Source organism: Corylus avellana, chromosome 8 (assembly GCF_965113065.1).
Source record: "Corylus avellana chromosome 8, dhCorAvel1.hap1.2, whole genome shotgun sequence".
Taxonomy (NCBI): domain Eukaryota; kingdom Viridiplantae; phylum Streptophyta; class Magnoliopsida; order Fagales; family Betulaceae; genus Corylus; species Corylus avellana.
Window position 1 is genome coordinate 3,685,779 of NC_142497.1, and position 124,855 is coordinate 3,810,633.

A 124,855-nucleotide genomic window follows, 5' to 3' on the forward strand; every position below is an offset into this window, starting at 1 on the left:
CAACTAATAAGAAAGTGTAAATTTAAACATTAAATTCATACTTTTAACAGTATTTCTAATTTCTTACATTTAACTATTTTAACTAAAATTGGGGATACAAACATAGAATCATAGTTTGAACTCAAGGCTCTAAATGTTAGCATATAAAATAATTACCATACTATCATACGCAACGGAAATTAGGATTCAGAATTACCTCAAGCTGTGTTTGTTCAAGCGAATCAATTAAAGAACCTCTCATCAACATAGACCTAAAACAAAATTTAGAAGAAAGAGGATATTCTGACCCATGCCTAACTCGATTACCTTATTAATGGAATACAAATGCTTTATTTTATAGGTAGTTCAAGAACCCTTAATTGAAATTGTTACCTTATTTATTCATCCCATCAAGGAATAAGAATCAAAATAAGATCAATTCTAATTTATTTGATTCTACAAATTATTGTTTGCTTAGAATAAATTATCGAACACCCGTAACTGAGTTTTAATTTAAATCTCACTAAAAATAATTAGAAGCAAATATCATAATCGAAAGGGTAATGGTCCCAAGACATAGACGGGTTGATTAGGGATAGCGCTTTCCAATTTGAAAGCTTTCTAATCTTCTCAATAACACCCCATGACTAAGTTGATATCCAAATTTGAGGCAAGTGTTAGACATGATTATTATCCTTCTTTGTCAAGAGATAAATCTCACTAAAAATAATCAGAAGCAAATATCATAATCGAAAGGGTAATGGTCCCAAGACATAGACGGGTTGATTAGGGATAGCGCTTTCCAGTTTGAAAGCTTTCTAATCTTCTCAATAACACCCCATGACTAAGTTGATATCCAAATTTGAGGTAAGTGTTAGACATGATTATTATCCTTCTTTGTCAACCATAGAAATTCGAAGTTTTTGTCACTTAGAAAATTAGAAAAATACAGAAAATAAAGAGATAAATCAATTATTTTGAGAGAATTGGATCTCCCCAAATGATCATTTTTAAGGGATCAACATCCAAATGTTTTAAGTAATTTTGTATTTCTCTGTATTTTGTCTATTTTTTGATTTTCAAGTAGTAAAAACTATGACTGCGTTTGTTATTATTATTATTATTTTTATTTATTTGTCTTTTCTTCTTAAAATAAAATCATTAACAAATAGCTTAAATACAAAATACCCATAAGAATACAAAAATTTTACACTTATCTCACATCAAAGCACTTCTTTAAAAGTAATATTAGAGCATGTTTGGGATTGTGTTTAAGAAATGGAGCTTTTAAGTCAAAAGTCACTTTTTGGTAAAAACTTCATTTTCAAATTTTTGCCAAAAGTGCGTTTTGGCAATTTTTAGGTTTTTTGGACCCTTAAAAGCGCTTTCAATTTTTTTACCAAACGAATACTTTTTTTTTTTTTTTTTAAGGGTTAAATACTAAATTAGTCCCTAGGGTTTCACAACTTTATTTTTTCCCCCCTGGGTTTTCATTTTTATCACAGGAGGTCCCTGTGGTTTTGATAAGTGACCAAATTAGTCCATCAGTTAGTTGACCGTTAGTTGACCGTTAAACTGGACATGTGGACCAATCAGACGTCGACACGTGGCACATATATTAATTTTTTTTTTAATTTTTTTTTAATTAAAAAAAATGTTTTTTTTTTAAAAAAAAAAAAAAATATATATATATTAAAAAAAAAAAAAAAAAAAAAAAAAAAAAGAAAAATCGGAAAAAACTGGGGGTGGCCGAGCCACCCCCTTGGCAATTTGGGGGTGGCTCGGCCACCCCCTTTGGCCATGGGGGTGGCCAGGCCACCCCCATCTGGCCGGATGGGGGTGGCCGAGCCACCCCCTGGGCACCAGGGGGTGGCCGAGCCACCCCCTTGGGCCCCAAGGGGGTGGCCGAAACCACCCCCTTGGGCCCCAAGGGGGTGGCTCGGCCACCCCCATGGAGCCTTGGGGGTGGCCGAAACCACCACCAATGGTGGTTTCGGCCACCCCCAAGGCTCCATGGGGGTGGCCGAGCCACCCCCAGTGGGAACCGGGGGTGGTTTCGGCCACCCCCTTGGGGCCCAAGGGGGTGGCTCGGCCACCCCCTGGTGCCCAGGGGGTGGCTCGGCCACCCCCATCCGGCCAGATGGGGGTGGCCTGGCCACCCCCATGGCCAAAGGAGGTGGCCGAGCCACCCCCAAATTGCCAAGGGGGTGGCTCGGCCACCCCCAGTTTTTTCCGATTTTTTTTTTTTTTTTTTTTTAATATATTTTTTTTAATTTTTTTTTAAAAAAAAAACATTTTTTTTAATTAAAAAAAAATTAAAAAAAAAATTAATATATGTGCCACGTGTCGACGTCTGATTGGTCCACATGTCCAGTTTAACGGTCAACTAACGGTCAACTAACGGATGGACTAATTTGGTCACTTATCAAAACCACAGGGACCTCCTGTGATAAAAATGAAAACCCAGGGGGGAAAAAATAAAGTTGTGAAACCCTAGGGACTAATTTAGTATTTAACCCTTTTTTTAAACAGACCTTTTAAGTGTTAAACACATTTTTAGGCTCTTAAAACGCACTCCCAAACAGACCCTTACTCTATTCTTCATATCTATTTATTATACTTATATCACACGTGTTGACGTACTTGATATACCATGTCATCCACTTACCAAAAAAAACCAAAAACCGCTTAATTGAAACGAGTAGAGTCTTCCCGAATGTGATGTGGCTTTTAAAATCACCAATAGTTATATCATTATATCATTACTCTTTTAACAAAAAAAAAAAAGAAAAATTACACTGTACCCCCCAAAGTTTGAGGCCATTTTCAATTCCGGACAAGCTTATCTGCGGTAGACAAAACTATCGCATATATGCGGGGTATGCGGTAGTTTTGTTGGAAGGCTGGGATTTTAAGTTAGAGTTTTTTAGACCCAAAAGGCTAATGTGGAATTTAAAAAAAAAAAAAAAAAAAAAAAAAAAAAGCGTCAAAAATTCCGTTTTCTCACCATACCCAAAACCAATGCTCCATTGGCTGTAGTAGCTACCAGGGCTGACGATCCTGGTCAAGGAGCCAGGGTTGAACATCAACCAGCCACATATCTCCTCTAAAGGTGGTTATTTTCTGCATTATTTTTCCTGTTTTCTTCTGCATTATTTTCTCTGTTTTCTTTTTCTACCCAAAACTGACTAGATTTGTTTTCTTTTTCTACCCAAAACCGAGGATTTGGGTAGAAAAAGTATTGGATGGGTCGAAGGGTCCGAACGACCTTCCGCCCACCGGTGTCGTGTTCTAGCCCTTCGAGGAGGCCAAGAAGGAGCTCGATCTTATCCCACCGTTCCTCACCTCTCGCTTTGTCGCAATAACTACTCCGATGAGTGCGAGGCCGCAATTAACGAGCAAATCAAGTGGGTTTTTTGTTTGGATTTCATCGCTTTGAATCTTTTACATGTTCGGGTTTTTTGTTTGGATGTGAGTTCACGGACAAAAGGTTTGTTTTTGATGGGAGTTAAACAGACTTTTTGACAGCATTTTTTTTTTTTAAGGTCACGTTAGCCTTTTGGGGTTAAAAAACTCCAACTTAAAATCCCAACCTTCCAACCAAACTATCGCGGTAGTTTGGTCTACCGCAGGTAAGTCGAATCCTTTCAATTCGACTTCCAATGTTTCAATTTTTACAATTCACCATCTAAATTTGTCAAAGTTTTGCAATTCTGCCATTCCGTCAGTCAAAGCTACTTTGACTGATGGAACAATGATCATCTGGCCTTTTTCTACCCAAAATGCCCCCCATCCTTAGTGAAAACGCACGCACACCACTCTCACCTGACCCACGACTAACCTAACCCAACCCAACCTTTTTCCCAACACTTAAACAACAAGAAGTTAAGGGCACAACAACAAGCTAGTTCATGAGAGAAAGCAACGCGGCAGAGGAGAACCCACTTCTGCAACAACTAGGGTTCCTACGCTGAAAGGAGAAACGATGGAGTCTACCTCAAGTTCTGGTGGATCGCTTGGTTGCACTCAAAGCGGAGCTTCATCTTCACTGTAGCGGCTTTGTTACTATGAGCGGCCGATGATTGTGAAAACAGCTTAAACAGAGCAAAATTTCTGGAGGAGGTTCGTGGGTTGCAAAAATTATAATACAAGTTGTATGTTTATGATTAGTGTTGCAAAAATTTGGGCAAGTTCTTCAAATACATAATTTATTGTTTAGGGTTCCAATTTTCGTTGTGGGTTATGTGTTTTAGGATCAGTAGAACAAATTGATTGATTTAATTTCTTGTTTAGGGTTCTAATTTTCGTTGTTGGTTATGTGTTTAATATGACCATTGATAATTTCTTGTTTAGGATTTTAATTTTCGTTGTTGGTTATGTGTATAGGATGAGTGCTGATTATTTCTTATTTTAATTCCAAACTCCCGTTATGTTTTGTTTTAATTTCTATTTCAATTTTGCTTTAAAGCATGCCCATGTGGAGATAAGGTCACCCAAATGGCTCTCTCTGTTCAGCAAAGTCTATTTGGACTAATCTGTCGAAAACCAACCATTTTTCAGTTTTATGGTTTTCTTTTAGAATAATTGGCTAGGTAGCATATATATTGGTTAAAGAATATAATAACGGTTGTGCTGTTAATTTGTCTTCTAAATGCCATAATCGAAGCTATTAATGTTGATGATGTAGGTCACCAATAGTAACCTTCACCATATAGCTAATTACAGAAAAAAAAAAAAAAAAAAAAAAAAAAAAAAAAAAAGCCTCACAATGGGGATTCAATTAATAGAACTATAATTGAATAAGTGAGGAGAGCACTACACAGTACCAAACTACTTTAAAACAAAAGATAGCTAAATGATACAAATGGTCCCAAAAGAGAGACAGCAAAGCCTAGTTGCAGGTTGCTAATTTAAGTGCCAAAAGGATTGGTTTCCTGTTTTAAACAATTAAAAAAGATACACAACCCAAACATAAATTTTGGTACCTCAGACAGGATCTAATTGATGAAGTAAACTCATTGGGTAAATAATTGAGAATGACTTTCTTGCTTTTGTAATTTTCTGTATAGTGCTTGTTTATGCAGTACTAGTGCTTTCCAGATGGTGTATGACCATACAGCTGGATAGTTCATTAGGAACTAATATTTTCTATGTTTAGATTGGTGATTAATATTTGTTTACGATTTTACAGATTAATCGAGACCGTGATTTCTTTGAATGGATTGATCCTGAGTTGTGTGCCAATTGTAAAAGGGTTGGAAGTTGGTTCTGGCGAAGGCACAAAAAATTGTTGTCAGAAGCAAAACGGTGTAAAGACATGGTTGAAGTTGAAGTTAATAAGGTGAAGGTAGAAATGGAAAAAGAAAATCTGCGAGTGAAAGTAGAAATGGATAAAGAAAATCTGCGTGTAAAGGTAGAAATGGATAAAGAAATTGCCTGGTATCATAAGGAAGTAGAGACTAGGGAGATCAAACTTCATGCAGTTAACAAGAATTACCATATAATTCTTGTGTGTTCGTGGATAATTTGTTTAAGTGGTATTTTTACTTTTTTGTTTGGATACACTCCAAGTGGTCCATATGAATGCAAAGTTGGCCGTATGAAGTTGAACTAAGGTGTATGTACTTTTGGGATCACATTGTGGTGTTTTATGTTTATGTGTCATTTTGGGAGTACAATGTGCTTTGTTGTGCTTGTGTAATTTTGGGAGCACAATGTGGTCTTTTGTACTTATGTCATTTTAGGAGCACAATGGAAGCAAAGCAGTTGTGCAGTCGTGTAATTCTGGAAGCACATTGTGGATGTAATGTAATTTTTAGCTTACCATGTAGCGTACTATATGAAGTATGTTATTTGTAATGAAGTTATTAGTTGCTATATGTATGACTATGAGCTTCCAAATGCCAATTATGGAGAAGTAGGACATCATGCAACCAAATGAACGAGTATCTTTAACTATACCTTCGATATTATTACATGATATATGATAATCATATCATGCATTTGATAATCTTAATTTGCACTTGTATAATGACTCACATTTTCCAACAAGTAACTAAGCATCAACTAATAATTAACAAATTCCTCAAATAGTGACAATCCTCAAATAATAATTAAGTTCAATAAAGTAGAACAAATTAATGTCCTCAACAAAACAGCTTCATTAACATACACATTCACAAATTCATACAAAATAGTTTTATACACATTACCAACTTTCATAGACATTAACAAGTTGTCTATAGACATTATATACTTGTCACAAAAAAAAAGTTACATACTTGTCACAAAAAACATTACATACTTGTCATAAAAAAAAATAAAAAAAAAATGGGAAACTTCACTAAAGACCCCCGAATTTCCACCCGTTTTGAAATATCCCCCCTAAACTTCAAAATCTCTCAATTTAGTCCCCTGAACTTTCAGTTGCTCTCAATTTGAACCCCTCCCTCTATTTTAGCCGTTAAAAAAAAAAAAAAAAAAAAAAAAAAAAAAAGACCAAAATATCCCTAATTTTTGTTTTTTTGTTTTTAAATAAAAAAACGTTTTGGAAGTTGAAATTTTATACAAAAGTCAGGGGTATAAACGTCATGTAACATTTAAAATTTGATAGAGGGGTCCAAATTGAGAGCAATTGAAAGTTCAGAGGACTAAATTGAGAGATTTTGAAGTTTAGGGGGAGTATTTCAAAACGAGTGGAAGTTCGGGGGTCTTTAGTGAAGTTTCTCCTAAAAATAAAAATAAATAAATAAATAAATAAAAACATAAGAGTACAGCTCCAGCACATTACAGCTTCCACTATGGATTCAACCGTTTTTTCTTAGCTTCCACAACTGCAATTCCCTTCTATATTGTACTCACAATAGTTTTCCTTTAAGTTTTACAGCAGTTTCAGACTTTGCTTCGGCACCAATGGTTCCAGCTGCAACACCAGTAGATGCAGCTATAGCACCTCTGCATGCACCACTCAGTGGCGGAGCCAAAGATTTTACAATGTAGGGGCCCTAAAAAAAATTTTTGGGGGCCTAAAAATTTTTGTTGGCATCTTAAAAAAAATTTTCACCATAAAAATTTGGTAATTCACACAATATATACATTACAAAAAAATATTTATAAAAGTTCATAAATATGAGCTCAAATTGATATATTAGAAATGTAACATGTTGGCACTATATCAAAAAGACATAAATATAAAAAAAGTGTCTAAAACTACACTTTAGGGTCTCCAATTAAATGGTTAAATTCTAACAACTAATATTCTCAATATTTAATAAACAAAATATCCGAATTACAAGAACACTTAAATTAGTAATTGAGCTTAGAGTACTAACCACAAACAAAATCAGAGAGATATCGAGGAAATTAGGGGAAATTATGGTTGTGGCTAACCTTGATTAAGTTCAAATTAAAGTTTAAACAAATATAAGCAATCATTCAAATTAATAAGCAATCATTATAAACGTTAAACAACTAAATAACAAAGGATCTTAAACAAACGGAATCAGAGAGAATCAGAAAAATCGAGTAAATTAAGGTTGTGACTCACTTAGATTTCGATTTTTGAAGAAAAATTTAAAAAAGGAAAAAAGGAAAAAAAATTAAAAACAAATCCTTGAAGAAGACAGAAACGTGCAAAGCAAAAAAAAAAAGGAAATTTAAAATAATTTTGTAAGTTGTGCACTAAGGTGTGTTGGGACTTGTTGGACGAAAAAGAAAAAAAAAAAAAAAGTTTAAAAAACTCATCGTAGGGGCCATGGTACAGTGCGTTGGACATTGGACGAGGAAAATAGGAAGAATTTTTTTTTTACATAAAACCTTGCAGGGGCCGTGGCCACTGCCCGCCCTAACGTGGCTCCGCCACTGGCACCACTTCTTCCTCCACCACCTCTCACTGAACCATTTCTGCCTCCACCATCTCGGACTGCACCACCTGTCACTGTAACACCTCTGCCTGCAAATCCCCCCTAGTTTTAGGCCCTATTCTTCCACCACCCATAGTTTGCCCTCTAGTTACACCACCTCTAGTTTTAGGACCTCTATGTGAAGGTTTAGTTGCACCAAGGCCCTCTTTAGAGAGGTCAATGTGTACCGGAGCCCTCGTAGGGGTACTACAAAAAATACCTCTAACCCGATTAGATGTACGAGTCCTTGTTGCAGGACCTCCTGTGACAATTGCAAGAATTGCTATCTCTTCCATGCCAGCCATCTTGCCCCATGCTGGAGGTAAGATAATTCCTAGTGCAGGTTCAACGGGGGTGACTTCTCTGTTAGGACCAAATCAAGGTGGAGGTGTGTGCTCTTTTTCATCAACAAGACTAGGGATTACAGGTCCATGTGGAGTACGTGTAGGCTGAAGTTTCCCCTTACTCTTCTACAAAAAAAAAAAAAAAAAAAAGATACAAACAATCAAACCTAACCCTATAACTAACCTCAAACACTAAATTCGCCAACATCCTACAAAGTGAATGAATAAAATATATGATGAGCAGCTTTATATATATACAAAGATAATTATATAAATGATGAGCGGCTTTACTTCCAAGTATTCATTTTTCTTCATACGTCCCACATAAGACAGAATAGCACAAAGGAATTAATAAGATAGCACAGCACAATGGATAATTTTGTCAATTTTCTTGATTCATATTGATTATTATTGGCTAACTTTTAGAGTTTTCTAAGATTGAAAGCATTTACAACTCAAGATATTATATATTTGAGAGTTCAGGTACAAATTTTGTTAGAAGATCGGTAGAAGTGGGCAACATTTTAATTTTGAATACATATTTTACAAATGGGCAATGTGAAAGTCTTATTTAATTGTTAAATAGATACTGAGTTTTATAAAATAAACATGGACATGACTTTAAATGATAAGTTTCCCAATGCTCATGGAAATGAGATGATGTACCATTGGAGGGCTTTTTTTTTTTTTTTTTTTTTTTTTAATTAAAGAAAAATAAGGGCTAACATTACATCCCTTTTTTATTTTTTGGGCCGTAAAAGAAGATTATACATCTCTTTTATTGTCAGGTTAGCACACAGTGACCTATAATTACTCGCATATTAACAACTTTGTTTCATCTTTATCATTTGTGGATAGTTTACTGAATTTGGGGACCACTTTTGTTCACACGACAACAGTACTATACACTTTGTAGACCACATTTGTTCCAACGCAAACAAACAACTTCACCCAAGGTCGCAATAAAGCCAACAAATGCAAATACAATACAATACGACAAACAAAACAATAAATTAACATCACGTACTAAAAGAGAACCAAAGAAAAACTCCCCTCACTAAAATCCCAAAATTACCAAAAACCCTAGTTTTTGTACGGTGCGATTATACGATTTCAAAAGGGAAAACAATTACCTCGTCGAAATAAATTGTATGCTTTGTCTCTGTCGAATGGTTGTCGCGGAAGTGGGTTCTCTGTTGTTTTCTCCCATGCTTCTTTGCTCTTCTACCCTTGACTTCTTGTTGTGCAAAGGGGAAAAAGTAATAGCAGGTTACTTTGTTCATTAGCTTAGGTTGGGTTGGGTTAGTTGTGGGTCAGGTGAGAGTGACGTGTGTGCGTTTTCACCAAGGATGGGGGGGTATTTTGGGTAGAAAAAGGTTAGAAGTGATATCACTGTTCCATCAGTCAAAACCGCTTTGACTGACGGAATGGCTGAATTGCAAAACTTTGGTAAGTTTTGGGAGTGGATTACAAAAATTGAAACATTGGGGGTCGAATTGAAAATGACCCCAAACTTGAAGGGGTAAAGTGTAATTTTCCAAAAAAAAAAACAGCCATGGAGCTTCCACAATGAATCTATGATCATCATGCTTCTTACAACGGGAGGATTTGTGGGCAGTTGTGTAACTTCACCGTGTCGTGAAAATCCTTGTTAAACCCAAAATGGCATCAGAATCTTCCACTATTTTCTTCTCTCTCGCTCTCTGATTCGATCGCTCATTTCCTTTCCTAATCCCAAATGGCAAAGGCAAAGCGCCTGATCCCATCTTTCAATCGCGTTCTGGTCGAGAAAATCGTTCCTCCTACGAAAACCAACTCCGGTATCTTACTTCCCGAGTCAACCACCAAGGTAAAATCTGTCTCTCTCTTTCTTTTCTCTTTTTTTCCTTGATATATTGGTACTGGTCCTACTGGAGAATTTCGGTGTGCTGTTTCGGAGAAAAACCTAACATTACCTATTCTAAAACTAATTAAAGCAATAAACAAATCCAATGGTCCTCATATTCAAATCCAAATGACTTAAAAAAAAAAAAACTTCAAAAATAGTATAAGAACAATGTGTTCAACCCGAAGATAAATACTGGTTGAAAGAGCCAACAAAGAAAGAAACAAAGTAATGGAACAATAAAATATAGCAGTACAAGATATTTCAACCGTCTTGATGAAAATTGAATGGAATTGATAATTTTGGATTGGTGCAGTGATTTCTTAGAACTTTTGGAGATAAATCTTCCTGTGGAGTTTCATATGTCAAGCTTGTATTGGTTGGTGTTGGTTTGATGAGGGGCTCAGCTATTTTGTTTCTATATATATATATATATATAATAGTCTAATCACTCTCCGAAGTACCTTAATATTGTGATATGTGTCGTGAACATTTTTTTTTTTTTTGAAGGATAATCCAGTTTTTTTAAAGTGAACCGGTTTTTCAAGAGTAAACTGGTTATTAAATTGGCTTAATTAAAGGCATTTAATTATATTTCAATAATTTTCCTTATATGTGATTTCATTAAGTTTACAAATTTAATGCACAATATTAAGTATTATTAATGTTCAAATCAAATAAGGAAACAAATAATACAAATCAAATTATTAGGTATTAATAGTTTTAGTCACCTTAATATTTTTAATTCAAATTTAAAAAATGTTATAGAAGACGAATTGTTTTTCTGCATATACCTTGTGCATGTAATAATAACTAATTTATAAAATAAGAATTGTTTTTTTCTAAATAATAAGTCATTGAAAAACAATTTGATTAATAATAAATTATCTACAAAATAATAAGACCTACAAAATAAAGACTTCTCAATTATTTTGGATTTTTTTTTTTCTCTCTCTCACCGATTTAACTTTTTTTTTTTTTTTTTTTTTTTCTCTCTTTCCACATTCTCCACTCTTAAAATTTAACAACCTAGGAGAACAAAACTCCAAACTCAACTTGAGAAGGAGGATCTATGGTGGCGTCAGAGGGCCAAATCCGAGTGGCTCAAGCATGGGGATAGGAACACTAAATATTTCCATGCTTGCGCCAACTCTAGGAGAACAAAAAACAGAATTGAAAAAATTCAAGATGAGAAGGGGCAATGGTGGGAGTCTTCGGAAGAAGTGGGTTTGGCTTTTGTGAATTATTATAAAGGATTGTTCACGGCTGGGAGTGTAGAAGAGATGGGGACGTGCTTGCAAAATATAAAACCTGTGATCACATCACGGATGAACGAAGAGCTGGGGATGATTTTTACTGCGGCGGAGATAACCCAAGCATTGCATCAAATGGCGCCCCTCAGCCCCGGGACCGGATGGATTGAATGCGGGTTTTTTCCAACAAAATTGGGCAGTCATGGGCACGGAGGTGTGTAGAGGTATACTTGAAATTCTTAATTCTGGAATTATGCCTGGTAATTTAAATAAGACCCACATTGCCCTTATCCCAAAAAATAAAAGCCCGGAGTGTGTGACCGAATATCGCCCCATTAGTCTTTGCAATGTCTTATATAAGCTTATTTCTAAGGTCCTTGCAAATAGACTAAAAAAGATACTCCCATGTGTTATTTCCCCTACCCAAAGCGCCTTTATCCCGGGGAGATTAATTACAGATAATTTATTGGCGGCTTATGAGACGCTTCATACGATGCATACAAGAATGGGGGGTAAAAAGGGTTACATGGCCATTAAAATAGACATGAGTAAGGCCTATGATAGGGTTGAATAGAGGTTTTTGGAGGCGGTCATGAGGAAAATGGGGTTCCAGGATGGGTGGATTAAATTAGTAATGATGTGTGTTACTTCGGTACAATATTCGATTATTGTCAATGGTGACCCTTGTGGGCTTTTTGCCCCCTCTAGGGGCATCAGGCAGGGAGACCCAATTTCACCCTATCTTTTCCTCATTTGTGCAGAGGCGCTAAGTGCTATGGTAACACAGGCAAATAGGGAGGGGCTTTTGTCTGGGGTCCCTACCTTCAAAGGGGGCCCTAACATTAGTCATCTTTTTTTTGCCGATGACAGTTTGTTATTTTGCAGGGCAAATCTAGCTCAATGGAGTAACCTGTCAGCAATCCTTCACTCTTACGAGGCTGCGTCGGGACAAAAAATGAATGCCTCAAAGACCGCTATTTTCTTCAGTAAAAACACATCCTCCGCTATGAAGGCGACTATATTGGAGTTTGCAGGGATCCCAGCTACAAACAAATATGACAAATACTTGGGGTTGCCCGCCTTAGTAGGCCGTTCCCGAACAAAAGCCTTTCGAAGCATTGTGGAGAGGGTGAGGAAACGGCTTCAAGATTGGAAATTACGGTTTCTTTCTCAAGCTGGAAAAGAAATTCTGTTGAAGGCGGTAATTCAAGCTATTCCCTCATATTGTATGAGTGTTTTTTTATTTCCGAAAACTCTTCCTTCCGAAATTAATTCACTCGTGCAAGGGTTTTGGTGGGGTCATAAAGCAAAAGATTGAGGGATTCCTTGGATGAGTTGGAGTAAAATGGGGTCGCCTAAAGCGCTTGGGGGTATGGGTTTCCGCGATTTACATTGTTTTAACAAAGCTCTTTTGGCAAAACAAGTCTGGCGAATGTGGGCTATGCCGGATAGCTTAATTGCAAGGATTATGAAAAATAAGTACTTTCCGGATTGTTCAATTCTTGATGCAACAATTCGGAAAAAACCGTCATTTGCATGGCGTAGTATTCAAAGTGCTTGTGTTTTAATAAAAGAAGGTCTGGTGTGGAGGATTGGCAACGGACAAAAAGTGCGGATTTGGGAGGACAAATGGTTGCCTAAATTACCAACATGCCGAGTGCAGTCTACCCCAAGCGTACTTGATCCGAAAGCTACTGTGTGCAACCTGTTTGATGGAAGTGGGTGCGGGTGGGATCAGTCCTTGTTGGCTCAGTTGTTCTCGGTGGAAGAAGGCCATCAAATCAGCTCTATTCCAATTAGCTCGACCAATCAGGAAGACCGACTCATATGGCGGGGAACAGTGAAAGGAATTTTCTCTGTTAAGAGTGCCTATCACCTACAAAAAGGCTTGGAGACCTCACAAATGGCCGAATGTTCTTCTAGGAAAAATGACAGTACAGTGTGGAAGACTATTTGGAAATTGCATCTCCCGAATGCGGAAAAAGTATTTTTCTGGCGGGCTTGTCAGAATATTTTACCAACACGGGAGAACCTTGTGAGGAAGAAGATTATTTCAGATCCAAGCTGCCCAATCTGTGGACGGGAAGCTGAAACTATTGCTCATATTCTCTGGCTCTGCCCCTCAGCTCAAGATGTGTGGGGAGGGGCCTGTCCTATTTTTCAAAAAAGCTCCTTTAATGAGCCTGATTTTCTAAGAATAACAGAGGGAATGTTGAGCCGCTGTACGGTGGAGGAGTTTCATACTTTTGTGATTATAGCTCGCCGAATCTGGTTAAGGAGGAATAAACTAATTCATGAAGGCTTTTTTTCTCATCCAAATGCAGTTGTATTTAGTGCCTCTGAGGCTCTGCGGGATTTCCAAAATGCGCAGGTGGATTCCCAGCTTGTGGAGGACCCAGTGGGACTCCCTCCTACGGGGAAGTGGGAGGCTCCTTTGCTAGGCTGGCATAAGGTGAACTGGAATGCGGCTTTAGGAAGGCAAATTGGGAGAATGGGGTTGGGAATGGTCATCCGAGATCACACAGGGAGCTTGGTTGCAGCCCGGAGTGTCACACGACAGGGAGGTCTTGCTCCCGCGGCTGCTGAGGCCATGGCAGCCCTCGTGGCTGTTCAAACTGCCCGAGAGTTGGGTATTCCACAAGCATGGTTTGAGGGTGATGCGAAGTCCATTGTGGAGGCAGTAAACTCCTTGGAGGCAGATTGGAGCGGAATCGGGCACCTGGTGGACGACCTTCGTTCAGAAATAAAAAAGATCGCATGCTGGAAAATGACTTATGTCCGTAAAGAGAGTAACAGGGCTGCTCACGTATTGGCCAGAAGGGCTACGTCTGAGGAGCTGGATAGCATGTGGCTTTATAGTTCCCCTGAATGGCTAGCTGAGATTATTGTATCAGAGCATAATGCTCTGTCCCACGATTGTATTGTTGCTTGAGAATGAAATAACATCGGTTCTTTTTTCCAAAAAAAAAAAAAAAAAAAAAAAAAATTAACAACCTAAAGAATCAACGTGAAGTAATTCTTCTTCTTAATCTTCCATATGTATGTTTTTTATTTGAGAAAAACTACAACTTCAAAAATTAATTTTTTTTTTTCTCTCTCTATTCTTCAACAATAATAACCTAAAAATTCAAATCTCGAAGTAATTCTTATTCTTAACCTTTCAAAACCGCAATTAAAAAAAAAAAAAAAAAATTAACATCGCACTTATTAAAACTACAATCTCAAACGAACCCTTAATAAGAATAATGCAATCATCTCTAAACAATTGTAATTGAGTATTAACTGTATTTGTAGGTTGTTTATTTTTTTTTTTATTTTTTTTTTTTCAATTTGTTCTTTAATGAAAATTGCAACTTCTGAATTAAGATAATGTGATACTTATTATATTTCTATATTAAGGTATGGGGAAATATAATCTTCTCTATTATTAACCCATAAATATATTTATGGGTTTTATTTATATTGAAATATAATAAGTGTCACATCAACAATATCAGAGTTTCCTACTAATTTTCTATTAATATTTTGATAATCAGAATTCAAGTTTTGATCTTGCTATTTTTTTTTTCTTTTACATTTTTCCTTAAGTACATGTTTGGTATACTTAAAAAAAAAAACAAAACAAAACAAACAAACAAACAAACAACTACATGTTCAGCAATGTACTGGTATATAACATTTAATATATATTTTTATTAAAAGAGGCGTGATAGATTTTTGCACACACCTATTTTAACTTATAATAAAAAGTAAGATGAGATGTGTTTAAGTTTTTGAAATTAAATTATAATGAAGAATCTCGTGCATAGCGCAGATTATGTGCTAGTATTACATAAAAAAATAAAAATAAAAATAAAACAGAACGCATAAAACGCTTTAAAAGGAAAGAATTGTGGAGCCTACATCCAAAATTATTTACACGACACCACTTATAGTTTGAATTGTCAAAATGATATTTCATAATTCAATGTTACACAATAATTAATTAATCCAAACACTAAAAGATTACAATGTCTCTTCCAAACCAATTTACGCATGCACTCTTTAAGAGACAAAGATTACATTGTCTCTTCCAAAGATTATAATGTGCCTTTCAAAGGGTGGTAGGGTTATCCTTATTAAGAGAACTCTTTCCAATCTTGCAACATATTTCCTACCTCTTTTTCCCATTCCTGTTTCGGTGGCTAATCGTATAGAAAAGCTTCAACGAGATTTTTTATGGGGTGGGATAGGCGACGAGTTCAAGTATCATTTGGTAAGCTGGTCTAAAGTTTGTTCTCCCATCTCTGAGGGTGGTTTAGGGATTCGAAATATGCGAGTGTTCAATAAAGCTTTGCTAGGGAAGTGGCTGTGGCGTTATGCGAATGAGAAGGCGACCTGGTGGAGAATTGTGATGGATGCAAAATTCGGTTCTGAGTGGGGAGGGTGGTGCTCCATCAACATTTCATGGCCGCATGGCGTGGGGCCTTGGAATAATATTAGGAAGGGACGGAGGTTATTTTTTAGTCATATCAAATTTGATCCAAGCGATGGTTCCAATATTAGATTCTGAGATGATGTGTGGTGTGGTGTGGAGGTTCAAGTCTCAAGGTAGCTTTCCCAAGTTTATATAATATGGCTAGTGTGCAAGATGCATCTATCGCTGCTAACATGGGTTTTTCGAGGGGCTCCCTACAATGGAATGTTAGCTTCATTCGCCTGGTACATGATTGGGAAGTGGATGTGCTAACTTCTTTCTATATTTTGTTGTACTCTCATAATTTGAGAAGGGATAAGGAGGATGTGATTTGGTGGGTTCCGTCGCGCAAAGGGAAGTTTGATGTGAGTTCTTTTTATAAGTCCATTTCCTGTAATGAGAATCTCAATTTCCCTTAGAAGAGTATTTGGCGGACAAAGGCTCGTTCAAGAGTGGCTTTTTTCATATGGACGGCAGTGCTAGGAAAGGTCCTTACATTGGACAATCTTAGAAAGAGACAACTTATCGTGATCAATATAATTATAGATGCTGCATGTGCAAATTGGATGGGGAAACAGTTGATCATCTCTTTCTCCACTGTGAGGTCGTCAGGGCACTATAGTATGCTATTTTCAGCCGATTTGGATTGAATTGGTTTATGCCTAATAGGGTGGTGGATCTATTTGCCTGTTGGTGGACGGGAGGTCGTTCTCGGAGTGCTATGGTGTGGAAGATGGTCTCTCTTTGCCTTTTGTGGTGTTTGTGGAGGGAGAGAAATGCGAGATGTTTTGAGGATCTTGAGAGGTCTTTGGAGAACCTTAAGTCTTTTTTTTTTTTTTTCTTCTCCCTATTCACTTGGACAGCTGTTTATTTAGCTCCATTAGTGATTAACCTTCCCGATTTTCTTGTTCTTTTTACTTCTTCTTCTTAGGAGTTCTCTTGTATACGTCATGTGTACTTAGGTTGCACCCCTCTGCGCTTTTTGGTATATACAACTTTACTTATCAAAAAAAAAAAAAAAAGAGACAAGAAAAAGAAGAAATTATACAAAACATGCAAGAAACTGTTCTTTAGAGCTTTTTGACGAGTTTATAAAGCTCCGAGCAGCATCTAAACTCAGTTCTTCATGCACCTGGAAATAATAGGAAAAGAAATTTTCTTTACATTAACAACCAGAAACAAAAACTTGATTGTAGAATTGCAAAAATGTAAGATACGTACAAGTTTTTTATGAATTCTTTGAAACGACTTGCAAAATCTCTCTGCTTCTGCTGCCCCCACCTATAACATAAATGAGCACCAATAGTTAAGTCTCCCTCCCATCCCATCCCATGTTTTCTTCATACACTGAGAATATTGCAACAAAATCACTAAAGAAATTCAAATCTTCGAAAAACATTTCTAGCCATATTTGTTGTGAAATCACATGACAATGTAGTTTTATAATATTTACATTTCCTAATAAACAAAACATGACTCCAATTCTAAATAAGGCACAACTTAACAGCATCAGAAGTTTCTAATCAATGGCTGAAGCCTGAAACTGATACCATATACACATAGAAAGTAACTGACAGAATTAAAAGGTGCCTTATGTTACAAATAAAAGCTCCCAAAAATATACTAGGTTAGTTCTTTAATGACCAAAGTGAGGTGACTATGAAAAGTTGGATGCAAATAGAGAAAATGGTAGTCGATCTGCTCCTCCCCTTCCTCAACAAGTACTGGACCAACAATGGGTGTATTATTTTGCCACTTAAAAGCAACTTTTTCCGCCAAAAAATAATTTCAATAAGAGCACCAGATAATGAACTAAAGCCAGGGAGGAGAGAGATATCTTCAAGATCACATATTACAATCTACAAAGAATGACTCAGCATGTAACATTTTAAAATCACTTATAATCTCCTTTAAATAATTGTAGAACATGTTTTTAGAACTTGTGTTCTTAGTGAGTATCACCCCATAAATCCCAAGTTCAAAACTTGTTAGGTGCAAACTCTCCCTTGGGGCCACACTCCTTGGTGTAAAAGCTAGTGATTTACCCTAATCTGTATAGGGAAACTTCTGAGCGTACGGTGCACGAGTCTAAAGTTTACTCTGCAGAGGTGGGTCTGAAGGGCCTTGCCTTGCCGAGGTTCTTGTCATAAAATAAATAAATAAAAATCTTTTACTTCAACTAATACACTTCTCCACCTTAGTGCAGTCATTAATATTCAATGCACATGGCTCAACAATTTAGACCAGATTTCTCTCATCTAATCACAATCTAGAGTTACTAATACCTCCTCGCTTTTTTTGGTAAGTAAAACTAATACCTCACCAGCTCAAGATTGATGCATTTATTTATGGCCGGGTGTCTGTTTTCGTATTGCTATCCATCCCCCACATCATCGCCATCATCAGCTCAATCATCTTAGGAAGGAAAGGCAATCCCTTTTCTATAATTTCTATCTCATTTCCCTAGATCACCATTAGACTATGTCACTTCACTCTTCACAGAAGAATGCAAAATCTTAGAATTTAACCAAGGAGTTAAACATGGTACACATGCAAAGATATGAAATATTCAAGGAATCATGGTCTACAAGTTTCATGCGTTAGATCATGTTGGTATTTGAAATACTAGAAGTGGCTAGATTAGGAACTCTACTAATTTTCATAACATAATTGGAGTTCAGCATACCTTCCTCTCAGCCGCCAACTCTAGATTCACCCAAAATGTATCTGTTAGCATACAAACACATAATCATGACAATTTAACTTCGGTACTAAAGCCAAGATACAAGTGGAAATGCATCTTAGTTGCCTATAAATTTTGGAAACTTAATGTCAACAAAGCCCAGCACGTTGCAATGTGGTTTAAGAAAATACTAGGTTTCTTTGGAAGTTTGTAAAGGAAAAGAACAGAAAGGAAACAACGAATTAAGATTGAATGGACAAAACTGTCAACTAGTGCTGAATATATATACACGAAAGCATAATATTGCGTTAAGCAGTGCCAATCATACCACCTCATTCTGCGTTGTCTTAGAGGTTGACTCTCTTGATGCATCTGATTCCACCTGAAATTATATTCAAAAACCAAACTAAATGCATATATAAACAACCACAGAGGGAAATTTTCGTCGAAATTTTGAAGTCGTGTTATGCACAGTTTAAGACAATACAAACTGCATAACCATTTAGGTAGTTCCACTAAATTGTTTCAGAAAAAGCCGTTGGAAAACAGGGTTTCAAGTTAGGAATATTAGAAAAAACAAAATATTTTAGGTCTACAATTTTGGATCATCTGAGAACTTTTGGCTTTGCAGAAATTCAAGAATAAATTTTGAAAATTTCATCTCAATATCAACCTTGAACAAGATCAACGCAATATTTTTTATTCTTAAATACAAAGTTCAAAACACTAATCAAAATAAGCTGACAAACACAGATGTAGAGGATAACGAGCATATAAAAGTTCAGAACGCATGAAACATCTATAATGGTTGTCTGCCAACACATTGGCTAATGGACTTGATCTGTTCCAATCAAAAGTAAGATCTAGGACACAATTGCTACATTGCATAACATCTCAAGATCTAAAGTACAATGCAGCATTACATATTAATTGATATCTATTATCCTGGCACATCCATTTAAATTGGCTCACTTTTGTGACTTTCACTTTTAGATCTCCCTTTACGCGCAAAACATGGGGAGAAAAATACACTAAATCAAGCATTCAACTCCATCAAAAGCTTCTGTCATGCGATTAATCATGCGGTTAATCATCGAATAAGCATCTTCGTAGACTGGCTCGAATAGCTCACTTTAAACACACATTTCTAAACTGGCTCATTTACGAAGATGCTTATTCGAGCCGAGCTATAAAATGTGTGTTCAAGCTTGGCTCGTTTAAAGTTCGGGCGAGCTTGATCAAGTTCATTGAGATTGATGTTCGAGCTTAGCCGAGCTCAACTCGAACTCGAGCTAAGCTATTAAATTTTTTAATGTATGATCCGAGTATAGTTCAAGCCTGATTTTTAAAACAACCTCTAGACATTTATCTATAGTATAAATATAAATATAAATATTAATTAATTTATATAACTAGTTTTTAGTAATATATATATATATATATATATATATATATATATATATATGAACGAGCTAACGAGTCGGGCAAACTAACCAGTCGAGCTTTAAACAAGCTGAACTCACGAGCCCCTATCGAGTTTTGTCAAGCGAGTCGGATATGTATCATTTACTAATCGAGCGGGTTGTCGAACGGACTGGTTTATTTACAGTCCTAGTCACAATTAAAAGTTTAAGGAAGACATTATCAATTGGGTGGTAGTTGGAAGGGGGTATATCTTCATTCTTTGCCTTTTGTCAATATGAGTTCTGAATTGTTCTTTGATTCTTCTGGGTATGGACTTGATTTCGATATACTTTCTGGGTGGGATTTTATATTGTGATCCAAGCCATTTATTAGTTTGCTATTCTGGCACGGCTTCAATTTGGATATTTCTTTGTGCCTTTCCCAATTAAACTAAAATGTCTATCTTACAGTACTTAAAACTATTACTACGAATTATTAAGATGGAGTTGATAATTTCACATTACATTTGAGAAAAAGAACAACTATGTTTGATTAATTCTTTAGTTTACTTGAATGGTGTTAGTTCTTGTGTTGGCTTAATTCAGTTTCAAAATGCAGATGCTACTGTTCATGGCTCAAACACTGACATATAATGCTCAGAATCCAATCTCCACCGTTCATAATATAGATTCATGTGTTATGAACGTCCCTGCAAAATTTCAGCTCAATCGGACCACAAACGCCCATCGATCGGAGCTGTTGATGAAGACCTGACAGGCCGGGTCCGGACCTCAATTCCCCGGGTCCGGACCTCATTTCCAGAAACTAGAATCTTGCTCCGCAAAGCCGTGTCCGGACCGCCCATTAACAGGTCCGGACCCCCCGTAAGTTTTAGGCCCAAAAACGTGTTTTTAAGTGGGTTAGGTCTAGGGTTTTGTCGGGGGTATATATACATCATTATAGAAGAGAGAGGCACGAATTTTCACCCCCAGAGAGTTCGTGTGAGGCTGTGCTTGAGTGATTATTTTGTTGTGAGCCAAATTGATTCCTCTTAGAGGATTTGTGTTAGTATTGATCGTGTGCTTAATTAAAGTCTATCGGAAGGATCCGATAAAGGAGAATCACGTTGAAGAAGATTGTGAGCGAGGATACAAGTTGGAGGTTTGTCGATCTTACAGAGTCAAGGTCTTGCAAAGGGTTGTAAGTGTTCCTAGTGTCTGTAATCTCTGGATAATCTTTTGATAGTGATTTCCTGGGTTTGGCTGCCCCGGAGAGGTTTTACTTTTAAAACGTTTTCTAAAAGGTTTCCTCTTCGTCACCAAAATCTTTGTGTGTGATTGTTCATATTTTGGTGAATGTTTGTTTTGATATATATCTGTTAATTCCGCATAAAATTGTGATATTTATCTGTTTAGAATTTTTCAATTGGTATCAGAGCGGGTTCACTCCGTGAAGGATTAAATTCCTGAGTGTGATCTTTGTTTCTTGTTTAAGATGTCTCAAACCCTTAACACTGTGCCTAATTTTGATGGATCAAATTATGGCTATTGGAAATCCCGTATGAGATTTTTCTTAAAATCTATAGACGTTTGGCATGTCATTGAATCTGGATTTAAAGCTCCAGAAAAGCCGACGGCTGAATGGTCTAATGTTGAAAAACAAACTCGTATGGCGAATGACAAAGCTATGAATGCTCTATGCTTGGCAATTTCACAAACTGAGTTCTCCAGAATTTCAAATTGTGATAGTGCCAAGGATGCATGGGAGATCCTAGAAACTACGTATGAAGGAACTAATCTTGTTAAAGCTTCAAAACTTCAAATGTTAGTTTCTCAGTTTGAGGATATTAAAATGTTAGAGGATGAGACATTCAATGAATTTTTTGGTAAACTTAGTGAAATTAGAAATTCCATGATAAATCTAGGAAAGAAAGTTTCTGACACTAAGCTTATTAGAAAAGTTATGAGATCCCTCCCTGAAAGATTCAGAATGAAGGTAACTGCTATTGAGTCATGCACTGATCTTAATACCATGAGGATAGAAGAGTTAGTTGGTGCTCTTCAAACTTATGAGTTTTCCTTGCCTCAACCTAGGAAAAATAAGGATATTGCCCTTAGAACTCTTAGGAAGAACTCTGATGAGTTATCTGATGAGGATTCACCAGATGATGAGGAACTTGCATTGATAGCTAGAAGGTATTTTAAGAATGAACATAGAATTTCCAAGAAATTTGGAAAACAAAAAGAGAGTACTCAGGGTAGAAATGAAAGAGACCCACGTGGTCCAAAATGTTATGAGTGTTCTGGCTATGGTCATGTGCAAAAGGATTGTGCTAACCTCAAGAGTAATAAGCCAAAAGGTCAAAAAGCTTTCAATATTACATTGAGTGACACTGATGAGGAAGAGACTCCTAATTATATGGCTTTTGGTGCATCTTATGATTCTGATGATTCTAATCAATCAGATGTTCAGTCTGCCCCTGATAATGAATCAAATAGGGTTAATGATCTTCAAAACTCCTTTAACAATTTAATGGAAAAGTTTTCTATGCTTAGAAATACTAACTTGAAAATTGTTAAGGATTTTAAGAATCTTGAGCTTGAAAGGGATAATTTGTTGAAATCTTTGAGTGATTCACATGTTGTTTGCAATACTCTCAAATCTGAAAATCATGTGTTAATTGCTAAAAATAAATCCCTTCAAAATGATCTGATTGCATCTAGAAATCACTTGAGTAAATTCTCTAGTGAAAAGCTTGATAAAATGTTGCATATTCAAAAGCAATCTAGTGACAGATCTGGCTTAGGATTTGATAAAACTGCTTCTTTGTCTTCTAACCGTGCTTCTACTTCAAAGACTGTTTTTGTTAAACCAGTGAAAGTAGAAGAATCTTCAAGTGAAGAAAAGCAAGTAGTTGCTCCGACTCCTCAAGGTAATAAAGGTAAGAAAATTTACATTGAGCCTCAAGCATCTTGCCCTACACCTAGAGTCATGCATCCTCCTAGGAAATTACCTTCACAAAGGTTTGTCCCTACATGTCATCACTGTGGCAAAGTGGGTCACATTCGACCTCACTGTTTTAATTTGAAACCTCATGTGCATATAAATAAAAATTCCTATTCTAGGAAAGAAAGTGAGGGTTTGGTCATAATGATGAGAGAAGTGCTATCTAGGCTAGATAAGTTTAAGCAAAGTCATAAGTCTAGACCTAAGATTTCTCAAGTTTGGGTTAAGAAGGATGATACCATTCACTCCTTGAGGGGGAGTGGTGATGATCTCACCTTATGTTAGGTGAGTCACCCACATGTCTAGGATTGTTTTTCATGCATATCTTTGCATATCCTAGAGCATGTTGTTTTTCGTTTTTCATTGCATTTTTGTTTTATTTTGTTTTGAAATTGTATTTTGTTTGTGTGCATTTCTTTTGTGAAAAATAACAAAAAGACAAAAATATTTTACTTTGGTTGTTTTTTTTTCTTTTCTTTATTTTGTCTTATGCACCGAGATAGTTCATTAATTTCTCATGTTGCTTTTTATGAATTTAATTCCTTACGTCTTGGAATGTTCTTAATATGCATGAGATGAAAATTTGTGTCAATGAACTTGTTTTTGTGGTTACCTAAAGCCTGAGCTTATGTGGTACTTTTTGCCTATGCTTTATTTCTTGTGCACAGTTAAGCTTAAATTGAGGTTTTGTTTCACTTTATTTGTGAGGTCTGTTAGGTAGCCATATGAGGTTTTTGACTAGTCATATTTTTCAAATTGACCATATGCTAGTTGAACCTAGGGCTTAAAAATTTCTGCTTTCTCTGTTGTGATAAGCACCAAAAGTTTAAGGACATTTTCTCAAAGAGAAAAATAAACAAAATAGTGAAACAAATAAAATCAAAAGATCATATTCCAAAAGAAATTTATTTCACTGTGTCAAACTTGTGCAAAATATTTTACAAAGAGAATTGTATAGGATGAGAGTGGCTAGGCCCTAGTATGATAAGGTTTGACTTTTGATTTGATATACTTGTCAAAACCTCATGGTGGTGAAACTTTCTCCTCATTTTGTAAATTGAAAATTTTTCTCTTTGGATGGCTTACCCACACACCACACAAGCATGGGTTGAATGGAACATTTTCTTGGCTTAGGTTAAGCAATATCAGTTTCTAGCCATTTCTAATCTCATGTATATTTTGCATATTTGGAGCATGTTTGGATATTCATTGTGCAATACATGAGTCATTGATGTGTTATCATGTGTGTTCATTTAACTTTTAAGGGGGAGAAACATGCTATGCATTTCCAGTTTCCTGTTGTTAATTGAGTCATACATTGAGGGGGAGTTTTGCTGATGTTTCTTTATGATCACGCATTCTACGTCATTTTTTTATCATGAGTTTTATTTATGTCTTCTTGTTCCACATATGCCTTGATGTATTTTGTGAAGTGTTTCAGGAAACATGAAGACCTTTTGTCATTCTGTGACAAAAAGGGGGAGTAAATATGGGGAGATAATGGGATTGGCTCGACATTTTGGTTTTGTCACTGAATTGCCAAAGGGGGAGTTTGTTAGTTCTTGTGTTGGCTTAATTCAGTTTCAAAATGCAGATGCTACTGTTCATGGCTCAAACACTGACATAGAATGCTCAGAATCCAATCTCCACCGTTCATAATGTAGATTCATGTGTTATGAACGTCCCTGCAAAATTTCAGCTCAATCGGACCACAAACGCCTATCGATCGGAGCTGTTGATGAAGACCTGACAGGCCGGGTCCGGACCTCAATTCCCCGGGTCCGGACCTCATTTCCAGAAACTAGAATCTTGCTCCGCAAAGCCGTGTCCGGACCGCCCATTAACAGGTCCGGACCCCCCGTAAGTTTTAGGCCCAAAAACGTGTTTTTAAGTGGGTTAGGTCTAGGGTTTTGTCGGGGGTATATATACATCATTATAGAAGAGAGAGGCACGAATTTTCACCCCCAGAGAGTTCGTGTGAGGCTGTGCTTGAGTGATTATTTTGTTGTGAGCCAAATTGATTCCTCTTAGAGGATTTGTGTTAGTATTGATCGTGTGCTTAATTGAAGTCTATCGGAAGGATCCGATAAAGGAGAATCACGTTGAAGAAGATTGTGAGCGAGGATACAAGTTGGAGGCTTGTCGATCTTACAGAGTCAAGGTCTTGCAAAGGGTTGTAAGTGTTCCTAGTGTCTGTAATCTCTGGATAATCTTTTGATAGTGATTTCCTGGGTTTGGCTGCCCCGGAGAGGTTTTACTTTTAAAACGTTTTCTAAAAGGTTTCCTCTTCGTCACCAAAATCTTTGTGTGTGATTGTTCATATTTTGGTGAATGTTTGTTTTGATATATATCTGTTAATTCCGCATAAAATTGTGATATTTATCTGTTTAGAATTTTTCAAATGGCATAACTTGAATAGTTTTGAGATGATGTTGATTTACTTTTTCTACCTGCTTTTCTGCTCTTCTAATCAAGTTTCTGATAGATCAGACAATCGAAGAGCCTTTTTTGTTCTCTGAGGATAAATTATATTCAGGGAATTACTAGATGCAGAGGCTAGAGTTGCAACTGTTGCTCACCTCCATGAATTTGGGCTACTCGTAAGATTTTGTTTAGGCACACAGTTTACATGTTGTTTAAAGTACAAAACTTGTGGGTCAAGTATTTTAAGATGGAGATTTTTAAATGGAGGCAAGCATAGTTGATATTGCCACTACCACTCCTTTTATATGTTTATTTGTTTGTTAGCCACCATAAATTGTTGGCTTACATAGTTTGTTTTTAACTGCTTGATAATTCAGCTGCAATCTAGAAAAGTTGTTGCTGTGGGCCGAGGAGCTCGTGATAGTGATGGGAAAGCTTATTCCTGTTTGTGTAAAGGAAGGAGAAACAGTTCTTTTGCCTGATTTTGGAGGGACTGAAGTAAAGCTTGGTGATAAAGAGTAAGCTATACTCCTTTTGCTACATATATGTCAATATTTTTCTTTGAGAACCTGATAGAAGTGACGAATTATTGTATTTGTCAGTTGCTGTTCATGTGATACGTAATACTTGTCTTATCTCTTGAGATAAAGTACTTCATCGTGCAAGATTTACCTATAAAGGCGGGTTGCTAATTAATAAAAATATACTACCATAATTGGAAACACTAATATAATAGGAGAGAACTGCCGTCTCTGGCTCCGTTGCTACAAGGGCTTTACGCAATTGATCTGGCCATATCGGATTGGATCACATAAAGACCCTTTTCAACTAGGGGTGAAATTTAAAACCGCCTAACCGCTTAACTGCTTTGAAAGCGGTTAGTAAAAACCGCTAACCGCCTAGGCGGTTGCGATTAGCGGTTAGTGGGTTTTGGAAATCCGCTACCCGCTAACCGTAATATATATATATATATATATATATATATATATATATATATATATATATATATAATAACAATAAGTCGTGAGTTTATGAACTTTTTTTGGTTGATTGAAATGGGTCTCAAGCTTCAAGTTTAACCATGTTGGTTTTTTTGGTTGCTTGTGAGTTTATGAACTTGTTTGTATTTTATTTTATTTCTATGTGTGAGTTTATGTATAAGACTACAAGTGAAGTGATGATTTTGTTGTAATTTTATTTGTATATTATATGATGTGTAGATTTGTAGAAGGTGGCCAACAAGATTTTGGTATATAGCAATTTTTAATGCTAAAATGGCCATGAAAATGGGGAAAAAAAAAAAAAAGTTTAGAATGAGCGAAAAAAATGTTTAAAGTGAGCCCAAACCCTGTCCAAAACCGGCCCAAAATCGGTCCAAAGAAAAAACCCAAAAAAACGGTTAGAAAAAAGTGGTTATCCCAAAGCAGTTAACCGCTAACCGGGCGGTTAACCGCTACCCGGTTAGCGGAGGCGGTTAGTAAAAATTACTAACCGCCTAGGCGGTTGCGGTTAGCGGTTTTAGCCACTAACCGCTATTTCACCCCTACTTTCAACATAGCATGGGTCATTGAAAGGATCTAATAAACCCACCAGAGCTAGGTTCTTTCCAAAAATGGAATGGAGTGCGTAATTGCTATTTTAGTTTCGGAGAGTTTGTTTGACATTATATATCGAGCTCGAGTTAGAGTCGAGTGAAACCGAGCGGGTTGTCGAACGGACGGGTTTATTTACAACCCTAGTCACAATTAAAAGTTTGGAGGGATATTGTCAATTGGGTGGTAACTAGTTTGAGGGAGATATATAGACTTTACCCTAAAGAATATAATATTTATTAGAGATAATTGTAATAGAATAAAGAATAAACAATATCACTCATTTATCACTTCACTCAAGGTAGGAACAATAGGATTTGATTGCTTTGGGAAGGTAGAATAGAAACTAGTATGATAAAATATAATAAAGTCATCAAAATGAACAAATAACACGTTCAATAATAATAATTAAAAAAAAAAAAAAAAAAAAAGTTTTTATAATACGACAATCAAATTTGAATTTTTCGAACAAAATATCAATTTGTTTTTAAATTCGTATTGGAATTTTGATACCAAATTAAATCGCAAACTAATACGTTATAAGTCATATTATAATCGTACCACTTTTCTTGGATAAGTCTAGCTATGTCTCTTTACCATTGTTACTCAGATTAATTGGTTATTCTATGTAAATGATCATTTATGTTTTTTTTTTTTTTTTTTTTTTTTTTTTTTTTTTTAAATAAACAACTCTACACATGGATTAAAGGCGAGAAAACACTCAGAAACTACTTTCAACTTTAGAAACAATTGTTCAATAATATTCAACAAACACCCTCTAAAACATTTTGTTTTCCCTCTTGACATCAAAGCTAAACTAAGGTTTTCAAAAAGACAGTCGTGCCATGTAACTCAGACATCTCACGAAGTGACTGTCTTCTGTTTTTTTTCCTCATTCCACCGCCACCACCTTTGTACATCCATGGAACTCTCACTTGGCTTCATTATCAGAAGATGATGCCATTGTAGTCTCCTTCTCTTGATTGAACTTGGTGTATGTTTCACCTCTATACCTCCTTTGTATATCACTTTTGTAAAATTCCAGTGTTCTCACCACCAGAATCAACGAAATAAGAGCCCCAGTGAATGTCGCAATGGCCATAATTTTGAAAGATAGGCCATAACATTGTTTCCCCTTGCAAACAAGTGGCTTCCCCAAAGCCTTTATTCCATACAACTTCGTTGTCTCAATATCGTAAAGCCTTCCAGCGAGTTCTTTATTAAGCAAAAACGACCCAATTGGACTTGCCAACTGCCCACAATTGAACAATACAGAGTAGTGCTTGAGGCCAAAGATCTCGGAAATTATGGACAAAACTAGAGGCAACTGTGCGCCAAGTGTAAACCCAATGATCAATGAAGCCAAGTAAATTGAATTCTGGAAAGGAAATGCGATCAGAAGCTGGCCGATGCAAGCGAGAAAAAGAACAACCGACAACATAAGGGGACGAGGAACTTTATATTTCGTGAGCAGTGTTTCAGACAGAAACCCGGAGAATACTCTCCCTGCGTAATTCCATATGCTTATCAGGGACATAAAGGTGTTTGTGGTCTTTGGCTCATATCCAAGCGCGTCGCCAATTTGTCTCATGTTGTCAACGACAGTCAAGCCTGAGCCAAGTCCGACGAGTGTTGCAAGGAAGATAATCAGCATGTCAATGCTCAACAATGCTTGTAGTATCCCATAGTCTTCCCCTCTTTTTGGTTTGTTAAGAATGTCTACAAGAAAGGACGTTTTTGTTGTCTCCTCTTCTGCTTCTTTGATAGAGGTATTTTGTTCTTGCTGAATGGCTTGTGGCTTCTCAACTATTATTGTTGTAGGAGGTGCTTTCATCTCGTTCCAAATGAGTACCTGTTAAAGTATTTGATTAAATCATGTTAAATTTATGTCTTTCAATTAATTTAAATTTTTAAGATAAGTGATGATTTAATATAATATTAGAACTAAAGGTGATTTAACAATACCTCTTGTCTAAAGGCAACGACAGCAGGTAGAAACAACAAGATGCACGCTACCGCTACACTTCCAATATTGGCCGTTTGAGAAAAGGCAACATGTTGTTGAACTAGTGTAATGGTCATCAAAAACACAGCAAGAGCGGCTGATAAATAGAGGAACTGATAGAACACTTTAACCTCATTTGGTTGCCTAATCTTAACCTCCTTCTCCCTAATTGTGTACATAACCACTATTGATATCAATGTCGGGAGCCACGCTGTGAGAAGGATTAAAGATGTTGAATCACCATCCCCATAAATGGCCAAGTAAATTTGAGTAAGTATAGCCCCACTAAGCCCGACATAACCTTTCAAGAGACCCAACATAATAGATCGGCTCTCTTGGAAATTCTTGACACAGGTGACAAGAGATCCTGTATTTACAAAGTTCTGTGAATTGGCTCCGATGAACATGTAAGCACACATATGCCAAAGCTCAGGCTTGCGAATTCTTCGGGTGACGGCCAACCATATCATGAAGTAGCCTAAAAAGTTGGTGACAGAGCCAATGGCAAGCACGAACCATGTGGGAGTGACCTCGGCTACAAGGCCAGACAAAATTCCAGCGCTTGTACCAATATCCTTCCATGAGCTTAATGTATTGAGCATTGACTGGTTGTATTCAAGATTGCTCTTGATATCGTTGGAGTAGACCGTAAAAAGGTATGTTGCACCGGCGCTGGCCATGAGCAGAAATGATGCAAAGACTGAGGTCCATCTACCTGTTGCCAAGTGCGCAGCAAAACTACAGCATTCATTCTTTGTCTGAGCCATTTTTCCTCTTTGAAGTATTTTCTTTCTGGGTTTGCAGGGAAGAGGAAGCAGAGATGTTGATATCTGATATTTGGGTTGTTGGAAGAAAGACGCTATAAATAAGCAAATACAGAACGTGAGTTAGTTTGTGTCGATTAAGGAATTTAAGGTAGTTCTTAGTAATAGCTCATTCACATGTGGGAAGGAGCTGTCAAATTATGAGAAAAAACAAATTGAAACTAAGAAGTATACACTCATTGGTATGCATTTCCTCATTTTAACAATAAATAAACCTACCCGAACCGCTTATTCCAAAAATTAGGCAACACGTGCATTCAATCGCTACTTATTTTAAAAATTTAAGACGATAGGAGAGTGTAAATTTAATCATTTAATTTATATTTTTAAGTATTCTAACAAGAAACAAGTTAATCTACCTGAACCACTCATCCCAAAAGTTAGGAAACACGCATTAAATCACTACTTATTTTAAAAACTTAAGGCGATAAAAGAGTATAAATTTAATCATTTAATTCATACTTTCAAGTATTTTAACAAGAAACAAATTAACTTACCCCAACCGCTCATCCCAAAAATTAGGCAACACATGCATTAAATCACTACTTAACTTAAACTAATAAGAAAGTGTAAATTTAAACATTTAATTCATACTTTTAACATTATTTCTTTCATGTGAACTATTTTAACTGAAATTGGGGATACACACATAGAATCAAAGTTTGAACTCAAGGCTATGTATGTTAACATATAAAATAATTGTCATACTATAATACGCAGCGAAAATTAGGATTCAAAATTACCTCAAGCCATGTTTGTTCAAGCGAATCAAAGAACCTCTCATCAACATAAACCTAAAACAAAATTTAGAAGAAAGAGGATCTTCTCACCTATGCCTAACTCGATTACCTTATTGATGGAATACATAGGTTTTATTTGTAGGTAGGTTAAGGATCCTTAATCAGAATTGTTATCTTATTTATTCATCCCATCAAGAAATAAGAATCAAAATAAAATGAATTCTAATTTATTTGATTCTACAAATTATTCTTTGTTTGGAATAAATTACCGAACACCCGTAATTGTGTTTTAATTTAAATCACACTAAAAGTAATTAGAAGCAAATATCATAATCCAAAGGGTAACGTTAACGGTCCCAAGACATAGACGGGTTGATTAGGGATAAAACTTTCAGTTTGAAGGGTTCTTCAATCTCCTTAATAACACCCCACGACTAAGTTGATATCCAAATTAGAAGTTTTCTTCTAAATTGAGTTGGAGGAATTTTTTTCAACATAGTCTATAAAAGTGATATGTGTCCCTTGAACATGTGAAAAATACATGTTGTTTTAATAGAACAGACAAAGTTGGAATAAATTTTATTAAAAACTCATGTGCACCTCACATGCTATTAAAAAAATGGACACATGCCACTTTTCTAGACTAGGTTGAAGGAAATTCCTTCAACCAAATTTGGAAGAAAACCCTATCCGTCTTAGACATGATTATTATCCTTCTTTGTCAAGCACAACAAGAAATTCGAAGTTTTTATCACTTGAAAATTAGAAAAACAAAGAGAGAAATCAATTATTTTGAGAGAATTGGATGTCCAAATGATAATTTCGAAGGGATCAACATCCAAATGTTTTAAATAATTTTGCATTTCTCTTTATTTTTTCTCTGTTTTTCAAGTGGTAAAAAGTAAAAACTATGGCTGCGTTTATTAAAATTTTGTTCTTTTTTTTCTGCCTTTTCTTCTTAAAATAAAATCATTAACAAATAACTTAAATGCAAAATACCCATAAAAATACAAAAAAATTCACATTTATCTAACATCAAAGCACTTCTTCAAAAAAATAATATTACTTTAATTAATATGCCATGTCATCCACTTAAAAAAAAAAAAAAAAGGCTTAAAACTTATTATGTGAGCGAATGTGATAAATAAATATATAAATAGCATTACTCATTTAAACCAAAAAAAAAATGTTAGGGTTGTTCTTGGTGTTCTCTTTCTTCTATATGGATAGTATTTAAAAAAAAAAAAAAAAAAAAAAAAAAAAAAAAAAAAAAAAAAATTTACCCCACCAATATTTTACCCCACCAAAATAAAAAAAGAACAGTAATTTTTCTCTTCAAGCCGAAGACAAAAAAAATACTCCAAAAACAGTCATGGAGCTTCTACTATGATCATCATCATGCTTCTTACGGCCACGGGAGGATTTGCGGTCAGTTGTGTAACTTCACCCAGTCGTGAAAATCCTTGTTAAACCCTACCAGCTAACTCTCTCTTTACGTCATCAGAATCTTCCACTATTTGCTTCTCTCTCTCGCCCTCGGATTCGATCACTCATTTCCTTTCCTAATCCCAAATGGCAAAGGCAAAGCGCCTGATACCATCTTTCAATCGCGTTCTGGTAGAGAAAATCGTTCCTTCTACGAAAACCAACACCGGTACCTTACTTCCCTAGTCAATCACCAAGGTAAAATCTCTCTCTCTCTCTCTCTCTCTCTCTCTCTCTCTCCCTCTCGCTCTCTATTTTTTTTTTTTTTTTTTTTTTCTTGCTGAGGAAATTGTTGGAAAAGTGATGTATCAACTTTGAATATTTGATTTTTCTCTTATTTGTTGTGTGTTTTTTAGCTTGGAACTGAAACTGGGTTCTTGTCTTGCCTTCTTGTTTTCTTTCATTTGGCCATTTGGTTGTTTTTTCTGATACTTGGTTTGGCCTTTGATTGCTATGTTTAATTTGGGTTTAGACGTGGGGTGAACCTGGCTTTGATACCAGTGTTAGGTGGTCTTTCAACCCCAAAAGCTAGTTCAAGAGGTGAGGCTTTCTCTCACACTTATAAACGGACCATCAACCCCTTCCACAACCGATATAGGATAACCCTAACAATGTGGCTTGGATATTTTTTCCCAACGGAAGTGTGTTTTTTTGGGTACCTTTTTCCAAGTAATGCTAGAAGGCCTACTTGTGTCCTACTAAAAATGATGTGGCTATTAAAATCACCATTGGGCTTGTGATTGATCATTATTGAATTTTTTATCAAAGGGTAATTTTAATAACCACATCATTTTTAGTAAAACACAAATAGGCCTTTTAGAATTACTCCATTTTTCTTGATTGGTTTGTCTTTACCTATTGTCAATATGAATTCTGTATTGTTCTTTGATTCTTCTGGGTATGGACTTGATTTCGATATAATTTCTGTTTGGGATTTTATAGTGTGATCCAAGCCATTTATTAGTTTGCTATTCTGGCATGGCTTCAATTTGGATATTTCTTTGTGCCTTTCCCAATTAAACTAAAATCTCTATCTTAAAACAAAAGTTTCCACTTAAAACTATTACAACGAATTTTATATTACATTGAGAGAAAGAACAACTATGTTTGATTAATTCTTTAGTTTACTTGAATGGCATAACTTGAATAGTTTTGAGATGATGTTGCTTTACTTTTTTCTACCTGCTTTTCGGCTCTTCTAATCAAGTTTCTGATAGATCAGACAATCGAAGAGCCTTTTTTGTTCTCTGAGGATAATTAATAAAAATACTACTATAATTGAAAGCCTTAATATATAGGAGAGAACTGCCTTTCCTGTATGCTGTCTTTGGCTCTGTTGGTACATGGGCTTTACACAATTGATCTGGCTATATCGGATTGGATCACATAGATTCACCTTTCAACACAGCATAGGTCATCGAAAGGATCTCAGAAACCCACCAGAGCTAGGTTCTTTCCAAAAATGGAATGGAGTGCGTAATTGCTATTTTAGTTTCGGAGAGTTTTGTTTGACATTACCCAATATCATGGAACTTAGGAGACTTTTATTTCACTTCTCTGTTATGGTACGGTTCTTGCTTTTCTTTATATGGGTTGGATGTATTAAGTTTTAAGATCGCCTTTTAATTTGCACTGTAGAGATACTTTTCTTTGATCTTAGGTTTTTCAACCTTTTCTGTTCAAGTTATCAGGGTTTGTAATTACCTCATCTTTAGAGAAAATATGCCACTATCTGTAGGATTTAAGCAAGCTCTGCTAGCTGAGTAGTTCCCGGGGGGTCCTTGGTCATTTTCAGGAAATAAAGTGTCAAATAATTTAGATCGAGACCAAGTATTTACTTTTATATGTGATCAGTTTGGCTAAAAAATGAATTCCTTATGTATTAATTTGTTAGTTGAGTGTATAGTCGAATTTTTTCAGCAAGTACACTATCCTAGAACAGAACTTTGCTAGATGCAGAATTTGCAAGGGAATGTCCTTCCAACTTAGGTTCAATATATGGATTGTTTAATGGGACCGAGTATTGCTAGAAGTCACTCTTGTTTTCCTTTTGTTTCACTATAAAAATAATATGATTTCTTAAATCACCATTGAGTTTGTGATTGATCATTATTGAATTTTGATCAAATGATAATTTTAAAAACCACCTCATTCATAGAGTGACAAAAGAGGAACACAAGAATAATTTCTAAAATCACTCAATGGGACCAAACCACCATAACATCTTCTTATCATATTTGGCTTGGGATATTAAATATATCAAACTAGTTTAATTAGTCTCTGCTCATAGTTCTATGTATTTGCATTCTGTTCTTTCTTACAGTTTTAGCTTTTGGTGCTGTCGATGTTGAAGCTGTAGCATTTTCTTTACTAGTGATTCTTTACATGACATGGGGTGCTAAATTCTATAACCTTTCAGCTTTAATTGACGTTTAAATTTGACTCGTTTATGATCATAAAACAAAGTTATGAAAAGAATATTGTACTACTTTTAAGATCATAGAAGTTGCTGCCCTTGTAGGTGGTTCACCCATGGAGGTGTCATATTACCCCATGATACCAACTGAAGCAAGGAGCATGTAGGCTCTGATACCAACTAATGTAGGGAAGTGTGTGAGAAAATTAGATATTGTTAAAGAAAAGATAAATGATCTTGGAACCGTTGATTTGTTCACAAAAAACGTAAACAAAACCATTCTTTAAACCTATTGATTCACTCATAATACAAGGCATAAGGTATTAGCAATTGGTATATTCAATAGAATACCCAAAAGTTGGAAGCACAAAAGAAACCTCACTCTATAAATTATATCACCAAGACACTGACAAAAAACAAAGCCACAAGTTACTTTTAAATAGGCTAGAAGTCCTAATCTTAATATCATTAAGAAATTCTAAAACCTAATCCATTAGATAATGATAATAGTTTGTATAGAAACTACTTGACATGTTTTCCCCTGTTTTATTTCAGGTATCATCTGTATAGAGATGAGGATATCTTGGGAACTCTTCATGATTAACACATAGTATTGGCCTATCAGTGTCAAAGGGAGAAAATAAGCCTTCTTGTCCCTGCAATTGCAGGCTGTTGTGCTATTTTGCAATTTTGTAACTTATACCAGTTAGACATTTGCTGAGGGGCTCAGCTATTTTGTTTCTAAAGATGTGATAACATACTACTTAAACAAAAAAACAGAACGCATAAAATGCTTTAAAAGGAAAGAACTGTGAAGCCTACATCCAAAATTATTTACACGACACCACTTATAGTTTGAATTGTCAAACTGTAATTTCATAATTCAATGTTACACAATACTTAATTAATCCAAACACTAAAAGATTACAATGTCTCTTCCAAACCAAGTCACTCGTGCACTTCTTAAGAGACAAGAAAACGAAGAAATCATGCAAAACCTGCATGAAACTATTCTTCAGAGCTTTTTGACGAGTTTATAAAGCTCCGAGCAGCATCTAAACTCAGTTCTTCATGCACCTGGAAATAATAGGAAAAGAAATTTTCTTTACATTAACAACCAGAAACAAAAACTTGATGTAGAAATGCAGAAATGTAAGATACGTACAAGTTTTTTATGAATTCTTTGAAATGACTTGCAAAATCTCTCTGCTTCTGCTGCCCCCACCTATAACATAAATGAGCACCAATAGTTAAGTCTCCCTCCCATCTCATGTTTTCTTCATACACTGAGAATATAGCAACAAAATCACTAAAGAAATTCAAATCTTCCAAAAACATTTCTAGCCATATTTGTTGTGAAATTACATGACAATGTAGTTTTATAATATTTACCTTTCCTAATAAACAAAACATTTCTAAATAAGGCATAACTTAACAGCATCAGAAGTTTCTAATCAATGGCTGAAGCCTGAAATTGATACCATATACACATAGAAAGAAACTGACAGAATTTAAAGGTGCCTTATGTTACAAATAAAAGCTCCCAAAAATATAGTAGGTTAGTTCTTTAATGACAAAAGTGAGGTGACTGAAAAGTTTGATGCAAATAGAGAAAATGATAGTCGATCTGCTCCTCTCCTTCCTCAACAAGTACTGGACCAACAATGGGTGTATTATTTTGCCACTTAAAAGCAACTTTTTCCGCCAAAAAATAATTTCAATAACAGCACCAGATAATGAACTAAAGCCAGGGAGGAGAGAGATATCTTCAAGATCACAAATTACAATCTACATAGCATGACTCAAGCATGTAACATTTTAAAATCACTTATAATCTCCTTTAAATAATTGTAGAACATGTTTTTATAACCTGTGCCCCCTTTTTGCCCCTCTTTCTTGCAACATCTTTTACTTCAACCAATACACTTCTCCACCTTAGTGCAGTCATTAATATTCAATGCACGTGGCTCAACAATTTAGACCAGATTTCTCTCATCTAATCACAATCTAGAGTTACTAATACCTCCTCTCTTTTTTCAGAAAGTAAAACTAATACCTCACCAGCTCATGAATGATGCATTTATTTATGGGTGTCTGTTTTCGTCTTGCTATCCATCCCCCACATCATTGCCATCATCAGCTCAATCATCTTAGGAAGGAAAGGCAATGCCTTTTCTATTTCTATCTCATTTCCCTAGATCACCAATAGACCATGTCACTTCACTCTTCACAGAAGAATGCAAAATCTTGGAATTTAACCAAGGAGTTAAACATGGTACACAAAGATATGGAATATTCAAGGAATCATGGTCCACAAGTTTCATGCATTAGATCATGTTGGTATTTGAAATACTAGAAGTGGCTAGATTAGGAACTCTACTAATTTTCATAACATAATTGGAGTTCAGCATACCTTCCTCTCAGCAACCAACTTTAGCTTCACCCAAAATGCATCTGTTAGCACACAAACACATAAGCATGACAATTTAACTTCGGTACTAAAGCCAAGATACAAGTGGAAATGCATCTTAGTCACCTATAAATTTTAGAAATTTAATGCCAACAAAGCCCAGCACGCCCAGCACATTGCAATGTGCCTTAATAAATCAATCCATTAATTTGAGTGATGTTTACACAAGAAAACAGCAAAATTCTGCCAACACATCCCCCAGATGAAACTTTTCAAAGGTCTCCAAGCAAGTACATTTTTTAGACGCCAAACTCATAGGCACAATGGTGTAGAGATGGAATCATAAGGGTGGACATTTACAAACAATTAAAATAAATTTAACCAGAAAGTCCGCAATTCTTAAGATAAAATGGTTCTAATAAGGGCAAGGCAGTCAAAGAGATCCATCAGATTATCATGTTCAAACAAAAATGTATGCATAAATCCATCAATAAAATACTAGGTTTCTTTGGAAGTTTGTAAAGGAAAAGAACAGAAAGGAAACAATGAATTAAGATTGAATGGAATAGGATAGAAAGGATGGGGGTGTTTTCCTTCCAATGTGTTCTGCTTAAGCTTCCCCCGTTTGGGGGATTAATTGATTGGATAACCTGAGAACAATAATCCTTCCTAGGAAAAGCTTTTACAATGGTAGATACTAGGTAGGGCCAGGTTTATTTGGCATCTATGCCACCTACCCTCCAAACAGTTTGGGAGCCTTTCAGCTCAAACTGCTCATACTCCTAGATCTTCACAATGGGAGTCCATAAGTAGAGTGAAAAGAAAAGAAATGTTGAAGTGACAATTACACCCTTTTCTTTTATTTGCGTCTTTTAAGAAAGAGAAATGAATTTTCATGTCATTTATTGAAAACGAATGAAATATTCTGCCCACTGCTGGGTGGAACGCTTATAAGGGAATGAAATGGAATCTGCTTTTGATTAGAATCAGCTCCCAAAAGAACCCTCCATTCCCTACCATTCCTTTCCACCCTCCCAAACCCACTATACATAAAAGAAATGCACCATAACTAACAAAGAAAATTATAATCTGAAAATGTTATTTGATGGATACCATCTTTGCTATTTCCTTGATTCTCAGTTTCCCTTTTACCCTCCTCTTCCCATGCATCTTGCCATTCCTTTATCTGTCGTGAAGACAAAACTGTCAAGTAGTGCTGAATATACACAAAAGCATAATATTGCGTTAAGCAGTGCCAATCATACCACCTCATTCTGCGTTGACTTAGAGGTTGACTCTCTTGATGCATCTGATTCCACCTGAAATTATATTCAAAAACCAAACTAAATGCATATATAAACAACCAAAGAGGGAAATTTTCATCGAAATTTTGAAGTCGTGTTATGCACAGTTTAAGGCAATAGAAACTGCATAACCATTTAGGTAGTTCCACTAAATTGTTTCAGAAAAAGCCGTTGGAAAACAGGGTTTCAAGTTAGGAATATTTGAAAAAAAATATCTTAGGTCTACTATTTTGGATCATCTAAGAACTTTTGCCTATGCAGAAATTCAAGAATAAATTTTGAAAATTTCATCTCAATATAAACCTTGAACAAGATCAACGCAATAGCCTCGATGCAATATTTTTTATTCTTGAATACAAAGTTCAAAACACTAATCAAAGTAAGCTGACAAATACAAAAGTAGCGGATAACGAGCATATAAAAGTTTAGCACATGAAACATCTATAATGGTTTTCTGCCAACACATTGGCTAATGGACTTGATCTGTTCCAATCAGAAGTAAGATCTAGGACACAATTGCTACATTGTATAACATCTCAAGATCTAAAGTACAATGCAGCATTACATATTAATATCTATTATCCTGGCACATCCATTTAAATTGGCTCACTTTTGTGAATTTCACTTTTAGATCTCCCTTTACGCACAAAACGTGGGGAGAAGAATACAATAAATCAAGCATTCAACTCCATCAGAAGCTTCTGTCATGCGGTTAATCATGTAATGAACTGAGAATTTGACCCAGTTGTGCTACATATGCCTATTAGTAATATTCTCCTTTAATGAGGGGTAGCAAGATCAACTATATGTAGGATGCTTATCAAAGTTACCATAGAACGCATACCATTTCAAGAAACTATGTAACTACTATGCCTTAGGCAAACGCATCAAACATCAGTATCATGTATCATCAATTTGAAACATGGCAAAGTACCAAGAAAACCCATTCAGACAACATTTCTCATTTAATCTGATTGTCAGATATCACATCTGAATAAAACATCCTTGATCTCTTCATACATGCTAGTTATATGACATATCATTCATATCAACCCCCATTTCAGTCTTTTCACTGTTAGCAAACCCACTTGTTTGTTCCATTCATGAATAATCACCGACAGAAAAATTAAAATGCTTCTGTTTACTCCATACCCATTAATCTCCTTATGTAATCGTTGCACATTCAAACCCCAAGTAGTTCAAATTATAGTATACTGGATCAACCCCTATACTACAATCTGCATATCATGTGATGAAACCTATGCAACCAGAATAGACTTTCACCATTGCAGCAACTAAGAACTGTTAAATTACCAGTTATTAGGAAGAGATTGACTCTGAAACCATTAAATTACCATTTATCCCAAAAACTTAAGCTTATAGGGATAGGTAAATTTAATCACTTAATCATTATTTTAACAAGAACCGTTAAAAACAACCACGACAAATGCGAAGGGAAACTTTCAGACACTCAAAGAAGATATAAAGAGAGACCCAGTACACATAATGGCATCAAAACGAAGAGAAAACCTTCTTGGTCAAATCTTGAACACTTTTCTTGAATGCCCAAGAACTTCAACGATGTTATTCTAAAAATTTCAAAAAAAAAAAAAAAAAGAAAAAGAAAAAAAACTTGGTAAACAGAGGCAGAGTTACATGGTAATCGCGAGATCGGACGATGGGGAATAGATCAAGAAGGCGTCGAAATTCAACTGCTTCCATGCTTGCTGTTGCTGCAGCTCTCTCCCGATTAAACGCCAAACAACACTGCACTTTCAATTTTCTTTTCTTTTAGTTTCTTTTTCTCTCCTTCAACGTTAAGAGAATGATTTGTAGAATAATGACGACTAAGGTCTTAGGAAAACAGCTTCGTTTGATATAATGTTTTCAATATTTTTGGTTTCCAGAAGTTATTTTCGTGATAAAATATAAAAAGAATTTGTATTTTTCGCCTATTATTGACAAACTATTTTCTTAAATGGAAATGCTACTTGTACCCTTAATTTCAACTTCTAAAGTAATTTTTACTGTTATATCATGAAGAAAAAATGAGAAGAGCTTGTCCTCTATTTCATAATGGTAGAATGATCCAAAAAAATGTGAAATGATCATTCTACACTTATAAAATAAGCAGTGACGGAGCTACTTAGGGCTTTGGGGGTGCTGTGCTTTGAAAAAAAAAAAAAAAAAAGAACTTTTTTGCTATTTTCCTACCCAAGTTCCACACGACACTCCCAAAAAAAAAAAATCTCTCCTACTTGTTCAAGTTATCACTCGGCACCCTCAAAAAAATTTAACGGCAACCTCAATATCAATTGTCTAGCTCCACCACTGAAAATAAGAGACTTGTTATTCTCTATTTTAAAGAAAACTGAGAAGATCTGATTCCGCGTCAAAGAGTGCGCAATTGGGAGTGTATGAAATATTTCTTTTTCTAAACACAAACAACCAAATCCCGGAAAGATTGTTATAGTATACATAATGTTGATTAGGCTTACTTCCCCTAGCCCCATCAAAATTTTGAGAATGGTTCATAGCCTAGCATAGTGTAATAGATATAATTGATATCGGGTATTTGCTGTTCAAACTCAACTCAAATAGAGCTTTAAGAACATGATTGAAGCATATGAGGCATAAGGAGTTGTTTTACTTTCAGACTTCACATTCACAATAGGCATAGATTATTATTATTATTATTTATTTTTTTTCTTTCTTTCTCTCCCAAATAATGTATTTTTCTCCGAAGACTAAAACCAGTAATGAAAAAAGAAAAAGAAAATCAAATCACACCATCATTATAATATGTGAATGTCTCTTTTTCTCTTGTAATTGTCAAAATTATTCGTAATAAGATTTTTTTTTTTTTTTTTAATTGAATAATGAAAGGGTGATAGGGAAGAATCATTTTCACTCTTGATCCGAAAGGAAAAAGAAGTGGACGATACTAAAAACAAAAAAGGGGTTGGCTCCCTAACAATAGACCCAAAACAAACTAAAACAGTGCGAAAATAATTACAAAGGGTAAAAAATTAGTCAAATAAGTGACCCGGTTCTCTCCAGGGGCCACACAAGGCGATTACAGAAACAAAAGGAGCACAAATAAATGCAAACATATCTGAACCCCCACTTAGAAATAGCTACAACCATTGGGAAGAGGCTGAGGGGGTAGAAGCACTATTCAAGTCCAAATCCAGGACTGTTGAAGAGAGAGGCACCAACACCAAATCAGTTACAAAAATCTCCACTAAATGTTTAAACCAATATAAATCAAGGAGACAATAACCCACAAAAACACAAATACAAATAAAACTAAGAAAATACAACAAGAAAGCAACAAAAAAAAAACCAGAAAACAGTAGAAACGACCAAGAAACGGAGTGGGCAGTCACTGGCCGGCGCGTGTACACGCACCGGTGAATGAGATCCACGCGCCGACGTGTGGTGGTCAGATCAGGCCAGAGAAGGCGACATTAGGAATTTGAGAGGCCAGCCGATCACAATGGACTGACAAGTGCAGGGGGAAATTGACCGAAAAGAACAGATCTAGTTTCAAAAAAACTAGATCTAAAAGCCTAACAAGTTTTGAGGTGACGATGAGTGGCGCAGCACAGAGGCGGACAAACGGCGGAGGAATGAAGGCAGAGCGGAGAGGATTAAGGAAGCTGGAGCTCCTGGTCTGGTTGCAAAGCACAACAACAAAAACTAAAAAAGAAAACAACAAAAACAAGAAAAAAAAAAGATCAAAGAAGAGGGAGGAGATATGGAGTTCTCCATATCTCCTCCCTGGAAAACCTTGGTAAGGAGGTGGCTACTCTCATCAGGGAGATGGAAAGAAAAACCTAGGTTTTCAAAAAATAAATTCTAGAGATAATGATTACAACAGAACAAGTTTTATCAATAAAATTTTCATTCATCTGAGATTCAGGCATAAGTAACACACGTGCTAAAACAAGTTTAACAAACCAAACCGAGTTTATATTATTCACAAACTTAAATCAACCCAAATCAAATTTATGAAGTTTGACTCATTTCATGTTCAAGCAATAATTGTTGTTCAAGCTCAACCCATTTATTATGCGAACAAAGTAGCTTATACGAGATGAGCTCCAACGGTTCATAACATTACATATATACACACTCTAAAACAAGTTTATCGCACCAAATCAAGTTTACAAAAGCATTGTTTATGAGCTTAAACTAAACCAAACCAAGTTTATCTGAATTTGGCTCGCTTGAGCTCGGCTCAATTATTAAACAAACCAAGCTCAAACTATTCATAAACAATTCTATTTATTTACAGCCCTAAGATACTATAAACAAATGGCAGCATCTACGCAATGCGATGCAATTAGTTTGAAAACTGTAAATGCTATAATTCAAACCAAATAGGGGCTGAATTAAATTAAAAGGTTCCTCATGCATCGATGTTATGATATACAACTTGTTTGAAAACTGAAAATCCACAAATTCAAACCAAAAATATAAAATAACAAGGCTCAAGCTAATTCTCTGTTGGCAATGACAAAAAGTGACCAAAGCTATTAACGACATAGATTGAGCCCCAAGATATAAATATCTGAGGTATCAACTAATGATTCTATCTGTTTCTATTGTTAAGGTTTCTCATCTTGCTTGCACTTAGTGGCGCTTCCCGCCACCACCCTTCTTCTTACCTCCATTCTTCTTTCCACCTCCCTTCTTTTTCCCTTTATAAGTGACCACATGGGTACCAGAATCCCTCTCTCTAGATGGAGTTGGATGTAGCAAATGCTTTACATCAAGTACACCATTTCTAAAATGACCTTCAGATGCTCTCAAAATCCTGTCCTCAGGCTTGCGCCTCCCCACTGATCTTTTAGCATTACCACCACGCTTGCCTCCAAATTGTCCAAGAATCAAACGCTAAAAGAGCTACAACAGTTAGTGAAACTACAAAAGCTTTTGCCAGTCAGATGAAGTAAAGATAAAGAGGGTGATGAAAGAAATCAATCACCTCTTGTAGCATTTTCTCCTCTCTTTCCTTCCGTTTCTTCATCATTGGCCGTGCTACACTTAGGGTTAGTCTCTGCTTCTTAGGAGGCTGTTTCAGGGATAAGCACAGATTTAGGACGTTTTAAATGAATACAAACAGCCGCAGTAAATGAAAATAGAGCTCACTGCGTGTCCCGGCAGCTTGCCTGTTGCCAACAAAATATAGGTAAAAGTGAACATAAAAGAAGGACAAAGAGTACTTACCTTCCCACCTAGATCAACCACCTTCCTGTTCTCATATTCTTTTCTCTCTTTCCAAGTCATATGCGAGGAGCCTGGAAAGTTGCATTACCTTCCATTAGATCATATGCAAATTTAAAAATGATAATTGACAAAAGAAAAATAATAATTATAATAAGAAAGTTGAGTTACAAACTACCCCAATAGAAATCTTAATATTGCTGGCTTGAGTGGAATCTTAACTGAACCACGGAGAGAGAACTACTATATTGAAATAACCAACATTTCTTCTAACCTCTCTAATAAAACAAAAATATATTTTCACAAGCATGAAGCGTTATCTAAGACGCAAAGGCAGAGTCAATCCAAAGAGGCCATATGGAAAGCCATCCCTAATTTACTTATGTGGAGCATTTGGAGAGAAAGAAATCGATGACTTTTTGAAGACCATGAGTCTAATATGTTACAACTAAAATCCCTCTTCTTGAGTTCTCTTTTAGATTGGGTTGTTTCTTTTGTTCCTAATTTCTCTTCCCCTTGTCTTGTAGATCTTGTTAACTTTTTAGATTTTCGACCTCATTAGGGTTGTTACTTTCTTGTATGCTTTTCGTGTACTCGAGCTTTTCTTCTTCATCAATAAAAAATTATTCATAAAAAATTAAAAACATAGAAGCACATGCAGAAACATATAGCAGTGACCAAAAAACCAAGCCTAATCCCACATGGCTAAAATGTCTTTAAACTCTTCTCGTCAAAATTTTAGCAATCCATGCCATCAAAGCAGCCACAAATTAAAAAGCAAAACCCCATCATAGTCCTTCCAAAATATCGATTGCCAACATATAAGTAACTTGAGCTTTATCTATTCAAGACAACCTTAGGGTATTAAGATTTTGTCAAACCACAGTAATTTTCAGGAGGAGAAAAAGATGTCCACTGCCTTCCCACTCCACACATTATGGAAACATCTACGGATAGGACAATATGACAGTGCTTAACAATCTTCTGATACTAATTGATTTTTCAAACATTATACATTTCTGTGAAATGTCCTCTCCAGTATTTAAATTTGGTCCCATATTAATCTGTTCAACTGATAAATACAATGATGAAAAAAAGTTAAATTGACAAGCACAAATAACTTTTTTTCCAAACAGGTCTATGCCTTTGAGGCAATTTCTATCTTATCCTAGATGGACCAAACACTGCAAAAAGAGAGAGCTTCCACAAGGACAACCCCAAAAGCCTCACCAGCAAGCCCATCCAACGGCAACGTCACACAAAAGACTAGGGCATAACATTTTTATGATAATATATATGGCTGCATTGAGTCTGTAATTTAATAGTTCTATGAATTCTGTTGTATGAACACTTCTAAAAACCCTGATATTCCAAATTCAATTATACTACGCATATAAGAGTTCCGCAAAAATATCTATATCAACTTCATGATATCAATTTCAAGTATTTCACAAGAAAAGAAAATGCCTCAGACAAAAATTTTGATGCTAAGAAAAGATAAATATTATGCAGGAGCAAGGACTTTATTCACCGACTTAAAACCAATTTTAGTCCATGGAAAATAATATCTTCGAAGTTCCTGTCATGCAGAAACAAAAAGCTCAAAATCATATCCAATGCAGGAAATTTATTTATTTATTTTTAATTTTCCTATATAAAACATCAAAAGCAGTAAATCAAATGCATATGACGCAGGAAAAATTGTGGATTATATAAGAATCAGATTCTTCTACCCCAAAACTTAAGACAATCACACTTCCATATTTCAAGTGCCCAATTTCTCCAACCATAACACAATTCATAAACTAATCTGTACATGTTCTTAAAAGTTCTTAGCCCATTAAATCCTATCGTGTCCATATGTAATTAGCTCTTAAGACTATTATCATAATTCGATAAATAAGGCCAAAACGGAGACACCTCCAAATAGCATTGACCCATCAATCAAAACACATCTTTAAACACTTGGTAAGCAAAAACAATCACCCCCCACTTCATGATCTTAAGCTAAAAGGCAAACACTGATTATGAAACCCCCATTACATGCATATCTTAAGCTAAATTGCTGCAAAAAATTAAAAGGGTCAATTATAACAAGCAAATTATGGGACTAAAACAACAAAGTAAGTAATTATAAGTGCAAGAAAATTACTGAAATGCTCAATGTCCTTCATGATCTTCTTGAAGTCCATTTCCTCATCCTTGTCATCCGTAGGGTCCGTCGAGGGTCCTTCTCTGTCGGCTTCTTTCTTCTTCATGTACATTCTTTCTTGTGTAGGCTCAACTTTCTTCTTCTCATACAATCTTTCTTGTGTAGTTTCAACTTTCTTCTTCTTGTACATTCTTTCTTGTGTAGGTTCAAAGCCGACTACAAAGAAACCAAGTAAAAGGGAATTTGACCTAATCGAAAGTCAGAACAGTGTGTGTAGAGAGAGAGAGAGAGAGAGAGGTATGTATGGTTACCTGCGCAAAGAACTGAGTTTGACGGTGTGGGGGGCGGGGGTGGACAGTGAGAACTGAAAATAAAAAAGACCTACGAGCGATTAAACAGGAAAATTTATGTTTAGTAAAAAGACCTACGAGTGATTAAACAATCCCAAGTCATCGACAGTACATGTCTCGTTTGTAAAATTTCAGTATAGGCATGCATGTATGCTGTTAAGTCGGTATACAAGTGCAATTCTAAGTATACATGAGTAACTAGGTAACATGGTATGCGTCAAATGCTATGCATAAGCTAATGCAACCGTGTGCATGACTTCCCTATAACTAAATTACATGATATACTCTCTGTAACTGTGTTAATTACATGATGATGCAGTCTTAGCATGAGAATCTATATAAAAAAATAAAAAATTAAAAGCAATAATTTTCACATTCAATACAAGAACCTACAAAAAACCCCAGATTGGTCATTGACACCAAGGTATAAATTAGAGATGCTCACTCAAAATCCCTAAATTCAACCGAAATCAGCAAAATAATCTAATGGGTACATCGAAAATTATCAATTTCATCAACACGTAGACACCCATTCATATATTAATTCAAAACACAGTATCACCAACTGATTTCGTGAATGCTCAAGGGGGATTTCGGTTTTCACCCGATATTTCCAATATCAACAGAAAATCTACAACATTATCGTATAGGTTTATCAAACTACAAACTTCTTGATTATCATCCAATATTCGTCACCCACAGCATCACTGATTGGTTCTCGAAGCAAGACAAGAGGAAGAAATTTAAGAGAGAGAGAGAGAGAGAGAGAGAGAGAGAGAGAGAGAGAGAGAGAGAAACAGTAACGCGGGGAGAGACAGACGCACGCGTACGCACGAGAGGAAGAGATAGACAGTAGAAGAGGGAGGAGGAGAGGAATACCTGATGTCTTGGATTTTCCTTTCTCTGGAGTTTGGAAGTTTCAGTCGTGTGTTACTCTCTGCTTTAGTTCTGGGTTATAGGAAAGAATAATGATAAAGGAACAACAATGACCCAACTTCTCTCCTACGTGGCACCTTGCGTGGCCGGAGTGAGAGAGACAGGAGCGAGAGAGACCGTGCTGCGCCGGTGGCCGGAGAACTCGCGTGAGAGAGAGGGTGAGCGAGGGAGGGAGAGCAGCGGGAGAGGGAGAGCATTAGCCTATTAGGTTTCCGAAAAGTTTTTGTAATTCGGGGAAAACACGGTACCAGGAGTGTATTAGATTTCCCTTTCTTTTTTTTTTCAATTTTTTTTTATTTTTTTTATTTTTTTTTAAAGGTGCCAATTAGGAGAGAAGTTGGGTCACATTGGCCCGCGTATAGCAATATGGTCACACTTAGTGTTCATAAAATTTTCATTGGACGTCTTTGATTTTTGTATGCTTAACTCATCTTGTGCTTTGTTATCGCCTATACTTTCAATAGGTAGTAAATTTTCATCATCATCAATATAATTGAAACTCAACATGCTTCTTAATAAAGTTATAAAAAGTCATAAACGCCACCACGATTTTCACTTGTTTATCATAAGAAAAATTTGGTATGGAATGCAATAACTTCCTTAATTAGTACCCCAAATATCCTATTATACTTGGAACAGGATCCTCCACAGTCTATTATGGATTGGAGAATATCCAGTTCATGAATAGGAATTCTTCTTAGAAATCCTATGGCCACAAATAGGACATATATCCCACTAATAAAAATAATAATAAAATATTATTTTAAATTTTTTTTTAAAAAAAAAAATTAATAAAAAAATAAGAAAAAAAGAAGCCACCCCCATTTTGGGTAGGGGGTGACTCAAGCCACCCCCAATGGCCGGCCACCCCCATCTTGCAAAGGGGGGTGGCCGGCTCTTGGAGCCACCCCCAAGGCTATTGGGTATGGTTCGGCCACCCCCTTTTTACAAGATGGGGGTGGCCAACCATTGAGTCACCCCCTACCCAAAATGGGGGTGGCCTTTTTTTTCTCTTTTTTTTTTATTAATTTTTTATTTATTTAAAATAATATTTTATTATTATTTTCATTAATGGAATATGTGTCTCATTTGTGGCCATAAGATTTCTAATAAAAAATTTTAGTCATGAACTGGATATTCTCCAATTCCATAATGGATTAGAGAGATCCTGTTCCATTGTACTTGGAGCATCACAGTTATGATTTCATTCCTTGATTATGCATTTTAATTGGCTTAGAGCATGTATATTAATGCTTTGATAGTCAGAGTTGTTGGTTTTCCAAGTGTATTCCCTCGTCATTTTAATGTTTATATATAGGGATATTCTCTTTTGCATTCTACAAGCCATCTCCTCTATTTAACCTCTCTTTTTTTTTTTTCTTTTTTTTTCGAAAAAATCAAATTGTTAAAGTGAAGAGATGGTGGGGAGATGGTTTGTAGAATGCATTGTAGCATTCCTCTTATATATATAATTTTTCTTTTTCACTATTTTTAAAAAATTATTTATGTCAGGAACATAAATGTGTTTTTATTTCATTTATGCTATCTTTTAGACATAAACACTAATAAAAGTCTGAATTAAAAATATCCCAAGCACAAATCTAAATTAAATTCAACAAATTGCAATATGAAGTCTCAAGGGTCGGGGTATAATTTTCCTAAAAATAGATGGTAAAAAAAAGTGGAATGAATTACATAAGAGATTAATACTTCAAATAAGATAGAATGCCATAAAAAATATCATTATTAGCTGTGACATATTAATTGAACTTCATCCTCTAAACAAAATTAAGGTTCATTGGACATTTTCTAAATTTAAGTTTTCAATTATGTCAATACATTTTCTAAGCAATGACTTTGCCTCCCCATTCTTCTCCACCTCAAGCTGATGAAGAAGCTCATCCTTAAACCCTACATCTATCGAATGCACTGAAGGAAGACATTTGAACAGGTTGGTGATTTCCAGAAGGCACTCTGAAGCAGTGATGTGAACCTAAATTTGGGAACATGGGAATCAGGAAATGCATAAACAGATGAAACATTAGTAAATTTGGAAACATGGGAAATGGTCCCGAATCCTTTGAAAAATGAAGGTCAAAACTAGGACAATTATTGTGCCAATTGAATAAGAAGGGGCAAATATATGCCAATTCAGAAATTACTCCTACTTAGATACTGACAATATCCACAAAGCTGAATTATATGAATGTATGTGCCACAGATTTTTAGAAACTTTGGAATCTATGAATTTGTGTGTTATGAGATCATTATATAAACATGTTTAGCGAGTTAGTACTTGTTTTGCATGTTTGACAAACATTGTTCAAAAGGGAAAAATTTTAGGAAAAAGAAAACATGGAGGAATACCATTAAATTAGTAAAATGAAAAGAATTTCACCTGAATCTCATTATCAAAATTAAAGACTGCATATGTATGTAGTGCAAGAACCGACCAATACAGAGACATATTAGAGAATCTGTTTGATGTAAAAAGATAATGATATTGCCATGTGATCAGAGGAAGGAATTCTGAATGCATGTCTTTAAAGCTACATACTAATGTTTTTAAACATGCAAGTCTATAAAAATCAAAATAATAGCTGCTGCCTTTTTTATTTTATTTTTCTTTTCTTTTCCTGAAAAACCATGCTGACTTCATCTTTAGGATCAGTTTCCTCATGTTTCTGATGTTTTACTTGAAAGCCAAGCAAGAGATAAGGTGCACCTGGAGTTTCTATGCTCCAAGGTTTTCCCCAAATAAACATTAACTAGAACAAAAGATGGCGTGCATTGACAAACCAAATGAGGAAATTGAAGTCATACCTGCGCAATCTTTACTGTGTTTATGCATTGAACTATCTCAGGTGACACCATGTGAAACAACTGAGGACAAGTACATAAATTGGTGCTCAGATAAGTCACAGAAATATTAAATATATATGACAAATAAAACGGACTCTGATTACCTCCTGAACTAGAGAAGTTAAGTTGGCATGAAGGGAAGTTCCCTGGGAGTCATCCAAGGCCTTGCTGAGTCTTGAGCAAAGTTCTTTGATTGATGAAAATGCCGTTGTTTTGACTGCCCATGATAGTTTCATACATGAAGGCACTACACTTTTCGTGACTAACGCAAAGGAAAGAGAAAAAAAGGCAAGGAGGATACCTGTCCATGGAGAGCTAGGCGACAAGGAAGTTATGAAGACATGCATTAAGTTCTTCTGCTGTTCAAGAATGTCATTTATATGTGCCACATGGATGCAAGATGTCACGCAGTCCAATATTTTCTCATGTGGAACAGACACATCTTTGATTTCATCCGATTCTGCAGACAAGCAAGTTTATGCTCAGACTACCAGCTTATACAGCCAATATACTCAAGTTCACATTTTGTAAAGTGAATGCTAGCCACAGAGCAGAAGAGATTTTGGCTGATTAAAAGGGGTTGGATTGAAGTGGTAGCATCCCTGTCTCCTATACCAGGAAGGCAATTCCGAGACAGTTATAAACCTGCTGACCCGGTAAAGCTAGGTAACATGTTACAAACCTGCCGCAACATGTTATAACAAGGTTCAAACCCATTCATCAAGTGACAGCAGAAGAATTGACAATGAGAAACATGCACGCTGGATATTAGATAATTTAAGAAGAAACTTTTTTTTTTTTTTTTTTAATAACAAAAAACCCCTGTAAGGCAGGGCCACTTCGTGAATCCACCCCTGTTAGGCAAACTTCGGACCCGTGTAAAGCTCCCCCTCCTCACAGATCGGATAATACTCCAGTTTCACCGGCGGGCTAACCCCAAAGAGTTGTTTGCATTTAAGGGGATTCAAACCTTAGACCTCATGGACTACCACAAAGGCCAAGGCTCTTACTACTAGAGCCAACCCCTTGGGGTTTTGTAAGAAGAAACTTATTCAACAGTTAACGACCATTTCCTCTACTTCAATTTAATCTGACAGATGCATGGTTAATACATAACACAGTAGTTCCAACAAGACTAAATAGTCCAGGAAAAATGAATTCAGTAAGCCAAAACCATCACATGCATCACTGCTGCAACTCCACGCACCCAGAAGAAAAAGAAAGATATGAATTTAAGTTAAATCACAAAATCTGGAATTACAACCTAAAACAATATAAATATACTAATAGGTGACAAAATCTTGATTATCTCCCTACTGAACAAAAAGGAAACTGCAAGAAGATCATGGTACTGCAAGACAGACTCATTGCAAGGACCTCATCAAGATTTGACCTGGTGCTTTGACATCTTCATATGTTAGCACCTTTACGAAGTAACTATTAGATAATGCTCTAAACATACATAAACCAGAGATGTTCATTGTCTATTTATAGGTAGCTACTCACTTTGTTTGGATTGAGAAAAGTAAGAAGAGAATTGGAGTGGCGATAAATTTTAAAGCCTCTTGTTTGGAGCAATTGGGGAGAAAAGATACAGGGGAGAAAAATAAGAGAGAACTTTTCACGGGGCACACTCTTCACTTGTCGCAAAGTGGAAAGATGTGACGAGAAGTGTGTACCATTGCTTCGTTTTCCAATTCCCAAAGTTCACCCAATTCATCCAGACGAGAAAGAGGCAAGAAAGTCACTCTTTAGCTCATATCTCACAGCTGCCTCCCTAGTTTTCTACCTTCTCTATCACACTTTTTGCTTGTCCATTAGCCAAAGAAATAGAAAGAGATTTATTCATGCCAGCTACAGAAGCCCAAGCTCATGACAATATCTACGAGACATTAAGTCACATTGGTAAAGATGAAAGATGGATACCATGATTCTGCTAAAATATGTCCATGTCCTAGAACCAAAAACTTATAGGCAGGAAACTTGCGGCAATGATCAGATATCATATCATTAACACCTCAGAAGCCAATTGCCATATCCTTCAAACCTCCTAAGGAACAGCCACAAATCAGAGGAACTCAATGCCTTGGGGTTAAGCATGTGCACTGCAATTCGCTCAAAAGGGAAGATACAGGAAACTTGCATGACTTCTCTCTCTCTCTCTCTCTCTCGCTCTCTCGCTAAATTTATGTAATGAGCAAATGAACTTTTACCAACCAGTTCACTTAATGTACAAATATAAATCTTAAGACAGGAATAAAATTCTAGTATCTGGATGAAAAAATAATCAAGTAACAACCTGTTTTTGCAGTATCACTTGCCAAAGGTGCTTGCCCAGACTTATTGATAGAGGCCAAATTGCACATATCGAATAACAAAGGAAAAACCGCGTTGAAAAACTCAGGAAGACCAAAGGCTTTAATAACCTGGAAACAAATACAGGAAGGAAAATTTGTTTATCTTTGTCAAATAGAAAAAGAAAAGAAAAGACAGACGTTGAATCTCAACTTAAACATTAGGATACAAACTCAAAAAAGTAGTTACTTCATCAATTACCATGAGGGCATATCCCCAAACCCTATGATACAGCTAAAGCAAAGCCAAGAGTTCAAGAATAAATATGGGACAGTGACACCGATAGATCAGTAAAACATATAGAGAATAGTTACACCTGACCTCCTGTAAGCTAATGTACATTCAAGTAATGGCTTTGATATCAGCTGTAAATATTTAAACGTTACAAGTTTAAAATACGGGGTTGGTCCTAATCCAATCTGTTATGGGAAATATTATAATGAATTAGAGGAATACCAATTCTAATTCGAATTTGTCAAAAATCACACATCTGATCGAAGAATTCAATTTGATCATGTAAGAAGTTAGTTATTTCTTCTCACTTTAAGAGAGAGACAGAGGTATGAAGCAATACAAATCAATTCATAGTTTTATAATTATGACTGATTAATTTCTTACATTTACAAATAAATATTGTTACTTTAATATTACAGACAAACATCCTGGAACTATTATGATTTGATAATATAATGAACAGAATTGGTCCTTTAAAAGGTTGCAAATTTCAAGGTTATCAACTCAGTCAACTCAACTAAGCATTGAATCCAACTAGTTAGGGTTCAGTACAAATATTTTGTCGCCATTTAGATGGTCATCACAGAATATCAAAACTAATATGGGGCCTGCAGTATATTTTTTTTTTCTTCAACATTTTGGACTCTGATATTACTTACAGATGTGGGGTTCTATGCAAAAGAATATATCCAAATTTATGTCCAATATATGTTGATGGTTTTGAAATAATTCAGTAAAAAATGTTATGCACTAGTACACGTTTCTACAAAGGACCGCAGGACCACAAAGAACTATAGGTAAGGAACCAGAACTCATTGAAACTTGCTTCAGCATGAAGTCGCACATGTAAATGCAATTGAAGAATGTTAAAAAATTTACTTGGAATAAAAATGCTAAAAGGTTTCAATGTTTAATTTTCCAGAAAAGAAAAAGGGAAGCATTCTGTGGACATATTACAGCAACCATTATAAAATACTAACCTGTTCAAGACAGGAGAAAGCGGCTTCACGATATTTCTTCACCTTTTTGGAGCATGCAGAAGATACCAAACTCAAAATTGCATTAGGACTGCTGGGATCACCAGCGGAGATCGCTTTATGGCAAGATGCAGAGAGAGTACCTAACGCATATAATAGAGCATCCTTCCCCTGTCACATTTAAAAGTATTGGATCTCAATAATGGCAAAATAGGGTAAAATAAAAATAGATACTACACTGACAATATAATTAAGAAATTATAATGGCGTGATTGCCATTAAAAAGTAATTCATGATGGAATTCTGTTCCTGAGATATTACTTGATATTTAGGAAAATAAAGAAGAAGAAAAACATTGATGCATATGCAGTTAAACATATGGCCTATATATATATATATATATATATATATATATATATATATATATATTTAATAGATAATATCAATTTATAAAAAGCACAAGGGGTGCAACCCATGTACACAGGAAGTATACAAAAGAGCCCACATATACAAGCTTTTAAGCTGAAAATGAAGCACATAAATCTAGGAATTCCACAAGCGTTGAGACTTGCAATGAATTCTCCGGTTCAAAGCTCATGAATAGTTCCTCCTACCTCCCATAGACGACCAGGAATTTCCTTCATAAGAGATTGGAGCAAAACTTCATGATAAGACGACATGGATTCGCCCAAAACTTCACTTAGTTTGCAAATCGCTTGCGCTGACTGCAAGTGGAAACAAACAAATAAGCAAAGATCTTCTGAAAACAGAAATGAAAGGGACGATTTTTTTCTCTTTCAATAGCTTACAACTCACTCTTATGCAATTGAAAGTAAGCTGACCCTTCACCACTTTTCAGTAGGGGCTGGAGAGGCTATTTGGTCGAAAAGACCAATGGCAACCAATTTTTGCTTATCGTAAGCTAAAATAAAAGGCGAGTAGAACAAAGTGGAAAAGATAACACCAACCTTTCTTTTACTTGCCCATGATGATAGTGTAATGCTCTCACATATAAGAGAAACAATTTCTCCCAAGTACAACTGGAGGGTGACGCGTTCACCACTTGTACTTTCTTCCCACAACTCCTCAAATAGGCCAGAAACAAACTTTTCATCCTCAAACCTGCATTACCAATGACTGGTTGATTTCAGAGCAAATAATATTTTCACTTGCATAATCATTATCACTTTGTTGGTTAATTAGGAAATCTTTAAAAAGTGTCAACATTTTCCTGATTGTCTTTAAAAATATTAATATCTTATTCAATGGAGAACTTAGTAGTTATCATTTGTCAAGTAAAGGACTATCAAGCTCCAACTCATCTTACCTTAGGTTACCTAGAGATGATAAAGGTGGGTACCCAAAATTGATTAGTACACAAACTAAAGTGGATAGAATAGCTGTAATATGGTATGTGGAAGTGGAGACTAAGGAAGTCTATGCAAATCATTCAACATTTCTGGAGCCAACAGCACACCTATTTACTGGTCATTTTCAGTAGCACCTGACTCACAATTTCTCTTTTAGAGGAGGTCTTGTCTGTTATATCTGGCTTGAATGGAGAATACAATCATTTTTGTAAACATTTTGACTGAATAAATCACTTACAAACATAAAGTTTCTTCCAAAAGATGGTTCCATACTAATCCAAAGTCGCACCCCATTCGAGCATATAGCCCCTTTCCCATTTTTTTGTTATTTCTGTTCCCTTTTCTCAGAGCCATATCAAACCTCCCTCTAAGTACTTAAAAAGAAAGAAAAAGGAAGGAAGAAGATAAAAGCTCACTAAGATTATTCAGATTACAAACTTATGTTAATCCTTTTGACCAAGAGTCTTGACCTGATTTAGCTCATGGCAGTTATTTGAACTCAGATTTCATTAGTGTACCAAAAAAATAGCTTTCTACCGGTAAACTAAATAAAAAATTTAAAAAAAAAAAAAAAGTTTCCCAATGAGACACTATGAAAAGACTGATATTCAAATAACCACAATCTAATATTGTGAAACAGTATATAAACAGAACCAAATCAGATACATGTACCAACATCATACACACAGCTCATGAGAATCAATAGAACACCTTCTGTCACAGCAGAGTAAAAAAACCAATTATTTGGTAATATATAACAGATGCTTATAGTATATAGGTTATCAGTGATCCCTTGCTCCTAACGAGGGCTTCATGGCCACAAAGAAGAACAAAACATCATCTAAGATAAAGAATAAAGAAAATCAAAATGAAAAAGATAAGAGATTGGATTGTATTGGTTAAAGTGAGTAGATAGAAGATAAAAATAACAGTAAGAACAATAATGATGTTAGTAACAGTAATAATAATAACATCAACAACAACAAGAATAAGAATAATAACAAAGACAAAAGAAACATCGACAGAAGAATAAGAAAGGATAAAAACCATATAGACTATAGAAGGCCCACTGATTTTTCTTTTGGAGCCATTATCTGAAAAGGTCATATATAACCCCCATTTATGATGTCCACGATCTTAAAAAATTGAATCCATTCCACAATATTTTGCTATACAGTTTTGATGTATTTATCTATTGAATCAATTCCACTATATATTGTTATGCAGTTCTGATGTATTTGTAGAATTGTGTTTCAGGTGAACGGACTATTCTGAATACTGTGCTGGTCTTTATCGCATTGACCATTATCATGAATTATCTTGCTCAACAAAAATTAATCAACAGTAGGAAAGTACTGGCTCGCAGAAAATTATTTTCAAATGACTTCTTACGTTGTTTCATATTTCATAATTTCTAGTGATTTAAGTGCATGAGTCCAAAAGCATACAGTCATCCAAGACTTTGAAGTAATTCTCTACCAGAATAGGAAATAGTATTACCTTAATATGTAAATGTAGAATGCAGCCTAAAACTTCTTAAGTCTGTAAACAACTAACCATTGCACCTCCTCCCCCACAAGAAGAAAAAAAAAAAAAAAAAAATCTCTAAAATTTTATGTTATATGTCAACTATATTCCCTGCCAACCTGATACTAAATACTTGGGGCAAACAATGGTGATAACAATATATCAGATTGAAAAATTTTCAATAATAATCTCCTCTTTTTTTGGTGAGAGCAATAGTAATATGTCAAAAAGTAACTAAAAGAACCAAATGCCTGATTCAGACCTTGAAACAAAGATAACTGGAACAAGCACTGCATGATATCCACTCACAACATCTGAGGCCATAGATGAATAGCTTTTTAATAAAATTGCACATGACATTTGATCATTCTTATCACCAGTATGCAAAGCTGCAGTTTCTTCTATTATTTTTTCAGCCTGAAGGGGCGTTGCATGCTTAAGAACAAGGGCACAAGCATTGGCAAAGGAACGTTTCGCTGCAACACTTTTATCCTCCTTAACAACTGGAAACAACAGCCTTAATAGCATGTTTGTATATGGTCTGATATCAGCACCAACATTTTGAACTAGTAAGCTAATAAAGCTGGCAACACCAACCCTGCAAAAGAATATGTAAACTATCAGAAACAAATAGATTCATTTGTTGTCAGTAAATGTGTACATGTGTACATGCCAAAAAGATTACACTTTTCAGAAAAATATTACCTGTGCCCAAGGCACCGTGAGGTAGTTTAAGAATTTCCAATTATCACTCCTTTGAATCATAAAGATGTATGTATCATTATGCTCTTTCTAGTTAAACTGCAGACTGCAGTATCACCAACTAAGTTTGATATATGTTGTTAGAGAGAGAGAATGCTACTCTTCTAGAAGAATCACTTGGTGAGGTGTCCCTGTACAGCTGTCCCTACCAGCTGTCTCTTTCAAGAATATTCTGTCCTATTGTCATATTGTAAATGTATGCTCCTCCCATATATATATGAAATGATGGAATGGTGGCTGATATAGAAACCAGCTCTTCCTTTTCATAGATTTTCTTCCTATTCCTCTAACACGTCTTACAATTAGTAAACAAAAAGGATGGAGCAGGAAAGTAATTTTATGATAAACGTTATTGTGTGAAAGTAATTGTTTGCCTTTTGTAATGGACGTGTTATGTAACAAGAAAAAAGGAAAATTGAGCCACTAATTATTGCAAGGAGCAATCAAAATACAAGTAGATCATCAAAAAATGGAAAAATGCAAAATTAGACCCTATGATTTCACTAAGTTGCAAATAGGTCCCTGGTTTTTAAAAAGTGACTGAAAACTCCCTAGGGTAAGCAAAAAACACAAATAGGTCCCTAAACGCGTTTTCTGTTAGCAAATTGGACGGAATCCATTACTGTGCCATGTCAGCACCAATAATATTACAATATGTGTTCTTTAGAATAAAAAACAAAATATAAAAATATAAATTATAGCAAGGGGTTGACCCAAGCCGGCCAGAGGGTCTCAAGGAGGAGACCCAGCCATGGGTCTCAAGGAGATGATGTGGCTTCTAGTATAAAATCCTCACTGATCTCTTCTGTAAAAGGGCCTCAAACAACGCAGAAAATACCAGCAATATTAATGGCTCCCTCCAATACAGAAAACACATGCAACAAGCTGGATTTCCTTTCATCCTCCCAGACTAGAAGACTATTAGTAACCAGATTTGCATTTTGTGGCGCTTGTTTACATGATAAATTACTCAACAGGGTACAAGAAATCAGAAAAATAACACAATGTGAAACGATGATGCAGAAAGGTAATTTGTCCGAACTAAACCTAAATTGCAAAAAAAATTTAACCATGTGCTTCATAAATTAATAATGCTATATGAGTCGTGTTCCACACAAGTTTACACCCACGGTGGGTCTGTGGAGAACGGCCGTGGGTCAACATGGGAGGAGTGGAGACCTTTGGCTGGCTTGGGATGGTTCAATCACCCCCATAAGTTTTTTTTTTTTTTAATTTTTACACTTGATTTTATATTTTCAAATTTTTTATTCTTAAAAACATGCGTTACAATATTGTTGGTGTTGGCATGGCACATTAACGGATTCTGTCCAATGTGCTAACAAAAAACGTGTCCAGGTAACTATTTGCAACTCAGTAACGAATTCTGTCCAATTTGCTTACCCCAAGGAGTTTTAAGTCACTTTTTTTTTAACTCCAGGTAGCTATTTGCAGCTCAGTAAAATCACAAGGACTGATTTTTCATTTTGCATACCGTCATTTCAACTATTTTTTGATAGGTAAATAAAACTTTATAAAAAATAAAGGAGAGAACCTCAAAGTATACATGCTGTTGACTAGAGATTCCTAAACAATTTCAATCTAAAGTTTAACAAATCTTGAAAATCCAAAAAGGAAAAGAAGGAAGACTACTCAAAGCATTTAAGCCATTTGAAATTCTTAAAATCAGAAACATTTAAGGAATATCTCAATATGGTAGATAGCATAAACATTCAAATAGTCTAATGAGATAAGTATTTCATCTCATATAGCCACATAATCTAGAGTTTTATAAATATGTTTATGTGGATTTGGGACCAAAACATATATGCATCATCTTCTTTAAAATCTCAGAGTTAAATATATATGTTTAAATGAAATGAGGAAACACTAAGGAACATATTGAAACTTGGAACGAAACTTGCATTTATACCCAATCAAAATTTTATGCAACATTGTAAATGCATAAGAATTTCACATTCCTTTCAAATGACCCACTCTAAAAAATACCAAAAATTTTCCATCCAAAAACGTCATTTCAGTAGAAAGGCCCTGAAACCGAACAAAATATGTGAAACACATTGAATCTTTGAAATTTCGTATTTGTGTTTTGTGGTGCAACTGGAGAGGGACACAACAGGAGGTAGCTAAAGGGTCTAATATTTGAACCTGCTGGATTAAATAAATACTTGTTATTTTGTGGGCACCATCTTTAGATATCAGTATAAGCCCAAGTTTTCAGTATTTCATGGACAGTCTCTTCTTGCTTGATTCTGTCTTCCAGGTTGTATACACCATGTGTGCAGACGGGCTTGACCTAACTTCTATACTCTGATATTCTTCAATTCTGTCAACCTTTTCTGTTTAGGGTATGTGCGTTATTGACTTCCTTAGTACTTGCAAGAAAACTGTCTTACTCATAACTTGCAGATTTAAGATATAGCATCAATCTAAGCACACTGAAAGAGTATCTTAATCTATAAATGTTAAGAAAGAGTAGTGGCAGCACATACTGTTATTAAATACAAATAATTCCATTCTCATTTCCATTTTTTCCTAAAATATAGTGCATGAATTGGTGTAACTACATACCTAGTGTTGAGGCCTATTCCAGCGCGTACCAATTGAGCAAGACGAGGAACCAATGGATCTAATGACTCAGTATCTACAACTTTTATGCATAGGTCAAGAGTCTCCCACATGGGAGAGCCTTTTGCAATTGAAATTCTCAAAGTTTCCAGTTTTTCTGTTTGTATACCAACATTTGCTGCATGCAGCTGCAAAAGAAAAATAATTAAAAAAGAAAGAAAGAATAAACTAGACAGCATTGCTGATAGAAATGCTATAATAGGATAATGCCAAACCTCAACATAATTGAGCCCTTGGTCTTCAAGGCTAGATAAACTTTCCAGCATACAACAAACTAAATCAGATAAATGTGGACGTATTGCAATCCCCGCACCCTGTTAGAAAGTCACAAATTAACAGAGAATATTTAATAGTAAAAAAAAAAGAAACCTAGTCTTTCATGCTACAAATAAATGAAAGAAATCAAATGAGTTAAATGGTAGTTAGTGATTTACAGGTATACTAATCAACTACATGAAAGTCTGAAAGGTGTACTGCCAGAACCAGTTGCTTAGGAATCAAGTATGGGCATAATGAGAAAAATTAGATAAAGCATCAAAGCTTTACAATTTCGAATTTCATATGCAAACACTTAATGAGAGCAGTTAAACGACATCGCAGAAATTAAATTAAAACATCGCAGAAGAGTTTTCGGTTTTTTGCACCTGGTTTCAGTATTCAAGCTACAAATCTTGTAATAGAGATATAGGAGTGAAGAAAGTCATTTCAAAAGAAACTGACAATGAAACATAATGAGATCTACTAGGGGAGTAAGAAGGGATTGTTGGATAAGTAATGAGATGGTCAAAATTACGCCTTCTAATAAAAATGCCAAGAAGAGGAGTGCAGCGGAAAAATGCCAAGAAAAGGAGTGCAGCGGAAACGAGGATGCTGAAATAAAGGAATGGCAGTAAGAAACAATAAAAAAAGAAAAGATAAAAAAATATTGTATCATGACAGTACAATATAAGGAAATTTTTTTAATGTGGGCCAGCCAAGTTCATCAATGTTGTACCCCTAAGGGTTAAGGAGGGCTTATTTGATTCAAGTCAAAGGAGCTCAATGGAAAGGAGGGTAAAGAGGTGGATGATGACAATGACTGATAATTTAACCAAGCAGAAAAAGACCATTAAATTTTTATGGAGAATAATTCCGATGTGACTGACCCTAGTTGTTGGGATTCAGGTTTTATTCAGTTGAGTTAATCATAGAACGATACAACCCATCCTCAGCCAACTAAATATGATTCCAATACCAGCAAACATAGCTTATATCAACATAACTCAACAAGTTAGTTGTTGCATTTTATTTTTAAGGGTGTGAAGTCATTAATATGCTGAACGATCTATGTACAAGTATTTCTTAATATACTATGTCTTTTTATTTGTTGGTGTTTTTCCCTAAAGAAAAGTCGATACAGGGTTCAACACATCTAATTCGTTCTAACAATAAATTATTTGAATGAATTGAAAATCAGTGTTCCACCGCTGTCATTACTCCACATTGTTATCATTTTATACTTGTTCTTGAATAAATAATACCCCTCCACAACCAAGTAAAAAGGTTTATACAATTTGAGAGTTCATTGAGGCTTTGGTTATACCAGGATGCATGTCAGACCCTGCCTGTGGCTACAATCAAAATGGTAGTAATAAATTATAACAAGAATACTGGAGTTTTCTCACATTCAGAAGATGCAAATGATCCACCTCAAATTGAAAAGTTTTTAAGTCAGCTAAAAACTAGCAGACATCAGCCTCTGTTTTTTCTTCAAGTATCAAAGGATGAATATCAGTCGCATATCACAATTGCAGACTGGTAGACCATTTAGTGTCTGATTGTACACGCATACATATACCAAATTATATAGCAATGTATTTATATGTAAACATCTTAATGTGAATAGATCAGAATGCAACCTCTCATGTTGAGACAGCAACTAAGTTTGAAAAAGTCCATAAAGAAATGTCATTATACTGCAAGTGTATATATCTATACCGTGGCACTATTTTAAAGCTAGCACAATATTAACAGAAAGCATCAGTTATTTTTCATGCAAAAAAAAAAAATCATGATACTACAAAACAATGCTAACCTTCGCAAGTTTCATAACTACTACAATAGATGCCTTACGGACACTGTCAACTTTACTTAATATGCCTTCAGCAAGCAAAAAAGGTAGAACAATATCCATTGCTTGGCTTGCATCTGAAATGTTAGTTAGGGACACATCACAAAGCCTCATTGTCAACGAAGCTAGAGCACGACATAATTTTTCACCAGAAGTACGAACTGTCTCTTTTATGTCATCCATCGCTCGAAATGCTGCTGCCCATAATTTTTTCAAATGCTTTCCAACCTGCATGTAAAAAATACAATTATCATGCACCACTATACAGCAAATGCAATGATATATTACGGATGCTGTAGATAGAAAGATAGGAACAATCAGAGTATTAGATAGATATGTCACAAGGTATATGATTATACTGAAACAAGCATCCACGAATACTTGCCTCTATTAACATAGGGGCCCGTATTGTGGATGCTGACATGGAAATATAAACGTATTCATGTTTACTAAGGGGCACAATGGTTAACGATGGTGTGATAGCAGGGCTTTTGAATGTGTCAGATTCTAGTGCACATGTAATAACATTGGAGTTATTTTTTTTTTGATAAGTAAATATGATATAAAAGAGCGCAGAGGGGCGCAACCCATATACACGGGAAGTATACAAGAGAGCGCCTAAGAGGGAGAAAAATGAACAAGAAAATCAGAGAAACTAATTCCTATAGGAGCTAGCCAAGCGGCCGTCCAGGAATACAAAGTAAAGAAGAAAAAATGAGTCAAATCCTCTATAGTCCTAGTGGAGTTTTCAAAGCATCTAGCATTCCTTTCATTCCAAATACACCACATAAGACACAAAGGGATCATCTTCCACACTACCGCGCTTCGAGAACTTCCTCCCGACCACCAACAATCGAACAAGCCCCTCACCTTGCAAGGCATGACCCAAAACAGCCCAAACCGATCAAAAATAGTATGCCAAAGAACACTTGCAATCTCGCAATGGAGAAGAAGATGATCAACCGACTCTCCATTCTTTTTTTTGGAGTTATACTTACAAAAAAACAAAAAAAATCCGGTGAGTCCATTTAGCTATCACAAACTCCTACTTAAAGTCTAAATCTCGGAAATAAGGTGAGCTTAGAATTCAACTAAAAAGCCAAAATTCTGGATTGGATTTATATCTGAATCCATCTTCTAAATGGATTATTTTACTTATATTTTCCATTAATGAGGGTAAATCCTAGATATAAATTTAACAATTAAGTATATAAATTCTCCAAAGTTGATATTTTGACTAGGACTCAAGTCTAATTGGGACTTAATATTAGTTCAAATACCGTCCAATTATATCCAAGTTACAAAATTGAATGTCACATAGAAAGATGATCCAATTAGTAAAATCTTCCATGAATCATAAATCTTCAACACGATTTGTGACATTCCTTTTGCACAGCTTTTTCTTTTATTTTTTTATATTTTGCAACAAAAATAGCATTACATTAGTGCAGAAAAGGGGTCAATGCCATGTACTAGCATATTTCTGAAAAGCTATCACAATTCACAAGCACGTGCAGGAAGTTTCACCTCCTCATATTTGGGTTGGGAAGCTGGAGTGTCAGTACCCGTTCTTACCAATTACATTGAATAAGCTATATTTCCAACAATTACAAAATAATAAAAAATGAATAACCTCATTCATCTTAAATCACCAGATTCAACGTTTCTAGAACATTGGTTCAGAGAAAAATATAAAAAATCAAGCCATTCAATGATAATAAGTGCAAAAAACCATTGCATAAATATCTTTCCATCTTGAAAATCACTATTCAATTCCCAGAAGAACTGAATACAAAGAGTTCAGGATATCAATAAGTGAAAGTTCAAGAAGCATGAAAATAGAAGTTAAGATCAACACACACTACAGACGCATTGGAGCTCAGTCTATCTAAAAGGTATTCAATTGGGAAAAGTCATGAGATGACAATTTCTCCAATGGCACATGTTACACTGGAATACGGAAAAAAAAAAAAAAAGAAAAAAAAAAAAAAAGGAAAAAGCACGAACTATTAGTATGATGTATTCTTACTAAAAACATACAAACTACTATAAAAAAACAATATTTTAATCTGCAAATCAACATCGATACTCATGGATTGCTGAAAGCATTAGGAAATTAATAACATCTTGTTTAGAAGATAAATCAAAATGGGACACAGAAAAGAAAAAAAAAAAAAAAAAGACAACCATCACGCCAATTTTATTTCCCTAGTTACAAATATCTGCAAGTCTTGGTCCTAACCACCTCTTATGCCATTCCAAATGCCTGAGTGATGAGAACTTCACACCAGAGCAAAATATCTATAACCATAAACTTCTTCAAGTGTTAATCCACTATTACGGCTTTGAAAATGATTCCCCTACTTTTCATAATGCCACAACCTTTTTCCCACTTGGACTTGGTTGAAAGAAGTAAGATTTATAACATCCAAACCTCTTGAGATGATAAGAGAACAAACTACCATCCAATCCCGAGGACAATCTAGTAGTCAGATTAAGCCACGGTATTTGAGGCTTATTGTAGTTACAAAGACATGATAGGAGACACTATTACTTCTTCAAACATTATGTTACATTAAAGTTTGTAATCATGTGTACTGAGAATATGGATCTTAATAATTCCAACATAATTTAATATACTTTTGCCGAGGAACCTAAGCAAGGATTTCTAGGTTATGCTATCAAACTTGAGTTTGCAATTGACTAGAAAAAAAAAATGATAAAAACCTCCTCACCTGATCAAATTTCCGTCCTTGGATAATATCTGCAAGGGCTAGACAGGATGCCTCACGTGACCGCCAAAGCCTAGATCCACATTGTACCAACAAATCATCAATAATGAGATCAAAGTTTTCATCTATGGTTGTCTTTGAGTCAGTAACTAGTGACTTCCAGATGTGGGCCATTGCATCCTAAAACATTGCAATGACAAGAGGCAATAAATTATTTGGCCTGAAACAAATGAGGATACTAAGATATACAAAGTTAATATGAATGCATAGTTATACAAATTGCCATATCATTGGAAAAGGGGGGAAGGGATATCACTACTTGTGGAAACATATATGTTAAAGAATATGTAAAAAAACTGAATGCAGACGAAAAGATATTTATGAAGGTATGGACCACAAATATTGATAGTGTAATAACTCCTTAATTTACTCAGAGCACTCAAAGATGTGTACCTGCACATTTTTATCAGGATCATATTGGTAGCGGACAAGCCTTGGAATCAATGTACGTAAGTGTGGCTTAAGAGCATCCCCTGCTTGCTTTGCTATCTTAGAAAACCCGAAAGCAGCACCCCTCTTAGAATTTAATGAAACTTGATAATTAGCAAGATCCATAAACTTATAAATTAAGTCTGGCTGCCCCATCTCATTTGCTAAGCTGCAGAGCTCCTTATATGTGGTCAGCTTCCCACCACTATGACTTTCACCAATAGCCCCCTCTTTAAACACTTCAGAGTCTCCAACAAGCTGCACAGCAAAAACATTGGACCCCGGGCTTAAATGGGGAGAGAGAGAGAGAGAGAGAGAGAGAAGATATGAGAATACCAACTTACCTTGATGGCTCTTTTCCTCTTCCCTGAACCAGTCAGATTGCTTACAAGTGCATTCACCAAGTTTTGCTTCATTGCTGCATCACCAAGTTCATACACAATACTCATGCCATGTGAGGCCAACTCTTGTGTAAGTTCATTCTGTTCACCAAGCAGTTGTGAGAAAGCCTCCTGCATTCATATGAGATATTAAACACTCCCATTCCCATTCTGGTATCACAAGAAGCTGGTGGCAATAGAAATTCCAACAGTAAATGACATCCTCATAATCATTTGGCATTGACAAGAAAATGGGCTGCCTAGAATCGTAATCGACACCTCCGGCATTTGTAATGTTTACAATTTTCAACCCAATAGAAATAAGCCAAAAGTTTTCTCTGAAAAGATCATTCTCAATAAAACCCAAGATCTGTGAATCTAAAAGGGATCCCCTTAGCAGAATCTAAGAGCATCATTGTAGCTCACGTGGACCACTAAGAAGGGTGAGATGTGCAAGCAGGCCCTACTGCCCAAGGTTCTGGTCTATAAAGGCGATTATTACAGCTGGCATTGACCTCAAGAATAAAATTAATAAATGCGCATGTACCATTCTTCTGGTAAAACCTCTTCCCACCAAAAAATCAAAATGCATCTATAAACCTACCGTTTATCCCGAAAATTTAAACTAATAGAAAATGGTGAATTTAATTATTTAATTAATATTCCAACACTCTCCCTCACGTGTGGGATCAAACTCCTTTTTAATAAGTGAAACAGGAAGCCCAACACGTGAAATATTTAATTGAAATGGAAAGTAAACGATGGAAACAAGGTTCGAACTCAGAACCTTTGCTATGATACTATGTTAAATAACTACTTAACTCAAAAGCTTAAGTTGATAGGAAATAGAGAATCTAATCATTTAATTAATATTCTTATAGCATCCAGATAATCCTTGATCATTTTAGCAGTAATTAGACCTTTACTATTTTGAAGTTCCTTTGGTGCGGTTCAAAATCTTCAGGCAAAATCCTGCAACTGCACAAGGGAGATGCACATTTCGACCAAACTACTCTAATTGTTTTGTCACCCAGACGAGGCCCAAGTAAGCAATTTGGTGAAGGACTTGTTAGGTTATAGTCTCGTTATTCAGCCTGCCACAATCACTTCATTCATTTTCATGAATGTCCCAAAGTAGTGAAAGGTGTTGTCACATAAAGTTGTTACACAGTGTATCTCAATTTCTACATACACATGAAAAAAGAGGTATAATTTGGCCAATTATCTTTCTGGTGTTTCTGCCCTATTTTCATAGCAAGCATCAAGATCCAGAAGTTGGAATCCACAGAGCATTTTGCCAACTCCCTACACTGCCATTTGGCATCTAGTGAGGATCATAGAAGGAAGTGCACTAGGTTTGACTATTTTCATCTTGATAAAGAAAAAGAATAGAACCTTGGCACGCCAGAATTATATAAAGACCCCTATCATCCAGAAAACGGGAAAAAAAAAACAAAAAAACAAAAAAACAAACAAAAACCCTTCAGCCTTCAACATTGAAACCTTCTTGCATCCTTCAGAGGAACCAGTGGCAATTCCTTTCTAGAAAAATTAGTTTGGAAATATACTAGGTGATTTCAAAGTAGTTCTTTCTTTGATAAAAATTTTGAATAAGACAATAAAAATATATAAAATCATATCTAATAGACGAGTGTTCAGTCCACTTTTCTTTGATAAGCAGTTTTGAATACGACTCTGCAAATATATAAAATCATATCTAATAGATCAGTGATTCAGTCCACTTTTCTCGTAAGTTTTGAAACTCTTAAAGGTAATGCTTTGTCAGCCAATGGAAAGAAAAAGTCATAAGACATGTCATTGAAGGGGTACTCAGAGGGAAGTTTTCTTCCTTGATCTGTTTTTGTTCCTTCAGAATGCAATAGTAAAAACTTTTAGTTCAAGAGGGAACAGAGGAGGTCAAGGGAAATATACTATCCTAGCCAATCTCTACCCATCTTGATCCATGGTTCAGAGGACACTCTTCTACATAAGGAACTGAGGCTGGCCTTATTTATGTCCATACTCTTTATTGGTTCATTTTTTATTAATAATAATACCTTGGATTTGCTAATAGATAGAACTTCTTAATTCTATCAAATATACTGGTATTTATTTATTTTTAATAAACAAAAATAGACAGACAACAATAACAAATTCTGAAATCATCGTTTCTTGATTGTTTACAAGTTCTGCCCTATAAAAACATTGCCATCGAAAGGTACCAACATCTCCAAGCAGTAGCACTGTAGTATATATGGACTCCCTTGAAGTTGAGTATACATTTTGTTGTCAGAAGACCACAGTATTTGGCTTAAGTCGGACACAAGCAGGTATATGAAAGGAAAAAAATAAGAAATGAAAAATAATAGTACATATTTGGACTTCTAAACCAAGGGCAAACCTGTATTTCAGGAAGCATTTCCTGAATGGCTCGGTGATGGCCACAATACATTGTAAGTGATAGCAGCCAAACAGTCCCAGCACAGCGCTCTTCTTTTCTGGTACTAAATAAAAGAACATCAAAAAGCTTTCTAGTAATTGCATCTCTAACCATGATGTGATAATCTTCATTCACTTCGCTTTTCCCAGTAGGGCTATATTCTGAGAGAGATGAGCTCACATCTCCAGTAAGGAATTTTGAAGCCATGGAAAGTGAAGTGTAGTTAGTTTTGAGAATCACATCAGCAGTCACAGGAACACCACCCCACAAAAATGATAGAGCCTCCCCAGCAGCAAAGAGGACATCTTCGACCTGTACAACCCCAAAAATGCAATTACTAGAGGTGTTCCAATCTTATCCATTAGGGTACAGCTGAATCCAGAACAACGTAACAACTGAACAAAAGTAATCCCCTTAATTAGTTAAGTTTGCTTCAGCATTTAAGGCATTTTGGTTTGGTTCTGATTCTAGAAATAAATAATCAACCAAGGTACCAAAGTTAGTCCAATTCCAAACTGAGACTTTTGGGAATCAGCCCAACTTCATACACAATACACGTAAAATTATATGTAAAAATTTAAAAGACACAGAATGAAGACATACGCATGCATGAAAACATTCATCTTCCTGAAGTCATTACTTCAAGTTAGATATTTCTGACTTTATTACAACGCACAAGAATCACCAAACACCTCTTTTCATGTCCATTTGGTTCTAACAAGGAAAAAATCCTCATGTTGCTTTTTTTCCATTTTCTTCTTCTCTAATTTGTGTTTTCTATCTTGCTTTTGCCTTTTCTTATTTCCGATGACTTCCACCCCTCAACATTTCCCACATATCTTAAATAATAAATTTAACGTGAACCAAACCAGGATTGACAAGTATTGGGGTGGATAAGGTATTCTGTTCACTCGAGAAATTTTCGTGTTAGAAAAAAAGAAAAATGATTACCCTTGGTCTTGTTTTTGCTTGAGATAAGGCATCCTAAGTCAAACTAATTGCCTTTGTATTAGTTACAATGTGTAGGAGTGGCCAATCGACTGTAAAAACTTCGGAGGGACTTTCTTTGGAGGGTATTGGTGATGAGTTCAAGTTTCATCTAGTAAGGTGATTGAAAATATGTATTCCGATAATTTCAGGGGGTTTGGGGATGAAAAATCTGCTTCAGTTTAATCGAGCCTTTTTCAGTAAGTAGTGGTGGAGGTATGCTACGGAGAGAGAGGCCTGTAGAGATTGGTGGTGGACATTAAATATGATAGTTTGAGGGAAGGCTGGTATTCTAAGGAGGTTGAGAGCCCTATGGCGTGAGAGTATGGAAATGTATAAGGAAGAGGTGGGAATGAAACTAAGGTGCACTTTTGGCATGATGTTTGGTGTTGGGATCAGCCTTTAAAGCTCTCATTTCCGGAATTATTCACTATTGCTTGTTGTAAGGATGTGCGGTGGCAGATCATATGTAGTTCTGGAATGATTTTTTTTTTTTTTTATAAGTAATTTGAATATCATTAATAAAGCATGGGTAGTGCGTGAAGTGGTTCTAGAATGGGAGGTGGAAGTGGTTTCTGTTTTCTTTGAGATACTGTATTCTCAAAGAGTAAGGCAAGGTAGTGAAGATAAAATTTGTTGGATTCCTTCTAAAAGGAAATCATTTGAAGTGAAGTCTTACTATTAGGTGTCATCTACTCTGGTAAATTTCCCTTTTTCATGGAAGAGTATTTGGAAAGTTAAGGCCAACAAATTCACCATCCACACAAAGAACGCCACTTTCGAGGGAGACTTAGGGCTCATTTAGGTGTGCGATTTTTTTCTATTTTACTCAACTGAACTCAAAATTGCGAATATCGAGTAGAAAAAAGAGTTGAGATCAAAATATTTGTAAACACTCTCGCCACGTCAGCATGAAGTGTTCTCAAGCCCTTTCAGCGTGTGTGATCGTTTTGTAATAATGTTTAGGAATTTTTGTTTGGTTCTCATCAAGATTGATAGGAGGAATGGGTTATTTTTACGTGGAAACCAAATCATTTGAGATTCGTTCTAATATTCAAGGAGGCGTTCAACTGGCGGAGAAGAGTAGAGGAAAATCTGGGTCAGTGATTATGGCCTGGCCAACCATCTTCTGGTTAGTAAGCGCATGGGATTACTTGACAAACAGTGAAACGGTACGCAAAAATTGGACGACGTTTCGGTTTGGTTGTTTCGCGTATGTGATGCATAGAAGAAATAATTTACATGGTCATTTCTTGGAGTTGTCTGAATATAGAGGCAAAGGGCGGAGGACCTTTGTGATAATATCGGAGGGTACTGAGGGGAAGGGATGGGAAGCATGCCGGGTGCAATTGCAAAGGATGAAGCTGCATTATGAGAAGCAAAGAGAAGTGGAGTCACCTGTTGGGGCACCTACCACCGGCTGCTTCGATTCCAAGATCGCCGGCACCTTTTCACCTACCACCGCCTCTGCATATGATCTCCGAGCTTGTAACCCCCACCGGTGGCTTCGCCTTGTGCACTCCACTCGTTTGCCCTAATGGTTTCTTCCCCTCCAGTGTCCCAACAGGTGACTCCACTTCTCTTTGCTTCTCATAATGCAGCTTCAGCCTTCGCAATTGCACCCGGCATGCTTCCCATCCCTTACCCTCAGTACCCTCCGGTATTATCACAAAGCTCCTCCATCCTTTGCCTCTATATTCAAACAACTCCAAGAAATTAACATGTGAATTATTTCTTCTCTGCATCACATACGCGAAACAACCAAACCGAAACGTCCTCCAATTTTCGCGTACCGTCTCACTGTTTGTCAAGTAATCCCATGCGGTTACTAACCAAAAGATGGTCGGCCAGGCCATGATCATTGACCAAGATTTTCCTCTACTCTTCTCCGCCAGTTGAACACCTCCTTGAACATTAGAACGAATCTCAAATGATTTGGTTTCCACGTAAAAGTAACCCAAATAACCATTCCTCCTATCAATCTTGATGAGAACCAAACGAAAACTCCTAAACACTGTTACAGAACGATCACACGCGCCGAAAGGGCTTGAGAGCACTTCGTGCAGACGTGGCGAGAGCGTTTACAAATATTTTGATCTCAACTCTTTTTTCTCCTCGATATTCGCAATTTTGAGTTCAGTTGAGTAAAATAGAAAAAATTCGCACACCCAAACGATCCCTAAGGCTCCCTCGAAAGTGGTGTTCTTTGTGTGGATGATGAATTTAGGAAAAATCTTAACTTTGAATTATTAACTTTGATCACCTTCTTCTTCATCATGAAGTGGCAACAAATTTGAGGAGTGCACTTTTCCAGTTGTTGGGTGTTGCATAGGTCATGCCTCGTAAGGTTAGCGAGTTGTTGGCAAGTTGGAGGGGACAACTGGGACATCGTACTGCTTTGAAAATGTGGAGGTTGCCTCCTTTGTGTTTAATTTGGGATATTTGGAGAGAGCGGAATGCATGGAGCTTTGAAGATTGTGAGACTATAATATTAGAATGAAGAAGACGATGTTCCAATCCCTTCATTCTTGGAACATGGCATGAAATAGTTTGCATGTTTCTAATTTTTCTGAGTTTTTGGAGTTTTGTTCTCTTCTCCTACACTTTAGGGGTTATCTTTGTATAGTTCCTGTGTAATAGGGTTGCGTCCCTCTACTTATTAAAAAAAATGAAAACACCATACTAAAGATTCATTTTGATATTTATGAGCAGTCCATGAGTATAAAAGCACAATAGTTGATAAAAAAAAAAAAAAAAAAATGTTGTACCCACCTTAGACCGGCTAAGACTGAAAATCAATTCAAGGGCAATATTTAGAAGTGAAGATGATGTTTCCTTTACACAAATATGTCCAATGGCTAAAACGATCTTCTGAATCGCTTTAACATCGTCACCAGAAAGCAGCTTCCTTAACTTTTCATGCACAATCATCAAAACGTCAACTGCAATTTAATAGATGGGTTAGTCTGATAACATCATCACCAAAGATATTACAAGTTTTTAGGCAATCAATGAGATTTCAGCATAGCCACAAAACTTTGCCTGAAGTAGAATCATTAATAACTGGAGGCAATGAAACACGCAGCCCAATATGACCTAGTGCCTGCATTGCAACTGAGGCCAGTGTTGCAGTTTCAGAAATAACAACATCAACCAGGCACTTAATCACATTCTGTAACAATGTCTCTGGAATCTGTCAAAATGTCAGATACAATTACAAACATCAGTCCGGAAATAGAAATTGAACAAAAAACAAATGACAGAAAATTTCAATAATTAGCAAAATTTTGTGAGCAAGTCACTACAGTACAGTACAGATCATCATAAATTAGCAAAATAGCATGGAAAATTAACGCAAAATTTTGTCAGATACATGTCACTACAGTACAGATCATCATAAATCCATATACTCAATTGTTTATAACATCATTGAAAGCAAGTAAAGAAAACTTTTAAGACTAGTAAACAATGGATGAGGCTTTTATATTTTGCCAGAAGCACTCATACTCCTACAACCACTATATCGTACCCCAAGAAGCCAACAAATCGATTCATGAGGCTTGCATGACCCAATTAACATCAGAAGATAAGAACACCAATATTTTCCTCCTTTAACTACAAGGTGCCCTGACCTCAAAAAGAACAAGCATGCAACAGAATGGTTGAAAATATATAAAAAAGAAAAAACAAACAAATATCCAACTTACAGCAGGCGTTCTGGATATACAAGCTGCAGTGAGATATCCTATTGCACATAATGCTCCATGCTGAGTCTCAAATCTAAAGAAAAAAATAAATAAATAAGAGATTGAGAAATTTAGTACGATTTTCATAATCTGTTGCAGATATCAACTTCCTTACAATGTACACTACTCTACAGACCTTGAATTGTGTGTTCCACTAATCAAGGCAATCTGCTCAGAAATAAGAGCAGATGATGCAGGTGTAGGCAGAGCAGAGGAAGCTATTCCAAGTAAGCGTGCAGCAGATTCACGAGTATCCAAATCCAAATGACTTAGTAATTTCTTTAGCCATGATGATTTTAGAGCATAGCGTGATGCTATCATCTATAAAGAACAATAATAGGTAAGAAATGAAAGATGCAACAAGAAGAAGAAACCAAGCAAGAGAATCTGTGATAACCAACCTCTGGAATGCGAGATGCAATTGCTATCAATGCCTTGGAAGCATTGGCGTGCAACTCAACAGAGCCTTCAAATGACATAGCATGTTCTAGTAGTGAACATAGTGCTTCCACCGAAGACCGGAAATCAGATGATCCTTCTAGAGAGTTATTCATCTCCAACTCTGACTCAAAGCACTTTAAAAGAAATTTAATCATAGCCACATACGTTTTTGAGGGAAAAAGAAGCTTTTGTTCCCTGCTTTCATTGGAATCTGACAACATGGGCTGCTGCTTAAGAATAAAATCTAGCATGACACCAAGTTTAGGATATCGAAGATCAAGATTTTGACTCATAGTTCTGCCTTTGTCTTTAACCGGAAAAAGGCCTTCCAGTGCCATTTCCCTAAATAATGAGGGGGGAAAAAAGGATGACAGGGTTATATTTTGTTGGACTGATAAAAACTTAGACCAAGTATGTTTGTTTTGTTAATAATGATGAGGAGGAGGATGAGCCAAGTTAAAATTGTTGCATTTCAATCTCTGCATTTCAAAGGCAAGATTAAAGAAAAATAGAGAATTATCAATTTAATGTGAATTTTATTTACTTGAATTATAATTTGAAACTATTATCACACACACACACATATATATATAAGAGAGAGAGAGAGAGAGAGAGAGAATTCACTGCAAAATGAAAAATACAAAATGAAATCTTACATTACCTTATATCTAGCTTAGGATCTGCCACCCCAAGCATACACATAAACCTACTTGGGCAATGTTGCAAATCGTATAAAGATGTAGCCCACCTCAATGCACAGAATCGTACTTCACTTTGTTCCTGGTCACCAACACGAAATTAGCCATCTATGGTGGAGCAGCAAGTTACTAATGAAGCAAAATTCAAGAAACTCTTATCCTTCCAGACAGAACAGAGAGCGATAGACAAACAAAGTCAGTAAATTGAAAAGATGAAATACCGCTTGAGAATTTTTCAGTAAAAGTGTCTCCAAATCCTTTAACACTGTTGTAGGGGCTTCCTGACACTCATATAATAAACCAGCATTAGTGAGATCAACATAAACAGCAGGTGAGACACTAACAGAAGCAAATAGTTATTTTTATGGCACCTAGCTCAAAGGCACAGTAGTGCAGACGTCAAATACTTCTGGATAATAAATAGTCAGATTTTTTGTCCCAAAAATGTCAATGTTTAAGGTACAGCAGAGACAAGAAGGCCCTGACAAGCAATAAATGTTCATGGTGGTGATCCACCCATCTTTGCCTTGAATAAAAATTTTCAATATTTCTGACTGAATAGAGCAGGCAATGAGCATAATTAAAAGAATGTAACTCTGTTTCTATTTCAGCTTTTGGTTTGTAGAGTGGCCTTTTCATTTCAAATGCACCAACTAATTATTAAGAATTAATAGATAATAGTTAATTACAAAAGAAGAGATGAACGGTAAAATCCAAATCATGCAATAGGGTATAAAAACTAGTACTTTTTCTAAGAAGGAAGAACTGCAATCAGTCATCACATGCATAACCCACTGAGCCCAAAATAACTGACAAAAACAACTAAAGATATCAATTCACAAGTTCAATTCAAAAGCAACTAACATCACGAGATATCTTAGAAGTATGTGTTAGAATAATTTTTTTTTGAAAAGTAATAATCAATTTTTATTAAAAGCGTAAGGTGCCCCTACGTACACTGGAAGCATACAAGCAGAAACACCTAACTAAAAAGAAAAAAACGAACAAGAAAATCGACATAACTAATCGACAAAGGGGGAGAGGTATGCCGCAGTCCACAATACAAAGTATGAAAGAACGAGGATAAAATGTCATCTAATGATCTCTCCAAATCCTCGAAAGTCCTATTATTTCTTTCCCTCCAAATAGTCCAAAACAGACATAAAGGCACCATTTTCCACACCACAGCACTCCTCATCCTTCCACAAGACCACCAACAAGCACACAAGTCAATGACTTGTCTCGGCATGACCCATGATAACCCAATACAAATAACTAATTATTATTTGTATCTCTTTTACTTATCAAAAAAAATTTGGTATCAAAGCAGAGGTCCTGAGTTCAAACCCTATCTCCGTCAGTCACCTTCTATTTCAATTAAATATTATACGTGTGAACCTCACCTATTAAGGGAGAGTTTGAGCCCACACGTGAGGGAAAGTGTTAGAATATAAATTAAATGATTAAATTCATCTCCTCCTATCAACTTAAGCTTTTAAAATAAGAGGTGATTTAACACTATCCACCATAAATGTTTCACATCAAATAACAACCATAATAGACAATCTCAATCTTCTAGAAATGAACTTGTTCAGGATCACAAAAGAAGCTTAGACATCCATTCTCTCACTAAAACGTGACCTTTCTGGTGAGCGGCATCCGTCCGATTTCTTTAGTAGCTCCTATTGTTTGAGACAAGGAGATCTTTTGTCGCCTTCTCTCTTTGTTATTGTTATGAAGGCCTTAAATAGAATGTTTTATGCAACTATTAATGGGGGTTTTCTCTCGGGCTTTTCAAGGGTTCTAGGTACTCTAGTGTGGTTAATATTTCACATCTATTATTTGTGGATGACACTTTGGTTTTTTTTAGGGTCAAGCCTAACCACCTTCGCTGTCAGAATGCTTTATTCTTTATGCTTCAAAGTTGTCTCTGGTTTGAAGATTAATCTAGCCAAGTCGGAAGTGGTTCTTGTGGGTAATGTTGATAATGTGGACAGGTTAGCTGTTATTAAGGACTGCAGGGTTTCTTCGTTGCCTTTGAAGTAGCTTGGTCTTCCGCTAGGGGACTTCTATAAGGCCAAGAATCTATTTGAGACGGTGTTATTGAAAAGATAGAGCATCGATTGGCTAGTTTGAAAATGATGTACGTGTTTAAAAGTAGTAGAGAAGCTTCATCGATATTTCTAATATGGTGGGCTAGACGAAAAGTTCAAATTTCACTTGGTATGCTAATGCAAGGTTTGTTCTCTGACCTCTAGGGGGGTTGAGAGTCCAGAACTTACTGATATTCAATCGTGCTCTTTTAGGAAAATGTGGCTATAGCGCTATGTTTATGAGAGAAAGGGGCTTAATGGAGGGCTGTGGTAGACCCTAAATCTGGCAATTTGTGGGGTTGGTGGTGTTCTAAGCCTCTTGGGTTGTATCGGGTGGGGTTATGGAAGAATATCAGGAGGGCTTGGGGGATATTTTCGAGTCATACCAGATTTGATATGAGAGATGGTTACAATGTTAGATTTTGGCATAATTTGTGGTGTGGGAATAAGGTCCTAAAGGAAGCCTTTCCATATTTGTATGGTATTGCTTGCGCGAAGGATGCTTCTGTATCAGCTCACTTGGAGCTTTATTTTGGCTCCAATCAGTGGAACATAAGCTTTGCTAGAGTGGTTCATGATCAGGAGGTGAATGTATTTGCATTGCCCTTCAATTTGTTATATTCAGTTAGAATCAGACGAGTGGGCAAAGACAAGCATTGGTGGGCCCCTTGCAAGAGAGCGTTGTTCAATGTTAGATCTTTCTACAATGTTCTTGTTTGTAATGATGGCATTCCTTTCACTTGAAAGAGTATTTGGCAGACTAAGGTTCTTTTGAGGGCAGTGTTTTATGCTTGGTATTTTCACTTTTAACGGTATTTTGATTACTTATCAAAAATAAATAAAAATTAAGGCGCAACCTTTCCATACGCATGTAGGTAGAACCTTCAACAATATTTCCTTTCATGAAAACTTGCCTTACAGAATTCTTAATTGCTGATACAGGGTAGATATAAATGTTGAAAATACACCTTAATAAATAAAGAAACAAGACCTTCCCAGTCATTAAACTGACCAGGATCAGAAAGAAAAGAACAATATACATAACCACAAATGAATTGCTAAAACTGACTTTACTGAAGCAGTAGCGAACAACATTAGCTTTGGGAATAAATTACCACATCAGAGAAAGAGAACCTATTAATAATATCTTTAAACCAAGTGGAGGAAAACTAGCAAACCTTGTACGCTGCAGCAAGGGTATTGGTTGCTTCTTGAATAGCGAAACGAAGAGACTGAGCCTCCACTTTCAATGCATCAAAAAGACGAACAGCCATGTCAATCTTATTGCTGAGAGGAGAAAAAAAATAGCCATCAGAATTTTTGTTCTCCAATATGCAAGGTTTAATTAAGAAGTGCCTATGGGAAAACACAGAAACAGCAAATAGAGAAGCATAGAAGAAAGCAGAAGAGATAGCTGATAAACCTGAAAAGTTGAGGCATGCGATGTGCAAGCAACCCAATTGCTTGAAAAGCAAAGGTTTTGGTGTCCCTAGCAGTAGCATCTGGGTGAATTTAGTAGATTAAATCAATCAGACTGATGTTTAATAAATTCTAATTAAATAATGTATAGAAGAAGTTCAGACAACTTCGACTGCATGAGGAGACCTGATTCCGAATTTGAATAACTGTCAAGTGACTTCAGAATTCCAGCGAGTATAACAGGACCAATAAGCTTAAGCTGATCAATATTTGCCTACATAAATAGAAATGAAAAATGAAGTGGGGAAAAACAATGTCAAGATCATTACTCAGGAGTGCTTTTGAAGAGGAAATGGCACAATGAAATGACAAATAGCGTTCTAGAGATTACAAAATCATTGTGTGTGTGCGTGTGTGTGTGTTGTGTGCGTGAGAGAGTTTAGAGAGAGAGAGAGAGAGAGAGAATTGGACTACAAGCATCTGAATGTGAGCATCTTTAGACATTGTGGCTTGATGCACAAATGTACACACGGAATACATTGAAATGTATGCATGCTAAGCAATCTCTACATTACTACATTTTGCTTTTCCTCCATCAAACCTAAGCTATACTTCAAGGGAAGGTAGAAACTAAGCAATTCCGCAATTTTTTGCATTTTGGTTTTCATCCAGAAAGTGGGGGCTTTTATGCGTTTACTAGTTTTAGACTCAATTCATCCATTTAGAGAGATGCAAGGCAATTCTTGGCTAAATCAAAAATTTCCACTGGTTTTCATGTTCTTAATTGACCTATGTTGATATCTCTCTCTCTTCGATACAACCTGCTGAGGCTTCGCTGAGAGAGCAGAAGGAAAGATTCACAATGTGGCAAAGGAAATGAAAACTGGAACTGATTTAGAAGAGAACCACCGAGTAACTTGTGTGATCACAAGTCCTTGTCCAGAACTCTGAATTCAGAGGTTCTGATCAACTCCAGAGCAATCATGGGCTTAGAGAGAGTGAAGAGAGGTATCAACAACAGGAAAACAGAATACCACTGTGTACTCAATCAAAAACTAAGGCCCAAGTGGGTCAATCATTATGCTCCAAGCCGAGTTTAGATAAGTGTGTCTTTGGGATCCGTGCCTCCAACATACCAAGATGGCTAAAAATTCATTGGGTATGAAGAGTCTGATGTTGTTGATGAAGTTTATTGGCAGACCAAAGCTTTAATTGTATATGATTCTTTAAAGCAATGATCATGTATGTTGCTGCAAATTGGAGAATTTATGGATAGGTAAAAGTCTTTCTTTTTCTTCTTCTTTTTAAGTATAAAAATCTTTCTTTAAGATAATACAAACAATCACACCAAGCAAAAGGTTCTAGATACAAGATCTGGATCCTTTCATATCCAAGTGTTAGTTCAGATAAGGAAAGACCCCACTTATCTCCTGGTCTGAAATTTCAATTGTGATCAGGTAAGATTTAGGGTAAAATCACGAGCTTGGTGGGAGCACCTTTGTTTACTGATTAACCAACAGCAGCCGGTAAGTTATCCCAAGCTCAGATTTGTAGTATGATTGAAGCAGGTACAACAGGGGGTGTTTTGGTGACTTATACATATATGTTAAGCATTTACTTTAACTAGGAAAAGACTTTCCAATTCTGAATAAGACCCACACCAAACACAAATATATTATTTTATACTTCATAAAACTTTTATTGCAATGAGAAGAAACTTGAGTACAAAAAAGAATATTAAAAAATTGCAATAGCTCACAGCAAACATCAATTAACTTAGACACCAAAGATGTTCAATCTATAGCTTACTAAAACAATGGTACATACGGAAATTTAGGCATAATATTGTAGGAAGCTAGAACCAAATTACTTCAACTATAGCCCACAAAAAGCAGTATCTGATGTCTAGAACCAAAAGTGGGACTTGCACTGACAAGAGCGTCTTTAGGCAAATCATCTTCAACGGATCCATTCCCCAAATATTCTTGAAGCACCCCCCACTTCTCCAAAGAAAAAAAAAAAAAAAAAAAAAAAAAAAAAAAAAAAAATGATAAGGATCCAAAATCGAGCTATAAGTTGCTTACGTGTTTAAAAACCCAAACAGTGAATTCCATTCCCAACTGCTTCAACCTTGACGTGGTACCACTTCCTATCAAATTCAAGAATTCAAGATCAGTATAAGGGCATCCTGTCACACACACAACATGAAATTATGAAAATTTAAAGATGAAGATGAAAGTGTAACTGCAATTTAAGACCAAGGTGTCAAAACAATTAGGTTCAGATGAGCTACCACAAAATATAAAAAACCGAAACCTTGAGTATGACATTTCAAGTGCTATTGAATGGTCATGTCCATATTCATTCAACCTACTAATTGCAATATCCATCAGTATTTCCCATTCCAAAAGGACACCAGCCAACCAACCAAGAAGATTATCACCAGTTCCAAAAACATCTAGCCTTTCAAGTCTCTGCCAAAAGAAAATTATGTTCAACACATGAGCATACCATGGAAAGGGGAATGGATGTTAGTTTTTATGTGATTGCCAATTTTGGCAATATGAGGATTTACGTGTCACCCATGTGCGACATCTGATGCAGATGAGGCTCACATGGGTTTGAAGGTCGACTCTCCACTGGTTTAGCTTCAGTTTCCTCATATGTCAGACCAGACATCAATTTGCTTAACCAAACTTGTACCTCCTCAACTGCCCGGACTCTAGGATGGATCCAGATCCTCAGCAAATGTCACTATAGGTATGAGACAAATTCCTAACAAAAAGGGTACCCAAAATTGATGAGAATTCCAGTGCCCACGTTTTCCATTTCTTTTTCTGGGCGGCAACTTCCAGCTACCGGAGTATATACCCGGATGGAAGCCACAGTTATATCATTTTTTTATGGATAATATGAAAAACTCATTACTTCAAAGATAAATATAAAGAAATTCCAATTAGAAAATTTGCTATGATTGTTATATGTGGGGTTCAGAGTTTGAGAACTTGTGATTTAGGGTTTCGGATTGTGGAAAGGATGGGTATATGATTATGCTGCTGAGTACCCAAGCGCCAATAACTTTTTTTTGATAAGTTACCCAAGCGCCAGTGACTCATAGAACATTTACGCAATTCGGTCATTTTGGCATAAGATCAAATGAAACATTTTTTCTTTAATACTTTATTTTCTATTTTGATTTACTATGCTTTCAAACAAATATATTTCGTCAAAATATGAGGGCCAAAGAATAAGGTTACTCATGTGAATGTATTGACAAGGGACTCATATAGGATAGTAATGTTTGAAGAATTGTGAGCTGCACTCAAAGCTCTAACAATCCATTATCACGATCTTCAAAGCTCCTTGCGTTCAAAAACACCACATTAAATACAAAGGAGTCAACCTTCATATTTTCAAAGCATTACAGTTTCCCAATTCTCCCCTCCAACTCACCAACAACTCGCTCACCCTTTGAGGCACAACCCAATCAATACCAAACAACTAAAAAAGCACACTCCACAATTCTGTTGCAACCTCACAATAAAGGAGAATATGATCAATAATCTCCTTACATTTCTTACACATACAGCACCACTCCACCACAATAGCATTCATCTTTCGTAAATTATCCAAAGTTAAGATTTTACCTAAGGCCACCGCCCACACAAAGAACTCCACTCTCAAGGGAGCCTCAACTTTCCAAATACTCTTCCATGGAAAAGGAGAACCATTTTTTTTTAATAAGCAATGTTGTATATATCAAAAAGCATAAGGTGCCCCTAAGTACACAGGAAAACCAACGTTAGCCCACAAAATGACCCCAATAAAAAGGCTTAATACCCAAAAAACCCTAAGCTCGCAATACAAATCCCTGAAACACCAAAAAAACCCTAAACTCACAAGGCAGTCATAAACCCACAAGCTACCCTGCCAAAAACCTAGAACCAAAAACCTATCCTGCTACACTACATTACCAAAAACCTCCTCATTCCATTTCTTCAAATATGATTTCAAGGCTTTCAGTTTTTGCGCCAACACAACTAGGAGAACCCTAATAATGATAGAACATCCACCATGTTTTCACATGCTCCACAAAACCCTCTCAGCCACATTTTACCTACTACCCCTACCCTCCACACCACAATTCAACATCAAAGGAAAATGATATGACAGGGAAGAAATCTTTTAGATATATTCAGAAAATGTTCTTCCCAATCCGAAGATAGAAGAAACCTATCAATTCTAGACCATGACTAAGAATCGCAATTATTAGACTAAGTAGTCCCCCTACAAGTAGGATGTTCATGAGGCCCTGATAAAAAATGCATTTCACAAAATCAATATAGTTGGTGACTATCTAGGATTGTCTGATCTTTCACATGGATACCGAACAACATTGAAATCACCCCCAATACACCACATCACCTCCCACCAACTCATCCTATTGACATTTTCTTTCAACATCATCATTAGGACCATACACCCCCGCAAAAGCCCATTAACTAACACTTCTAAAAGAACGCACGGCCAAAAAGTTCCACACTCACTCAATCTTCTCCACCACTCGCCTATCCCACACTAACAAAATTCCTCATAACGCCCCTCTAAACCCCAAATATGACCAGTCCACATGTTGCCAACCCCATAAGTTGCGAATCACCTCCCTAGAAATATACCCCATTTTGAGCATGAGGATAAACTGCTTAGCCCGTCAGGGGTGAAAGCTCTTGGATTACCTGGTAACTGGTTCTGGCAGGTGGGGTCAGTTACCCATAGGAGTTTGATTAACGGTAAGAATTGTTGTACAATATGCGTTTGCGACGTGCAATTAATCTGAGTAAAGTTCTCCTACGTTATATATATATATATATATACCCCATTTTATCTCTTGTAAACAAACAATATCTGTCTTCCAACCTCTAAGAAAACCTCCAATCCTCAACCTTTTTCTCCTTCTCATTCAGCCTTCTCACATTCCATGATACAATCTTAGGTTTCAAAAAAAAAGCAATTAGCGCCCCACCCCCCCCCCCCCCCCTTCCCTTTCACTCTATTAGGCTGACCAAATAATTACATTTATACACTTAATATATAAAGGAATTCTCACTTGTCAGCTTAAATCAGCTCAAACCATACATGTAAGACAATGTGCAGCCCAACAACAATAATTCAGCATTACATCTAGCAACAGGAATGGTGCCCAAGTTTGAAAAGGCAAACATGCAAAAATATGGGCAAACACCAAGTGAAGAATTATTTTTTTGATAAGTAATATTATATACCAAAAAAAGCGAAATGCGCCTCTATAAGTACACAAGAAAATATACATAGGCAGCCCAATTTAAATCCAAAGACAAAACACCAAGTGAAGAATTATAAAATAATAATAAGCTGAATACCATATATGCAGCCAAATATGCACTGCAAAGTTGATGGGAAACTGTTTGCCGCTGTTATAGAATGGCAGAAAATAGACATCAGTCTTGCTCTAAGTGCATGATTCCCAGGAATGACTCTTAATTCTGGAGCAACATTTTCAGCTCCAGAAGTACCTGCAAAAATTATAATTTTGTATCAAACATGTATTGGACATAATAGCCAAACACAAAAATTATGAAAACAAATATAGGTCAAGCAAAAGCATTAAATGAAAATTTGCAAATAGAAAATATTATAAGTACAAATATAAACTTGTCCGCCTCGTATAAGCTAAAGCATACTAGCAGTCGATGATTCTCATAACAAAATATAAAGTACAATAGCAATTCATGATCATGGTAGATGATGACTTATAAATAATGGGAAAACATTGATTACGAGTAAGTCTAACTTTGGTCTCGTACAAATATATTATCACTTCTAGCCTTCTTTTACTTCATTATGTGGTCTCTTACAATATCATTTGCGAGCTAATGTATATTAAAGCTCCTCGATTCGCACAAAGATTTGGGATAATTACCAACGGAATCCTATACTTCTGCACATAGTAACAATTTCCATCATAAAGATACATTGTAAAGAACCCAAACTAAAATGTCAGAATTATCATGATTTTTCTATATTTTAATCATAAACAACTTATCAAAAGATGAACATGGATAAGGGTGTTTTAGTGGGGAAGATATGAGAGATAGAAATATAAGAGAATGTGGGAAAGGAACATTACATCAAATTAAATTAACAAGATAGATTATGAATAAATACCATTAAATAGTAAAAACAGTTTGTTTATCAGGTTTGGATCATCTAAGTTAGCACCAGAACCCTTCCTCTTTAAAAGCTCCTCCCCTCTCTTAACAACAGGCTCCTGCCTTGAATTAATCAATCATAAAACAACACATAAATAGTCTACATATCAAATACAAAAAAGGATAAAGAAATACGTAAACAGTAAACAAACAAAGGGGACTATATATACCAATCTACACAAGCAGCCACATATACAGGATAAGCAAGCTCAGGGGCCAACTCCATAGCTTCAATAACATTCAAGATCCCCAACTGCTTAAAACAAAAAACAAAAACAATTTAGCTCATGATTAAATTCTGGATATTGCCCTATATAGAATATTTGCGTGTGTGTGTGTATATACATATGTATTTACGAATGTAAAAAGGGATCTGTACAAGCCATTGATCACTACCTAATACTAGCCCTAAGGAGGCGTTTAGAAAACAATGACCAATTCAGTATAGCTCTGAACCAATCCTAAAATAAAATTTGTTTCAACTTTAAGCTAGAGTTGGTATATAGAAAAATAGCTAGATTAAAACATACAGCAATATCATTTTACTTACCTATAAAAACATGTATGCACTAATTTTGAATGAAAAAATTAGTATTTTTTTATAAGTAATTCAATCTTATTAGAAAGCGCAAAGGGGTGCAACCCAAGTACACAGGACGGTATACAAGAGAGACACCCACTTAGGAAGAAGAAAAAAAACATAATAATAATAATAATAATAATAATAATAATAATAAAGCACGAACTATTGGTAGCAATCATTCACCCATAAAGAGTTTTGAACAAAATATCCTTTAATTCTACCATTGGTCTCACACAATCTTCAAAGTTTGTGTGAGACACCCAAATACACATGACGGTATACAAGAGAAACACCCACTTAGGAAGAAGAAAAAGAACATAAATACAAAATAATAATAATAAGAAGAAGAAGAAGAAAAGCAAGAACTATTGGTAGCAATCATCCACCCATAAAGAGTTTTGAACAAAATATCCTTTAATTCTACCACTAGTCTCACACAATCTTCAAAGTTTTGGGAGTTGAGTTCTCTTTAGATGCACAATATCACACAAAGAGGGGCCATCCACCAAGCTTCTAAATTGAGGTGACTGCCACACTGGCCTTTCCGTCTCGGCAATAACTCCACCAACCATTGAGGCATTACCTACTATATCCCAAAAAGACTGGAAACCAAAACCCACGAGTCTCTAGTTGCTTCACAATGGAGCAAAAGATGATCAATGGATACCATGCTCTTCTTACACATGCAACACTAGTCTATCACTATGATGGGCCTTTTTCTTAGATTATCCAAGGTCAAGGATCTCCCTAACTGTTGTCCAAACAAAGAAAACCATTCTCAAAGGCGCCTTGCTTTTGCAAGTGCTCTTCCGAGGGAAAGAATAGCCAACAGGGGACTAAGTGCATGATAAAAGATCTAACCTCAAATATCCACCGTTGGAGTGGAACCAACATATCCTATCCTCGCCTCCGTGTCTCAGCCCAATAAGAGTATAAGAGGTTGAAGAATGAGGTGACCAACTCCATCTCCCAATCATGCACAAATCTGATGAAGTTATTCCACTAATAGGTGTCATTCAAAAATTGCACATGCTCTGCAACTAAGGCCTCCTTAAAGCAAGCATGCTAAACAAAACTAGAAAATCTTCCTTCAAAGTCATATCTCCAAACCACATGTCGTACCAAAATTGTATCCTAGACCTATCTCCAACCTCAAATCTCACAAATCTAGAGAAATCCCCCCACCCCCTCCTAATGTTTTTTCCACACCCCCAACATTAGGACTCATGCATCGCATTTGAACACCATCCACCCCACAATCTCTCGTATTTAGCTTCCACCATCACTCTCCACAAAGCCTACCTCTCTGTGGCACAACGCCAAAGCCATTTCCTCATTAGGACTCGGTTGAACAAGATCGGATTCGTAACCCCCAAACCTCCTAAAGATAGGAAAGTACATTATCTTGGACCAACTAATTAGATGGAATTTAAACTCGTCACTGAATCCACACCACAAGAAATCCCTCTGAATTTTCTCGATATAGTTAGCAACTCCAATTGAGATGGGGAAAAGGGATAGAAAATAAGTGGGCAAATTGGACAAAGTGCTTTTAATCAATGTGATCCTACCACCCTTTGACAAATAAAGTCTCTTCCAACCTGCCAGACGCAGTTTCATCTTCTCAATAATACCATTCCATATTCCATATAGATTTTGCCTTAGACGGAGCCCCCAAAGGAAGGCCCAAATACTTCATAGGCAGAGAGGACACCCTACAACCAAGAATACTAGCCAAGCCTCCAACATCATCCACGGCGCCAACAATGACCAACTCTGATTTAGCCAAGGGAATTTTTTATCTCAAAAAAGCTTAAAAACATAAGGGGCAACAAATTGCAGAAGTGCTCAGGATTAGCCTAAAAAAAAAATCCAAGTGTCATACAAAATAGAGATAAGACAAAATGATCACATAATGACTCCTTGACCCCACCGAAAAGCCTAATAAGAGCTCCCTACCCATAGTGGCAGACATCATTTTACTCGATGTCCTCATGAAGACAACAAACAACAAAGGGAAAGGATCCCATATCTCAGGCCCTGGGAACTATTTCTTGTCAGATCTCCTCGAAACCACATCTCCTCAATAGGTACAACAGAAAGTCCCAATTAACATGAGTATAAGCCTTCTCTAGATCCAGTTTGCAACTTGGACCGCTGATCTAATACTGCTATGGAGAAATTCACTAGAAATAAAGACAGAATCTAAAATTTGTCTCCCCTTGATAAACGCATTCTAAGACCTAGAAATTACCTCCAACATTGCTTTCAACATGATATCTAGAGCTTGGGCGATAATTTTATAAATGCTACTCGCAAGACTGATAGGGCAAAAAATCCTTGATTTCCACCACCCCAGCTTTCTTGGGAATAAGGGCAATAAACGAGGCATTGAGGTTCCTTTCAAACCTATCTTGGGATTTCATGTCTTCTCCATACCTCTCATGCTTGTCAAATATCAAATCAATCGAAAATCAAGAATTGTTACCACATGGATTGTTAATGACTTGAACTTACTTTTATGAACATATGTCATTTTATGGATTAGATAGCAATTGAGAATGAAACCATTATCCATTTAACAGGTATGTTCAGTTTGTAACAAGCTTTTGCTCCAACAATGGGGTTAGGAAAAAAAAAGTACCGCTATACACACTCCCACCTTCCCACTCCCTTAGGTGGCTTTTAAAACCACCATTAGATTTAGTATGGATCTTTATTGGATTTTAATCCAATGGTGATTTTAAAAGCCACATAAGAAAGTGTGGACATTTAAAAGCCCAAACCACTCAAAATAAACCCCAATCAAAAGTTTGCTCAAGATTGTCATAAAGAAACAAACAAAGCTTTTGTAATCCACCTCCCGCATTTAATTTAGCATTGTGATATTACAAAGATGACAATCCACCTAATTTTTCACAATTGAATAACATTCACCCAATCATAAACTAACCTTTCTCATTAAAAGCATATCACTCTTCAACTGATGTTTTCCAGCAACACGGTTGGCTTGTGCAATCGAAAGTCCAGGTGGACATCCTCCACTATAAAGAAACATAAGTCCTCAAAGTAAATTACTATATAACAAACAATATGTCCAGTGATTAATATTTTTTTTTTTGATAAGTAATAAGAAGTATTAAAAAAGCGTAAAGGCGCCCCATGGTAACAGATTTCAAAACTAACAGATTTCAAACCTTTGGGCTGGCGGTTGATACAAAACAGTATGAAAGCAAAATTCAATGAACAGCTCCTTGTCTTGAGAATCTATTAATCTATACTTTGCAGCAATTTCATCATCAATCTGACCTGAGTGACATTCACCAATCACCTAAAACCAAGAAACAATCCATAATCGTGGCTAGCCATATCTCAAAGAAAAACCCAAATACAAAATCAGTACCCACAATATCGACATAAATTGTTTCTTAAAATATTAGAAAAAATGCCAATTTTCACTATTCTTAACTATGTCTTTATCCCAATTGTAGGTAAAGTCCATCACAAGAATCCTTTTCACCATACTCAATTATGTCTTAATCCACATTGTAGTTAGGGTCAGTTACAAGAACCTTTACCCGCTATTCAGCCCTACAACATTTTCTCCTTTTTTTAACTATGACAAACTCAGTAAGAACACTACAAAACTGGTTAAAATTATTGCTGTGTGGGAAAACCGCTTTAATAGACATCACAGAAGTGATGTGTGGAGTGAAGTACCTAATGCTCAGAGTATCTGGAGGAAGAAAAATGCTGGCATTATTGACCTTTTTCCCCTTTGAATAGGTAAAATGCACCCAATAGGTGTTAAATTTTAAAGTGTATTTTCTAGAATCCACAGTTATTAATTATCTTCTTTTTGTTTTGAGTCATGTAGTGAGGAATTTGTGTAAGTTTATATGTAGGGGGGGCTCATTTGCACATAATGGATGACACATGTCATTCTCTCCTTGTTTAGCCTTTCCACCTTACCACCTTCTATCTTGGTCATCTAACCATCACTACCCTCATTCAACCCACTTCATCTTCAATGCAACCTTACACCTTCCCATGAGACATTATTATCATTTCTTATCCAAATTCGTTGCTCTTCCTTGGTCTCATGAAAAGTCACACCTATCTTGTTAATTAATTTGAGAATACTCTAGAACCCTTCCCTAACCCTTATATATACCCTAGGCGTGTTTCCAAGCTTCTCATTCCATCATATCTCACCAAAACCAAGATGAGGTCAAGCAGACTCAACCAGCACATTTGATTTATATGCTGTGACAATAACAGCCTGAGTTAAGCATACCACGCAATGGCCGCCGCCAATCCAAAAAGTAGAGGGAAGTCATCAAAAGGGTGAATGGATATAAGCATCATAAAAATAGAAATAATTTAGTTATAAGAACTCAGCAGAAAGGGAGAGATGAAAAAGACACAAGGGTCAAATGCAAAAAACAGAGCTTAAGTCTAGCTAATGCATCACAGTATCACAAATATGACCGTCACTTTTACTGAAGAAGACAGAACACCAAGTTATTTGTAAAGAAGGTAAGTGCGAAATATACTTTAATAGCAATTCTCAGGATAATCTCTTGGTGCTGAAGAGGAAGCTTGGAAATGTTCACCACAAGCATAGGTGACAAATCTTCTTTTTCCTATAACAGAAGCATCAGGTATTACCATTAATTCCAAAGTTGCTCCAATGTCAAGCTGTTGTTGGAAAACCACATAAAATACATAATTTCCTAGAAAAGACTTATATCAGAGAAAGATAAACATACCTTTACATGTACACGTTCAAATGCCATCTCAATGTACACAATGCAAAAATTCCTAACCATTGGAGCAGCATTGGCTTCCGAGTATAATTTCCACAACTCTAACAACGGCAAACCAATCTCAGGCTGATGTTTCACTCTCTTGTTCACGTGACTCAAGATTTCAAGAACCTATCACAGTACGAAGAAATTAGTAACTTGGAAACTAATTTGATCACTTGGGATGTGCAGGGGTTGGATTACCCATAAAAGGGGAGTGTTAAAGTATAGTTAAAGTATATCTTGCAAAGAATATAAAGAGGATATTGTCTGTCTACAAAAGACTAAATTAGGGATATCTCTATGGGAACATTTAAAAGTTTATGGGGTCTTTTTTTGTGGATCGGATGCATCTTGATGCCGATGGTATGTCATTAATGCGGGATTAATAGGTGGTAGAGATGGTAGATGTCATACAGAGAACTTCTCAATGTCCTCGATTAAAAATGTGATTAAATTTGACCCCTTGTGGGCCTTATGGGCTGGTTGATGACAAGGTCAGGTAACTTGTGGAACAAATTGAGAGAAGCTTTTAGATAGATAGAGGGTTGCTTGGTGCTTGGTGCTTGGTAGGAATTTCAGCATTAATTCAATTTCCTAGTGAAATAATTGGCACGATAAGTTTGCTACCACCATGAATGAATGTTTTGCTTTTATCTCGAAATTAAATGTTGTTAGTTTTGTTGAAGCTGATTCTTTCATTTGGACGAACAATCAAGATCCACCATCAATGCCATGCATTAATAAATTCTTAGCTTCATTGGAATGGGAACATTACTTGCAGATACGATACAGCATAATCTTCCATGACCTATATCAGATCATCATCCCATTTTTCTTGGTTGTGGGGATTTAAAAAGAGGAAAGAGGGCTTTCAAATTCGAAAACATGTGGCTGCAAGGGAGTGTTTTGTTGACAGTTCAGGAATAACAGAATAGATGTTCATAATCTACCTAGTTTCTTGTTTGAAAAGCTTTAAAAGAAGACCTGAAAGCCAAGAATAGAAAGGCGTTCAGGGAACAAGGAGTTAATAAGAAGGAGATCTTAGATGAGATTCTGCAATTAGATGTGAAGGAAAGAGGTGGAGGGTTGTCTCAAGATGAAAGGTCTAGCAAGAAAGAGCCTCAATCGGAATCAGAAAATTTCTAAGATGGATGAGATTTATTGGCAACAAAAAATCTAGGGCGATAATAGAAAGTGCAATTTTGGCATGTTACTGAGGCAACACAAAGCACTAATAGCTTATTGCAAGCTACTTAAGCACATTACAATTGCCCCTAAAATAGCATCCAAGCTCAAATGAATATGTTAGTATGTATGGTGGAATTAATGCCATTGCAATATCTTCCCACTCCCCAAACTTTATGCATAGCAAGATATGCAACAGAAGTGAGGTCGCCAACCAGCTAATGTCTACCAGCGTCAAGAAATTCTTATAATTTCACGTTTTAGTTTAATTTTGTAAAAATAGTACACCTCCACACAGTCTAATGTACTGGAGTTGCAGCATCTATCTGCCAACCTTGAACATCCTGACCCATATCAGATATATAGCCTCAGTATGAATACGAAATTGTTAATATTGCCAAAAGAAAAACCGCAAATTTTGACATTAGCGAGTGAGAAAACTAGCTATAATAGTAAAAAACAATCCCAATAGTATGAATTCTAAAAGAAGAAAAATTTCCCACAAATTAGATAATACCAACAAACCCAGCAGAAACTACACACAGCATAGTTCATACAAATCAAATAATCTCAACCAACGCTAATATACATAGACAGCATGTATCTGTATGTGTAAGTATTTATAGAGAGGGAGAGAGAAAGAAGAAACCTTGTTGCGGACGAGTGGGGATTGAGAGGAAAGGGAGGAAATGGTGAAGGGGAGAAGCTTGGAGAGCAAAGGTTGGAGTTTGGAGTCGTCGCAGAGAGCCAAACGAGTCAGCATTCGATCCAACATCTCTTCTATTTCGGCATCGGATTTTGCAGGTGTTCCCGAAATGGAAGACGACGATGACGACTCCGCCATTTCTTGTTCTTTTTCAAACCAAGAGAACGAAGCCCAGAAGAGGGTTGAGAATTCTGAGTTCCCCCTTCCTCAAGTCAAGTAGTTTGTACTTGTAGAAAGTAGAAACTAGAAAGTACCTCTGTGGGCCTGATGGGTTGCTTCGTGTTCGAGTGGGCTTCTGCAGGCCCATTCTTCGTTCATAGCGTAACAGGTGCACACATGGGTATCCATTCTCCATGGACCTTTTTGGAAGTGAGCTTAAACGAGGCATTGAGGTATTTTCAGTTCAAGATTGGGCTTCTGCTTCCCAACTGCAACTACTTTGTATCGTTGGGCCCTAAATTCAATGCCCAGCCCGCATCAAAATCTGAAGAACATAGGACACTAATTATCGAGACTCGAGAGATGTTACACATTCATTTATAACTCATCTCTTTTGTAAATTCATCATTATCGGACTTACATTAGATCTCACATATTCAATTACTTATCTCTTGTCTTACAAGAGACGAGCAAAAACGAAAACATTCCTTTTAAATTGCATTTGGTATTGTGATTTTATAGACAAAAAAATACGATTTTAAGCCAAATCGCATAAAATAGATTATTTAGAATTGTGTTTTTAAAATATTGCGATTTGAAAATTTCATAAATTCGGTGTTTTCAAATCGCCGATAAAAGCATACTTTTTTGAAAACACACAAAACTGCGATTTTAAAAGTCAAACTGCGATTGTGTCAAGTGCTTAACTGCATTTTAAAAAATCATGTTTTTAAATCGCACTTTTTTAAATTGCAAATCCAAACATATCCTTAATTACCACCTAACAGCTTAATTATGTTTTTAATGGACATTGAGTGGTTGAACTTGCGCATGTCAAGATTGGTTGTTGGGGAAATTTACATGCAATCACCCACCAGTATATTGATGGGCACTTTCCAAGTAACTTTTAAATTAATCATTGTTAAAAAAATAAATAAATAATTTTTAGAATGTCACGTTAATATTATTAAATAATTATAAAATATAAATATAATACCCGTCAGAAGGGGCAAAGCCAACTGTCATTTGGTTTGGCCATCTTAAAATTTGATAAGTGATAATGACTGTAGGACTCTAGCTACCAAAATAATTTATAATTGGCTTGATTGAACAAACAAACCCAACTGTTTCAATAAAATGTATTACTTCAATTATGGAACCTCTACCAACCAATTCATCCATGTGATTGTCCCTATTAATTCTCATAGAGTACTCCCCAATATAATATTCAGTTCAAATGATTGACCCATTTTGCTTTTCTATCAAACCCAGAAGTGCATTATTGTTTATAAATTATTTGATATACAATACAATAGTAAAATTATTCTCTAACACACAAACATGTCTCAATGAAACTTTGAGGAAAAAAAAAATGGAACTTAAATGAAAGAATTCAACCTTTTCTTCATAACAAACAAACAAGCCCTAACAAAACCAAAATCCCATTTATTGTCCTGTCCATGAGCTTCCAATAAGTTGATAATGAGACAGACCCAGATGCTTCTTGATCATCACTTTGCTGTAGGGGGTGATCAAAATTGGATGGAACAGTAGAATCCGGTACCGATTCGTCATCGCCGGCACTGGGACTTATCGGTCCGGGGGATTCTTCATAAGGGTTTTTCAAGCTCGCCGGCAACCCTTGTCCATGAGTGACATTAATTTTGAAGTGCTGCCCATTCTTGCATTGTTCACCATCGTAATCACCTGAAAAGAAATATGTCATCCCTTCTTTGAGCAGAGGAACTGCCACCGAGTCTGGATGTGGGCTGGTGGCTGATGGATCGGAGCTAGACCATTGGGTGGTGTCGTTTTCTTGTGCATCGTCATAATCACAAAGTTTGTAGGTGGTCAAGTTATATGTTTGCACAACTGAATGATTATTATCCGTGTTGAAAACTGCATTAAGAAAATGAAAATTTACATTAAGAGAGCATTATAATTAATGAGTCTAACACGTTAATTAAATGAGTTGAATTAAAATTGATCTATATAATCTTTATACTTATATCTTAACACAATCTAAACTCAATACACTAACACGAATTATCATCTTTATTGGTGGCACAGTCGAGGTTTTATATGTGCTTAACCAAAAGAGCTAATAATATAATTTTGGAGAAATTTCACTTACCCTTCATGAAGTTACGCGCCTTTTTCAAATACTCCCCTAATATTCAAAGTCTCTCACTTTGGTGTATCAAACTTTGATTTCCTTCCATTTTTCCTCTTTCATTACATATTGCAGTTAAATTAAACGATGAAATGAGTAATTTCCGTAAGGGTATTTTAGTAATTTCACACATTTCCATTAGGATTTAACAGAAAATCTTAACGGAAGGGAAAAGGTGGAAGGAAATCAAAGTTCGATATACCAAAGTCAGAGACTTTGAACATTTGGGAGTGTTTGCAAAAGACGCGTAACTTCATGGGGGCAAGTGAAATTACCGGTATAATTTTTATTCTTCATAATGGTATTTTAGACTCGACATGCTTTTGTTCATTTTACACAGAAATGGCCTTTACTGGAGTTGCCGACAGTCGCCTACCAAAGGAGAAAAAAAGGGGGTGGTGGGGGGTTGCAGAGAATACTTGCAAGAAAAGAAAGTGTTTACCGACAAACCAATCTATCTGACCCGATGGAAAGGGTTTTTTTTTTTTTTTTTTTTTTCATGTGTATGTAATTATGTTAATTCTTTATGCAACTCCATTTATTTATTTTTTCTCAAACTGAAGCTTTAAGAGCTAACAATACCCATTATACCCTAATTAAACAGAGAAGAAAAAGTAACCTAAAAAATAACTCTTTACTTATAAAATTACTTTACACTCATTTATTACACCTATTTTATAAAGGTGTTCTTAATGGTTTTAATGAGCGTAGAGAGTAAATAAAAGGTATCCCACTACAGCTGAGTTTCATGTGCAAGTCTCATGTAAAAGTACAACATGTAACATCACATGTGCTCTTTTCTTAGTGCTTCTTTTCTTCAGCTAGGCTCTTCTACTAACTTCTATGTGACATTGGGAAAAGCAACACCATGTGTACTAGAAAACACTACTCCACAGCTCTGCTCCCTCTTTTTTGGCAGAGATAATGTGAGACTAACAGAAAGTTGTACACAGATGTAATGTGCATGCATTTCCAGAAGAAAAGGAGGAGGAGAAGTGAACCCCAAGATTTCTTTTCCCAACTCAACTCAACTTTTCAAAAGAAAAAAAGAAAAAAGAAAAGGAAAACTAACCAAAATATGGAAATTACTTCTGGTATCATAGTATGGAGTAGGAAAAGAAGAACAAAAAAACTAACCAAAACATGGAATTTTGATTATAATATCAGAAAATTTTGGAGAGGTCTCTTGACTTCATATTCCATTAATTTGGTAAGGAAGTCTAATACGTAATAACATTGAAAAAACAGTTGTAAACTTGAAAACTTCAGGATTAGATCTACATCTAACTAGAGTTATTGAAATTTTGTAAATCTGGGACAGAAATTATATAAATTCTATGGATTACTTCAAATATCAGATATAGTTAATAGAAATTCACTAAAAATGCACAGGTTGCAGGCATGACTGAAAGGAAAAAAACTCCAAGAAAAGGTGGTAACTAGTCAGTATGAAATATGTGTTACCACAAGCTGTAAAAAGAGAAATAAACAGAGAAGAAGTAGAAGCAAGCAGATTTTGCAAGTGATGGTTTTGGGTGCTTACTGAGGAAATCTCCCAAGCTGAAGTTCTTGCCAGCAACCCATTTCTGGTAATTGACACTTGGCTTCCCCAATTTGTCATACCAACCCAAAGCATCACCCACTGTGTAGTTCTTGTAGGCCTCAACAGAAGATCCTGAAAATGAGAGAAGAACAGAACAAGAGAGAATGAAGAACAGAAGACCCACAGAGTACCTTCTCTGTTCCATTCTTCTTGGGGTTTGTGAACTTCTGGTTGTTAAGAGCTTCCGAGGAATAAAAACAATGGCACTGCAGTGCTGACACAGTAGCAGCTCAACTCTATCTATCATCTACAGAAGACAACTCTGCTTTTATAGCAAATTACCAAAATACTCCCCCTTCTTTAAACCTGTCCTAATCATTTTTGGTTACTTTCTTTTACTATGTTTGAATAAAATCTCTACATACTAATATGCTATGTTTTGGTTGCTTTCCTAACATAGAATGACATCCACTTGAACGCACCGACATGCATACAGAAGCTGTAAAAAATGACAAACTACTTTTTGAACTGGTCTATAGAAACGCATGGACTGCATCTAACTTGTCATGAAATAAGGCCTCCTTTGGTTGTTTTTGAGGTTGCTTTTGAATTTATTTATTTGTTTTTTTTTTTTTTGAGTTTTTTTAATATATTTTGAGAAAAATATAATTTAGCTCTCAAATTACCAATCATTTTTATTTTAACCCTCTAATATTTAAAAAGTGATAAAATAGCCCTTAAACTATCAAAAAATTGCAATTTAACCACTCCGTTAGTCAACACCGTCAAATAGGATGAAAAATGCAAAATGACATTATTTTTTGAGGTTAAGTTACTAAAATGTCCTTTCAAAAAAATCAATTTAAAAAATGCCCACAAAAAATGATGTCGTTTTGAAAAAAAAAAAAAAAAAAAAAAAAAAGGGTAGTTTAGGGGTGGCTTGCCGGCCACCCCCATGGCCTATGGGGTGGCCGGCGAGCCATCCCTAAACCACCATTTTTTTTTCCTCAAAACGACGTCGTTTTGAGGGGCATTTTTTAAATTGAATTTTTTCTAAAAGGGTATTTTCGTAACTTAACCTTGTCAAAATGATGTAGTATTGAATTTTCCATCCTATTTGACAGTAATGACTAATGGAGTAGCAAAATTGCAACTGATTGATAGTTTGGAGGACTACTTTATCACTTTTTGAACATTAAGAAGTTAAAATAAAAATGATAGGTAATTTGGAGGGCTAAATTATATTTTTCCCATATATTTTTACTTGGTAAAAAAAAACTGTTGTACTGATGTGTGCAGTTAATAGTCTTAACAGTCACTGGCAAATATTTTTGCTTTCCTTTTTTGGATTATATCAAAGTAGGTTGTGTGGTGAAGGAAGATTGTCTGGGTGGAAGACGAATCTGCAAACATGTGATAGCAGCTGTATCATTGCTTTTTGCATCCTAATTCATGTGATTGATTGATACTCTTTGATGTTTTTGTTCTTTTCTTTTCTTTTCTTTCCTGCATATGTAATATATAATAATATGTACATGAAAACATAAAGACATCTAATTAATTTTGTTTCTTTTATTTATTTCCTTTTTGTGGTTGGTTGTTAATTTTCCAGCTATTTGAAAACTAAACCATTTAGTATGGTCTGGTTTCCTATGAAAGAATTATATAAGCATGTCCCATGTTTCCTTTCTATGAGCCCTGAGGAGCCCATCACACAATAATATTGCCTCACTGCCACTGGTGTCATTATAACAATGTCCTTACGTGGGATAATACTGACCTCTAAATTCTGACATTAATAAAAACAGAGTTGTCTATAGTGAAAGTTCAGCAGAGTGTAAAGCAAATGGTCTAGAATTTTGCTGGAAAAAGATGTACCATTTGAAATCTTGTAAATTTCTCAAAATAATTTTAATTGAGATTTATAACTCCAAGGGTAATTATGCAATATTATAATTTTCACGGGGCATTACTACTATACCTTGACAATGACTTACAATGAAAAATGCTACAAAAATTACTTACATCCCTCATGTTTGATGTCATTTTTGAGCTTGTGATATGACCAGTTTAATATCTTTAATTAGGGATATGTATCTTCTTCCTCATTCCAATCAGCTATGATACTATGACTTCAATTAATAACTTGTTTTGCAAGACTTTTTCCAATGAATAACCCAAGTAGATTTCAATTAGAAGATCTCAAACCACCATGAAAGTCATCCTAGACCACCTTTTCAAAGATTGCATAAAAGTGATTTGTGGGATGCCAAAATATATGTCACGCCTATATGGTAATAGTGTTGTATTTATTCATTTTGGGTGGACTAACATAGTCATTTGTTTAGTTTTAGGTCCATAATGGAATAGGTCAATTTTTGTGAACACATGAATAAGTTATTTATTCTCACCCTATATAGAAGTGAAGTTGGCCCATTAAACTTCATTCAGTTAATATGCAAAAATTAGAGTTGAGAGTTATAGTCTCTCTACATACACAACACGAGTATTATTATGCACTTTCAGGGCATTTACAAGAATTTCATCAAGCATATATTGAAAGTTTATCTCCAAATTAATGGAGGTATGTATAATTCTCATAAGTGGCTTATACATGCTATGGAGAGAGAACAAAATTATTATTGTATTATTCTAACAAACAGAGTTCATGAGGTGCACACATTTCTATATCTTTTTTTATTTAAACCTCATATATAGTAGTACATTGTATTATTAAAGAAAGGAATTCATGAGCTTCTCATCTGGTTCTTCAGTCAGAGGTGCAATCGTTTATTTCAAAATCTGAGTTGTTTCTTCATTGTCATGGCAGGATCGATCCATTCTGTGTCTTAGATTTGTCCCTGACTCTGCAGAAGTGTCTTTCTTGTACTTGTACCATGACGCCCAATAGAGATAGTTTGCAAAGTTGAGGGTGCTAAGAATGGCTAGGAACCAATAAAAAAGATTCAACTTGTTATCATTCAAGTTATTGTAAGAATTCAATATATATTAAATGCTAATTAACAATAAAATTAGCAGCGGAAATAATTTAATATATATATATGTACCTCCGGCCATTGCTTTGCTCAAGCCAATTGAAGAACAGCTTCACAGAAACAAATCTGGAAAACAAAAAATATTTATTGAGAGGTTCTTCTGACCTATGCCTACCAGTGAGTGCCAATTGATGGAATACACAGGCCTTATTTATAGGTAGGTCAGGGGACCCTCAATTAGAGCTGTTACCTTAATTATTCCTCCCATCAAGGAATAAAAAATCAATCAATACAGCTAATTGATTCCACAAACATTAAATCATTAATTAAATCAAATACTTGTTCCACAAGAATTAAATCAGTGATTTAATTCAGAATATTTGATTGACATAATAAGCTTCAAATTGGAATAGAATATTGAACACCGTAATTTTATAATTACAATAATATATGTGACATAAAGGGACATACTTAAATGGAATTTCTTACATTCTCCCACTTGGCCCTTATGACACATAAATTCCTTATGGTGTTCAGTTCTATGATTTGGCCAATACTTTATCTATTCCAACCATTCATGGAATCCTCCCACTCATTCAAGGAATACCACACACGAATCATGGCGGTAAAGCTTTTATATGATAAGCTGTCCCTTCCATGTATCACGATATGTAATATCTCCCTAAATGAGTACTTTATGGATAATGTACTTTATGAATGAACTTCCTATAAGTCATTCGGGTCCAACTTTAATTTTATCCCCACGGATAAAAATAATATATATATGCGCACAAAAATCTTTATAACATAACTTTTATGTCTATAGACCAATTAAAGAGAAACTAAGCACAAATGAATTAATGAATCTCATATATTCCACATGACTTTATACTTTCTTTACCGGTAAATCTTTAGTCATGGGATCTACAATCATCAATTCAATACTTACATGCTCAATAGACACTTATTTGTCACTTAATGTTCTCTTTCATAGTAATACTTTATGTCGATATACATACTTCTGCTTCTACGCAGTTTATTCTTAGAAAAGATAACTGCAGTAGAATTAACTCAGAAGATCTTTTTGGGTCTAACTATAAAATCGACAATCTTGAGACCTTTAACAAAAATGTCTCAACCATAATGCCTGTGTACTTAATTCACAGCATGTAATGACTTTTACTTTCATGGTAGATGTAGCAAATACTGCATCTTCAGTACATATATACTGAAGTTGATTATCTACTATCTACACATTTAGCAAAAATCAAACTTGAATAAACACCACCAAATGGTAAGTGTATCTGTAGTTCTTGGTTTATTGCATATTCCACAATACTATATTGACCCAATAGTCCAACTGCTATTTCAATGTCAGGTCTAATGTAGACCTGTGCATACACATGGAATATCTGCCTTTGTTCCAATACATTTTGGGACATTATCCCCCTTAATAATAGGTGCTACTGAAGATTCATAGTTCTTCATTCTGAATCTCTCCCAAAACTTTAGTGAGATGAACTTTATGTAGCAAACCTAAATTAATGCTTGCAAGCAAAATATTATCTATATACAGGACTAAAAGAAATGTAACTTTACTCCCACTGACCTTAAGGTATATTCAATGATTAACAAGGTTCTCAATAAACCCATGTGAGGTAATAACCTTGTAAAATTTTTGTATACCATTGATGAGAGACATATCTTAGTCCATTAATAGATATCCTTAATTTGCAAGCTTTCTGACTGTTATTAATAAAACCCCTTAAGTTGTCTTATGTACACCTCCTCCTTAAGATCCTTATTCAGGAAAATTGTTTTTCACATCCTTTTGATATAGCTCTAAAACAAAATGAGCTACTCATACCATGATAATCAATGCCTTCCTTTTGAGTAAGATCATTGGCTACAAGTCTAACTTTATATCGTTCAACATTACCCGGAAGCATCCTTTTAGGTTTTATAAACCCATTTGCAGCCTATGGCTACAACTCCCTTTGGTAAGTCAACAAGATTGCAGACTTGAATTTTAGCCAAAGATTTCATCTCCTCCTTCATGGCATTGAAACACAATGTGAAGTTATCTCCACCCAAAAAGATGTGAAAACAAATTTTGGATCGTCCTTAGGTCCGACATAAAAATCAGATTCCTGGAAGTATACAACATAATCACTAGAGATTGTTGGTCGCCTTATTCTAGAGAATCTTCTTAATCCTACTTCATTTACTTTTGACAAAGTCTGAGTAGGTTCATTCTGAACTTGTTTCTTATGAGTTGACTGTTCTGAAACCAATTGTGCTTGAAGATAATCAATTTGATTTTGCTTAAGCACAGTCAAACACCCTTCATGTGAAGGGGCTTCAGTCAACTCTTGTGCTTCTTCTAATTCAATCCCTTGAGAATAAGCACTCCTACTAAGTTCAACGTCCTCTAGAAATTTTGAATATTAGACTCAACAATTCTAGGATTAAATGAAGAACAGTAAAGCCTAAACCCCTTGAAGTTTACTATATAACCTATAAAATTTCGCTAGTTGTCCTTGAAGCTAATTACCTTAGGTGTGGATTATAAATCCTCACTACAGCAAGACAACCCCATATGTGTAAATAATTTGAACTTGGTTCCATTCATTCCTTAATTTAGGTGTCTTATGGACAATTCTGAATGGAATCGAGTTAAATGTATACACAGCGGTTTTCAAGGCTTCACTCCATTAGGAGAATAGAACATTACCTTTCATGTCCCATTTTCGTGTACCTACCATAATACTATCTGCCTCTATCAGATCTTACGATCTTGATTTTATTTTGTTTTTGTTTCTCTACTTCTACCTTATAGGTACTGGAAGCATTAATGCCCAAACCTTATGATTTAGAAGATAGAGATACATAAACCTTATATGGTTATTACCGGAAGAGATAGGATATCTCTAACCATTGAGGCAAGAAGTATGGAAAAGGTTACACTTGTACATGATCTCAAGAATTTAAAAAATCCTTTTGTTGGCACCTTTATTGGTATAGTTGGTCTGCTTTTCCTTAATGCAATCCACATAAATACCAAAGGTAATAAATTTCAAGAGTCATAAAAACTCTATCATTTATCGACCTTTTATTCTTTATAGAGATATATTCCAATCTCCAATGCCATAACATAGAGGATTTTCTCATTCATATGACTCTGCTTTATGTCAACATTTATATGCAAGGATTAACTTTTCCAAAAATTGGGATCTAGATCAATTTTAAATAGACCATTAATTTAATATTCCACCCAAAAAATTTTAACAATATTCAAATTTGATTTTAACAAACTAAAATAGAAATTAAATTTCTAAAAGAATTGTGGAATATATAAAAACATTATTAAGGTCAAAATGACATAACTGAATTTTTAAAATTAATCTATAGATCCTAACAACCTCCAATTGTAAATAAGTATTATTTAGAAAACCCTGCATTATGTTGACAACGTGGACCGCTAAACCAAATTCAATCCACATAGTCCTTAGGAGAGTCAATAAAAGAGATTCATGACACACTAGGTGTATGAGATTACCTTTATTTTAAGTCATTTATAATACTTTATGCAATCATTCTTTATATGCCCATAATTTTTCTTAGTGTGAGAAAAACAAGTATCTTAATTGCCATAACACTTTGTTGGCACCTTGTTCTCATTCATCAACTATTGGACATGGTTGCCTATAAAGGTCTTTCCCTCAACATGAGTAACTTTCTGGATTCTCATGTCTTAATCTCTCATCTTCTTGAACACACATGATCAGAAATTCCTTAATTGATCAGTTATCCTTATGTGTGCCACAAGATATTTGAAAAAATATCATATTTAGATGAGAGAATAAAATTGACCATAATGACTCAAAAACTCAACCTTTAGGGACTTTATAATGAGCTGTTATGTCCTTCATTTCCATAATGTGCTCAAGCACATTTTGAAACTGTAAAAGGTTTTACTTTAAAGCTTTTCTATTAGGGTGCAGACCAAAGCCTTATTGGAACTCACTAAATGTTCCTCAATGACCTTTCTTTGGCCTTAAAACATTAAGGAATAAAACCCTAATGCTTTCCTTGATATGAGATTTCATGAACGTTGAAACTTAAGCGATTTAAATTACTACAATCGTTCATGTTTAATAATCTCATGTGGCGTACTTGATTCCGTGGGAGAAGGTGATTCTTCCACACGAAACGCCAATTCAATCTCCAAACACCCCAAAGTGAAAAACACATTTTTCTTTTCAGTCAGGAAAAATTACCACTAAGAATTATTGGAACATAAAATACTAATAATTAAAGCAGTAGGAATACATCCATTAACCAAGAAAAATTATATACTTTAATGCTATGAAATAACCTTATTTAAATTAACCAATGTTAATTTAATAGTAAATTTCAACCTACCTGTGGGCAAAGGTGCATCACGCATGAAATTTACTCTTTATTAATAAGACTAATAAATTTAGCATTAATAAATAAAATTTTCCGTACCTGTGGGCCTAAGAGAAATTTTATTTTCAATGTTAAATTTACTATCTTATTCTAATTAACTCATAAAAATAAAAACGTCCCTGTGGGGATTGGCAAATTAAATTTATGAATTAATTACAACACGATGTTAATTTTCTTTATGAAGTTCATATATATAATCTTGATGCAATTATCATTATAAAATCGGGATGCTGTGGCTCTCCCAAAAATTATTATGACAATTACGACTTCATTAACATCGAATTTATTTAAATTAACCAATGCTAATTTAATAGTAAATTTCAACCTACCTGTGGGCAAAGGTTGCATCACGCATGAAATTTACTCTTTAATAGGACTAATAAATTTAACATTAATAAATAAAATTCTCCGTACCTGTGGGCCTAAGAGAAATTTTATTTTTAAAGTTAAATTTATTATCTTATTCTAATTAAATCATAAAAATAATAACGTCCCTGTGGGGATTAGTAATTAAATTTATGAATTAATTACAACAGGATGTTAATTTTCCTTATGAAGTTCACATATATGATCTTGATGCAATTATCATTATAAAATCGGGATGCTGTGACTCTCCCAAAATTATTATGATAATCACTACTTCATTAACATCCAATAACTGTATAGATGTCACAAATAAAGTTTCCAAGAATAAAAGACAAAACCATCATATTAGTGGGTAAATAGTATTTTTCCAAAGTACAACCGGATAGTGTCCCAGATAAGTGAGGGGGCGCACAACGGCACACTTAAGTCCCAAGACTTACCTTGCCAGAGCTTTCCGATTGCAATTTTGGATAGTACCATAAACATTCACCAACACATGAGGCTTAGTTAATTATTCTCAGGTCCAGGCATCAAACAATTTATATTTAAACAATTAAAAGAATAAATATATCCTTAAGTTCATGCATTAAAGAAACAATAATTTAATACTGAACAATTTAAATCATAAGATGAATAAAAATGCAACATAAAAGCATAATAACATGAATAGCCTAATGGTCTTGAAGTGACCTTAGGCCCTTTATACCTTAAGAACCCAAGTTCTAAACCTAATAAGCCCAAAACTTGTTTCTCCCCTTTTTTTTTTTTTTTTTTAAACTGAATGGGTTATCAGGTTGGGCTTCCTTATTGGGTCAGCCTTTGGTTTCTGTATTGGGTTGGCCCAATCGGGTTAGCCCACTTAATAAACTTTTTTTTTTTTTTAAACTGAATTGGGTTTGGGTAAAATAAAGCCCATACCCAATGGCCCAAACCACTAGACCCGGTTTCCTTATGGGTTTGAAACCCTACCCGGATCATATTTTCCCCAATCCGAAAATACCCAATCCCTAGCGCCGCCACCCCTTCCCCTTCTTCCTCATGCGCCGCCGCCGTTCCTCATGCGCCGGCCACCAAGGGCCGGCGCTCCAGCCAGACGGCAGACAACCCGTGTAGGGATGCCACCGTCATTCTTCATGGGCGGCCGTGATGGATCGCTCCTCACTGTACGCGGCAGAACGCCGCTAACGGCAGGGGAAACTGTGACGCCATGGCCACTGATTCGGCTACCAAGGTGCACGTCGGTGGCCTCTGTGGGGTACGAAACTCGATTGGGAAAGTATAGCCACGAGTATAAACCATTATAAAATGAGAAGCCTGGGGAATTTTATGAACAATGTTGGATATCAACCAGAGGAAGTCTTCCCGGTTCACGGAACTCCTTTGGTCCGGCAGCATGCCTTCTGGGTCCCGTCAACAAGCATTACTTTAGAGTTGCAAAGAAACTCCAAATTATCTTTCTCAATGCTTCACCGTATCCTACTGTTACTTTCTTACTAGTGCTCTGGTGGCACCCAATATGGGTCTAATGGTGGTTTGGTCAAAAGTGTTGTTTGAATCAAAAAAACAAGGTAGTATTTGCAAAACAATTCAAATATAAAACTCTCAAACATTGTTAGAATTGCGTGCCTTATTTTACCTGTATGTTTCATTTTGTTTTAATAATCATTGAAACAAATATATCAACAGTAGACATATAATAATGCTAGACCGAGCAAATATAGCCTAGAGAAGGCTCTGATACTACATGTAAGAATTCAATATATATTAAATGCTAATTAACAATAAAATTAGCAGCGGAAATAATTTAATATATATATATGTACCTCCGGCCATTGCTTTGCTCAAGCCAATTGAAGAACAGCTTCACAGAAACAAATCTGGAAAACAAAAAATATTTATTGAGAGGTTCTTCTGACCTATGCCTACCAGTGAGTGCCAATTGATGGAATACACAGGCCTTATTTATAGGTAGGTCAGGGGACCCTCAATTAGAGCTGTTACCTTAATTATTCCTCCCATCAAGGAATAAAAAATCAATCAATACAGCTAATTGATTCCACAAACATTAAATCATTAATTAAATCAAATACTTGTTCCACAAGAATTAAATCAGTGATTTAATTCAGAATATTTGATTGACATAATAAGCTTCAAATTGGAATAGAATATTGAACACCGTAATTTTATAATTACAATAATATATGTGACATAAAGGGACATACTTAAATGGAATTTCTTACAGTTATCTCCATGCAGCCAACCTTGTTTGCTTGGAGTAATCCTCTTGGTGATTGAGTTTACAAGGTCGACGAATATACTGCTCAAGAAGTAGCCGAAAGATAGAGACAAGTAGGTGAATGAAGTAGACAGTGATCTCATTCCTGATGGACCTTCCTTGTAGAAGAACTCCAGTAGTACCACAATGGTGAACATGTCAGCAATTCCAAAAATGCCGTATTGGAAGGAAAGCCAGAATAGGCTTATGGGCTGCAAGGGGTTTTTGTTGGCCTGGTTCCTTCTCTTCACTTCTACAATGCCTGCTACAGCCATTGAAATAATAGAGAGAACGAGTCCCACTGTAACTCGTTGAAGCTGTGTGATGCCGGATGGATGGCCGGTAAGCTTTCGAGCGAAAGGGACGACGACAAACTCGTAGATGGGTTTGAGGATGGACATGAAAACCAGTGGTATTACTGGTATTGATGCTGTAGGGAACTTGTATGAGCCAATATAGGGATCCGTGAAGTACCCTTGGTGCACTGAGAATGTTTGCAGCTGTGCCATGCATGTGTTCATGATAATTGTGCTTGCTATAATGGGCAGCATCCTTGTTAGGATGTAACACCTCGGTCCCATATTGGAAAGATGAGAAGAAACCCACATAGAGTGGGTAGTTTATAAAGATAGTCTGGGTGCTAAGTCCCACATTGCCTAGTTACTAGGTGAAACTGGGCTTTATAATGAATTCTAGGGAAACTCCAAATTGACTAGTCCTTTTGGAGTAATAGCGCAGATGTGGCTAGCGCTTTTCCCTAGGTCGTTACATAGGATCTTGACTTCTTCAACTTGGGTAACTGTGCAAACTTTCCATGGCTCTGGAGTCATGCCTTCATGAAGAATAGCAGCTTTATCAAGTAACCTGGTTCAGTAAAAGCAGTCACATTGGCATATTGGAATCATTCATTCATAGGCATTAAGAAGAGCAAAACTAAAATTTTGGGCCTCAAATTGTAGTACTGCCAAGAATAATCCTAATAAAAAATTATACAAAATTTGGATGTGATGACTGCAATTGAGAGCTTTACCATTTAGGAGTGAAGTTTCTACATACGGATAGAAGAAATTTGGTTATTTAAAATTAGCATTAGGATTAATTATGAATTCTTATCAATTTAGGTGACATCCTATTGTATATTATTTAAAGGCCATCTTGTTGTTAATAAAAAAAAATTGTGAATCTGTGGTATTTTTTTGCCCTGAGTGGATTTTTGTAGTCTCTTCTACCCAAAATGAGTTATTGTGGCGTTCTCCTACCCGAAGCGGAGAATTCTTTTGCTTGAACAATTCCCTTAACAGTGTAGATTTCTATCAATACCATTACCTGAATTGGCTAGTATGTGAAAGCTTTTCTTCAGATGGATCTCTATCTTCATCATTGATCTCATACAGATCATCAGTATTTTTTGGTATTGACAACCTTCTGTTTCTAATTGCAACCACTATAACCTGAAACAGAGAGGCAAATTATTCTTAGAAATAGTGAGATATGTTAAGTATATTAGAGAGAGAGAGAGAGAGAGAGAGCAACTTGTGCAATCTTCAAAAAAGGGCTTCTCCCTAGGGGTTGGAAGTTGTAGAAGGACTTTCCAAGAGCAAGAAAGATGAATCCAACAAGGGCAGCCATCGTGCCAATAAAAAAACCCCAGTACCAAGCTTTGTTCATGCTAACCCACACAATCACAGTAACTCCTACTATGGATCCAATGGTTGTACTTAGTAAAAACCAGTTAAAATAACTTGCTAGGTGCTTCTTTCCTCTCTCCTCCTTACGATCAAACTGATCAGCACCAAGTGCTGCAATAGACCCCTTTACTCCACCTGCACCAAGTGCTAATAGACAAAGGGAGGTGTAAAACATGGAAGCTTTACCACCTTTGACACAACTTGACTTGCGACAAGGATCAGGATGCATGTCTTTCGCATAAGCTTGAGTAGTAACCATCATCAAAGCCTGCAAGTGAAAGCATAAATTAAAGGATGTAATGGATAGATAAATAAAAGAGCAAATTACATCTTTGTTATAATGATTCCATTAAACTTCCAATTCAAATAAGTGATCCTATAATTAGTTTGAAAGAAATGTTTTGATATAAACTATAGAGATGGAAAAATGATTGAAACACTCCTATATCTATCTAACCCATAATCAAATTAATTTCACAATCATTTCCTAATTAAACTTTTGCTTTTTATTTGTGTTTTTAATGAAAATCTCTTTGTCCCTCACTCTTATGTCCTAAATTTTTTTAATATAGATGTAATGGATAGATAATGAATCTTACAAGTACTTCCATAGTTCCAAATGTCAAACATGTATGGAGTCGGCTTAAGTAAGTGTCTGAGATGAAGCCTCCTAGGACAGAGAGAAGCCAAACTGAACCCATGAAGTTGGTAAGAGTGTTTGAAGAAGCGGATAGATCAAATTGCATGACAAGCTTAAAATACAGAACCATGGTTGACATGTTAGCTACAAATCCCATATTCTCCAAGGCCCCCAACACTACAAATCACAGAAACAGTAGTATGAGCAGTTAGTCCATGCAGGATCACATCCGTAAGTACTTTACCCTTGCATTGCTATATTTCATTTTCAAATATTAAGAACATTCTTACCAAAAACGAACATGCGAGCCAGGAATCCACCTTTTCTTTTGCCCCATGGGCTGAAGAGCATATATGCTTCCTTTGGATCCTAAATTTAAAAAAGCAATAATCAACAAATGAGATAGCAAGTCTGCTAAGAGTACTATGGTTTTTACTATATGGTTTTCTTAAATTCATGTGACAGTTCATAATTGGTAAAAATGCATGACTTGTCAATCATACACTCTCGATCATTTCAACAACTACGTACTGTCACGTCAATTTGCAAGGGAATTGTAATAATACCCAAAAAAAAATTCATGAGAAAGGTATGGAGTTGATAATAGGATGGCTCAACACATACCATAAATTAGAGCTTCTGATGAGAAAAGAGTTGTTAGTAGCTAGCTAGCTAGCTAGCTTAGGAAGATACAAATTGCTGTGAAGTGGGTGTGGCTTTTGAGTGTAAAACAGACTGAAGGCTATTTATAGTGTGAAGAGCAACAGATTCTAGCCATATTTACTACACCAAGCTGCTAGACTTTGTTATGAAATTTTAGAAGTTCTTCTTTCTACGACTCTAAATTAATAATCCAAAAACTGGTTTTATTCCCTGCCTTGTAATACTCGAAGCTGTATATATCTCTTTCTCCTGATCAGTGTTGGACTGTTATTCATTTCATCATATTTTTTATACTTTTCTCCCACAATTCTGGACTCTTATTAGTATTCTTTGAATATCTTCCCCCTCTCCACAAATTGGATCCCTACTGTTACACTAACACCATTATTATTCTAAATTTTAACTTCTCTTTAATACAATGACAAACATTGCTACAATGTGTGTTCAGTACAACCAAAGGCATCTCCTAGTAGGACATAACAGCTTCTTGGAGAGGATTTCCAACACACCCACCTCTCCAAAACAAAAGAAAGAAAAGATTAAAAATCAAAAAATAAAAACGAAATCAGAAGCACTAGTCATTATGTTTTATATACATGCCAGCTGCAGGAAAGCTTTTACCACTCTCTCTCTGCTCTTCATAGGTCACATGGCTTTCCACACTTTTTTTCTTTTTTCTTTTGCGTATTTTCATCTACCCATTGGCCAAAAACTGACCTTGGAGGATAAGCATCTTTGTATAAGAAAAATCAGAAGCCAAATTAAAATATTGTGGGAATATATTGATTGTACTTTGACAAAAAGAGACATGCTATATATACATCATTTATGATCCTTCTCACATCCCTTTACTTTTCAAAATCACCATTGAATATGTGAAGTCCACATGTGAGATTCACATGGACCTACCGATCCAATGATAATTTTGAAAAGTAGATGGACGGAAGAATGACCATAAAAGGAAATGAACCATTAAAGTATCACACCTCCTCTTCTAGTTAGCAATTGCCTAAAAGTGGTTGGTTTGTGGATCACACTTGTAGCCAGGGCGGCCCAACCGCTAAGCGAGTTAGGCCGGCACCTAGAGCCCCAGATTTCTAAGGCCAAAAAAAAATTTTAATAAGACCAAAAAAAATTTACATAAAGGCCCTCAACATGCTTTCTTGAGGCTCTCAACATGCTTTAAAAAAAATATTATTATTTGTTTATAATATCAAGGCTCCAACATGCTTTCTTTAGGCCTTCAACATGCTTTACAAAAACAATATTATTATTGTTATAATATTGAGGCTTTCTGCACAACGGGCACGAGGCCCTCAACAGTCAATATGTTTTAAAAAAAAACAAATATTATTTGTTTATAATATCAAGGCCCTCTACAAAATAAGAACGAAAAAAAAAAAAAAAAAAAAAAAAAAAAAAAAAAAAAAATCTAAGAATCCCATAGACTTGTCTATTGTGGTTATTTTGCAGAAATCTAGCCCCTCAAAAAATATTAAAATGTTCAACTTTTCACATTTCAAAAATGTTAAAATGGTTATTTTGCAATCTACGAAAATGCTAAAAGACAAAAATAAGTATACTTAATTTAATTTAAGTATAAAGAACAAGGAGTAAGGGGGCAAAATGGTAATTTTAGTCTCAAACAAAAAATCACTAAGTGCGGAATCGGTGCTTATTAGGTAAAGATCTGATGCCATATTAAAATAAATATTATTTAATTAATATTTAAATATTAAAAAAATATGGCCAATTTTAAAGTTTTGCCTAAGGCCCCCAAATATATTGGGACGGCCTGCTTGTAGCCCTTTTGTCTCCTATTCAATTTCTGTCCCACATCAGTTAGAAGCAGGAGTACAATTAGGTTTATAAAACTACCACGTCTTCTCTTCCAATCAGCAATTGTATGAAAATAGTAAGTTTGTTGGTCCCATTGTAGTTCTTCTCATCCCTATTTTACTTCACCTATATCGATTGTGCTTTTTTTTGTTGTTGTTTGTTTTTGCCCCTATTTTTCCTAGAAAAGGAAAAAAGAATGGCTTCCCCCATCCCACATGGGTGATATACACCCTCTCAAACGTCGCATCACTCAATTATGATGAGCCATATAAGATATTAGTGAAGATAATCATTTTCTTAACACCATGTTTAAGAGATATGGAGGCCTAGAACACCATGTTCATCATTGGTACGTATAAGATGTGGTTGAATAGGTATTGCAATAAGGAAGCTTTTCGTTATGCAAAATATGCAGATTAATTAAAACGCTGTGGGTTGCGGCTCTGCCTCTGCCATTCTACTATATGACTTACCCAAATGGGGATCCCAAAAAAGAAAGTAGAAGCTAATTGTCAAAATTACTTCTTATTGAATGTGCTCAAAAACACAAAGTTTTAAGACATTATTCCCAACCGAAACAGGACACCACACAATAGGTATCAAAATTCTGTCCAATCAAGGGGATGGACGGCAATAGCTGGCACATGTCTCCCACATTCAAATGTGTAACATCACAACAATCACAATTCCATTATCTTTGGAGGGAGAAAAGAAGGTGGAAAGAAGGAGATAACAACAAATGAGTGGAATCTTCCCTTTACTCAAGTTCACTGGACCATCCATGACTGGTGCTGATGTTGGCAACTCCTCCTCCATTCACCTTAACCTTAGCCCCACAGCAGCCCTTTCTATGATGCCCCTCAAACTCAACATCTTTTCCACCGCCGACTCCATCCTTTTTTCCAAGCTCCAACCTCCTCTCTAGGAACTCCGAATTCTCCTTCCAGACCTCTCCATTAGCATAAACTTCCTTCTTCCATATTGGAACCGAAGCCTTTAACTCATCAATCACAAACTTACAAGCATCTAAAGCATCAACTCGATGAACGGCCGAGATTGCAATGAAGACACTTGTTATTCCAACTGGAACCGGGCCCAGGCGGTGAGCAACTGCGATGGAGTGGAGATTCCAGGAGGATCTAGCAGACGAACAAATGGATTTAATGCATCGGATTGCCATGGGTTTGTATGCCTCATATCTCAGCTCCAAGACTGTTTTGCCTTCAAAGCTGTCGCGTGTCGTGCCGGAAAATGTTGATATAGCACCGGCTTGTGGGGCGGTTACATAGTTTATGTATCTGGCGAGGTCAATTGGATTATGCTCGTCCAAGATTTCAACTAGAGTTTTCTCCTCAGGGGTCATTGTTTTCTGACTGGTGGACTGATCCAGAGATTGGAAGGATTATGCGAACTTATACAACAAAAGTAACAGAAGCATATTGTTCCATGGTCCAGACCCCAGATGGATGCAATATCAGCCACACTTTTGCATTAGAAGACGAGACAAAAATCTTCCCTTCTAAAATTAGAATATCAATGTTATATGACTCGGAACAAAATCTTTCTTAAAGAAAAAGGTTCGGTGAGCTCGCAGTCAGCGATTCTTTGGCTCTTGAAGATTGGAAGAGGCAGTTTTCATCTTAACCTGCACAGAGCTAAGCATTTTAGAACTTAAACAAAGTTGCCAAGGTAATGTCACCATCACAGAGAGTGGAAATAATACAGGACCAACCATCACAAGTGTCCCATTGGGCAGATCAAGTTTATTGACATTAACTGGGGAATCCACATTTAATATGTGAAAAGGGCAAATGAAACTTTTTGACTTAAAAAACTCTATTTCTCAAACACAATCTCAAACATACTCTAAGTTTATCATTATTTAACTTAGTCAATTTTTATAATAATTGATAATAGTCAACACAGTACGCGAACCACAATAGGGCCGGTGCGTTTGATAAGATGTCTGTCCTTCCTGCATCATTTATGGATGTTCTTTTCTCTTCCTCATTAATTTGCCAACACAACTTCAAGTTCTACAGAGTTCTAGAGTTTTATTGGAAAAGTATTGGTCATAGGTTTTTGTCTTTTTGTTAAAGTTCTACTGAGTTTTTATAACTCTATTGCATATTATTTTTATTTTAAAAAAAAAGGGGGGTTTCGCTCTGCTTAAATGGTGTGTTGGAGAGGATTAGAGGAACATTTTTAGTTTTTTTTTTAAAATAAAAAAATAAAATTGACATAATAGTAGAATAGAAAGGAAAGCGAAAAAAAAGTCATATTGCCAGGGCCATAAAGTCATATTGCCGGGGCCCTAGCATAAAAAATAGCACTCTTATAAGGAATTTAAGATTCTTTGGGGTTGCCAAGGAACCCCCAAGTGTTGAAAGGGTAGGTCCACCCCTGTGAATGGCCAAGCGATGTCTAAAGACCAACTTAATCCATGGTTCCAACGATTTCAAATAATGTTGTTTCAATATATGGAATGAAAGATATATAAGGATGAGAATCTGAAAGACAAATAAGGCAACTATTTAAGGATGAGAAAAAAAATTACATAAAAAGTGCAATGATCAGTACCAATACCTATATAAAAGCTATTAACAAGAAACTCCCAAACGTATGCAATATCATTGTCAAACATGATATGTCATGAATATAGCACATGATTAGGTTATCAGACAGAACTTTATTTCAGCTAATGACATGTAAAGATCACATACCTAGGCAATGCAGCTCAATATCATAAAACTTGAGGAATAAATAAATATATCTAAGCATACACCCTACATCACAGCACAAATACTTGAGTCAATCAATAATGCAGAGAAAGCAATATTGAATAATACAAAACCAATTCAAACATAAAAACAAAGACAATTTTAAAAGAAGATCTGCAAAAACCAACGTACCAGTACATGTTCAGAATTATTGTGATTTGCATGTGCATATATGTTTTTCAGCTTAAAATGAAAGAAGGCTTGCGCACAATAAAATAAAATAAAATCTATTGAACAATGAGCAGACTTGCGCACTTTCATTGACCATAAGCATAAATTCTAGCTCAAAAAGCACTTGCATGGCATAAATTGCCAAATGCAAAACATATATAATCAATGAAGAACCAAATGCAAACACAAGCAACAAATATTTGGAATACAGAGCGAGAAATAAAAAACCAAAATAGTTAGGATTTACAGGGCTTTAGTTAGTACAGCAACTATAGATAACATAGAGGCTCACTTTACAATCTTCTTTTTGATAAATAATCGAATTATCATTAAAAATGTAAGGCGCCCCCAAGTACACAGGGAGTATACAAAAGAAGCCACCTAAGATTTAGGAGACAGTCTAAACATTACAACCATCTAAAAGGAACTAATGTTAAGTATGATGAACAACACCTTCTTTTTCTTCTATCACCGGCTAAATGAACAGGATCAAGTAGACTAAAGAGAAAAAGAAAGAATCATATATCAATCAATGAAACTGGTTTGCCATTAGATCATGATCTACTTATCAGCCAAATATAACAGTCGAAGCAGACACCATAAATATCGAAGAATGAATTGTTAGTCAAATAATGAATTTTTTTTTCTTAGGCATGAAGCTAGATAATGATTCAGAGCACCAAATTTGTTTAATGTTGGCAGTTTCAATAAAGGTTTACCAGCCCTAAACATGTCTCAATTGCTTGGCCCCAGCTAAAGAAAGATGCCTTGTGAATGTTTTAGAAAATGTATGTCTAGAGAACCATGTTTCAAAGTCAATATTGAGTTTGAATGTTTCGAGCATAGCAATCATCTGAAGTGAAGCATGGACCTGCTATCACAAGCATCTTCAAATAAGCAAATAGTTTAAAAGTGACTGTTCTCATTGAGTGATGCATAATGAAAATTTTTTTTTTTTTTTGATAAGTAATAATGCATTAAGAGCGCAGAGGGGCGCAACCCTAGTACACAGGAAGTATACAAGAGAGCGACTAAGTAGGGGAGAAAGAAGAAGAGAACATAAAGAGAAAATCAGAAAATTCGATCACTAAAGGAGCAAGCCATCCTGCTGTCCATGTGAATAAAGTGTACAAAAAGAAGTGAATAAGATCCTCTAGGTTCCTCGACAAATCCTCAAAACATCTCGCATTCCTTTCCTTCCAAAGACACCATAGGAGACACAAGGGAGCCATCTTCCAAACCATAGCACTACTAGTTCTACCTCCCGCCCACCAACTGGCAAACATCTCCATGACGCTTCTATGCATAATGAAATATTTTGTCCACAAATAGTTCTACCCCCAACTATATTCATCCTATGTAATATCTCTTTGACTTTTGCTTCACACATGTTTCTTAGAACAGGATTGATGGTTTAAGCCACAAATGGTGGCCAAAACATGTGCAGATATTGGGCCTCAACAAGCATTTATACGGCCCAACAAACAGGTGCAAGTTGTTTCTTATGGCTTGAACAACATTCTACCCCAGCAATTGTCTCCCTAATCAGAATGGCAAGAAAATTCTCATTTTCATATTTACCTTAACCTTTATTCAAATCCAAAAGAAATGGCCAAGCTTCAGTCATAGCCATGAAATGCACAAGCAATTAATATTGTTCATCAATTCATCCATCAATTACAATACTGACTTCCTTCTTCATCCATGTGCTTTTAATGCATTCAACAAGATATTTGCTTTCTCTTTTTGAAGCAAAGTCTCTTCAACATATTGTAATTGGGGCGTATATTATTAGATTTTTAGCAGCAAAGAATACGAGTGTATTTATTATATTATAATAAATAATTTTACTATTCTTTAATATTTACTTTAACATTTATTATATTATGATGAATTTATTATTATTATAATGAAAATAAATATACGAACGTATGTACTATGTAGTATGGATTTCACACAAGTTCAAGAGGCAAGCCAGCCGCACAGAACATCCTGGCATCCTCAGCATCTAAATGTTCCTTAGCCTCCAGGATTGATGCTTTTTCTATGCTCGTGCATTCTTCAACCTTCCTTTTCTTTGGCTCAAAAACTCCTGCCTAGATGAACCAATGGCAGATGCCCCAAAGCAGGGCTTGCACCAGGAGATGATGATGGTACACTAAAAGCAGGTGTCAAAGGAACTAGTTCAAGAGGAAAAAATTCTCTTGAATATCTGAGGTATCATTTTGGAGCATTCTTAAATTCCCAGACCCGGTATTCTTAGCAAGTGAGACATAGTTACAATAGAATCTACAATTTCCTCCCCACAAACCCATCTTGTCTATTTTCATAACATACTTCCAAGCTGGGTAATATCATCCTGAGCTGTGTGTGGTACTACCACCAGCAGGACTCATATTCCTATAACAGTAGGTGCAAGTTAATCCATTGACAACCATCCACAGCATAAAGATTTTCACAAACACCCACAAGAAAAAATTGGAAACTTTCTTGTTTTTTTTTTTGATAGGTAGAAACAATTGGAAACATAATACTTTGAGGTTCTGAAATTGCCTTTGGATGCACAAAATTGGAATTGAACTGGAATTCTAATTTGTGGAACTAAAACTCAATAAATTCAGAACTCCACAGAGTGATATTCACGTTGTTCGATTGTTCCCAGAATCACTGCTTCGGAATTCTAAATCTTCCGTGTGAAATTTTGGATTCTCAAAGAAAAAAAAAAAGGTATAGAATTTGACTTAATTTTCAAAAAAAAATCTAAAAAACAGAGCTGCTGCTGGTTTGCTCTGCCAAACTTTTTCAGCATACCCGAGTGTTGTATTTAAAACATAGGTGTGCTGGCTAAGTCACCTTGCACAGCATGCAACATAAAGGCATTTTTTTATAGGTCTCGAGTTTTTATTGAAACACGTATTCAACAGTTTTTTTTTCTTTTCAAACAAACGATATTCTCTTCTCTGCTGCTTCAATTTTATTGCAACCCATATTGTATCGATCTTTTCTTATTAATACGAACCAAACATTTAAGAAACATTACAACAATACAAAACACAGAGACCCTTCAAGGGAATTAACGAATATTAAACAAAAATGGAGCTGCCCAAAAATTCTAGCAACCAAAATTATGAAAAATAAATTAATACAGAAAGAAAATTTTGAATACCTTCGGGAATAACGTGGGCTTTGTTGGGATTCCTTAGAAATTCTTGTACTTGATTCAAAAGAGGACTCTTCTTCTTCTCTTGAAATGTTCGAGTCAAGCAGAAACAGAGGTTTAAGGAGTTTTGATCACCCAGCTTTCATATTCCACCTGTCTTTAAAGACATCTCCATCGACCAATCAAACAACACCTAGAAAGAACTTTGATTATTCCTCGCCCACCAAGCTCTCTCTCATGGGTCGGTGGCCACTCAGCCATCGGCCGTGAAAGAACTTTTTTTTATTTATTTATGAAAAAATATTCTTCAAAATGAGAGTCCTTTCCAGCCGCCCAACTGCATTCGAAACCCTAACCTGGGCCTCCTGTGTCTATACTATACGGAGTTTCTCTTCGCCCTAAAAAAATGTCCAAAACATAACCTAACGGCAAATTAGTCTTACACTGGCCGCTTCCACCAACAATTTCCGAGTATTTGTCCGAAGCTCCAAGACTTCTGAGTATTTTTTTTCCCCACTTGGCCATTTCACCGGCCGCTTCCACTGATGTTAAAGAAAGCATCGCATTACCTCCGGTCCCTCCCCGTCCGTTTCGTTGTCCCCATTTAACCGCTTTAATTAGTTTTGTCCACTCATAGGCCTATAATCATATCTTTTCTTTTTTCTTTTTTTTTTTTAATTTAATGAAGACAGTTTATTATTTTGTTATTTTCTTTTTTCTTTCCTCTTTTTCAAAGTTGTTTGGAAGTATTTGAGAAGGCATTAGGGTAAAAGGTGAATGAGGATAAAACCAATGTCTCAATGGAGTGAAAATGTTTTTTTTTAATCTTTTGCGAAGTTATTGCAATAGACATGAATAGTTCTATGCTTAGGGCCAATTTGAAATTGCATTTGAGTGACCTAAAAATACTTTTAACACTTAAAAAGTCTGTTTAAAAAAAAAAGTATTCGTTTGATAAAAAAATTATAAACTCTTTTAAAGGTCCAAAAAGCCTAAAAATAACTAAAAAAACACTTTGGACAAAAAACTTAAAAATGAAGCTTTTACCCAAAAGCTCTTTTTGACTTAAAAGCTCTATTTATTAAACGCAATCCCAAACAAGCTCTTAATCTAGTTTAAAGGGTAAACAAGCTCTTAATCTAGTTTAAAGGGTAATTAGGTATGAAAAAAGTTCCTTGTCCTCGTCTAAAATAGGGTGTAAAAGAATATGAGCAATATGTGTACCGTTGATTACAGAAATGTTACTAGTATTAAACTGATAACAGATGCTACGACCTTTGACAAACAACAGCCCTACACGATGAGTCACTGTCCAGAATCCACAAACCCAACTCTTGAAGCCGCATCTGAATTGAATTAACACCTAATCCAGTAGACCAAAAAACCATCTTCTTTCCATCCCCTAAAGAAGATTGAGTAACATTATTGGTACCAATCTTCATGCCAAACCTTGTCTCATCAAACCTCTTAATCCTCCCACCTTTCTGTTCCAATAACTTAGCCGCTATATACACAAAACTAACACCATCACTGGATGATGAACCTTTACTCACCGCTGCCACAACCTTGGAAAATAAATCATCATCCCAGAATTTCTCAGCAGAAGATGTGCTTCTGGCATAGAAAAGTTCCAAGCCTTTCCCAACATAGAAATCGTAGGAGGGATCAATGAACTCAAGAAACATGTCGCCACTTGTAAAAAGCATGTTCCCGTCCACCATCCAAGAATTAAACCTATATTCCAAACACTTTCTGATTATGTAGGCTTTCACAGAAATCTCCTTGATCAGCTCTGAGTTGAAATTTTGAGAAGTCATCCCTTTATAAGCTCTGACATTATTGAAAATTTTGTCTGCATTAATCACTGGATGCCCCCTTCTTGAGAGATCAAGTAGGAAGTTGGATTCAGGGCCTAGAAATATGTAGTTCCAGATATTTAGTCTCTCAAAGTGACATAGCAAGTTCCTTGTGACCGACTCTGCTACTCCAAAGAGACTTACAAAAATAACGGTCTCCTGTTTCTGCACGGCATAAAGAACAGAGCCAAGTTCATCAACGTTCCTTACAACTCGTCCAGGAAGTACATCTCTGAAGCAGAAATCATACCATTTAAGATTATTCAAGGACTGCATTTCCAAAAGACTGAAATCAAGGGTACTTTCATCCAATAATTGAGAATCAGGCCCAGCTGTTTTCCCATAGTTAACACCAGCATCCCTGTGAGAGACACTCAATGCTCTCTCATGTAAAAAATTGGTATAGATATTAAAATAACCACGGGAATGAATAAATTTAATGAACCACGGAGTCCATATTCTCTCTCCCATCTTCTTGTACCATCCAGTTGTCACCTGCGATTTTAGAATTTAATTGAGACAATAAGTCAGTACCATAAACATTGGACAAAAGCTAAAAACTGACAATATGAGAGAAGAATAAATCTAATTACCATCCCATCAAGAAATGGCTTGATTCCCTTGGCCTTGTGTTTATCATACCATAACCTGAACTCTTTCCAAGGTTTTGGAAAGAGAAGCTGACCCCAAGTGCCAACTAACTGGTATAAGAAAAGTCGTGTTCTGCTATCCAATTGCATTTTGTTTCCATGTTTACCTGTGGTCAGCAAACAATTAAATCAGAGAAAATCAATATGGGATTGAATTCAAAAAACCACAAGTTGGGCCTAAACGTAAGAAAGCGGGGGGAACATACATATAAGAATGATTAATTAGATAAGAAAAGTCAATCACTGAAAGTAACATAAGGCCAATCAAACTGGTAATGAGTGGCACATATTGCAATAGGCGAGTCATACATGGAGTTTCTTGAAGAGATTTTCAATCATTCTCCACCGAAAAAAAAAATCAAACAGTGAAAACCCACAACTTTCATGGGAAAGAACAGCAGAAGAATTTGGTTTATAGTTTAGTATAAAAATTCACTTCAACAATCAGAATATTTGGGCTTGACATTTTAGTACTTGTTATTTTTTTTTTTTTTTGAATCAAGTACTGATTATTAGATGGGAATGAATGACGTTTGTAGGTGGGGGAAAAATTACTAATAAAAAAATAAAAAATAAAACAAATAATTTCTTGTTTAGCATGGATTTTAAAATGATCATCACTAGGTAATTTAGCACAAAGATGTCACTAGGTAGTCCTAACGCCCAGCAAATGCCTCATAAGACTACACGAGGTAGCATTACAATACCGCTATCAACAGAGTTCCTCAAGTTTTGCCAATAAAACTAAATTCGAAGCACCATCTACAGACTGTAGTGTCTTTTGACATGTTTTAAGATATTCTACAATGTTCTGAATCAATCAAGCAAATGAAGCCACCTAACCAGGAACATAAATCCTCCCCCAACACTGAAATCTACCCAAAAAAAACTGTTTTGAGTAAGAACCTACAATTGAAATCTTCTTGTGTCTCTTCCTGAGAATCTTTTCTTTTTTAAGGAAACGAAATTACATGTCTTCATCAATAAAACTACATAAACAAACCTACAAAACAGTCTTTTTCTTCTCTCTCAACTTTTTGGTAATAGCAATCAGTTTCCAATATGTGGGTAGCTCACAGATTCATCAATTTCCAATATGTCCGAGAAAAATGCACATTCTGATCTCTATAGATCTCTGTCTCCAAACAAGAAATATCCAATCCAAAACTCTTAGAATTCTAAGCTACCACACCAAATTCCCAGTTTCAAAAAACGAGTGCCAGGACAGAGAGCTAGAAAAAAATGATACCTGGGACGAACCTTGGTCGCTGCAGCGAAGCCCCGTAGATGGAGGGACTGAAATTCGAAGCGTTGTAATAGAAATTCAGGATCAAACTCCGAAGAAACTTGTAATATAACGGCGAGACCTCCAAATCGTCCTCGACCACGAAGGCGAACTCGTCGTCGGAGCTGGGCCACCAGGCCTCCAACCACTGCGCCTGCAGCCCCGCATTCCCGGTCCGATAGTGCACGAGCTTTTCCCCGAAGCTCCACTCGAACCCATCGACGAAGCCCAGGATCCGATGCGCACCGTCCAGTGCGAGGGAGTCGTTGTTATCGGGAGCAAAATGGTCGATGTAGATGTGGAGATGGACGCGGTCGGAAAGGTAGTCAGCGGCGGCGAGGGAGCGGAGGCAGCGGGAGAGCGAGTCCAGGCGATTGAAGGTGAGGACTTTGATAATGAGAGTGAAATTTGAGGAATTGGGGGTGCGAGAGTTAGTGTTAGGACTAGGGTTTTGAAGGGAATGGAAGAAATTAGGGTTAGGGTTAGGGTTAGGAGAGGAGAAGTAGGAGTGGAAGAAGAAGAAGAAGAAGAGAGCAGAGAGGGAAAGGATGAGGAGTGGGAAGAACTGTCTTTTGGGACCCATCATTGTTTGTTAGGGTTGGAGAGGTACTGACAGTGCTCTTGGTGTCTCAGGTGGAGAAGAAGACTTGGGGGAGGTGATGCAGAAGATCTATGAGTAGAAGAAGAGTGAGCTTCCCCGATCCCAAATTTTGGACATGGGTTCATGTGTATAATTGTAAAGTAAATCACCGATTTTAAAAGTAGTATCAATTTTTAAGATAATAAAAATAAGAAAAGTGTTATATATCTCAAAAAAAAAAAAAAAAAATTATAAGTTAATTTTTAAATAATGTGTTACAATCTCATGAAATTTATTATTTTGAGAAATATGTCACCAACTCAATTCACCGGCTATAAGAAGCCAAATCGCCCTCAAATATGGTTTTAGGGGTGGTTTCTCAAAGAAGTAGGGGCGGTCGGACTATCAGCTACAAGGATGGTCGAAACCATCAAAACCACCCTAGTTTGTTTTTTTGTTTTTTTGTTTTAATTTTATTTATATATGAATAATACGTGTCATTATATAATTGGATTTGATGCAGTGCATTAATGAAATTTGTCAAGATTTTGAACGGAAGAATTTTTTTTTTTTTTTTTTTTTTTTGGAAAATGAACGGAAGTTTTTTTTTTTTTTTTTTTGACATGTCCGCACAAGATGGGAGAATTAGATTCAAACTAGTGACATCTGCTTCATTAGGGGTGGTCCCAGCCAATTAAGCTACCTCTTGAAGACAAATGAACGGAAGTTAATAGTATAGACTTAGTTATTGTTTTTTTTTTAAATGGTAAAGAGCACTTATAATATTTTTATACCACATTAAGCTTGTGGCAAGTTAGTGTAATCACTCAACTCAAAAAATAAAAAAGTAGTGTAATCATTAACATATGGTTAGGTGTTTTTTAGTTTATGACAAACTCAAATTTAACATCCAAAAATACTTCTTGAATCAGATAAAACTCCCCTCCCCCCTCCACTTTTAATTTAAGCTAATTTGATGAATCATGGCGGAAAGTTTAATAAATAAATTTTTGTGAAAAAAGTTAAGCATTAGAGAATAAAAATAACAATAAAAATAAATGATCTCCATTGCAAGAAAATGACAATAAGATAGACAACTAAAGGGTGTGAAAGACAGTTGGTCTCACGCGCCGCCCAGCACGCATAGATTACAAGCGCTGACACTATTTTCTGCTTCTTATGACGGATTTTTAGAGCTCCTCTACCTTCTCCTCTGTATCTTTATAGCCGGAGCCTCTTCTTTCCATGGAGAATTCAAAATGCAAATGCAATATCCACTAAGCATTCACTATTGGGCACCTTCTTCACATGACATTGCGGTGACGCTCCTCTATGATAGTTATAGTTAAGTTATTATCAGTGTTATCCTTCCTATTATGACTACAAAGTTCACTTGTCGTCATAATATGTGTTTTTCTAGATAGCTCAACTACTAAATTGCCTAAAAAATTGTCATTTCCAACCGTTCCGTTTGGCTGTGTGCCAATAAATGTTAGAATGTTCTTATGTCTCATTTTACAGTGTGATGTTTGTATTGGGTTCTTATTAGAATGTTCCACCCACTTCTTTTGTACTTTATTTTCTTTTATTAATACAAATTTTCATTAAAATTTAGGCTTCGATTACTTCGACTCAAAATAGTTTTTATTGAAAAATATTTTTAGAGAAGTCATTTTCTTAAAAAATATTTTATGTCGAAAACATTTTATGTCGTTTACCGTGCACATGGAAAATAATTTTTTTTTTAATTTTTTTTTTCCAATAAGGTCCTTATCGGGACCTACCTGGGACCCCCCAAGACCTAACCGGGACCCGTCCGAAACTTGTTCGAGACCTCGTCGAGACTCGCCCAGGACTTCATCGGAACCCGTCCAGGACCCCTCTAGGACTTGTCCGGGACTTGCCCAGGACCCGCCTGGGACTTGACCGAGACCCGCCCGAGACCCCATGCACACAGAAAACGCCGAAAAATATTTTCCCTCAGGACCTGTTCGGGTCTCAGTCAAGTCCCCGTCAAGTCCTGAGCAGATCCCGGGCAAGTCCCGATAAGGTCGTTGTCGAGTTTCGGGCAGGTCTCGGTAAGGTCGCGGTCGAGTCTCGGGCGGGTCCCGAGCAAGTCCGGTCAAGTCCCTGGCGAGTCCCGATCAAGTCCCAGTCAAGTCTTGTGCAAGTCCCGGGCAGATCTCGGTCAAGTCCCAGGCGGGGTCCCGATCAAGTCCTGGGCAAGTCCCTGTGGGGTCCTGTGCAGGTCCCGGTCAAGTCCCGGGTGGGTCTCGGTTATGTCCCGGTCAATTCTCGGGCAGGTTCCGGTCTAGTCCCGAATGGGTCCCGGGCAAGTCTCGGGCGAGTCCCGATCAATTACCGTGTGGGTCCCGGGCAAGTCCCGATTAAGTACCGGGTGGGTCTCAGGCGAGTCCCGGCCTAATCCATGGCAGGTCCCGGTCAAGTCCTAGGCAGGTCTCGAGTTGGCCCCGGCGAAGTCCCGAGCAAGTCCGGGCGAGGTCTTGGGCAAGTCCCGAGCGGGTCTCGATTATGTGCCAGTCAAGTCCTGGGCAAGTCCGGCGAGTTCTAGTCAAGTCTCGGGCAAGTCTTGTGCGGGTCCCGAGTAGGTCTCGGTGGTGTCCTGGTCTGGTCCTAGTTAAGTCTCGGGCACCGGACGGGTCTCGATCAAGTCCCGGGTGGGTCCCAGGGAGGTCCAGTCCAGTCCTGAGCGGGTCTAGACAGGGTCCTAGGCAAGTCCCGGGTTGGTCCTGGTCGGATCTTGGGTAGGTCTTGGGCAAGTTCGGGTGGGTCCCATTCAAGTCCGATCAGGTCCTGACGGGGTCCAGAGCTAGTCCTAGGAGAGTCTCGGTCAAGTCCTGAGTGGGTCCCGGGCAAGTCCCAGCGAGGTCCTGGGCGGGTCTTGACAAGGTCTGTTGATTTGAGAATGGGATGTTTAAAGTCGGAAAATGGTTTACAGTTTTAAAAACCGTAAACCATTTTCTGAAAATTAAATATGAATTTTCAGTTAAAAGAAAAATATTTTCCGTTGACCACTATTTTATGTCGAAGTAAATACCATAAAATACGGAAATCATTTTGAAAAAACCATTTAGTTTATTTATTTTTCTGTGACTGTTACACAATTATAGAGGTTTTATATTGGAGAGGTGCTGCTATACGGTCATAGCATAAAACATGAGTTTTCTGCCTTCCATTCAAATGCTGCCACCTCACCAATTGCATCTTAAGAAAATAAGAACAAAAACACAGGATTAACTCCCATCATCCACAAAACCACTCATTTTTTCCCTCTCCCCCTCTCTCCGACGGCAGCAGAGACCTTGCCGGTGCCCAGCCAGAGTTGCCGGAGATTACGCCAAAGCTCAGCCCAGACCTCTCTAGTGCTCCCTCTCTCTCTCACACACGCAGAGAAAAAAAACTGCCTAGTGTTCTCTCTCTCACACACACATGCAGCAGTAGAGAAAAAAATTTATCTGCTGCGCAGTGCTCTCTCTCTTTCTCTCTCTCTCTCTCACACATTAGAAATGGCGATGTGCTGTGCTTGCAGAAGATTACATGGGTTTTGAACTGCCGCAGTATACTTGATAAAGAGACTACCTATTTATTTATTTATTTATTTTTTTTTTTCATTTTCCTGGTTTTTGGGGAGGGGAAAAGTGGCCAGGAAATGTATAGAGAGAGAGAGAGCAGTTGATCTGGGTTTTGCAACCAGATTGAAACTTGATCTGGGTTTTACAACCCGAGATTGAAACACAAAATTTCACACAATTTTTTAAAACTAGATTTCAATTATCTGATCTGACTTTTCAGTGACTCATAAATTTTTTTGGTTCTTTGCTGCCGCCGGTGAGAATGAGAGAGAGAGAGAAGGAGCACCAGAAATCAAGAGGCGAACCGGCATACCAAATGTCGCCGGAGAAAGAGAGAGAGAGAGCACCGGAGAGCAAGAGGCGACCGGCACGCTGGTTTGGCCCGAGACCCGCTTGGGTCTGCTGACCCACAGCGGGTCTCAGGCTGGAAGTCTCTCATTTCTCTCTCTCCATTGAAGCTCAAAATCTAGTGTTTTTGTTGTAGACAATTTTTGTGCAATTTTTATACTTTAGCTGAAGTGTCCTTCTATTGGAGGGCAGAAAACATGAATTTTCTGCCATGACCGAATAGAATATATTCTCTTTATATTGTTTGTTATTGTGATTAGTTGACTTTACCGCAAATAGTTGTATTACAATTATTTATTTTATATTAAGCATTCTTTAATATCATATTCTACAATAACTTGAAAATTATGCATTATCTTCTCGATCTATGCTTGAAAAAGATATAGAAAGTTGTGATGAACATGGTTTTAAACCCAATCTAGTGGACAAGAAATCGACCATCATTGGTTGGTTTCCAACAAATGGCATGTCAGATTTTGTTCCGAGTTCGAGATTCAAAAGACCACCATTGTATACGTTGATTACGATGTGGACGGTGATCGTTGGAGTCTGACTGTAACCAACCAGACCAACACCCATGATGTAAAAACACTATTGCTTGTTTCAATTATAAGCTTTATCGAGAAGCCCTAGGCGTTTTCAATTTTTATATAATATCATAATATGTCAGTATTATCTTATATCTACATATATCTTGTCCTTTATATTCAGTTATTTTTACTAATGAAATATTTATAATAATTTCTCAAAAAAAAAAAAAAAAAAAAAAACCTTTCATGGCTTTGGAGGGCCAGGGAAGCAAGATTATACCACAACCGCTATGGAGAACGACCTCCCTGGCCTTCCACAGCCTTGGAGGAGCCTTCATGGCCATCCACGGCCATAAAAAGATTTCGTCCTATGGTCATGGAGCCCCTTCTATGGCCATAAATAAATAAATAAATAAAGATTGAAAAAGTATAAATGGAACGATATAATTGATGAAGCCTTCAACCTTAATGATTTATTTAATAAAATTGGAAGTACGTGAAGCTT

At 36.1% G+C, this 124,855-nt stretch overlaps 8 protein-coding genes and 1 pseudogene across 11 annotated transcripts; 1 reads left to right on the top strand and 8 right to left on the bottom strand.

The window, feature by feature from the left end:
* Positions 1-9,962: 9,962 nt before the first annotated feature.
* On the top strand, positions 9,963-35,130 carry LOC132163889 (10 kDa chaperonin, mitochondrial pseudogene; annotated as a pseudogene).
* LOC132163659 (protein NUCLEAR FUSION DEFECTIVE 4-like) lies at positions 27,859-29,699 on the bottom strand. Its single transcript, XM_059574028.1, has 2 exons — positions 28,893-29,699; positions 27,859-28,779 (listed from the first exon to the last, which is right to left on the bottom strand). Exons 1-2 carry the CDS (start codon positions 29,697-29,699, stop codon positions 27,859-27,861), a joined length of 1,728 nt encoding a protein of 575 aa, XP_059430011.1.
* An 83-nt stretch (positions 35,131-35,213) lies between the features above and the next one.
* LOC132164668 (uncharacterized) lies at positions 35,214-39,998 on the bottom strand. 2 transcript variants are annotated; one of them, XM_059575211.2, is made up of 6 exons: positions 39,768-39,998; positions 38,073-38,126; positions 37,921-37,993; positions 36,811-36,851; positions 35,563-35,622; positions 35,214-35,474 (listed from the first exon to the last, which is right to left on the bottom strand). In XM_059575211.2, exons 1-6 carry the CDS (start codon positions 39,831-39,833, stop codon positions 35,406-35,408), a joined length of 363 nt encoding a protein of 120 aa, XP_059431194.1. In that variant the 5' UTR covers positions 39,834-39,998; the 3' UTR covers positions 35,214-35,405. The 2 variants fall into 2 exon arrangements, with proteins under 2 accessions (XP_059431194.1, XP_059431195.1); XM_059575212.1 differs by having other exon boundaries at positions 38,076-38,126; positions 39,768-39,995.
* Positions 39,999-42,486: 2,488 nt separating this feature from the next.
* Positions 42,487-47,014, bottom strand: LOC132164751 (axoneme-associated protein MST101(2) protein). 2 transcript variants are annotated; one of them, XM_059575307.2, is made up of 6 exons: positions 46,725-47,014; positions 45,807-45,859; positions 45,496-45,711; positions 43,347-43,417; positions 43,105-43,191; positions 42,487-43,013 (listed from the first exon to the last, which is right to left on the bottom strand). In XM_059575307.2, exons 3-6 carry the CDS (start codon positions 45,683-45,685, stop codon positions 42,750-42,752), a joined length of 612 nt encoding a protein of 203 aa, XP_059431290.1. In that variant the 5' UTR covers positions 45,686-45,711; positions 45,807-45,859; positions 46,725-47,014; the 3' UTR covers positions 42,487-42,749. The 2 variants fall into 2 exon arrangements, with proteins under 2 accessions (XP_059431290.1, XP_059431289.1); XM_059575306.2 differs by having other exon boundaries at positions 45,807-45,876.
* A 1,439-nt stretch (positions 47,015-48,453) lies between these two features.
* Positions 48,454-90,769, bottom strand: LOC132163226 (ARM repeat superfamily protein). 2 transcript variants are annotated; one of them, XM_059573434.2, is made up of 35 exons: positions 90,526-90,769; positions 88,653-88,820; positions 88,437-88,526; positions 87,078-87,211; positions 86,834-86,924; positions 83,468-83,550; positions 83,254-83,360; positions 82,449-82,601; positions 79,134-79,198; positions 77,236-77,323; positions 77,054-77,132; positions 76,809-76,917; positions 73,759-73,818; positions 73,501-73,619; positions 72,800-73,181; positions 72,535-72,719; positions 72,360-72,432; positions 71,695-71,845; positions 71,425-71,594; positions 67,627-67,977; positions 65,190-65,357; positions 64,810-65,103; positions 64,360-64,536; positions 61,589-61,852; positions 59,730-59,828; positions 59,458-59,642; positions 56,369-56,704; positions 54,178-54,331; positions 53,824-53,934; positions 53,213-53,380; positions 51,943-52,069; positions 49,945-50,103; positions 49,748-49,860; positions 49,605-49,664; positions 48,454-48,774 (listed from the first exon to the last, which is right to left on the bottom strand). In XM_059573434.2, exons 1-35 carry the CDS (start codon positions 90,718-90,720, stop codon positions 48,577-48,579), a joined length of 5,466 nt encoding a protein of 1,821 aa, XP_059429417.2. In that variant the 5' UTR covers positions 90,721-90,769; the 3' UTR covers positions 48,454-48,576. The 2 variants fall into 2 exon arrangements, with proteins under 2 accessions (XP_059429417.2, XP_088374829.1); XM_088518703.1 differs by having other exon boundaries at positions 59,458-59,828.
* A 1,356-nt stretch (positions 90,770-92,125) lies between these two features.
* Positions 92,126-94,932, bottom strand: LOC132164006 (early nodulin-like protein 18). The gene is made up of 2 exons (XM_059574411.2): positions 94,458-94,932; positions 92,126-92,640 (listed from the first exon to the last, which is right to left on the bottom strand). Exons 1-2 carry the CDS (start codon positions 94,762-94,764, stop codon positions 92,147-92,149), a joined length of 801 nt encoding a protein of 266 aa, XP_059430394.2. The 5' UTR covers positions 94,765-94,932; the 3' UTR covers positions 92,126-92,146.
* A 2,315-nt stretch (positions 94,933-97,247) lies between these two features.
* Positions 97,248-107,410, bottom strand: LOC132163890 (protein NRT1/ PTR FAMILY 4.5-like). Its single transcript, XM_088519086.1, has 9 exons — positions 107,399-107,410; positions 107,186-107,264; positions 106,855-107,072; positions 106,101-106,523; positions 105,894-106,018; positions 105,344-105,431; positions 104,533-105,130; positions 99,673-99,680; positions 97,248-97,427 (listed from the first exon to the last, which is right to left on the bottom strand). Exons 1-9 carry the CDS (start codon positions 107,408-107,410, stop codon positions 97,248-97,250), a joined length of 1,731 nt encoding a protein of 576 aa, XP_088375212.1.
* Positions 107,411-109,906: 2,496 nt separating this feature from the next.
* On the bottom strand, positions 109,907-116,591 carry LOC132163427 (molybdopterin biosynthesis MoaE family protein). The gene is made up of 2 exons (XM_059573712.2): positions 115,515-116,591; positions 109,907-111,042 (listed from the first exon to the last, which is right to left on the bottom strand). Exon 2 carries the CDS (start codon positions 110,758-110,760, stop codon positions 110,155-110,157), a length of 606 nt encoding a protein of 201 aa, XP_059429695.1. The 5' UTR covers positions 110,761-111,042; positions 115,515-116,591; the 3' UTR covers positions 109,907-110,154.
* Positions 116,592-116,670: 79 nt separating this feature from the next.
* LOC132163426 (transferring glycosyl group transferase) lies at positions 116,671-120,019 on the bottom strand. The gene is made up of 3 exons (XM_059573710.1): positions 119,264-120,019; positions 117,958-118,121; positions 116,671-117,859 (listed from the first exon to the last, which is right to left on the bottom strand). Exons 1-3 carry the CDS (start codon positions 119,883-119,885, stop codon positions 116,777-116,779), a joined length of 1,869 nt encoding a protein of 622 aa, XP_059429693.1. The 5' UTR covers positions 119,886-120,019; the 3' UTR covers positions 116,671-116,776.
* Between the last annotated feature and the right edge of the window lie 4,836 nt (positions 120,020-124,855).

Excerpts from the sequence above, each read along its gene's own strand:
- LOC132164006 (XM_059574411.2), bottom strand. The coding sequence starts at position 94,764 with ATGATAGATAGAGTTGAGCTGCTACTGTGTCAGCACTGCAGTGCCATT. Across the intron at positions 92,641-94,457 it reads CAGCTTGGGAGATTTCCTCA|TTTTCAACACGGATAATAAT; the intron begins GTAAGCACCCAA and ends TTCTTAATGCAG.
- LOC132164751 (XM_059575307.2), bottom strand. The coding sequence starts at position 45,685 with ATGTACAAGAAGAAGAAAGTTGAAACTACACAAGAAAGATTGTATGAG. Across the intron at positions 43,418-45,495 it reads GAAGGACATTGAGCATTTCA|GCTCCTCGCATATGACTTGG; the intron begins GTAATTTTCTTG and ends GCAACTTTCCAG. Across the intron at positions 43,014-43,104 it reads AGGAGAAAATGCTACAAGAG|CGTTTGATTCTTGGACAATT; the intron begins GTGATTGATTTC and ends TAGCTCTTTTAG.
- LOC132164668 (XM_059575211.2), bottom strand. The coding sequence starts at position 39,833 with ATGGAAGCAGTTGAATTTCGACGCCTTCTTGATCTATTCCCCATCGTC. Across the intron at positions 37,994-38,072 it reads AGTCAACGCAGAATGAGGTG|ATAAAGGAATGGCAAGATGC; the intron begins GTATGATTGGCA and ends TCTTCACGACAG. Across the intron at positions 35,623-36,810 it reads AGTTGGTTGCTGAGAGGAAG|GTGGGGGCAGCAGAAGCAGA; the intron begins GTATGCTGAACT and ends TTTATGTTATAG.
- LOC132163890 (XM_088519086.1), bottom strand. Across the intron at positions 107,073-107,185 it reads GGCTCGCATGTTCGTTTTTG|TGTTGGGGGCCTTGGAGAAT; the intron begins GTAAGAATGTTC and ends TGTGATTTGTAG. Across the intron at positions 105,432-105,893 it reads TCACATACTAGCCAATTCAG|GTTACTTGATAAAGCTGCTA; the intron begins GTAATGGTATTG and ends TTACTGAACCAG.
- LOC132163427 (XM_059573712.2), bottom strand. The coding sequence starts at position 110,760 with ATGACCCCTGAGGAGAAAACTCTAGTTGAAATCTTGGACGAGCATAAT.
- LOC132163659 (XM_059574028.1), bottom strand. The coding sequence starts at position 29,699 with ATGGCTCAGACAAAGAATGAATGCTGTAGTTTTGCTGCGCACTTGGCA. Across the intron at positions 28,780-28,892 it reads TCGTTGCCTTTAGACAAGAG|GTACTCATTTGGAACGAGAT; the intron begins GTATTGTTAAAT and ends ATACTTTAACAG.
- LOC132163226 (XM_088518703.1), bottom strand. The coding sequence starts at position 90,720 with ATGGCGGAGTCGTCATCGTCGTCTTCCATTTCGGGAACACCTGCAAAA. Across the intron at positions 77,324-79,133 it reads CTGTTTGGGTTTTTAAACAC|GCAAATATTGATCAGCTTAA; the intron begins GTAAGCAACTTA and ends CTATTTATGTAG. Across the intron at positions 73,182-73,500 it reads GATCCTAAGCTAGATATAAG|GGAAATGGCACTGGAAGGCC; the intron begins GTAATGTAAGAT and ends CTCATTATTTAG.
- LOC132163426 (XM_059573710.1), bottom strand. The coding sequence starts at position 119,885 with ATGATGGGTCCCAAAAGACAGTTCTTCCCACTCCTCATCCTTTCCCTC. Across the intron at positions 118,122-119,263 it reads GCGACCAAGGTTCGTCCCAG|GTAAACATGGAAACAAAATG; the intron begins GTATCATTTTTT and ends TGCTGACCACAG. Across the intron at positions 117,860-117,957 it reads AGCCATTTCTTGATGGGATG|GTGACAACTGGATGGTACAA; the intron begins GTAATTAGATTT and ends CTAAAATCGCAG.